Consider the following 118,456-nt stretch of genomic DNA (forward strand, 5'->3'; position numbering starts at 1 on the left):
ATGGGGGGGCGGTATTTACTGGACACCTGCCTCTGGAGCGAGTCTGAGGACCCACGGTCACAGGTCAGAGAGGGCACTGGAGGTTCAGCCGCAGCCGCCGCCGCAGCAGCCGGGCGCAGACAGCCTTGCGGCGGGTTCCTGCACCTGCCGGCTTGGCAGCGGCCGTGCAGCCCGCACCCTCTCGGCTCCCACGCCCCGCCCGCGGCGCCCCCTCCCCCGGGCCTCGGCGATTGGCTGCGCCGCTCGGCTCCGGCCCGCCCCGCGCGCCAGGCAGACTGGGGGCGCCGCGGGCCAGAGCGCTCTGCGCCGCCACCGCCGCCGCCGCCGCCGAGAGCACCGCGAGCACCGCGAGCACCGCGAGCACCGCGCGTCTCCGGCTCCACGCGCCGCCAGGGTCCGGCCCTCTGCGACCCGCCGCCAGCCTCGCCGCCTGCCCGCGGAGCCCCGGGCCGCCGCCACCACGCCGCGCGCCGTACTCCGCGTCAAGAATGGGGCGGCCAAGCTGCCCAAGCCGCCCGCCGCCGCCGCGGCCGAGGCTCCTGGCGCGGGCGCGGGCATGGAGCGCTCGCAGAGCCGCCTCAGCCTGTCCGCCTCCTTCGAGGCGCTCGCCATCTACTTCCCGTGCATGAACTCCTTCGACGATGAGGACGCAGGTGAGCGCGCTGCTGTCCGCCTACCTCCCGGGGAGGTGGGCTGTCTCACTGGGTCCAGATGCCAGGGACCCTCGGGGATCCGGGTTGTCCGGGAGAGGCGGCCACTGTCTCCACTGCACTCCCGGTCCCTCTCGGATAGACACCCAGGGACCTCTTCCACTCCCTCAGGACCCCAGGGGTCTAGGATGAGCTCTGGTCCTGCCTTCCCCGGCCCCCCCACCCCCCAACGCGCGCCCCAGGGACCCTGCGCTTACCCCTTCTCATGCAGGTGAGCTGTTGGATCGTCTGGATCCAACTCTCCCTCCTTATGTGCACATACAGGACTCCTCCTCGACCCTCTCCCCGGACTCAACCCGACTTGTCCCCGCCTAAGTCTGGTATATGCCCCCTAGTCATATCTTAGGGTTTAGGCCTCCTCACCCCTGGGCTTCCGACGTGCCCCTGATCCTTGGCGGTGGCGCATAGACCTTACCTCCTCCGGAGGTCTTTGTCTTAGCTGCATCCAGAGGCTCTCTCCCGAAGACCCCCGTGTTCAGCGGCCAAAGCCTGAAGTGCCCCCGATTTGTTTCTCATTCCCTTCCCCCCACAGGCTGGAGCTCCAGACTCTAATCAGATTGGGGCGGGCCGCGCAGAACTGGCCCGGTGTCTGCTGGCCTTTCCTCTTTCTTCCCCAGGGATGTATAAGGCAGTTTAAGTGCTAACTACACCAGCGCACCCTCCAATGTGTGCCCCTGACTTGAGGTGCTCTTGTCCCTGGGGTGGCCTTTCTGGATGGGCTGAACCCAGCTGCCGACCCGCAACTCAAACCTTCTGCTTCTAGGCCTGCAACAATACAAAGAAACTCCAAAAATCCGGTGGCAGCCCAGGGCTGGGGAGCAAATCGGCTCTTGGATCCTGGGACAAGGCAGAGGGTACAGAGGGCTGTGAGTTTGGTTCTGGGGTAAAGAAGGAAATCCGACAACAGGTGGGGGTACCTAGAAGGTTTGGGTGAGAGGTCCCCCAAAGAGTGTTAGGATTAGGAGTTAGAATCGGGTTCCAGTCTGCATACAAGCTGTGACCTTGGGGAAGCCATGCCATGGGGAGCCTCAGTTTCCTCATCTGGGAAACGCAGATGACGCTGCCTCAGATGCAAGGGGGGAGGGATGAGAGGGTGGAGTGAGATGGTTTTTTAACTGATAATTTGAGAGTATTTGAAGTCAATGAAGGGCGGGGAAGAGGAGTGTGTGTGTGGGAGCAAGTGTGTTCAATACTGATTAAAATACAGATTATCTTTTAAGAGGAAAAAGCATATATGCACTACCCCCCCCCCCAATTTTACTGCCTAGTTTAGGGGATTCAAGAGCTCAGGTTTCAGCTCCCTGCCTGCTGGAGTTTTCTGTCGAGGTTCTATTATGGGATGGAGTGGTGGGCAATGGGTGCTCACCTAAGGAGGACAGATGGGAAAAGAAAAGCTTGTGAGTGGTGAGCAAATGGTGATAGGTGAGGTCAGCATCGGATAGAATTTTCTGTTGACCTGGAGATAAGAGTAGGTTGGGGATTAAAATGGTTGCTACACATACAGTCTACGGACACACCATCTCTCAGATCAAACTAGGGCTCGGGAGCTCAGCTTCCTCTTCATAGAGCTGACGAGTGTGGGATTAATGATTCTAGACAAGACAGGTGAAGTGGATCTGGGGAGGGGTCCTTGGTGCGGTGGCCTCTACTACAGCTAACTCGGGAGGTGGGGGGATCAGGCTAGCCAGAGGGATGAGGGTGGAGCCTTTGGAGCATCTGTGGAGAGAGACCAGGCTTCCAGCCCTGAGCTGACGGCAGGGTACGCTGCCAAAGTTCAGCAGGCCACTGGCTTGTGTCTCAAGAGACAAGCTGGGCAGGAGGGCAGGGACACAGGTGTGGAGGAGTGTCAGAGACAGACGTGGTTTGGTTTTTCTCCAAAGTCATGCTGCATGTTGCGGGTCGGGCACCTTGGCTCTGTATTGCAGGACTCACTCTTGGTTCCATTTTGCTCGAAGATAACTTCCTTGATGATATTAACAGTATTTCTAAACGTCAGTCTAATTTCTCTCCCTCTTAAGTGAGTTTCTTCAAATGCTTGTATTTCTCTCGTAAGAGACCCATAAATCACCTTCTCCAGCCCTCCTAGGCCCCAAATACCTGGGGTCTGGGCTGTGTGCCTGTGAGTATGTGTGAGGATGACTGAAGCCCCCGTGTGTGTCCGTATATGTGTGTACATGTATTAGCCAAGGTCATTTGGTGTCTCCTGTACAAAGCTCAGAGCAGAACTGGGTTTCTGACTTCCCTCAGAACACCAGTGGTGTCTCTTTCTGGAGGAGGATTTTTCAAAAGCTGGATCTCACTGTGCAGAAAATGGTTCCCAGGTGAGGAGGCCTCCGGGAGCGGTTGGCGGCCCAGGGCTCTGTCTGGACCTCTCAGGTTCCCTGTCTGCTCATCCCTAAGGCTGCCCCGAGCTTGGGAGGGCAGGGGATAAAGTCTGCTTCCACATCCAGAAGAACAATGAGGGGCTGGTGAAAGTTGGAAGCTTAATTTCTCTTGCCCGGCTCATTCGTTTGTTCATTTTCCCCTAAAAGAAACCTTTTGGGTTCATTTCCCTTAAAACAGCACTGAGCTGAAGTAATTTGTAAAGGCAGTTGGAATAAGGTCTGGGGTCACTGGCTTAGCCAGAGATGGTCAGCACAGACTTGACTCCTCCTGCCTTTCTCCCCTCTCCCACTACCACCCTCCCCCTTTTTTTCTCCCTGTCTGTCCTTGGTGGCTCCATTTCTGAAGTGTGTCCCTGACAGGCTCAGGCTCATCTGGGAGCCTCCCCTTTGCTGCTGCTTCCAACTCTTGTCAATACATCTTTCGCTATCCATTAGATTAGGCCAGAGCCATCTTCAAGGCTCTCATGCTGTCTCTAGCTACCTTCCTGAGTCATAGGCTGAGGAGGAGACTTCTTGTTAGCTTTAAATGGGGCAGAGCACACCCCTTCTTTGGACTTAGAAGCGTCAGGCAGTGGGGTGAAGAGGCTGCCTTCTCTTCCTGCGTCTTTCTATCACCCTTGAGCCCAAGAAAAGGATCACTGCAGGTTGCTACAGTGCCTGTCAAGAGAAAGCTCTCTTTTGATGTTCTGGATACATCTTGGATGGTGCTATTGCCTTGTCTTGTTCCCAAGGACACTGGGGCTTTAAAGAGGCGGGAACTCGGGGACACTTGGATATTTGTGGCCAGGTCTTTGTTGCTCAGGCTTTCTGGCCATGGTTTTGCAACTAGGGTGGGTAGGAGCTGGACATTCGACCCTATTTTCCTCACCTCTATGAGAAAAAAATAATAATAGTGCTCCCAGTAGACTCCATTGGGTCAACGATTTAAAAACTATTACCGTGTGCTACCTGTCTTTCTAGGCGCTTAAAAATGCATTATTTTAATCTTTCCTCATAACATCCCCCATACAATTAATATCCTGTGTAACATCCCCATTTTCAGATAAGAAAACTGAGGTCTAGGCAGAGTAATCCCTTCAAGGTCGTTTAGCCAGGAATCGAGGGAGTTAGGGTATACATCTGGGCAAACAGATTCAAGCACACTTGCTTTCAGCTATGCTGCTTACTATGCAAAGGGCTTAGCACAGTGCCTGGCATGAGGTGGGTCTCAATGCATGCTAGTTCTGATCTGTCTTACTAACAAGTGGGAGTTGTCACTGAGCGTGGCCATCAAGAAGACTCCTGTGCATTTCAGCAAAGAAAATCTTGATTTTCAAGATGTTTCCTGTCATCATTTTAATAGGGTAGTCTTATTGCATTGTAGTTTATGGAGGTAGAACTGGGCCCTCTTTCTTTGAAGTGCCTAAAAGGTGGGTGTTTCAGGGGTCTTTCAAGTCCAATGAAGGTGGGAAGCATTCTGGCTCATCATTTCCCTCCTCTTTCTAATCAGCACCTCCAAAGGCCAGTTCCTAGGGGAGGAGGGCTGTATCCCCTCTCTAGTAGATACCAAAAGGAGTTGTTTCATCAGGGTCTGGACCTGAGGCTAGTATTCCTGAGCCTGACCAAGTGATTTGGCATCTAGTTCTCCCCCGCCCGCCCAGTAAGAGGGCGGAGAAGCTGGAGCAGCCAGCTCTGATTTGCCCATAGGATGGATGCTTCGATCCAGCTCAGGGAGGAAGTTACCATGGCAACACCAGCCGGCTACCAGTCCCTCTCCTAGCAGTTTAGGCCACATCTCTGGGCTGGAAAGCCTTTCATGGCACCTCCCTCTTCCGCTTAGACCAAATCTTCTCGAGGGGAGCTTGGTGGGTGGGATCCACAGCTAGTATCACAGCCCTCATCCCCACCCCCGGTTTTGAACGAAGGGGAAATGGAGGTGGTTGTTTGAGCTACTTTAAGGAGGTGAGGCGACCCATTTCCTGCCAGACAGACCTTGGCAGGGGGAAATGAGGGTTTTAGTTCCTGCCAGCACCCCCAGGCACCTGGCATGACCACACTGAAATCTCGACCTCCTTCCCAAATTTGCAGGATTTGGCGGAGTTTTCTTTCCCAGGCCAAGTGCTAACTTTTGTCCTTGAAATTTGACCTGAGCTCCGTCTGGGAAACAAAATGTCCTGCTGCCCCGCTCCTTCCCCTAGAAACAGTGGGAACAGAGTGAGCCCTTCAGCTCCAGAAGGGGGCTGGGCTGGGTACACAATGCAGGGAGGCCCTAGTATGTCCTATCTTCATGATGGGGCCACCTTGAAGCCATGAGTCTGGGTGCTAGGGGCCTCCTTTCCCTTCTTCACCCCAGGGGAGACCTCTTCTTGCATCCCTTTTCTTCACTGACATCCATTACCCACACCCCCAGTTTTCCACCCAGAACTGTAATCTCCTTGTTTGCTTTTGAGAAAGGGTCTTAGAAAGTAGCACTGGCAGGTCAGGCTTTCCTCAAACTCCTCCTGCCTCAGCTTCCTGAGCGCTCGGATTACGGGTGTGCGCCATCACCCGCGGCTTCATCATCTCCTGTAAATTGGCGACTGGAGAGACTTCTAGATTTGGAAAACAGAAGCCTGGCAGTATCTCAAGCCAAGGGCCTTTATAGTCCAAGTTGAGCAGTGAGGTGAGTGTGTGGATTAAAGCACTTGAATCAAATCATCCTGAGGGAATCATCTCAGGAAAGCATGCACGCACACACGGCACACGTGGCACGCGCTCAGGCACACAGGCATGGACAGACGCACGCACGGCACACACGCATGTCCTTCTTTTCCAATTCCCAGGGCTCTTTCCTTATTACCTCCTTGGATGATTTGTCTTCCCATCCTTCAGCTCCAACTTCCTTGGTTTGCACCTACCAAACTCACTCAGGCTGTGCTAGGTGGGGAAGGGGGACAGAAAGGTATGTGTACCTTGGTTCCCTTTGGGGGTTGAGGCCTTGTCTCCCTCCTTGCCATTCTCCAGCTGGAGGCTGAATTGAGGGGGCAGATGGACTGAGGAGAGTGGAACTGGAGGGCGGCAGCAGCCTCCCTCCCCCAGCTGCTCTTCTTTGTCTCCAGCCCTTCTTCTACCCAACAACCATCATCGAATGACTTTTTAAGAAAGTATCAAAAAAAAAAAAAAAAAAAAAAAAAGTACCACTGGTTCCCAGGGTCTGCACCATTCACTGTCTTCTTGTGAAAGATAGAGCTTGAACTTGACTCCAGGCCTTGTGGCCTCAAGCAAATCCCTTCTTCACCTTCTGGAGTTCAGGTTTCGGGGGAGAGATAATGATCTTGGTCAGAGCATCTCTCAGGGAGGTAAAAATGAAGCGGCTGAAGGGCTTCCTCAGTGGTGTCCACTGCGTTCCACGACCTCATGGGACTCTACAGCAAGGGAGGCGTTGACTGCTGCTACCGACATGCCCATTTTACGGATGCCGAATCCTAGTCAGCTGGAGCCCTCTGTGGGTGGTGATCCCAGCCCAATGTATTTGCCTGGAGGCTTACCTTCCAGCTCTGGAGATGAGGGGCTGTTATAATAGCAAATGACAAGGCCAGGGTACAGGGGTCTGTTTGGCTTATATAAGCACCCCAGGGACTGATGGCCTGCTGCAGGCCACCATTCCTGGATGGTCCCCATCAGCTGGACAGCGGCAGCTGTGGTTGTATGACCTCCTTGAAGGATCCACTTGTCTGCCCTGGCCCTGAGGGCCCAGCCATCACCTGCCTCTGCAGAACCATGTAGGCCAGGACTGGATTATATTTAACGCTGTGCTATTTCTACTTGACAGCTCCAGAGCACCACTCCCCTCCTCCCTCCTCCCCCCCTTCCCTTCTGATTCACTTGGAAACTGACGAGGCTGATGTCAGCGCCTTATTCTTAGCCCCCGTAATTGTAACTGCATTGAGCAGTGTGCACTTCATTAACAGTTTCTGCGGTGGGGGAGTGAGAGGGCCGTGTGGCTGGGCAGGGACACAGGTGGAGTTGGGGACAGAGTAGCCACTGCCGGGACCCTGGCTAGCTGCCTGCTTTGGATGGACCAAACTGGGCTTTCTAAGACAAGCTGTCTTGGAAGGTCCACTGGAGTATAGTGTATGGTCGAATTTCCACGTTAGGCAAAGAGGGAAACTGAGGCTCAGGGGACAGGATGGCTAGCCAAGGTCACATGGTCCAGAGTTTTGGCTGTTGAGTCTAGTCCTCTTTTCTGGCATTTGTTCATTAAGTTATTCGGTGCCAAACTGCATTCTCAGTGCTGGAGATGGATTGGGGAGCGGGTCAGTCATGGTTTCTGCTCTTGTAGGGCTATGTCCTGACCCAAGGCATATAGACAATAACTATGTAATCAATTAAAAAATACGTATTTTCAGATTGTGCTCAATGATGAGGGAGGAGATAACATCAAGTAGTCAGGAGAAGCTGGGGCAGTGACCGTAGTAGAGTTGAAGCCTAAGTGACAAAGAATCCAGCCATGGGGAGGAGGCTTTTCTACATAGGTGCTCCAGGGCAAAGGTCCTGAGGTCAGTGTGATTTAGGGAACAGATGTAGGTAGAGTCAGGCGAGGAGTCAGATCATCACATCCTGGTAGGAAGGTGTCAGGATTATCTGGTGGGGGAACTGGGGCTCAGAGAGGGGAAAGAAAAGGCCCCCATGTGAGTAGAGACATGGTGAAGGACCCAGGCAGGACTCCTCTTCGGCCCTGTCTTTGGAATCAGGTGTCTGTGACTGAGTGCACAGCATGGCTTCCTTGATGCTAACATTGGAAGGTACTGTGGAGCTCTTCCTGCTCGCCCTGCCTGCCCTCGAAAGCAAGGCTTGGGGACTGCAGACACTGCTTTAGTCTTACCACTTCTAACTCATTGACCTTGGGGGACCCTGGGGCAAGTCACTTCTCTCTGCACTTAATTTTCCTCTCTGTAAAATGGGCTGTGAGCATAGAGGGCACCTGGAAGACTGCTGTGAAGGATGGGTTATATAATACACATCTTCAGAGCTGGAAACAGAGGGTTGTGGCCTCAGTGACTGGGATCACAGAGGTTGTGTGCCCAATACCCAATTTACAGTAGATCTTGGCCAGTGGTGGCCACTAGGGCTGCCCCATCTATTTGAGCAATGAGTCCCAGAATGACCTAGGTCTGTCCGCAGGCAGACTGTGCACACACACACACACACACACACACACACACACACACAGAGACACTCCAGGGTTTCCTATTCAGACTGGGACAAACCAGCTCTCTCCCTGCTCTCTCCATATCCCTCTTCCTCTCCCTCTGTCTGTCCGTCTCTCTGTCTCTGTCTCCCCGGCACCCCACCCCACCCGTATCATGTGTACATGTTTGTGAATGTGTAGAGGCCAGAAGTCAACCTTAGGTGTCATACCTTGTGTTTTGAGACAAGGAACTCCCCAAGGATGCTAGGTTGGCTGGCCACTGGACTGCTGTCTCCACTTTCCCAGCCCTGGGATTACAAATATGTCTACCATATGTGGCTTTTTTTTTTTTTTTTTTTAATGTAGGTTCTGGAGATCAAACTCAGATTCTCATGCTTTTGTGGCAAGGACCTTAGCAACTGAACAATCTCCCCAGCTCAAATGAAGGGCCTTTAAATGTGCCCCCCTGTATCTTAGGCTTGTGTGCTGGCTGTCGTCTTCATGGTCTCTGGCCCAGAAGAACCTCAGCTGTGTGAGACTTACAGTGAGCTCCCTGAATCCTCTGGGAGGCCATGTCAGCAAATGATGAATGTGCCAATCTGGCTTAGAAGATGCAACAAGCCGAGGGCTAGACACAGGCAGCCCTGGGATCTCAGAGGGTCCAGGTCCAGCACCTTTCACTGGATGGAAGGGGCCACTGTCCTCCCCTGCACTCATGAGAAGTAGGCAGGACCATGTGTGCACACACAGGGTTCATCCGAGGACAGCCTCAACCGGGGAGAAGTAAGTCAAAGGGATCATGGATTGTAGAAGGCATACCGCTGGGAAGTGCTGCCAAGGGGCTGGCTGAGTCAGTTTATCGAGATGCTTCTGAGACGGGCTGGCCAGTTTCTAGGGAAGGGTTAGCAGGAGGTGGACCCCAGGAAGTCATAAATTTCTTGTGTGGCCCAAATAAAACTCAAAGTAAGAAGATAAGGCACCTAGAACTAGTTTGCTGATGGGGTGTGACTAGTTTGTGGACCGGAGTGTACTCCTGGAGGGGTGATGTGGGGTAGCAGTGTCCTGGGCCTACATCTGCATCGTGCTAGCTGTGAGTCCATTGCAGGGAGGTGGTCCGGGCTTCAGCCTTGGGTGGTGCAAAATGCTGCACAAAATAGAGATCCTCCGTCTGTACGGCACATGAGAAACGGGAGCTGCTGCCTTTCCTGTCATGATAGGAAATGAGGTGACATGCCAGCATGGCTTGTTGAAAGGTGGGAGGGTGGGAGCACACTACAGGCTAGGGTGGGGGTGCCTGGGCCTACGTGATGGCTCACTGTGTGCCCGTGGAGCCTGAGGGGTTGCATTAGGTGTCAGAGAAGAGGAGTCTGCCCAGCAGTGAATTTTGGTGTTTCCTCTGGTCACATCTGTGTGCGTGCGTGTATGTGTGTTTGTGTGAGTGCGTTTTATGTGCACAGGTATGCATATGTGTTCTGGAAGCCGGAGGGTGATCTTAGGTGTTGTTCTTCAGGAACCATTCATCTTTAAGTCAAAGTCTCTCATTTCCCTGGAGCTTCACAGTTAGTCTAGGCTGGCTGGACAGTGAGCCTCGGGGACCCACCAGTCTCTACCTCCCTGTAGTAGGCAGGTACAAGGGATTAAAAGGGTGTTCCACCATACCCAGGATCTTTTGGGCATTTTTTTTGGGGGGGAGGGAGTTAGGCTCAGGTCTTCAAACAGCAGTCAGTTTACTGAGGTGCCTGCCTACGTGCCCCCAAGAGTCAGTATCCCTGTCTTCCAAGCAAAAGTCTGTTGGGCTTAGTTTAGATACAAGTGAGGCTCCCAGAGAGAAAAGGCTTTCCTTCCCACCTATTTCCACCCCAAGTCCCTTCATTCAGAATTTCTCTTTAGCTGATCTTTGGTGGGCAGGTCATTGAGTAATTTTAAAAATAAGCCCTCAGGAGGTAGAGGCAGGCCAGTCTCTGAGTTCGAGGCCAGCCTGGGCTACAGAGCAATTTCCAGGATAGCCAGGGATACCTAGTAAGACCCCATCTCACAAAACAAACAAACAAACAAACAGACAAACAAAAAATTAAGTAGGGATTTTGGACGTTAGCGTATGCATATTCTAGAATTAAAGTATGAAAGCTCCTCTGAGAAATGTCCTGAGCACCCCCCTCCCCATTCATTGAATCCTCCTGCTCACTTACGGGTTTGAGCACCTGTACAAGCCGGGTCTGTTACTGTTGTGATGAAAACAGCTGTGTTGGGAAGATCTGACTAGCAAGCACCAGAGAACATGAGAGAAACTGTCTACCCACCTCCCGCCGCTGCTCCTCAGCACACTCCCATAGCCAGCATGGCACTCTTTATCTGTTATTTATTTACTTATTTTTTTCTCAGATAGGGTTTCCAATGGTAGCCCTGGATGTTTTAGAATTCACTTGGTAGACCAGGCTGGCACTGAACTCAGAGATCGTCTCGCCTTTGCCTCCCGAGTGCTGGGATGAAAGGTGTGTGCCACCAGGCCCAGCCCAACATGGCAGTCCTTAAGGTTTCCAATGTTCCCTTCCTTTCTGGTTATCAAATTGAATTAAGTGCCTATGGCGGTGTCCATTTCTGGGCCTGACACCGTGAGGCCTGCACAGGAGCCGGATGATCCTGGCTGGCTGGAAGAACAGAGGTTAAGAGTCACACTTCACAGTGGGAAGGTTTGGGTTTGAATCCTGCCACGTGTTGACTGAGTAACCATGGGCAAGTTACATCACCACTCCAAGGCATCTGTAAAATGGGTTTATCAGGGCCCCTTCCCACCACAAAGGTGTCATAAGGATTAAGTGAGTCAGTGCTTTGTCAAGTGCTTTATAGAGAGCCTGGCATGAACCAAAAGTGAAGTGTGCTAGCACCTAATATTGTAGCGTGTTCTAAACTTTGAGATTGACTCTGGCTATCTTGGATGAGGACCAGAGAGGCGCCTTCATTTGTCCAAAGCCTCACAGCAGATGGTTAAGAAAGCCAGAAAAAGCACCACTGTTCCCACACCCGTGACTCAGAGCCTTTCCTGACCCCAGAGGTGCCATGTGCTATGATGGATGGACCCTGCTGGTACCTGGGGCTTCAAGTCTGTACCATACATCCCGGCACTCAGTGTCCCTGGAAAATGCCACTTGCAGTCACCCTGGGCCTGGGTATGAGGATGTGTCATTAATTGGGACCTGCCATGAAAATTAATTAGTTAGAAAAAAATCTTTCGTGTGCCCTGGCCCAACCCCACGGTGGACCAGGAGTCTCTGGGGCCCATCCAGCCTGGGCTGGGCCACCCTCAAGCCCTCTGGCCCCAGGAAGCTATAACTTCTGGTGGGTATCAGTATTGGAAAAGGGACCCTCAAACTGGACAATGAACTGGGAGTCTCTTGCGAGGGAGGATTTAGCGCACAGACAACACTAGGGGTCCTGGAGGCTGTTTCAGGTGAAAGGCAAGATGGAGGCTGCACAAAAACTACTTAGCCTGAGCTTTAGGTTTGCCTGATAATAGGTAGCAGGAGCAACAGAGATGGGTGTGGGCTGGGCAAGGAACATAGGAGCCTCCATGTGTATTCAGCTGCTTGTGCCAAGAGTGGTGGCATCATAAACCAGCTTTCTAATTCCCCATGTCTGTAGCCTTCCAGCTGGAGCAGAGGCATAACTTCCAGGATCAGGTAGCTCCCACCAGCCAAAGGTTGGGTCTTCAAAGATAGAACAGCCACTTGTGGGATGGCTCTGCTTGGTAAAGGGTCTGTCCAGGGCACTGATGGGGCCCAGACATCTGCTTTCAGGGACCCTCCGACTAGAGTAGGGAGAGTGCTTGAGCCCAGCAATGTCATTTGGCACCTGCCCGTAGTTCTGTGAGGTGGGCCTGATTATCAAAAGGCGTATATATGAAATGCATCTCTGGATTGACCCGTCTTGGCTAGCATTATTCACCTTATAAGAACTGGGTCGAGACTCATTGCCTAGGCCTGAACCCAGCTCCATGACCTCTCCTGCATTTTTCATTTTTCTGGAACATATCTGATACTTCTCAGGCCTTCTTTCCCAGTGCCACTTTGAAGGACATCTGCCTTGATTTTCACTTTACATCTTCCAGGCACAGAGTCCACCATGTTGAAAAGGATTTAGGTCCACTCAGTTTCAAGGGATCCCATGGAATGCTGGCCTGAGTTGGAGAGGTGGGCAGGAGGTGATTTGTCATAGGGTGATCTGGGCTTGAGATCTTATTTCTGCCATTTTCCAGCTGTATGATCCCGGGGCATATCCTTCTCCTCTTGAGTCTTGGGTTCCTTCCCTGGATGGACAAGCATGTGGCTGCAAAGCAGTCAGTAACCCGTGAGTTCAAGGTGCTTTGTGAACCCAGAACTTGGCAGGGCTCTGGTTGCTCAATGGTGGAGAAGCCGAGAAACAGCAATGGCCCCCATGCTTGTGGAAGAAGCAATGTATGCATTGGGCATAGTCCTTTGCAGAAGGGGGACAAGGACACTCGCCCTGCTGTCCATGCTTGGGTTTCCTCAGATGTAGACTCTGAGATGAGGATTCAAGTGTTTTTTGTTTGTTTGTTTTGTTTTTAGTTGAAAGCCAAATAATGATTGTGTATTGTTCATAGAGTTTACAAAAGCGGTCTGATGCCCAGGAGGGAAGTGAGAAAGTGAGACAGGGAGGTAGCCAGGACATCGCACATCTTTAGACCTCTGAGTAAGGGAGACTGGAGATTGGCCTTATTGGAGACTGTGAGGAGACTTGCTTGCATGTAGCTATTCTCTGAGAGGCCAGACAGCAGATATTTTGGTATTTGCAGGTCCTGGATCTCTGTCTTAACTTTTCGACCAAACAGACTGTTCGTAAATGAACAGAGACTGTCTTAATAAAACTTTATTGACAGGTGAACTTAGTCCAACCAAGGCCTATAGCTTGGGAATATCTAGGGTAGAAGACACACTTGAATTATCTACCCAGAACAAAGGAGTTTCCTTAGTAATGGCAGAGAGCTGGAATGGGCACCCAGAGTGGATCACATCCATCGTTTCCAGCAGAATAGGGAGTGAGGTAGCATCTGGCAAGAAAGGCAGGTGCTGGTAAGAGAGGCTGGGTCAGGACAAGGGTGTGAGTGGGAGATTGGCAACAGCTCACCAGCTAGGGGCATGGCTTGCTTGACCACTAGAAGACAGTGAAGACTGAAGGATAAACAGGACAGGGCCAGATTACCTAACCTCATATTTCTGCCTTTAGCAAGCATTTGATGCTTCCGGGCTTAAAATGGCCTCTCTGCACCTGATGCTGTTTTGTTGTTTTCCCACACCCTGGATGGACACATGTTAAGCAAGTGCTCCACCAGTGAGTTATGTCCCCAGCCCCACCTGATGGTCTTGCTCTAGTTTTGTACTTTTGTATCTCTGCTGGAGTGCCTCTCCCTCTTCTGGGAAGCACTGCTGGATTCCTTCCCTTGCACTGTGAGTTCTCATGGTCCTTTGCTTTTCCCTTTCTCCAGGGACTCGTGTGATCCCGTGTCCCACCCGGGGCACTGGCTTAGGACAGGCCGTTCTGAGTCCCAAGCCTCTTCCTCCCTCCCTTCCCAGCATTTCATTCCTCTCTTTCTTTGTCCAGTGGTTGCTGTTGCCTGGTCCTGTTCTAGGCCCAAGACAAGCTCCCTCTCATTGTCTTCATGGAGTTCTTAGTCTGGTGCGGAAGGTTGATATTGGACCACTCAGAGAAACAACAGATGGTTCCATCATCCCCGTGGTAAGCGCCGTATGAGGCAGCATGCCAAGGCAGGCCATGGCAAGGGAGCTGAACCCTGGAAGGACAGAGGGGACAGCTAGGCTGAGACCTGGGTGATGAGTACAGTTGACCTTGTGCAGGCAGCAAGGGTGAGGGCGGATAGGAGGCCTCTGTACCAAATTCCGATAGACAGCCATGGGCATACGGGTGGAGCCCTGGATTCTCACAATCTGTGTGTTCTGCCCATCCTACCCTGTCTCTGTCCCTCTGACTCTCTCAGGCACGTGCACACAAAGAGATAATAACTTAAGGTCTGTCTGTGATAGAATTATTGGTAGATTCTGCTGTCCAGTTTGTGTCTTCCAAACGTCCTCCAATAGACCCGGCATGGCAAAAGCCAAAGGACTTCAGAATCAGGAGTCAGGAGCCAGGTTCCCACTGGCAACTGATGACCTTAACTCTGTCATCTGCAATGCAGGAGAGTCTCTTTCTTGCTGTAGGAGGGAGGTGAAGCTAATAAACCCTACTCACATGGTGTGTGTTGCCTCACTAACTTATCCAGGCCCCATGGCTGTCCTAGGGAGGAGTGACTACTCTCCTTATGGGATAGATGAGGGAACAAAGACACAGGGTGACCAAAGAGGCCACCCAAGATCAACAGCAGGGCTCAGGCGGAGGATCCCTGTCCATTGCCTGGCTCTGGGGTCTGAGCTTAGCTTCTTGGCTTTGCTGCCATCTCATAGGTTAGGGGTGAGGATAACAGGCTCTCACCCAGTGCCTGAGACATAGTGCTCAAAAAATATTATCTCTTCTCATTGCCTGTATCTGTCAAGGGCCCCAGGGTGGAAAGGGGCCTGGTTTCTTGAAAGCCCAGAGAAAGGACTTTGTGGTTGACAGGGTGGCATGATGGATCACACCCCATTGCTAAATCTTGCACCTGGACTGAAGGGAAGTTGGAGCTCCTGTTGACCTTAGCAGGTTTGGGATCTGATGCTCAGACTTAGGGTTTGCAAGTCTTCAAAGACCTCTTGAGCCTCAAGGGAGGAATGGAGATAGAAGTCAGGGATGGCTCCCTTTGCACATAGTGGTTCTTCTGACATGTATCTCTCTATCCCAGCAAGGGCCCTTAGCCAGGCCTGTGATGGGCTAATGTCTGGGCTGCTGCATGGGCCAGAGCACCAGAGAGGAGTCAGGAGTGTGTCACCAGGCTGGTCTGGCTGATACCAGGAGGCAGGGAAATGGCAGCTGGAAGGCAGAAACAAATTACTCTCCCAGAGCCGAGGCCGGGCCAGCTCCCGCCGTGTTACATTATTAAATTTGTAATCTTCGTTCTAATACTTTCCAGCAGTGAATAAGAACCAAATTTAAAATGCCGGCTTTACATTTCTTTGTTGAGAGCGCTTGAAACCCATAATTTCTCTCCAGAGGTGACTGTCTAAGTCTTTTTTAAAAAATTAAAATAATGGGGGAAAAAAAAGGAAAACTAGTCTTTAGTTAAAGGTTGAGGCTGGTGGGGTTGACCCCAGCTGTGTGTCTCCAGCCCCGGAAAGGGCTCAAAACCAGGCCGGACCTGTAGAAGTTCAGATCTGCCTTAGAATTTGAACTCCCAAATCTGGACTTAGTGGGGGAAAGAGTGTGAGAGAAGCCTCAGGCCTACCCTGCCTCCCAGGAGCTGTCAATTCTCTAGACTGGTAAAAGAGTTTGATAAAAGTTGAGCACAGACTCGAAAGGAGCAGCCCCGGTTTCCATGACAGGCAGGAAACAGGCTGCTGGTTTTGTTGCCATCTTGGTCTCAGTTTTTTCACCTGGTACGGGCTTGCCAGACTCCCTGAGTTGCTTCTGTCTGGCCCTCCTTGAGCTAAGCCTTATCTCCTACTTGAGGTCTGAGGAACCTGGAAGGGGATATGTCTACCTCACCTCATGCTGGGTCATGTTCCAGGTCCCAGAATTCACGACTCGCATGGCCACAAGCCACCAAGGGGTCTATCCTGTGTTCATCCAATTTAGGGTGACCTCGCCAATGGCCTTGAGGGTGCTGTCTGTTCAGGTGAGGACAGCATATAGGTGTGCAGTGGGGGCTGGGAGCGGAGAGCAGAGGTGGACTCTGGCTGAAAGCCATCACCCTCCTCACTTGGTGATCAGCCTCGGGACTCTTCGGATTCTAAATCTGAACCTGCCCCGGCCTTCAAGGTCATTATGAAGACATATTTCTCAGAATAGAAGGAGGGGGTCATATTTTATTTAATAGCCCTGATTTATAACTTTTAAATATTTAGAGTAAGTATGAGAGCCTCGTTTGTATTCCTGCCAGAGCCCTCCATATTAGGAGCCTTTACATCATCTTTTGAACTAAGAGTGAGACAGTCTTGCTTGACCCTCCCAACCTCCTGGTCCACATAATTGGCCTATGTCACAGGAGTCAGGCTTAGATGGCACTTTTGTGCCCATCAGGAAAAGGTGTGTCTTCCCACACCCCGAGACTCCTTCTCCAGGAGGGTGAGTTGAAGACCCCCAGCTCCAGTACCAGAAGGATACGCTCAGTGGGCCACAGCTGCTCCTCTGCCATCGCCACCCTCACCTAGGCACCTTTGTTCTGGGCACAGCCTGCCCAAGTGTTCACAGCACCCCCTGAGACAAGAGCCAGAGAGTAGCCATGAGGAGGACTCAAAGGGAAAGTGCTGGCATTCTGGGATCCTGAGCTGTGCTCAGCGATGAAGTCGTCCTTCTCCAAACAGGAGTATGTGCTCTCGTCTGCCAGATACTCCAAGCACCACTTCACCTCCACTGAGGCCTCAGACCGGGAGGGGAATACAGTGTTGCAGCTATTGCACAGATGGAGAAACTGAGGCACAAAAAGGACAGGCTTGAATTTAGCCCAGGATCATTCAGGAGTAATTTCAAATCCATACCGGCCTGGTCCTTGAGTCTGTTAGTCTAACAATTGTCCCATACCGCCCTTCATCATTAAAAAGAGCTTTTTGGTTTTTTGCTTTTTGTTTTGTTTTGTTTTATCTTACATCTATTTGTTGATCTTGTGTAGGGGCAGGCTGTGGCATAGTATGCACATGGAGGTCAAAGGACAGCTACAGGAGTTGGTTCTCCTTCTGCTGCGTGGGTTCCGGGGACCACACTCAGGTCCTCACGCCAGGCCACCTTTCACGGATGCAGTCGTCCGGGTTCCTGCGCGCTGTATCCTACAGAAGTGTTGCTGTGGAGCCAGGACCCTCCTTTGCCCAGGGGCAAAGACGGCAGGGGGTGGCGCTCCAGTGAGCGTAGGATGCTGAGAACCTCGGGTGGTTCACGAGACGCAGCTTACTAGGTGCAAGCTGCGCAGGCCCCACGGTGGGCTTTCTGGGGACAAAGCAGATTTATTACGGAGAAAGAGGGGTGGGGTGGCCCTAGAGCTTTGCCTAGTAACATCCTTGTTGAAGACCAGAAATAATGTCAGTTATCTTCAGATTTAACCTCCACCCTCACCATTCTTCCGGAATGTGGATGGAGACAGGAAGAGCCAGTCATTCACACACTTTTGACAGCTTGGCTTGGACCGTGGCTCTGAGTACCCTAGGCTTCGATCTTGTACCAGCACAGGGTGCCTTTCATTCACAGGAGTTGCCATTTATCATTTTAACGTGTGTGTGTGTGTGTGTGTGTGTGTGTGTGTGTGTGCATGTGTGACTGTATATGAGTATGTGTATCTGTGTGTGTGTGTGAGTGTGAGTGCATGTGTGAGGGTGTATGAGTGTGTGTGTGTGCATGTGTGTGTATGTGTGTAGGGATGTTGTGCCCTATTTGTGAACATAGAGGCCAGAGTTGATGTCAGATATCTTCTTCGATTGTTCTCCAAACTTTTTTTTTGAGGCAAGGTCTCTCACTGAACCTAGCACTCCCTGATTTGACCAGACACCCTGGGTCCACCTCCTCAGCACTGAGATTACAGGTGTGCTTCACATCAGGCTTTTACTTTGGTGGTGGGGAATCCAAAGTTGGAACCTCGTGCTTGTATTATAAGCACTTTACTGGCTATCTCCCAGCTGCACACTTTAACCTTGACAAGCACACATACCCTTCCAGCTGGCATTTCCTGCACACACACTGCACTATGCCAGATGCTGTGCTGAGGTTTCACGCGTGTTTCCTTGTGTGGTCCCAGGAAAGACCTCAGAAGGTCCTGTTTCTCCCAGTATCTGGACTGCACACACAGCAGATAAACAGCTGCTCTGGCTTCCCGGGGTCTCATGTGCTCAGGTGATGAAGGGTGTGGCCATAGTGGAAACGTGGGGAAAGCACAGAATGAGAGAGAGAGATAGAGAGGGAGAGGGGGGGAGAGAGAGCGGGAAAGAGGGAGGGAGAGAGAGAAAGCCAGGCACGGTGGCACATGCGTATTATCTAGTACCGAGGAGGCAGAGGCATGCAGATTCCCGGGCCTCTGTGGCCAGCCAGCCTAGCCTGCTGGGTGAGTTCCAGGCCACTGAGAGACTGAGAGACCCTGCCTCAAAACACAAGGTGGACAGCCTTCTGAGGAATGACACCTGAGATTGACCTCTGGCCTCCTGGTATACACACACACACACACACACACACATACACCACACATGCTCAAACATAGGCACACACCTGAACAGTACAAAGGGGGCCAAATCCTAATCCTTCAGTCCAAAGTAGAAAAAGTAGAACGCACTGGGACTGTTTTCAGAAGAGGGAGGGAGGAAGAGACAGACAAACAGAGACATAGAGAAAGGGAACACAAAGCAAAGCAGGGTTATCCTGTAATGCTGTTTGGTAAGCTGAAGCCGCCATCATTCACAGATCACCTCAAAAGGACCTTCACAGGCTGGTCCTGCTCGGATTTCTAGGATCAGGGATCAGGTCTAGAACTGAACGCTGTTGGTCCCAGGCCTGGCCAAGCTACACAGGGACAGCCCAGCGCACGCAGCTCGGATGGAAGGGCCATGGTGCCCATCTACCCTTGCCTTTCCATCTTTTTCTTATAAAACCAATCAGTAAATAAAATTTAAAGCTGACAAACCTCCCCAGGATTTTATTCCATGCCTGGCCCTGCATTTCAATGCAAGAAGCAGAAGGCTTGTGAGCTATAAATAGCCCCAGCCTTTGCACGGCGGCGGCAGGAAGCGTTTGTAGGTTGTCTCCTCCCAACCTGGTGACCTGGATTACTTCCTCCCTGCAGTGGCTGTGTTCCTTGCCACCTCCTGTCTGTCCTGTACAGAGCAGAGCAGGTCCTGTTTGTGAGTAGTTCCGTAAGCACCTACATGGACCACACCCTCTGGGCTTGGAACTCAGGCTTGTGAGAGTAGCCGTGTCTCGGCCTTCCACGGGTAGGTGTAGACACAGCGGTCCACCGGTGAGACTGTTCTGGAGCAGAAACTCAGTGAGAGGCTCCTTGGCTGAAGGCTTCCTGGAGGAGCTGGGGAGGAAGCAGCCTGGGAGAAGGAGCCTGTGTTTTGGTGGCCATGCTGGATGCAGACCTGGTCTTCTCTGTGGCAAAGCAGACTGCGCTCTGTTCCGCTGGCCCCAGTGGTCCACGGGGCTTCTGGAGTCCAGTAGCATTATGATGATGGGGTATCCCACCTTTTACTGGTCCTTGGTTCCATGCTTTTTTGGGTTCCCAGCTCAACCTAGATACTCAATCAAATATCTTCATGAAGGGGATTCACTGCCCCGCAGGCTCCCTTGGTGATGCTTGTCTTCAGCTACATTGGGGATTCAGCATACTATCCTCTCTCCATCCAGGAACCACAGCTCAATCCATGCTTTCCCCGATGAATGGGGGCATAGTGTCCCTTGGGTGCCTCTAATGATGGGGAAGGGAGTTCATAGCCTTTCGGGGCTCCTCTTGTGTCCAAGGTCACCTTCACCATCAGTCTTGACACAGCAGTGACAGGGATAATCCAGCATGTATAGTGGAAACTTGTGTTATCTACAAAATAACTTCTTTGGGAAGCAAAAATTACATGGATTTCCAATACAGTCAGACCCGAGTTCACACATCTCCCTTCTGTGTTGTTATTATTGTCCTATCCCATAGGCTGTGTCTTTAACCTCTTTGTGTCTCAGTGTCTACAAGAGTAGGCTGTCGAACATAACAGCTCTTACAGTCAGGTCACTGGAGGGTGGGTGGGTGTGAGCAAGGCCCGGTATTATCTTTACTCTTATGGGGGACTTTTGCATGGTGAAGTCAATATCCAAAACAGTTTTTAATTGCATGCATAGCGTGTGACTAGACCGGCCCTGGGTGATGGGCACATTGTGAGGAAGGTCTAACCAAATGGCCATTATTAGGAGCAGCACTGTTAGGTCTACTTCACCATCATCAGGCAGGGGGACTGGGTGGTGTGGTGAGAAGACACAGGTTAGGAGGTGGAACACACCTGTGCTCCCAGCACTTTTGAGGTGAAGGCAGGGGGATCAAGAATTCAAGGGCAACCTGGCATACATGAGACCCTGTCTCAGAAAAAAAAGAAAAGAAAAGAAAAAAAAAAAGAACAACGAATAGATGGGGAAAAGATGAAGGTCAGAAAAGTTGGGGGAAAGGGTGGGTTCTAAGGTCCACTCAGCTGGCAAGGTGGAGGACCTTGGTTCATGTCTTCCATATCTTTCTCTCCTTTCCTTTACCTCATCAGATTTTTCCAACAGTCCCCATGAGAAGGGAGGAAGGAAGGGAGTTGGCAAAGGAAGGGGTCCGGCAGGTCGTTTGCACTGCGTACAGGGACATCTTCAGCCTCTGTCCCCATGATTTCCTCTGTGCTGGGAAGTTTAGGGACAGCTGTGGGAGCCTTCTCTCTGTACACAATACCACTGGAGATCTAGTCATGATGCCTTTGGGCGTCTTGCAGGCCAAAAGGGTCCCTGGGGAGCTCATGTACCTGGCTATTCAGTCGGCTTGTGCTCAGATCTGCTCTGTCAGTTGCAGGTGCAGCCCAGACCTTGTCCCGCACCCAGAGGCCCCTCTCCACTCTTCATCACTCCCTGAGCCCAAGTCCAGGTTCTCTCAGATTTCTGAGGCTCAAGGCTGGTGTTGGCTGGCTGTGAAATGCCCCCTCCCCCATCCAAGGAAGTCTGCTACCATGTTACCTCTTCTGGGAAAACTGGGCTTCGGGCCTGCTTTCTCTCCGCTGGACAGAAGGCTCTAAGCCTTGGCCAAGAAACTTCAGACAATGTGTTGCAGATTAAAATGTACATATGGTTAGATCTGCATGTGAGAGTTCACTGCTGGTGATGAGCCTCAGCTTAATGCCACCCTCATTCACTGCCTTTTATTCTTTTTCTCTGTCAGGATCCCAGCTTCCCGATGCCTGGTCCGCTTCATTTACCAATCTATCCCCTACAAGTCCCGACACCTTGAGGCCCCAATGTTTCTAAATTTTTTTTTTCAGTTCATATCCTTGAACCTCGTGGAATTTTACATAAGAGGTATCGTTGTGTGCCTGTGTTTCTTCCCTTGGGGGAAATCAGAATTATTCTCTGGAGGAAAACAGCTCTCAATAGATTTTCAAGGTGGTCCAAAAGGATTAGGAACTCCGAAACGTGTGCTCCTGGTATATATGGAACAGGACTGGGTGTGTTAGAAGAAGACAGGGGGCTCAGGTCCCTACCTGAGTAGGGCCTCAACTCTGATGAGTGCAGGCAATGGCAACTGTGTTGAATCCCAGCCACCCCTCCGTGAAGTAGGCACAAGACCCAGAGAATGCTTGTCATCAACACACTGTCATTGTCATCGTCACTAAATGTCGGGCCTCCAGACAAGAGGGCCCGTCTCCCAAACTCTGCCTGTCTCTCACCTTTCCTGCCTCTTTACATTTTTATTTTATTTTTTAAATGACCTGTGTCTGTGTGTATGGAGGGAGGGTGTGGGGGTATGTGTACATGTGTGCAGGTGCCTGCAAAGACCCGACGAGGGTGTCAGATACCCTGGAGTTCCAGGCAGTTGTGAGCTGCCTAACGCAGGGCTGGGAACCAATCCCAGGTCCTCTGCAAGAACAGGAAGTGCTCCTAGCTGCTGAGGCATCTCCCCAACCCTTTCCTGCACCTTGATCTCATCTAATCTGATTTCCCCTTGATTACTGTGCCCTAGCCACTCTTGCCAAGTTGTGTGTGTAGGCGCACATGGCCATGCAGAACTCTATGCGTGTGCAACCTCAGCTTTCACCCCTCGGTGCCATCAGCCCTGTTTCTGTTTCCTTTAAAACAGGGTCTCTCATTGACTTGGAGAGGGCCAGTAACCTCCAGGGGTCACTCCTCTCCAGAGCTGGAATGACAAGTGTAGCCACCACGCCTGGCTCTTTATGTGGGTTAATCTGGGGGTTGATCTCCCCTCCTTGTGCTTTACCGAATGAGTCATCTCCCCAGCTCCGATTCGTTTGTCCAACATAGCACCCATAAGGCTGCTATGAGGTCTTTATGTTCCCTCCCTTGAATAGATATTCACAAGTTTATGCCTTTATTCCCTTCAGGTTTCTTTGGGTTTGTCTTGGGAGACACAATTTTGTTATATAGTTCAGGCTACCCTTGAATTCACTGTGCAGTTCAGTTTGGCCTTGAACATGTGACGGTCCTCCTGCCCAGCTTCTTGGGTGCTGGGGTTTCAAGTACGTGGTGCTACACCCTGCTTCCCTCTTCAGCTCTTTACAAGCTTATCGTGGTGAGCCTGCCTGACCGTCTATGGAAGACCCCCCCACACACACCCTTCGCCACCTGCATATATGAGTTCTCCCGCTGTTATTTATCATGTATAGTGTTTGATGACCTTTGTTGCCTGTGTGAGCTCCAGGGCAACAAAACAAGTTCTTGACATAAAACACGCAATAAAAAAACAAAACAAAACAAAACAAAAAAACCTCATAGTCGGGCGATGGTAGCACACACCTTTAATCCTAGCACTTGAGAAGCAGAGTTGGGGGGAATCATTGTGAGTTCGAGGCCAGCCTAGTCTACAAAGCAAGTTCCAGGACAGTCAGGGCTACACGGATAAACCTTGTCTTGAAAAACAAAACAAGACCTCATGGATGGATGGAGAAGTGAATGTATCTTGTCTGGTCTGAGGTGGGCTCCTTCGGTCTCTTGAACTCCACAGATGTCTGTAAGGTAGTACTTCAACAAACTGATATTTCCCTGGAGGCTCACTGTGCTGTGCTGAGCTGCGCTGAGCCTCAGGTTCCTGGGACAGAGTGAGTGCGGACACCTCTGCTGTTGAGGTACCTGGCAGAGCCTATGGCAGGACTCTGCTGTGAGCAATTTCTGCCCTTCTGTCCCATTAGCTGTTTCTTCTACTCAGGCTAGAAGGAACAAGGACCTCACCTGCCATGTCAGTGCTCCTCCCACCCATGCTCCGTGCTCCCCACTCCCCACTCCCCTGCCATGCCCAGTGCTCAGTACTCAGTGCTCTGCAATCCCCATCCTACCTACCTCCTGCTAGGACAAGTGCACATATATGTCTGAAGAAGCAAGGCAAGGCTGGGACCAGATGACAGAACTTAGATACACCCTGGACAGGTGACTGACCCTGCCTGAGGAAGCACAAGATAGAGCCATGCAGAGTCTCATGGGAGGTGAGGACCCTCCTGTCCCTTGGCTGGTGCCTCATTTGACTACCCATGTGGCAACTTGGGAACCCCCTCCCTTGGGGGCTGGGTGGCTCTTCTCTATTTTGGCTTCTTCCTGAACCTGTATCCTTGCAGTTAAAAATAGACAAGGATGGGAGTCCAAGGACACCCTGTCCTTTGCCACCAACAGGGATTCTGCTACCTCTTCTCAAAGAGAGATGCATGAGGACAGGTCTGAGAAGGCAACACCTTAAAAAAAACAAAACAACAACAACAAAACATCCCTCCTGTTGTTTTAGAGGGCAAGCCCAAGCCTTTCCCTCTAGTCTAGTGTGTCTCAAATGAACTATGGATGTCACCACTGGAAGGCTCTCTGGGGGTGGCAGACATCTGACAGGAAGTCCCAGAGGCCCTCTAGGCTTAGGACCTTGGCAGACATCACCAGTTAATCAAGGCCCTCTTTCCCAGGACCATGGCAGGCATCGCCAATCAATCATGGCAGGCTTTTTTTTTTCCCCTAAATCCAGACACAGTGTAAGAATTCTTAGCACGGGGTATTTTAGGCAACAGCCATGAGAGAGAGAGAGTTGAGAGAGAGAGAGAGAAAGAGAGAGAGAGAGAGAGAGAGAGAGAGAGAGAGAGAGAGAGAGGGAGAGAGAGATAGAGAGAGAATTTTGATCATCATCAATCTGCCAGAGGGTTTGGAAATTTATCTGATGTTACGTGAAGGTCTACAGCTGGGACCAGTACCATAATGCCTGAGTCTCCTCTAGAGCTTGCCCTTCTCCACCTCATATTGCTTCCTCTTTTCCATCAGAACTAAGGTTTCTTGGTGCTGTAGAATAGCTTTTAACCTGAGAATTACAAGCCCCAAAGATCTCTGCAGCGCATTGTCTGTCTGGCAGGTTCTTTTCTAAGGGAGGAGTGAATAGCACTCATCAGCTCTCAAGAGGCTCCTTCAAGACCAAGAAAACTGATGAAATCAGAAAAGAGAGGAGCCTTGCTACTCAGTATGTAGGCTATAAATCAATAGTGTTGGCCTCACCCAGGAGCTGTCAGACCTTCAGGTCCGACCCGGAACCTGCAGAGTCAGAATCTGCATTTAACAAGATCCTAGGAGGACTGTCTGCATAGGAATACCAAGAAGTACCAGCTGAAATTCACCGAGTGAAGCATCTGTGTGAAGCAGATGCTGATTGTTAGGCACCCATGCAGCTCTAAGGCGGGCGTGGTCCCTGCCCTCATTTGAGAGAGTGGAAGGAAACAGGTGCCACAGCAGAGCTGGGCCTCGTGGCTCTGCAAATCTGCTAAGGCCAACTCAAGAGATGTCTTTGTTTAAACTGAAGGGAAAAAAAAAGACCCCAGCCTGCATTAAGCTGGGAGTTTCTTGTTGGGAGGAATTAGCTGGCACAGGAAACAGTCGTCCTGGAGAACAGTTCAGAGAGGGACTGGTCTTGGGACCTAAGGAGCTGAGCAAAATCAACAGCAAATACATCACTCAAGGCTGACATTTCTCACAGCTGCCCAAGGCAGCTTGCCCAAGGTGGAATTGCTTTCAAGGGTGCTGCCACTAGGTGCTCCCAGCTGGTTCCAACTGGTTGCTCTCTGGTAAGCTCTAAGGAAGTCGGCCATATGTCAGTTGAGGAGGATGGCGGTGTCTAGCCTGAAGCGCAGAAGACAGACAGCTTACTTTGGTGGGGTTGGGGGGAAGAAGGAATTTTTTTTACCGCAATTCCACCCTCTGCCCCACATTCATGCTCCCCATTGCTGAGGGCTAGGCTGTTCTGGGACTTTCCATGAAGCCCTGATCTCTGGAGAAGAAACTTAGATTTCTATCTAAAATCAGGTACATGCTTGGCAAGGCCAGTGATGGCCTGGGGCCAGGGCCTTGGGGGAGCTGTGCCCTTGGCTCCTGAGAACCTAACTCTTCCCCCCAAGGAGCTATAGTCAGCGGTCCCAAGGCCACTGTGTGCTCAATCTTGAGGTACCATGTGTTCCCTTGTGCAGCACTGCCCGATCAGCCTCCTGCCGACTTTGTCCTATTGCATGATAGTTTTTGCCGACACTCCCATCTTTCCTTTTAGGAAAACTGTATAAGATGCTGCTCTTCTTAATAAACTTGCTTGGCGTAAGACATGGCTTACGCAAAACATCCTGATGGAAAACTTTCCTATCCTCTTTATCTTTTAATCCCTTGGTCCTTCCTCTCAGGGGCCTGCCACTGAAGAACAGCCTTCTGGTCCAGGCCACCCATCGTAGTGTTTTCATCCCCACGTCCCTGTTGATGTCCAAGTGCATTCTGAGATGCTTGCCTGGCCTTCCAGCAGGGTTCACAAGCTAGTTTCTTGTTTAGATAGAGAGTTCCTGTCCCTGGCAGAGGCCTTCCCTACCCCACACGACTGTCTCCTTGACTCTGATGGTTCTGTATAGAATGGGGTTAAAAATCAGGCCTGGGATATGAGATGATGTGTATATATATATATATATATATATATATATATATATGTACATGTGTCATATATACATATATCTACATATATACATATAGTACATGCATGTACATCAGATTTATGTGTATATACATCATATATGTATATATATATACACATACATGATACATGTTTTATACACACACACACATCTTACTCAAATATAATCCACATACCATATGCTTCGCCTGTTTAGTTTATATAGTGTACAGTTCTGTGGGTTTTAGTATATCCACAGATAAGTAACTGTCCTCCCAGCCAGTTGCGCATTTTTGTTGCCCACTAAAGATACTCCATTTCCCATCTCTCCTCACTCCTGCCCTGGCAAACACTTGTCTTTCCTCAATATTTCTTATATCAATAGATTTGTTTCTGCATTTTGTGTAAATCAAGTTACTCAGTTTCTTTTTTGTGGTGTGCATTTGTGTGTGCGTGTGTACATGTGTGTGTTGTAACGCGAACTGCTCTTTATTCCTCTTTATCGCTGAATAATGATCTATTGTGTGTACATGCCACAGCTTGCTTACATATCCATGCCTTGGTGGACCTTTAGACCTTCTGGATCTCGTGACGGATGCTGCTGTAAGCATTCTTGCTCCACACACACCTTGTTTACCTCTTTCGGCTACCCCGTTCTCGGTGCGGACTCCTAGGCGAATTGTTCCGGGTCTCGGAGCTTGTTTCCTGAGTTTCTGAGAACTGGGGAGACTATGCCCTTCTCAGTGTCGTTGGTAACTGTGGCTATAATTTACTCTACATCCTTATCTTGCTATGACAGGAGCTGTGCATATGTTTTGCCATTGAATTCGGCCCCGTGAGAGGCAGGAGAGAATCTATCTCGCCGGTAGTGGGGCTCTCTGCTGTGACGGGCGCACATGCTGCCTTGTCACAATGAATCATTTAGAGACTACATGCGTTCTCTCTCCAGCGTGTGCGCTCAAGCGCCCCCGTTCTCCGTACCATTGGCCTTTTCACATCATCAGGGCCATCATATTTCTTTCTTCTCCTTTTCTTTTATACTTAAAAAAAAAAGCCTTTGAAATATACAAAGAGAAAAAGCACAGTGACTAAAAACGCTCTCCGTGGCTCTTTCCCTGCCTCCCTCTGCCTCCAGAGCATCATTTCTCACACAGAACTTGTTCCTGCACTCCAGGCCCCAGAGCCATTCCTGGGACAGGACTCCTGCTGACTCATAAATTTTGCCACTGACCATGATCAAGAACTAAACCTTTGTTCTAGAAGTCACTGAAATTTGGAGCTCTTTGTCACAGCATCATAACCTAGCGAGAGCTGACTGATACATTTACTCCTTACAAAAGTATGAAGTTGGCTCTACCATTGTGTCTAGCATACAAGGGAATAGAGGCTCATATACATTCAGGGATTTTCTTTAGTTGGCTTGGAAAGTGACAGAGCCTAGGCAGAGGATATATTCACTAGTAGGGCACTTGCCTAGCATGGGCGAAGCCCTAGATTTGGTGCCCAGTATTATGGTCAGGGAAAGAGGGCTGCTTCAATCCTAAGCCTAGTTATGCAGCTCTGGAGCCTGTGCTGCCGAGACGGAAGTGAGCGGGCTGTTTGGTGAAGGATGAGTAACCGGGTGTAGAGGGGGCACCTGTTAAGTGCATGATGTCTGCCTCTGTACTATAGGCTTGGGGCATCCTGAAAGTCTTGGATGCTGTGTGGACCCCGAAGTGTCCCATTGCCCGATGGAGACATAGGCTGTCCCTTCGCCCACAATCCACTTCTTTCGGTGTGTTCAGTTTGCCCTGAGTGCAATGGCTTCCTGAGGGGAGGCAGCACTGGCGGGGTTGTGTTGTCATTCCCCTGTAGGCTGTCTCTCAGTGACTGTTTCGAGGCCCCTTCTCTCGAAGGCCTTCATGTTGGCCTTCACCTCCTCTGCTGAGCGTTGCACTCCTCCCTCGTTGCACTGACTCTGCATCCAGAGCGTTCGAGCCTTCAGTGGCCTTTCGAGTCCACATTTCCCCCCCCACCTTCTTCCCACATGTTTCCGCTTGTCAGCCATAACCTTCAGCTGTACCAGAATGTTGCACTTGCATGGTCAATGAAATACTCTTTTATTTGCAATTAAGTATAATTCAGTGTTGAAACGATTCTGCTTTCAAGCCAGACCCCGCCTCTGCCTCTGGTGTAAGATTAATTATCTGTCTCCCTGGGTCTCATAATGTTCCACATACATCTCTGCCCTTGTTCTATGCTACATTGTAATTATTGTTATAATTGCCCCTTTACTTGTGTGCTCCCTTCAGGTAGACAGAGTTGAAGCAAAGTCTGGGTTTCATTCATCTGCACTGTGAGTCTCCAGCATGGGCTGTGGCATTGAATAGGTAATTAGTGAGGAGACTGTTGAATGAAAATTACCTGCTTCATCTTCCCTCCCCTTCACCACCTGATAGCCCCTTAAGGATTTTTCTTCAGACCCTCCCACCCCCCACACTGAGAAAAACATGGCATGAGAAGCCCAATAGGTGCAAATAAAATTTCTTTATAGGGCAGAAGCCGGCAGGGTTACAAAGCACGGTGTATATGTTACAAACGTTAGCCTGGCGACCGCCTCACGGTCCCCCCTCTCCAGTGCCCTCAGACCCTCATCTCTCACCTTTGCCTCCATGCTTCCTGTCTCCCCTCTCTGTTTCATTACGGTCTCTCCTTCAGATGCTCTGCGGTCAGGCCAGAGGCAGTCTTCTCTCTCCACACCCAGGGGCGGAAATGATGGGGTCTGCAGTGAACCACGATCCCACGATCCTGCTCCTGCTTCATCTTCCCGCCCACCTTGGTACTTTAGCCCCTGAGCTGCGCTTCTCCTTGTAAAAACGGTCCAGACTCAGCATCAATGGAAGCGGGGGTGGGAGTGGGGGTGGGGCAGATAACCATGAACCCTTCTCATGGTTGAACTTGGTAATGGAATCTCCTGTGGAAGTGTAAGTTGTTGTTATTATTATTGTTTTGTTAATGCTCTTGTGTGTATTGTATTATTGTTTGTGTGACGTGTGTGTGTGTGTGTGTGCATGTGCACACATAGAGCCAAAGGAAGATGTCAGACATCCTGCTCTCTGCCACTCAGTTGAGCTAGGATCTCTCCCTGAACCAGGGGCCAGGCTGGCAACCAACAAGTCACAGTGATCGTTCTTTCTGGTTTCTGTGTCTCCGTGGTTACAGATGCATGGGACCGTACCCAAACTTTTGCATGAGTGCTTGGGATCCAAACCCAGGGCCTCTGGAGCTCTTCCGCACTGAGCCATTTCTCCATCCCCTGAAACATGATTCTTTTGGGGCAGCTGCTGGGGAGAAAGTGTGATTTAAAAAACACACTAGGTGACATGTATATGTATCCTGGTCTTGAAACAATCCCTCCTGTGAGCCCCCGACCCCCACCTCAGCCAGGCCCAGGCCTCTGCGCCTGATCAGCACCATGACCTCTATGCTTGGCTAGCACCACGGACAGTTCCCGTGGCTGCTCTGCTTGGTTTCTATGCAGAGTGGAGTCTGAGGCCTGTAAGAGCCACCAAGAGGGCCGAAGCCTCGAAGATTTTGGCTCCTGCATGCCATTGATTATCGAGCACCGTGACCCTGGAGGTGCTGAAAATGCTCGTCCCAACGTCGATGAAATGATCACTGTTAGGCCTGGGTCTGGGGAACAGAGACACTTGAAGAGGTTATCGATGACATTCATCATCAATCTTTCCACCGGTTATTCCCTGCCAAAGATTCCCTGCACTGAACGTCATTTCTTCAGGATGTTGCTTCAGGCTTGAAGTGTAATCTATGTGTTACCATGTCCAACCCAGAGCATGCTATAGGGAGCCTTCTAAATCTGTATCCTATGGCCCAGCATTTCCACCCTTAGGTTTATGCCTCACAGAACTGCGCACAAATGGTCACCAAAAGACACATACAAGAATAGTTTTGGCAGAGCCATTTGTAATATCTCCATATGGAGATACCCAAGTGCTCACCAATAATAGATTGGATGAGAATTATTTTGATACATTCACACATTGTATTACAATGAAGAGAGTGAATGAAACCACTAGAGTGACAAACCTCACAAATGTAATTTTGAGTGAAAGAAGCCAGACAGTAAAGCAAATATATTAGGTGTTTCTAGATATTAAAACTTCAAGACAGTCTGGGTTGGGGAGATAGTTCACACACCAATGTAGCAAGCAGGCGCACCTGAGGCTGATCCCAGCAGGCTGTAAAAAGCAACAGTGCATATCTGAATTCCCCGCACTGGGTAGGCAGAGACATTTCTGGAACTCACAGGCCAGTCAGTCACTCTAGCCTGTGGCTGAGCTCTAGCTTCAGGGAAAGATTGTGTCTCAAAAGATAAGGTGGAGAGTATCTGAAGAAGATACATAGCATTGACCTCTGGTCTCCATATATCCACTCACAAGCATCACACACACACACACACACACACACACACACACGCACACGCACGCACACGAGGGGGAGGGGAGAACATGTTGGCTAACACAGTCTGCACTCTTAGGAGTCCAAGCAGTTCTACTGTGCTTGTGGGGAGGTTGCTAGGTGTGGGCAGGGGGAGCTTCTGGGCATCAGAAATGCTATGTTCCCACATCTGGAACATGGCACTTGTGTAGTATTCATTAAGCTCTGAGCACCAATCCACACTACATGATCCAGATACTTTTCTTTGTGTATATTATTGTTCAACAAACAGTTGCCTTAAAAATGTCTCCCTCCTTGGCTGGGTGTGGCGGGACACACCTTTAATACCAGCAATGGGGAAGCAATGGGGAACTCTCTGTGAGTTCAAGGGTAACCTGGCATCTATTTCAAGTTCCAGGCCAGCCAAAGCTACACAGTGAGATCTTGGGGGTTCCCAAAATACAAAACCAAACCAAAATTCTCTCCAGAGGAGAAGAGGAGAGGCTCTAAGACTTTCTGTGCAAGGGTGACGTAAGAAGTTTGGGGTGAGGGTGGCTGAGGTGGAGGTAAAGTATTCCACTGACAGAATTCGAAGCTCACTGGGGGAAAGGAAAACGGATCAACAGCATGAAGCTGGGGTTGTAAATTAGGACCAGGTCAGTGCGGTGTGTTACAGCCTTTGATGTATTCTGCAATCTGTGGGGTGCCTCAAAAGTTTCGTGTTCTTTAGAAAGTTAATGCAGGGGAGAGCTGGTGGGAAAGGACGGTTTTGTAGTGGACACGACATTTGGCATAGAAGAGGAAAACGACAGTGAGATATTTTAAAATTGTGTGTGAGGGGTGCATGTGCAGATATGTGTTTCGGTGATGGGGTCGAACTCAGAGCTTTACGTGTATTCTTAAGACGCTCTACCACAGAGCTGCATCTCCAGCCCTTAAACACTGTTATTTATCTTTTTAATTTTATCTCACTGCGTTGTTCAGGTTAGCCTTGAACCCTCACTTTTCCTACTTCAGCCCCCAGAGTGTGGGAATTACAGGTGTGATCAGCCATGCACAGCTGAGGAGGAAACAGAGACAAACTGATGGCGCAACTTACTCAGAATCACATAGCCAATGTTAATGGCTGGGGCCAGGGTTAAGGACTCAGGCAAGCAGGCTCCAAGGTCTTCTCAGCGTAGACACTGCCACTTCCTCAGGATGCTGTGGACATCCAGGTGGGCAGATATGGACCACAGAGCAGAGAGCTTGACAGCCAGATGTCACAGACGTGGCCTCCGATACGTGTCCCTCCTGGCCGGTGAAGGTGTTGGACTGGAAGATCCTTACGTTCACCCAAAATGGAGCCTAACCTAGCTTCAAAGGAAGGCAGATTCTGAAGGTGGGTGGTAAGGGTCTTCGTGGAAGTCGTCCGCCAGTCCTTGGAGACACAGCCAGAGGCACTGTGTACACTGGACCCCACGGATGGTTTCAGCCTTCAAATTTCAGGTGGATTTGAAAGCTCAGTCAAGTGAGGCAGGGGAAGCTAAACCCACTGGGAATAACAAGGCCAGGGAGGGGTTAGCCACAGAGGGAGTAGCTGCCATCGGAAAAAGCAGCAATATGCTAGGGCCTTGGTGTCTCTCTCATTCTGGTTTTAATTAACGGAGTCACCCGGAGCTCTGGTACCGTGGGGCTCACAGGCTGCTATATGGGCCCACAGAGGACACTTACCGAGGTGGGATTAGAGATTAGTTTTGGGACCAGTGGGGTTTAGGGATGGAGGGCCTGGGGACCCAGAACAAGTCATGTAACCTCTCTCAGCTTTGGGTTCTCTGCGTGGAAAACAAAACTGGCAGCATTCACCTCAGTGAAATGCCCAGGTAAGGAGTAACCCGTCTCCCTCCATCTTCCATGTCCACCCTCCCCCCGAAGCCTCCAGTAGCTGAGGATGCAGGGTCTGATCGTGGCTTCACCCTCTCTCCAGCTCATCTGATGTATGTCTGGCTACATTACTGAGCTACTCCAAGCCTGTTTCCTTGTTGTAAAATTAGGCTATAAAGCTTGCCTCTCAGAGGTGTTGTGGATTGAATTACGTGTCTAACGGTGCACAGAACAGGGTAACGGCTGAAAATGATTGTGTCTGCTCTCATAATCTGTCATTATTATCTTCTTGCTCTTTGTAAATGCTCTCAGAAGAAGATGCGTTAAGCGTTCGGGTGTGAGCAACTGAGTAATTTTCCCTCGATATCTTTGCTGGAGACTCGTAGTTTTCCTGGGGACATGTGTTTACATCAATCTAGCGAAACACAAGTCTAGCGGGGTGAGCAACTGGGTGGTGCCCTCCGTGCTAAATGAAAGCAAATGAGGACTGAACTCCCACAGTCTACCTGGGGCTGGCATGGCCCTGCTCCGACGACGTGCAGCAGACTCCACTCTCCAGGAGAGGTGAAGGTCAGGGCTCAACTCAAGGAGTCCTGTCTCTCTGGGGGCCAGAGAGATGGCTCCATGGTTAAGAGCACCGGCTGCTCTTCCAGAGGACCTGGGTTTGGTTTCCAGCACCCTACAACTACAGCTCCACTTGCACTCATGTGCACACACCCACATACACAGGTACACCCCTGCACACAATTACAAACAATAAAAATAAATCTTCCCTAAGGAATGAGCCTGTATGAAGGTCAGCAGGATGGCTCAGCAAGTAAAGGCGCTGCCCAGAGCCCTCATGGTGGAAGTACAGACTCCCACTGACCCTTCTGATTTCCGCATGTGCACACACACAGCTGTGGCTATCTGTGTGCCCTTAGGGTACAAGGGCTTGCTTTGTAGGCGAGGCTAACCACAAGTCTGCAGTTCCCCTGCCTGCACAGCCCAAGTCCTGGCCTTACCACTGTGCACTACCACACCCAGTGGAAGTCACTTTCTGGTCCCCACTTGCTTCCTGTGTAAAGGTTATTGTGAGAATTAAGTGGGTTGATGGCACTGGTGACAGCCACCTGTGTTGAGTGCTGACCTGTGTCACTAGAATGTCTACAGAGTGAAATGGCTTATGGCATAATCCGTCACATTTATTTATCTTTTTAAAAAAGATTTATTTATTATGTATACAGTGTTCTGTCTGCATATACACCTGCAGGCCAGAAGAGGGCACCAGATCTCACTGTAGAGAGCTGTGAGCCACTGTGTGGTTGCTGGGACTTGAACTCAGGACCTCTGGAAGAACAGCCACTGCTCCTAACCTCTGAGCCACCTCTCCAGCCCCTATGCATCCCTTTCTTACACCCACATCTTGTATGTGTGTGAGTTTGTGTAGCCACGTGTGTGAGCATGAGTGCAGAACTGTCTACTGGAGCATAGTGGGCTTGCCCCTGGGTACACAACTGAAAAACAAACAAACAAACAAGCAAACAAATGTGTGCCCTTCTCTCACATCAGTAGCCAGTAGTTCTACAGGGAGGATCAGGGTACGGTTGGCCCTTTCCAGTCTGCCATTGGCCGTTGGCAATGCCAGTCTTGTGCAGACCCACTGCAAGTGGTCCCTGCTGTTGTGAGGTCATGATTGCATTGGCTGCGTCACACTCTTACCCATCACATTTAATGCCCACAACACCTCTAAGAATTGTGTGCTGTTATTTCCGTTCTATGACCATCTGGGTTATGGAGTGCCTATATAGGTGTTTCAGGATACACTCTGGGGGCGGTTAGATGCTTCGTGGGAAAGGTGAGGGAGAGAAGAAGGGAGGGAGGGAGGAAGACGGAGAAAGGGAGGGAAGGAAAGAGAAAGGAAAAGCGAGGAGAGGGAATCGAGATGGGGGAGTTCTGAGGATGGACATGGGACATGAGGTGCCCTGCCAGGCTGGGGGAGGGCGGGAGGTAGGGAGCTGTGAGGGAACTGGTGCGAGACAGAATCCGTGGCATATCGGGTGCAATGACTAAATTCAATTTGTCAGGACAGGAAGAGCCATTCTAAGGCTTGAAGTAAGGTCGCGGCATGGTCCGGGCTGTGATCTATTTATGAATTTATTTGTATTTTACTTCCATTTATATTGTGGACTTAATACATTTAACTATAAAAAAAATCCAAATGACAAATAAGCACACAAAGGAAAAATAGAATCTCCTCGCCAGCGTGCTACATAGAGTCTAAATCGGTGAAGCTATCTGGCAGAGTCAGCTAAAGCGGAACAAATATCTACCCCGTGACCCGGCAGCTCCACTCTCAGGTACATTTCCACAAGACACAGGTGCAGGGTTCCCCCAAGAGCCCTGTGCTAAGATGACCACAGCGGCACCATCCCTCCACGGCCTCCAACCGGACGAGGAGCCAGCAAAAGCCCACCGCTAAGACGCTGTGTAAACAAGTTGTCTCCAGTGACTACCCACAGCCACGTCCACTGATCTCAGAGGTGGAAGCAAGCGGGAGACAGCAGCCTCTTCTCCCCAGGAAAGACGTGCTCCTTACGTAACGGTGAAAACCAGCAAAAGTAGCCGCTGCCATTAGGGCCCTGTGTGGCCGCCCCTGTGAAAAACAACTGGTGAGGGGAGATGGCTGGGCTCCTGGAGGTCCTAGCAATGCTTCTTGCTCGCTTGTTTGTCTAAATCTGTGCTGATTATACAATCTTCTTTAGTTTGTAAAAACTCACCAAGCTCCACACTTACAGTCTGGGCACTTATTCTTAGATTAAGAAGGTATGAAAAAGAAATGGTCTTGTATACACCGCTTCGAACAATCCCACTCCCCAATTACTCACCATTGGCTTCTTAAGTTCACATCTTCCTGGATTTTTCTGCTCACATGAATAAATATAAAGACGAACTGTTCTCTCTTCTCTTTCTCCCCCCCTACACACACACACACACACACACACACACACACACACACACACACAGCTATCTATAGCTTTACAGAAATGGCACCGTGTTTTGCATACTGCCTGCAGCCTGCTTTTTTAACTTAAGAGTATGCTCAGGGAGCCATTCTGTGTCACTGTGGACTGCGTGAGTCTGTTCAGCAGTTACACAGTCTTTCACTGTGGTGATGTGTCATTTAATTAACTGGTCCTTTCTCCATCGATGGGCAGGTAGGTCCAGCATCTCATCGATGTGAACAGTTCAGTGGAGGACCCCTTGGTACATAGCTTTGTGTTCTTCTGGGATTGCTTGTGTAGGACCAAGTAGTAAGAGTGGAACGCCTTGGTCTGAGGCCGTGGTTTACTCGGTTGATGGCTTGAGGGTGGTGGGTTGGATGTGCCTCAGAAGCCATTTTGAGTTCAAGCTTGAGGCAGTCGGGGTGCTTGGCTGTGAAGATGGGGAAGAAGGGAAATATATGGTACAAGGGACAAAGGCTTTGAAAGCCCTGGGATACAGGGACAGAGAAGCCTGTGTGTTCTTGGGAGGCTCCCAGTCCAGGTGGACACAGATTAGAAGCTTATTGGGAGAAGAAAGCCCCTAGGATGAGTTTTGTTTAGCATGAGTCCAGGGAGCCTGCTTCTCTTCCACGTGGTGATAGAATGCAGTTGCAGTAAGCACAGGCTTAGGGACTGTGACCAGAGTGTAGGGCTCATTTGGGTGGGGAGGGGGGAGATACCCCCAAAGTGCATGGATGGTAAGGGCCTAGTGTAGAAGCCAGTGAGGCTGTGAACAGCAAAGGACATGGCCAGAGGCAGGCGGAGATCCAGTAGAATTCACTATCAAAGGTATCAAGGGAAGAGGGAGTTCATAACTCTGGCTCAGTGGATAAAGTGAGTCCCCATGTCTGTTGACTACCACAGGTGTGTTCACTAAATCTCCTCCAGCACTCAGCTTTCCTGCCATCCAACACTGGCCATCTGCGTGTCAGCATCACCTCTCAACAGGGAGGTCACGGGGTCAGGGACCATGCCGCTTCAGCTCCATCTTCTAGTCCTAAGTCATTGCTGTTCTTCTCTATTGTCTCCTTCTCCCCTCCCTCAAATAAATTGGAAGGGGGGAGTCTTAGAACCCCGTGGGAGAAAAAGCAAACTGTAGTTTGAGTTTGGGGTGCAGCAAAGATGAACGCCTCGTGAAAGAAATGGGGTATTCAGTTTATCATACATCAGGGTGGCCAGCCTTGAGGTAGTCGGTTTCACTTTTTGTACCCAGAGTTTACAGAACACAAACTCTGAGCCCCACAACAGTAATTGTTCGTGATGGTAACAGCCCTTTGCCTAGTGTCCACACCTCTGGGAAGCCTCCTCCATGCTTAATCTACCATGTGGTGACACTTTTGTCCCCATTGTCTATGTAGGGGATGATTGTCCCTGAATCTATACTGACTGTGTCTACGCTTTCTCAACTTTCCTGCTATATAACCCACCCATCCTGGCGTGATCCTTATCAGGATTAGACTGGAAGCTAATCTCTTCTGGATTTTGATCTCCCTCACTCCCAGAGGAGGGACACCCTCCTCCTTGGGAATAAGAGCCCAAGACAGCATCAGCAAGAGCTGACTGATGGAAGGGCTAGGTAGCTGAGGTCAGATGATGAGCAGTCTGTGTGTGTTTGGGTACACACCGCAAGTCTTCAGGTGGGAGAATGCAGCGTGGCTATGAAAAAACATCAGCAAGACAGCTCGGAAGGGAAAACTGGGAAGTGTCATGAGGTCACCCTCTCTCTCTAGAGGTGATAGCCACTTCTGAGTAGCATCTACTGTGTGCCAGGCCTGGTGGCAAACATCCCATCATTAACCCCTTCCCACCTCCATGAGCGAGCAGTCTGTCTTTATGGTCATAACCTGGGCCATCCTCCTAAAGAGCCAGGCTCCCTGTGTACTAAATCCAGCTGGCATGGGGCCCAGGAACCTGAGTGTGAGGTTCCTTGAGGGCTACAGGCTGTCACAGACATAAAATACACGCTGGCTTCCTCAGCTTTGGAGATTGAGCTGTTTGTCATGCTTGGCTCTGTGACAGTGACATTGGGCAGAGCACAGGGTTCAGGGATGGGGAGGTCAGAAGGATGTCGACAGGTCAAAGAGTCTGAAGCTTCGGAGAGGGGTTGTTTGTTCCCATGCATGACTGCCCTTGTTTTCAAGTATTCACATGCAAAAGGGACATTTGTCCCACTTCTGAATGTTTCTGGATCTGTCCCTGCCTCTGTGCCTCATATGAGTGGGGACAACACAGAAGTGAGAGTGGGGATGGCCGGCTAGAGGGAAGCAGGTTAGAAAAAATGGATGCGGACAGACAGGAGCACACTTCCGTCGGGGGTGCAGACACTGGGTGACAAGCAGAGAGGTGCACATTGCTGCCTCCTCCGTGTGCCTCCTCCAGGGGGTGGGCGTGGACTCCTTAAGGATGAACATCTGGTGTACCCAGTTGCCCTCAGCCACACGTCAAGCGGTGGCTAGAGACCCACAGAGTCGCACACGGACACCAGATGACACAGCTACACACCACCTAGATGCCCTCAGACACACAGACAGCAGCTAGCCCCAGGTGGGAGCACAAACAGACATTTAGACTCCCTGGTTCTCTGTGTGTATATTCATGTGTGTTTCTCTGAGTCCACGGGCAGCTAGGAGGCAGGAACATGTGAGCGCATACTTGGGCAAACACACACAGCTTTGATAGCTCTCCACGCATGCAGCTGAGACTCTCAGTCGAGAGGCCATGATACCATCATAGCAATCAATGGTAGAGGCCAGCAGAGGAGGCTGGAGGTGGCGGGGACCATGTGGCCGCCACAGGAGGATGCGGTTCACACGGCTGTGTTCCTCAGTGGGTCAGTCAGTGAGCACTGATGAAGTCTGTGCGGTCTCCAGCCTATCTCCAGATTCCAAGGGATTGTGGGAAAAGGTCTCGTTAAGAATCTGCCCCACCCACAGTGAGCCATCTCTGTTGGACAGGTAAGGTTTACCATGAATTATCAGGGCTAGGGGCTCTGAGAGAGACCTTCTCGGGGTATACTCCTGCTCCCCCTCACTGGCTCTGTGAACCTGTACCACTGCCCTCAACACTGAAGCAGGGAGAACAGGAACCCCAACCTTACAGAGTACTTGGGACACCATGGTTTGTGCAACAGTCACGGGTTGAACACTCCCGGTGACCTTAACCACTGTTCTTGGTTCAGAGGCCCCTCACTGGTAAACACATCTTTGTGGAAGCTGGCCAATAGAGAGTCAACACGGGTACTGCACTGGGCAGTCAGCACCCGGAGGAAACGGAGAACAGGCTCTTAGGCAGAGGGGTTGGCTGTGGAACCGCTGGGCTGACAGGGGTTGGCAGGAGGCCTTCAGGGAGAGAGCATTGTATCACAAGATGGAGGCAAAGGAAAGACCTGTTGGGAAGGGATTCCAAGCACAAAGGCCATTTTTGTCTCTCAATAACCCATTTCACAGATTAACAGATGGAGATCCCTGCACTCTCTAGCCGATGGGAAAGGCAGTCAGGATTTGAGTCCAGCCATGTGCTTTCAAAGCCAGGGGTCTTAGTAGTCGTCGGTGAGGGTGAATCTATTCTCTAGAGAATAGTTGGCAATGCCTGGAGACGTTTTGGCTGGCACGGCTGTACTGGGGTGCTAGTAGAGTCTAGTGGTAAGGGCTGGAGATACTGCTAGGAGTTCCATAGTGAACAAGACAGCGCCCACACCGTGGCAGGGTGCCACCCACAGAGTTAGTCGCTCTGGCACTGACCTTGCAGATCGCCTGAAGAGTATGACTCCTAGTAAGTGTATAAGATGGCCTCTGTAGAGGACACGGGGGCAACTGGAGAAAACTGCAGGGGAGGAAGCGTGTAAATAAAGCCTAGCAGTTAACGAAGCTGGAGAGGGTGCTGTGTGCTGGGTGACTGAAGAGCAGCATGTGCCCCAGGGAAAGCGGGCACAGGAGAGCCAACAGGGTCAAGGACATTGGTGGCCGGGTTAGGGCTGAAGCCTGGCTGGCATCAGCTTCTGAAATGCTAACGAGGCAACGTCTTTTTCTGCCCCTTCTGCTCCCCGTGTCTTTCCCCATCTCTCTTGGGCCCCGTGATCAACAGCAGACAGCCGGAGGCTGAAGGGAGCCATCCAGAGGAGCACAGAGACAGGACTAGCCGTGGAGATGCCCAGCCGGACACTGCGCCAAGCCAGCCATGAGTCCATCGAGGACAGCATGAACAGCTATGGCTCGGAGGGCAAGTAAGTGTGGTGCCTGCAGACTTCCTGCTCCCAATCTCCTCAGGGTTTGAGACTGAGCGAGCTCCGCAAGAAGCCTGGTTCCTTGGGCTGGCGGGATGTTGCCTGATCCTCCAGTGCAAGCCCTAGGTTTTATGCTTCGTCCCAATCACTTTGGATCTGTGTGACTGTGAACAGGGCACATTCTTGAACTCCAGTTTCCGTATCTGTAAAATGAGGCCATGGCGTCAAACACCCTGGGATCATGACGGTTAATCTTAGCTGTCGATTGTACAGGGTATCTCCCAGAATCACCTGGGAGACAGGCCTCCAGGCACACCTGTAAGGAATTATTTAGCGCCTGGGCTGCCTGCAAGTGTTAGAGTAGTTGGGTTCACCGAGTTGGGGAGACCCACATGCAAAGTGGGCAGCACCATTCCTTTGGGGGTAGGTCCTAGAATGCATAAAAAAGGAGAAAGCCAAGGCCAGGCTTGGTAGCACATGCCTTGACTTGCGGTGCTTGGGAGGCAGAGACAGGAAGACTTTTTATGAGTTTGAGGCCAGCCTGACCTCTACAGAGCTCCAAGACAATTGGGATTGTACAGTTAGACCCTGACTGTAAAAAAAGGGAGAAAAAGCCAGCTGAGCACTAGGAACCCTATGCTTCCGGATTGTGGGCGTGGCTGACTTCCTGCTGTGGTGGGCAGGACCCTTGAACTGTGAGCTGAAATCAACCCTTCTTACTTAGGTGCCTTGTGTCACAGCGTCAGGAGAGACGCAAGCCTAAGACTCAGGTGTTGTGAGGATTAAGCATTTATAATCCACGTAATCCTGAGTTAATATGTATAATGAACACAGGACAGTGTTTGGCACCTACTGTATACCAGCGTTGGTAGATAACCCGCAGAAAGGAGCCACTGGGGTCCAATAACATGTTGTTATTGTTTTCTTTCCTTTAGTTTTTTTAAATCTCCTTAGGTTTTAAAAATACAAACTAGGGCTTGATCAAGTGTCGAGATGGTCATGCTGAGGTCTGCACCCCAGGAATCTGGGGACGTGTCACAAATGCAGAGGGCAAGTCTCTGCGCCCCAGCCACAAAATCAGCGTGTCTGGCAGGGAGCTTTCCAGCCTTCTGGAGGAACTCCTGTCTAGGCTAGGGGCTTTTCACCTTCATGGGGCCCTTAGAAAACCAGGGGAAGTCCTGGGGTTTGCCTCCTCTGGTGAGGACACATGCGAGTGTGCCTGCCCCTCCCCCCAAGTCACACAAATCTACTCTTCTCACACCCCTCACACCCATCCGTGAGTTCCTGGCTAAGAATCTTAGATTCAGAATAAGTCCATACTCTACAGGTCACTCTGAGAGTTTCTGGACCGTGCATTGGGCCACACAGCCACACATCTGGAATTCAGGAATTCTGACTCCCAGCTGGAGCTCACGACCACATTGCCTCACTTTTCCAATTGTCCTCTGAGGCAAGGAAAGAACTTGAGGGTGTCACATTCCCTGTCATTACATGGGCTGGAAACTGAGACTTGGGGAAGTTAATGTCAGTACTATTGGATAAGGCAGGAAACAGAGCATTGTGTCTTCACAGAGGTTTTGCTGGGTTACACCGGCTGGGGACTGGGTGCTGACCCCAGCCACTGGGGTGGGATGGAATTCAGCCTCTGCCTCTCAGCTGGGCTCCTGCTGGCTAGAAGCCTTGTCACCCCCCACCCTCACCCCTCTCGTAGTGGGCATCTCCAGTCTTATGAATGGCCTGGGCTTGGCAGAGCTGCTGTCCCACCCACCTCAAGGGAGACTTTCCTGTAGGAGGAAAGAGAGGTGGATAGTGGAAAGGAGTGGAGGAGGAACAGGAGAAGGGGGAGAAGGAGGAGGGCAATGGCCTGCACTAAGACACTTGACTAAGGAGCCAAGCTTTGGGGACATTATCTAGGCACCTGGGAGAAATGCCTTCCTTCTCACAGGTGCCAGTCCCATTCAGGCTGCCTGAGGCCTCGTCTTGTCCCTGCCCCTGGCACATTTGGTGTCTGTCCTTGGTCCCTCTGTGATCTCTATACCAGAAGACATCATGTTGGCCTCAGGAGATTAAAGGAACCAGGTCCCGTGGAAGCAGCGTGGTGCCCTAGGTGGTAGCAGAGACATCAAAGCTGCCGTCCTGAATCATGGAGGAGAAAAAGCAGGGCTCGGTCCATCACAGCGCTCCCGCAGGGGAAGCATAGTATGAGAATATCCTGAGGAAGAAGAGAGGCCTGCCTGCTCGTGGGCGGAAAGGGGCTCTGGGCGTTGTTGGCTGAGTACACCTACAGGGACCACGGAATCCAGCTGCGGTACACACAGGGTCAAACAGACTCGGCAGCCGGGCAGCCCTGGCCTGTGGTTCATGCTTCTTAGTAGCCATGCAGCTTTGGGAAGGGTACCTCCTCCCTGAGCCCAGTTTCTCCATTGTAGAAAGGGGGCAGTAATGGAGGGGGCAGCAGAGAGAACAGTAGTGGGGGTGAGTGGGAAGCACCAGAACAGTGACCAGCACAAGGCTGGCACTGACGGTGATCACTGCTAGTGTTGTTTATTGTTAATTCAGCCACTGCGAGCTGTGTGTTTTTGTTGTTTTGGGTCAATTAACTCCCAGCAGATAGGGTGAGCCATCCTAGAGTGTGAGTGAGCGCAGAGCAGGTATTGGCTGTAGTGGCCATTAAAAGTTTGGGGAGGTTGAGCCAAACTGAGGAAAGGTCAGATGTCTGGAAAATACTGGTTCCAGCAGTGGGGCCAGAAGATAATAAATACGTGAATACTTTACATGCCATATGCCAAGTCCAAAAGGAGATAGTTGGAAGGGACTTCGAGTTCTTGGTGGCATTGCCAACCCAGTTAGCCACCCTAGAAATACCAATCTCTACAGATCTAGAAGGGATTCAGTCTTGTCGGAGGCCAGCCAGGTGCTGCCAGCTCACCCAGCCCCCTCGGGTGGAAAGGAGACAGAGGACTGTTCAGGCTTGGTCATCCTCCTCTGTTCCTTAGGTATTTGGAGGGCTGGTTAGACCCAGCTGCCAGGCTCTAAAACAGGAAGGGGTGTGAGCGCCCTCCCCTCACCCCACCTCTTGGACTCTTGCCAGCCCAGCAGATGCTCACAGGAAGCCAGCCTCACTTGAGGAGCCGCACAAGGCTGCCGTCCCTGGCACTGCGGGGGTGGGCCGCTGGGCACCCGTTACCAGGCATGTAAAGGCAGAGAGGCCTCCCACATGGGTTTCTGTGTCAACACGTGTAATTAGGCACCTGTAGCATGGCGGACAGCTGGGCTGGCCACCATGGAAATTATGCCCTCAGGAGCTTCCACTGTAGGGCGCCGGCCCATCAGCCAGAAACAGATACAGAAGGCAGGGATGAAGATGGTGGCCATGATCCCAGCCGGGTCTCAAGGTAGAGAAGTTCATGCAGCTTAGACCTCTGCCAGTGAATACGCTGTGGGCTCCGGGTGGCAAAATGTCAGTGGGTAGGGGCTCCATCCCTTGCCGTTCAAAGTGTGAACCGCAGTCCAGCAACATCCCCTGAGTGCCCGTGAGAAATACAGAATCTCAGGCCCTGTCCGCACCCATGGAGTCAGAATCTGCACGGCACTGATCCCCAGCTGGTTTGTATGCACGTTGTCAAGATGCCCCGGCTAAATGGCCACCGCAGGCATGTGCGAGCTGTAGAGAGCTTTGTGCAGACACTGTGCCAAGGCTTTGGCCTTTGTTGACTCATTTAATCCCCACAACAGCTGGATGGTGGTACGAATGCTAACAGCCCCACTTGCCCAAGGTCACAGGGCAGGGCAGGCGCTGAGCTGGATTTCTATCCATGCATCTGCCCAATTACCCTCTACTCCTCTCATTTAATCGTCACGCCCACGAATATTTCCGGAGGCAGATGATTCTGGTAGGCCGGCAGTGCCACCAAGGACACGAAGTCCCTCCGTCTTCCTTCTCTCCAGGTCACGTATTATCTTCTGGAGCTTAGAAAGAACTTCCTTTTCTGGAGCCTCTTTCTGCCTCACCCCAAATTGGAGATTTGTTTGTTTAGGGTAGAAGGGCTAGAGTGAGAGCAGAGCCATCTCACTCAGACAAAGGGCACAGGCTAGAGTTCAAGGGCCCTAAAGAAAGGGTCCTACAGATAGTACCCACACACACACACCAACACCCATACCTGCACCTACACACACATACACACACACACACACACACACACACACACGCACTTATGCACACATGCATGCACACACACACACACACACACCACACACCCCTATCCACATACACCTATACCACATGCACACATCTACACACACCTACCTGCACATATACCTATAATACATGCGTGTGAGCGTGCATGCACACACATACCACACCACACCACACCTCACCACCCCACACCCCACACCCCTGCCTCCAGCCACTAAATGCTTTCTGTCTGCCTGCCTGCCTTGTTTTGGGGTTTCTCAGAACCAAGAAATTGCCTCAGACCTCACATGTGAATTCAGTTGGAAGGCGTTTACTTGAGGCAGGGTTCTGGAAAACAATGTGAGAGACTGGACAGGGGAGGCATTTAACAGGGGTGCCTTATGGTGACAGTCTCCCCCAGGGGCAGCTCAGTCCTAAAAGGGAACCTGAAGAGCAGTCTCCAGAGTGCCACCTCTCAGCAGGTGACTGCTGCTCACAGGTCGAGGGAATAGAGAAATTCTTCAGGGTCCAGAGAAACATGGGCAGAGGCACACAGGGATGGCCCCAGAAGGGGCAGATGGCTCAGTAGAGCCTACCACACTGAGGGACCAGGACCCCCAACCTCCCAGCCACCCAAGCCAGAAACACTGTAGACTACCCCCCTCTCTTTAGTCCTTACCTAACCTACAGCGATTTGCCCGTTCTAATTGTCTCCTGAGCCACCCGTTTCCCATTGCTCTTGCCTGGATATTGGCAAGTCTCATCTTTGGTCCAGACTCGATAGTCTGTCGGGCTGCATTTACTTCTGTGACCTCTCCCAGCTTCTGTAGTTCGCCTTCCTGAGCCTTCTACATGCCACTGTCTTGCCTCATGTCTCAGCATACATGGCTCCTCTACCTGCACTCTCATCCCTACTCCTCTTCACCCTCTGACCCACTCCTGTAGATCTCACTGAAGAACTAGCATGTTGCTTCAGCTCATACGCCGATGCCATGTTGATTGGTGGAGACTCCCCCCCAGGAGTGCTGTGTTGAGGAGAATTATGGAACCAAATTCAGGCCTGCCCTGGGTGCTGAAGTTTATTAGTAATGTCTGCTCTGGGCATGGGCAGGAGAGATGGAATGGCTCACAAGTCAACCATTTCTCTGGCTAGATAAGTGGCTTGCACAACGCTGGCCTCTCTGACCACGGCACTCTCCACTGTCTACTGTAATTGTAGCCCACGAACCTGTCTGTCCCACTAGACACTGAGTTCAGTGCCTCCGTAGCTGGCCCACATTCGGCGTTCTCAGGTTTGGATGGCTAGATGTGTAGGACAGGAACAGCTATGCATTCTGCTCCTTTCAGTCCTCGCTGTCCCCTTACGTCTCACAAAAGCCAGGGACTTCAAATCTCCGTGACCTGGTAACTCCCAGAGCTGGCTTCCAGTCCCAGCTGCACTTTCCTTCTGGCTTTTGTTGTCCTGAGCTGTCTGGGTCACTCTGACCACGGCCAGAGAGAGTAGATGTGAGCTCATGACAGGGTCATCACAACCCAGGCTCAGGTTTGCACAGTCACAAAAGGCCCAGGAGATCAGCAGATACAAGAATCCGTCTGCATGTGCCTCCCCCCCCCAACCTGTGCTCTTTGGCCGAGTCATTGAGACTAGTGGACAATGTATTCACGGGCTAAGAGAAAGAAGTTTGGTTTTTCTTGTTTTATAAGCACTAGGCTTTGCTGAGCATTTGGCTGTGTCAGGCTCTGCTCTCAGGAATTTATCTCATGTAATACTCAGAGTTACTTCTTCCTGTTTTGCTAGAAAGAAAATCAAGACCCAGAAAGACAAACCATGGATATCCACGGCTAGCAAGCAGCAGAGGCAGGATGTGACCTCTGGCCTGCCTGACCCCAGCACTTGAACTGTGGACCCCCATGTTCTGCTCTGGGAACACGGGGACAGTACCATTAGCGTTTGCTTTCTGGGGCTTCCGCAGCCATGGTTCAGACAATCATGGAGAAAATATCCGATGGAAAGTTGTGTCCGTGCTGAAGATGTACAGCATGCATACATTTCTTCTTGTCATTTCCTCCTAAACCAGATAAATAGTGAGATCAGGTATTTACATAGTGTTAGACACTATTAGCAATCTAGACGTGATTTAAAGTCTACAGGAGAATGCTCATAGCTTATATGCAAATACAGCATCTTGTTTAAAGGAAGCTGAGCACCCATGAGGTCTGATATCCAAGAGAATCCTGGGAATCAATACCGTGGGCATGATAGGGAGGTCTCAGCTGTGTCTTCTAATGGTTCAGAAGCTGGATGCTGGAGCCAGACAACCAGGGTTCGAATCCCAGATCACTTTTTAGCCACGTAGTCTCTGTTGGAATACTGTGTCTCACCTTACCCTTCTCTACAATAGATATTTATGCTAAGTTTTATGACATTTTATAAAGATGTTGGATTAAATGAGTTAGCATTAATCGTTGAATAGTAGCAGGCTTGGCTCATGACAAATTATTGACAATTGAAAAGCAAATCTTTGGCTCCATATAGGAACCCCATTCTCAGGGAAGGGCAGACTTGGAAAAATCTTGACTGCTTGAGACTTAGAGTCTAGATCTTGTGGTCCAATGTCTCCTAGCCCACAGTCAATTCTGCTACAGTGCTTGATTTGAAAACTAGAATTATTCCAACATGACTGAAATATTAGGGAACAATTTTAGCTTCTCATGGATTCCATGTTTGCTCAGTCAAGCAGGGATTTGTCTATGAGCGGTGGAAGGTGAACACAGAAAAGCTGTTTTCACCTAGGAATTCACACATTGCCAATGACAGAGGCAACCTCAGTTTACCAGCTGGTAAGATCTGCTCTGGTATAATTTCCCTACCTGGTTCCAGCCAGCCCTCTCTACTACTTCATAACAAATCACAGAGGGTAACCATCTTCAGCTCGTCAAGGTAAAGCACCATATTTGTTATAATACCTCAGCACTTCTCCACCATTTAATATGTATTAAACCCTATACCATATTTTCTAGGGTCCTTGTCTCCCCGACCCTACACACACACACCTTTTTGTGTGACACTGACCCATTTTCTTCATAACTTCTGATCTTCATTGCAGGATTTTATTTTATTCTATTTTACTCCTCAGTCATTTATAGGACTGCAAATTTTGCCTTATAGCAGAATTGCTACACTGTAAGTGAGGTGACTCTGTGGGGGAGGTGACTGGATGGCCGGACGTGCACAGAGCAGGCAGTGGGTAGTGAACAGATGGACAGGAGAATGGACTTCCAGAACCTTTCAGAATCACGGCCTGCAAGCGCCATGAGGGCTGTACAGCCTTTTAATTTCTGGTGCCATTAAGTTGGGTGATCCAACTGGAAAAGAGAACGGAGGCAAACCTGTAAATTACCCAGTTATTGCTTTAGCCACCAAGAACACAGGGTCCAAGCTAAGCTCGGAGGTTAATTACAAAAGACAAATGGATTGTGCCCCACAAATGAAAGTAATAGGATTTGAGTCGCAGGAAATCTCATTTCACCATTAAAACAAAATAAAGGGGCCAGCGGAACAATGTCACCCTGCTCCCAGGCTCTGCCTCTGCCTGTGTGACACTGTCCCCAGGAGGAACTGCAGGCCTTCCCCCACTCCCATGGAGCATGCCTGGTCCCAGGCATCCAGAGACCACTATGCCAGAAAGGGAATAGCCATTAAATGCCAAATAAAAGGGAGGAGACTGTGCCAGGCTGGGCAGTAGGGACTGGCGGCCATGGTGTCCTTGCAATGATAGGTTTAGGAGCGTCTCGGTGTGGACCTGTGTTATCCTATCCGTGCTACCCAGCAATTCAGCAAGACGGGTACTCTTCACTGTCATTCGATACTGTAGCCCAGAGAGGTGGGGACCGGAAAGATGGCCCCGTGAAATCACTTGCGGTCAAGCCTGACAACCTGAGTTCAATTCCCAGGGCTCACAGGAAAATGGCCTACTCCTGCAAGTTGTCCTCCATCTTACATACACTGTGGTTCCATGTGTGAGCGCACGCTCCAGTGTGTGTCACACACACACACACACACACAGTCTCTCTCATATATCATGCCACAAATCTTAATTGTTATCATTTATTCCAAGAGTCTGAGAGTCTGGCAGGGAACATTTACTGAGCTCCTGCCGCCTTCAAGGACTGTTCTATGCATTAGCATGCGTGTGCCATGCTCTAGTCGCAAGCTCTCTCACGCCCCTTTGCTAACAGCTCCTGCAGACATTTACAGCCAACATTGCACAGGCACGCTGTGTACGGGCAGAGTGATCTTGTTCACAGATCGAGATCGCCAACTGAAGAGTGGAGACAGTAGCGACTTGCAGGAAGTCCCTGACAGGCTCACGGCAAGGGAGGTATACGTAGACCCAGTAGACTGCCTTCGTAGACTGCCTTCTCCACACCTCCAGGAGAAACCCTAACGTGAAGCATGACCTCTGGCAGAGTTGGTCCCCTGGCTGGGAGAGGCAAGGCACACTGTGCCTCTTGCTCTGTGGATGTTGCTTTTGCTAGCTCGGGGTGGCAGCTTGGTGCCTTGGCAGCCAGCGAGGCACCCTGGGATGGGAAATCAGGCAGCCGCCCAGATATTAGAAACAATTACCGCTAATTACCAGGCCTGCCAATTCCCCATTGTCTGCTCGCACTCCACCAGGAATCAAGGAGCAGGCAGTGAAGAGGATGGAGGAAACTTTCAATTTTGGCTGCAGAAGGCCTAGTTTCTGCTGGAGTAGGGGGAGGACTGGGCTCCCTTCTTGCCTTGGAACCTGCAAGGCTCCACTACCTTCCCATCCCTCTCAGTCTTAGAGCCCATATCCTTCTTACAGAATAGATCTTGGAGCCTTCTGAGTGCTGGAAAGGTAGAGTGGAGAGACCCAGGGTCACAGAGCAAAGCCCACATCTCAGCTGTCACTCTAGGGTCAGTCTTAGTGCAAGTAACTAAAGGTCTTTGGTTTTATAAGAATGGTAAATACACATTTTAATCTCCAAACATTTAAGTGAGCGGGTTTTTTTTTTTTTTTGTACTTTTTCTAAATATACATACATACATACATACATACATACATACATACATACGCTACTGATGAATGAAAATAACAACTACAGGAGTTTGCCTGCTTAGCTGCCTGTCTTTCTGAAGCTGACCCAAAGACTCAGGTGGAGGCCACCCCAGAAATCAACACTGGAATCAGGAAGAAATCTGATAGGAAGGGCAGTGGCTAATAAAGGGCAGAGGTCATGCCGAGGGCCCCGGTCCCCCATCAGGCAGCCGAAGCTTGAGGAGGCTGTAGAAGATGTGTGATTGAGTTGTTCCAGCTGCAGCCCACTCCCAGATGTCAACAGCTGGATGTTGTTTCTGGGGTGAGAAGGAAGAGGTTAACCCTTAGGGGCTCCCTTCCTGCCCACACACGTGAGAGAGGGTAGCCGAGAGTGCAAAGGATGCTAATCCCATGCTGGAAGGATGGGGTTAGCCAGAAGGCGCTGCCTGTGTGGTTTGAATAGTTACTACTCTCTCCAGTGATCTAAAATGGGACCGGGGACTTTAAAGCCCAAATGCATTAACGCGTATAGCGAGTGCCTTAGACCTTTGGCAGCACACGCGAGGAGAGAATTCATGTAAACTGCTAAAACAGGCCCGGCCAAAATACATCCTGCTCTTGGCATCCATGAGTTGTATCTATGGACTGAACCAGCTTTGACTCAAAAATATCTGAGGAAGATCTGCATCCGTCATTTCTGTGCTGCACATGTATGAAGTTTTCATGTCATTGTTCCTGAACAACACAGCATAACAACTATTTACTTTATCATGTGCAATGGCATTGTGGAAGGTGCCTTATGCAACCTAGCCATGACTTAAAGAGCGTCAGGGGACATGCGTAGGTCGATGCAAACGCTATCAATACATCCATCTTATAGGAAGAACTTGAGCATCTGTGGGTTTTGGTATCTCTAAGGGTTCTGGAATTGGAATCAATCCATCATGGGTACCAAGGGACAACTGGCTTAATAAGATGGAGAAAGCACAGACATTGAACTCACTGTCTGAAGCAAGCATACCACATACTCCAATGTTCTCTTTCTTTCTATAGCATTTGCCACCTTGTTTCATGGTATATCATTTATATTATTTTTAGATATGTTTATTTATTTACTTATGTGTATTCATGTTTCATCCGGACAAATATATGTGTACTGTGTGTGCGCCTGGTGACCACAGAGGTCAGAAGACAGCATCAGACCCCAGAAACTGGAGTTACAGACAGCTGTGAGCCACCATGTGGTGCTGGGAATGAAACCCGGGTCCTTGCAAGAGCAGCCAGCGATCTTCACCACAGAGCCATCTCTCCAGCCCACACTATTTTTTGTTATGTACCTGTGAGGGCAGAAATGGCTGTCTGCCTTGTTCTCTGATGTGATCTAGGCCCAGAACAGTGCCAGGGATGTGCATTTGGCGAATGACCGAATCATCTAAGCGCTGGCTGAGATGTCTGTATCCTTGCAAGGTGATCAGTGATGACTGTCATCGCTGTGCTGCTGAGACCATGGAGGAAGGCTGTGTGGTCCATGGGCATCATCCATCATTCCAGTGTCTTCCAGCATGTGGCCATTGCTGCCTGCTCCTTAGCCGTCATTTCTTTGCTCTCAGCCACCTTCCTTTAGCAGGCCGTCAGCCTCCACGGATCTTTTTCTCAATTTTTGTACATGCAACTTCAGTATCATGGCTATGGAGGGACAGGTGGGGCCTTGGAGACCGTCCCAGGGTCACTTGAAGATTCAAAGGCAGCCATTTCTACAGGCATTGTGCCCCTTCCTTGGCTCCACTTTCTGGGAAAGGTGGTGTAAGGCTGCTTTCAGATCACCACAGCATATCTGGGGTTTTCTGTGGTCCTTCAGCACCCCAGCTCACCTGGGAATACAGATCTCAGTTCACTCCATCCTCACCAGACTCCCTCTGGCTCTCAGGACTGGAGCTTTGTGTGTGTGTGTCTGTGTGTGTGTGTGTGTGTGTGTGTGTGTGTGTGTGTGTGTGTGTTGTTTGTTTTCTGGGCAGGACTGTACCATTTTTGTTCCTGTCTTTCTGTTTCTTAGATTTACAGCTTAAAAGTCACAAAGCTGAGTCTCAGTCTATGAATTGGGCTAGCTGGGCCACCCCTCTTGTAAAGCGACCTGCAGACACCCTGCTACCTTTGAATGGAGGACCCCAGGGGCAGTAGGGAAGCCTAGGAATGGATGTGGAGTCCTATGCCTGCTGTGGCTCTGCCCATTGCTTACATGGGAAGGGAAGCTGCTGTCTGAGCTGCTTATCTCCCATGGTCGAGGGATGATCCAAGCAGTCCTGACCCAAGAACCAGCAGTCTTCAGCTCTTGGTGAGGGCATCCAGCACCAATCTAGCCCTCTGGGGGTCTCCCTTTAATTCCCAGAGTGGTTGAGTGAGCTGGCTCAGCTGAGGCGTCTGGCCTCAGATCCATCATCTCTGCCCGAGGATAGAGGTCTCCATTCTTGCTGAGCAAACGTTCCCCGTGTGACTAATGGTAGAAAAGAGTGGTTTGTGCTTTGTTTGTTTGTTGTTGTTGTTTTAAAGAAACAGTCAACCTCCCATGGTCAGGTGAGGATGAGGTGAGAACATGGGTTGCAGATACCATGTTCCTACAGATAAAGATCTGTTAGAGTGTTGAGCACTTCATCTCCATACTTTAAGAGATCCTGGAGAGGGGAGGAGAGGGTCGCCAGTCCCAGGTTAGAGGTGGGAAAGGGAAGGTTGTAGGTAAAGCAGGGAGGGAAACTAGCTAAAACTGGTTTAAGCAAAGTAATAATAGTAGCTGTCCTCGACTTATGTATTCAAAAGGAGATAACGGTATTAGGCAAAGCTTGATTCAGAAGCCTACATGACATTCCCAGTCTGATAGTGGCTTCCTTCATCCCTGGGCCATCTCAGGCCCACGTCTGACGGGAAACAAGAGTGTCATGGCCCCCACAGTTCATAAAAGCTTCCATATCAGAATCCATTAACTAAACTGAGCCATGTGTCTGCCCTGTGCCGGGCCACAGCCAAGGAAAAAAAAGTGTCCTGAGAGCTAGTTCTCCCTAAAGGAAATTGGAGATTTTATTGCCAAAGGAAGGAGAAACGGTTATTGGGAGCCAAACAGCCACAGCAGTACCTGTTGGGGTCGAAGGCTGATGTACAGGGCATCAATAGTCCAGGCCTTATCTTGAGGTGGCCTCACATTAAACTGCTGACTCTAGTCTAGCCACCAGGCAGAGGGCATCATGCGTGATGTGATTCTAGCCAGCCCCAGGTGTATCTGATGCTGCTAATCCCTGGACCACTCTTGGAGTATCAAGGCATTAAGCCTTTTGTAGTAGCACCTGCCAAAATCATCTCGTTAGGGTCCCTACAGCTACCCTGGACAATTAAATCAGCATGTGTGGTACAAGTCAGTGGTGGGTGTGGATGAAGCTCACCATAGAGGCTGGGCACGGTGGCACATACCTTTAATCCCAGCACTCGGGAGGCAGAGGCAAGCCAGCCTGGTCTACAGAGTAGGTTTCAGAACAGCTAGGGCTGCACAGAGAAACCCTAGCTCAAAAAAACAACAAACAAACAAAAAGATCACCGCATCTTCTTCTTCTTGCAGCCTAAACTATGGAGGAGTCTGCCTGGCCTCAGATGCTCAGTTCAGTGACTTCCTGGGAAGCATGGGGCCAGCACAGTTTGTGGGCCGCCAGACCCTGGCGACCACACCCATGGGTAAGCATTTGAAGCCCTGTGCCCCTCCCTCCTTACCCTTGCCTGTTGGCTCCATGCTCTAAGCCCCTGGCTTGGAGCCTGGACCACACAGTCCGGCCTTCTGCAGTGCCTACCTCTGCAGCATCCAAGCTCTAGCTCTCAGACTTAATGTGCTCTTGTTTGGGCCAGGATTGGCTGTAGAGGAACAGCAGGGCCCTGCTGGAGCTTCTGAGCCACTTTCTACTGTTGTCTCTTGCAGGGGATGTGGAGATTGGCCTGCAGGAACGGAATGGTCAGCTGGAGGTGGACATCATCCAGGCTCGGGGACTGACGGCCAAGCCAGGCTCCAAGTCACTGCCAGGTGTGGGGACAGCTGAGAGACAGAACTTCTTGGAGAGAGAAAGACATCTTTCTTGTTTATCATTATTCCCTGGTACTGGTAGAGTACTTGGCACATAGTGGGGCTCAGAAAGCACTTGTGGAGAGGTCAGCAAATGATGAACTCGCAAGGATAGCATGGTAGGCAAGTCTCAGACCGGGGGAAGAGACACTAAACAAAGGAAGGAGGAGGCAATGAGGACCACTAGAAGGAAAGAGGGCTCGGCCAGACGTGACCTCATATGGCGCCCACCCAGACATGGCTGCACATGCTGCCCACCCTCCTTGTGGCCCCTCCCTATACTCCTGGGGGTTCTCTGCCCCCCACAAGTAGGTGAATTGACCCCTCTCAGTCACACCTATTAGCCAGGACTTGAAGGAACATCCTAGAACCCAGCCTTCTGCCCTCTGTTCCTAGCTGCCTACATCAAGGCCTACCTGCTGGAGAATGGTGTCTGCATTGCCAAGAAGAAGACCAAAGTGGCCCGAAAGTCACTGGACCCGCTGTACAACCAGGTGCTTCTGTTTCCTGAGAGTCCCCAGGGCAAAGTCCTGCAGGTAAGGGAGGTGTGTGTGTGTGTGTGTGTGTGTGTGTGTGTGTGTGTTACTTGGGGACAGGGTCTCTCAAGGGCTGCATCCAGGGGAACTGAAGCACTGGAGCCGACTTACACATGCAGCTTCCTGTGTCACTATGAGTTTGGTTCCGCATGAGTCTTGGGTGTTTCATCCCTGGAGGAAGGAATGAACCAATTCCCCAGATGTGTCCTCTTACCTCCTTGTGGATGCCATTCGTGAGCACTTCATGTGTGCTTGCACATATTTGTGCATGTGCACACACAAGCTAACAATACAAATGTGTGTGTGTGTGTGTGCTGCAGAGATGGCTCAGTTAAGAGCAATTACAGCTCTTCCAGAGGACCCAAGCTCAGTTCCCAGAACCCACAACCATCTATAACTCCAGCTGCAGGGATCCAGTGCCCTCTGCCAGCCCCTGGAGGCAGCAGTACTCGTACACACACACACACACACACACACACACACACACACACCCATGCAGCTGCACACATAAAATAAAAACCAATCTTCTAAAAAGATTAAAATCAAGAAGCAAGCAAGCAGTCAGTGACATCCTGGATGGCTGGGGCCTCCCCTAAGCCTCTAGGCTTTGTAAAGCCAGCCCACCTTCATAGCGGAGGGCAGAGCTAAAAGCTGAGGTGCAGGACAGCACATGAGGACCCTGCGGCTGCTCCAAGAGGTTGCTGACCAAGAGACCAGGAAGACCCTACAGAGAAAGATTGGCTCAAGGAAGGAAGATAACTGTGCACTGGAATTTCCACTTTATGGGAACTCTCTGTGTGGGGTTCTGAGGTTCTGAGGCTCCCTGTCAGGGTTGGCAGGGGTTGGGGGAGGTGGGAAGCAGGGAGAGAGATCATGCTGCAGATCCTTCAAGGCTTTCGTTCAGAGAAGGGACCATGTGGAGGAAGGGACAGCGAGGGCAAGAGAGCAAGAAAGCCAAGGTACAGGTTGGCAGTAATAGGGACATTAGGGCCAGAGAAACGTGGTGAGACTTGAGTGATCTTTATAATGTTGTATTTATTTGGAACTGGCGGGCACACATGCCGTGGCACGCATGTTGAGGTCCAATGATGTCTCATGGGAGTCCGTTCTCACCTCCCACTGTGTGGGTTCCAGCCCTGAACTTAGGTCAGCAGGCTTGGCAGCAGGCTGCTTACCTGCTAAGCCATCTTTCTGGGCCCTCCTGCATGAATTTTAAAGAGGTGGACTCTACACAACTCAGCTGCATTGGCTGAGGGGCCCCAGGCTCTGGGTCGGGGCCTAAGAGTGACTGGGACCAGCATTTATCTATTTTTATTCTTACCTTTGTGTGTATGGGTGTTTTGCCTGCACATATGTCTGCGTGCCTCTCTTGGACCTGGCGCCTGTGTGGTGTTGGGAATCAAACCCAGGGTCTGTGCCAGGGTCTGGGCAGGCACTTCACCAGCTGCAAGATGTAAGCAAGCATGTTTTTTGTTTGTTTGCTTGCTTGCTTTTTTTGCCCTGCAGGTGATTGTATGGGGAAACTATGGTCGGATGGAGCGGAAGCAGTTCATGGGTGTGGCCCGAGTGCTGCTGGAGGAACTGGACTTGACCACGCTGGCTGTGGGCTGGTACAAGCTCTTCCCCACCTCCTCCATGGTGGACCCAGCCACAGGCCCCCTGCTCCGGCAGGCATCCCAGCTGTCCCTCGAGAGCACCGTGGGGCCATGTGGCGAGCGATCTTAATGCCAGAGATGGGGAGGGGCTCCCCCCGAGATGGCCTGGAGACCACCCAGCCCTGACCTGGGACCCCAGGCCCAGGGGCACATTGGACATTGGAGGATGGGGTTCTTCCCCACAGTGGGGAAGCAGAATGGGGAGACCTGCCCCCCTTGGGCCCCTCCTCACTCCTCCTTCACCTCCTACCCCTGAGACCTTCCCTCTCCCAGTGGGTTGGCTACACTTTTGACTTGGCCGGTTTTGACCTGGTGGGCGCAGCTATAGCCAGAGAAAGACTGAGGTGGCAGAGCAAACCACTGTCCTGCCCTACCCCACCCCACTTATCCCCCTTTTGCCTCCTTGGATGCTCGCTGCCCAGAGCCAAGTCCAGAACCAAGCCGGCCATCTCCATGGTGCCAATTACCAGCAAGTGTCTTTCCTGCGGCACCGGGTTCAGGCAGCTACTCCTGCCCCAGAGCTGATGGGGCAGTGTGCAAGGATCCGGAGCCAGCTCCCGGGGGGCCTGAGCTCCCCAGTTGAAGGGGAGTGTGGGTCTCCCTCTGCCTGCCCGTGGAAGGAGCTTTGCCGCAGCCTGTCTGAGTCCACCCATCCATCCCCTCCTGCCCCTCTGCCTGCCTGCCCCTCTGCCATGAGCTCTAGGAATTGGGGGCCAGCAGAGATCCAAGGAAAGGAGGAGGCACCTGAGACCTGGCATAGATCCCCAGGGGTCCTTGCAGCAAGCTGGTCTGGAGCTCTTGGTGGACTGGAAAGGGCGTTGTCATCTGTGATATGGTAGAGGACTGTGGGGACCTGAGTTTCCAGAGCCCTGCACACACAGAGCAACTTTCACATGTGGGGGGTAGTGGGAGTGGAGCTCTGAAGAAAGCTTGGATTAAGTCTAGCGGTACCAAGGTAAGGGTTTCCCAAACAGGAGAACCCCTCCTTGTTGGATGAGATCAAAGGTCATCTTGTTAATCCCTCGGCCTCTGGGCCAGGGGTCCTGGGGAGGCATTAGAGCCCCTCCCATTTTAGTCTTTTTAAATAAACCATCCTGTATGAAGGGCAGAAGCCACTGCCCAGCCTCATCACTTTGGCTCAAGGAGAGATGGCGGTACAAGTGGAGGCCTGCAGAGCCGTGAGTGTAAGAATTAGAGGCTCCAATGAGGCCTGGGTAGCTGCCTTCCTGTGGCCCTCCCTTGGGCCTGCAGGAGCCCTTTTGCATGCGAGGGAGGACACTGGCCCCTATAGAAGCACATTTCCGTCACCCCTCCTGGGAGGCACCCAGCAGCCCTTCACTCCTCTTCACTTAATCCCTGCTGTGTAGGGCGTAGTCCAGGTCATCTGGGTAGTTAGCGTTCACGCCTGAGGCCTGTTAGCGCAGATGTAGTCTTATTTGCAAGCCCCAGGCTGGGGGGTATAGGGGAGACCCCAGTACATTCCAGAAGATTACAGACTCTCTCTCTAGCCTGGGCTGGATGGGCTGCCAGGCTCCCCAAAGGCCAGCCCTTCCATCTTCTCTTCCTTGCCTTCTCTCCTCCCTTATAGGGCTATAGCCCAAACTGTCCATTGTACTCAGCATTCTGGGGTAATACCCTTGGCATTGATTATTTTTTTTAAAGGATGCACTCCTAGGATTGCTGGGCCTTGCAGAGGGGCCTGGACTACACTAGAGGGTGTCATTTTCCACCAAGGATGCCAGGGCTCTGTTGAATGCCAACCTTGTTCCTGGTTCTACCAGGGATCCCTTCCGCTTGAGAATGCTCCCCATTCCCAGCCTGGCTGAGCCCTGAGTGCCCTTCAGGGTTCTCATCCAGGTCTGGCAGCTCCACACACAGCTGTTGGCACTACACAGGGAAGGAGCTGTGGACAGGCCCTTCCAACTGGTCTTCAGAGTGGCCTCGGGACTGTGGAGGGGCAAGCCTCCTGGACAATGGGGCAGGGCTCTGGAGGAGCTCCCATTTGAGGCTCACAACTAGCCATCACCCTTTTTTCCCCCCCGACTGGTATGATATCTCTGCTATTAGGTTATTACTCACCATTTGGAATATTTTGAGCCAAGAGGGTACCTTCCCTCCCAGGCTGTCACTGCTATGGTTGTTCAGGGTGAGACAGAGCCTGGCTGTCATAACCAGAGGGGAGGGGCTCAGCTCTGGTTTGTCTGGGAGAGAGAGAGAGAGAGAGAGAGAGAGAGAGAGAGAGAGAGAGAGAGAAAGAGGGAGAGAGAGAGAACATGATAGCATGAAGGAGCACTTGGCTCCAAAGCAATAACAACAGCGTGGGGGTGGTCAGTGAGGCCCCCTCCGTGATTTTCTTGTCTGTTCTGTGAAATCTCGCTCACCTCCTGGAGGGGTAGAGTCAGGGGCTGGAGCCCCATTTCTCTGTATCATTGTTAGCGTGTGCCCCACTTCCAAGGGGCTGTGACCACTGGGTGTGGGAGCCATATCCGTCCTCACCAAAGGACTGGACAGTGCTTGGGGAGGGGGAGCACTTTTCATCATTAGCTCTGGGGACCACCAAGCCCAGCCTGCTCCCACTGCTGACAGACCCTCTGTCAACTCAGACTCTACCGTGTGGAGAGTAGGGAGGGGAGAGTTGGGGGGCCTTTCTGGTGCTGTCTCTAGGGATGTTTCTTTTTACCCCCCCACTTTGGACAGAGGTCATGTATAGGGCTGCCATGTAAAGGGGCATCTCCATTTTTCTTACCCAGAATGCTTCTGCATTCTGAAGGGAAGGGCCTTTGGATATTTAGTCCATTTGCATTTTAGAAGGAAAGAAAGAAAGAAAGAAAGGAAGGAAGGAAGGAAAGAAAAGAAAGAAAGAAAGAAAGAAAGAAAGAGGAAGGAAGGAAAAGAAAGAAAGAAAGAAAGAAAGAAAGAAAGAAAGGAAGAAAGGAAGGAAAAGAAAGAAAGAAAGAAAGAAAGAAAGAAAGAAAGGAAGGAAGGAAGGAAAAGAAAGAAAGAAAGAAAGAAGGAAGGAAAAGAAAGAAAGAAAGAAAGAAAGAAAGAAAGGAAGGAAAAGAAAGAAAGAAGGAAGGAAGGAAGGAAAAGAAAGAAAGAAAGAAAGAAAGAGAAAGGAAGGAAGGAAGGAAAAGAAAGAAAGAAAGAAAGAAAGAAAGGAAGGAAGGAAGGAAGGAAGGAAAAGAAAGAAAGAAAGAAAGAAAGAAAGGAAGGAAGGAAGGAAGGAAGGAAGGAAAAGAAAGAAAGAAAGAAAGGAAGGAAGGAAGGAAAAGAAAGAAAGAAAGAAAGAGAAAGGAAGGAAGGAAGGAAGGAAGGAAGGAAGGAAGGAAGGAAGGAAGATACCAAGGCCCTGTCGGAGAAGACCCATCTGGGGTCATTGGTGTGCCCAGTGCCCTTTCCACCTAGGTCCTCCCTTTCATGTCTCATGCTGAGCTGGAGCCAGGGCAGGATGAAGGGGGACCACCACTTCTCATCCCTTCTGCTTCTTTTCTTTGGAGCCTCCTGGTGGCTCCAAATTATGGCAGGACAAACTGGAGCCCATCTGAGAGGTTCAGAAACCCAGGCCACAGCAGGAAGTGTTTTGGGTTAAGGCCTGTCAGCAGCAATATGCTTTGGGGGACAGGCTGGGAGCTGCAGCAGAGAGACCACCGCTCATCACCATCATCATTTCTGGCTTCTAAGCACAGGTGGCACTGCCCTGCTTGACTTTCTCTCTTCCTGCTCATGCCTTTTCTGGGCTTTGGTTGGGAGAAAGGGAGTGGGGTGGTGCCGGGTTGGCTGGGATCTCCTGGGCGGTCGGTCAGTCTCCCCAGTGATCTTGAGCTGAAGGACTTGCTCGTGGCCTTTTGTTCTGGGTCATTACCTCTCCCTGGGAGTGGGTGAAAGAGACAAGCTCCCTTTTGGGCTCGTAGAGTTGGGGCTCAGGGAAGTCCTCTCTAACTTTCAGGTGCGATAGCACCACTCTCCATAGCGCTTCCCACAAGCCGCCCCCCCCACTGTGCTTGTACTCTGACCCCCACAAGAGCTCCGAATAGCAACTGAAGGGAGGCTTGTATAGTCAGTCCCATTTTCAGAAGGGAAAGGAGGAGGTCCCGAGAGGGTGGTGCTTGCCGAAGTTCTGGCTCTGACAGCAGCAGCTCCACTGGTCCACGGCACAGGCATGTAAGCACATAGTTGAGGTAGTTATTCTGTTTCCAAGCGATTCACCATTGGGTTCGTTAAGGCAGGAGCCTCTTGAGAAACAACACGGGGGCCCCACTGTCCCAAGGCAGAGCTGTTGCGCCAGGCAAGGTCACCTGCATTTATTTATTGAGCAACAGCGCCACACCAGGCCCAAAGCCTTGGACCCCCTTCCTGTCCCTGCAATGGCTCTCTTGGCCCTCCAAAAAGGCCTGTGTGTGCAGAACAGGGCAGAGGATTTCTACAAGCTTACATGGCAAGCCCCAAGGGTTTTTCATTTCAGCAAGAGAGCCCGTGCGGGCTGGGTACAGGCTGGAAGCAAACATTGGTCTGACCTCTGAGCCCTTTGTGCCCTCCTGCAAGGTGGCAGGTGGCAGGAAGGTGGGACCCCAGAGTTCTCGGAATGGGAGCCTCCCCCCATCTACCCACCTTTCCCTGCGTCCTCTCGGGGAACAGGAACAGCCTGGTCCTTCAGGGAGGGATGGATTTGGGGGCCTCTGAGTTGGAGTGGGTCATATTGCATTGTGTTCATGACCACATAGCTCATGTTGGAAATTAAAGTTTTTGGCTTTTTTATCCTGGTTTTGCTCTTGCTTCGCATTGAGACAATTCTGTCTGGGAAGATAAAGGACATGCTGGTATTTTAAGGGGCGAGTGCTCTAGGATGCCAAGGTGCCTCCTATGGGCTTACTAATATCCTCTGTGGACAGAAGCATCAGGAAGCTCTGCCACAGGTCCCCATGTGAAGCGGGGTCTTCAAATAAACCCTGTCTTACCGGTGGAGAAGCTAAGGCTCAGGAGAGTGATGAGGATCCCAATGACACGTTGCTGGTGATTGGTGGGACCCAGAGTGAAATTTATCCCACAGCTCTGAGCTGCCTATAGGTGATGACATGGGGAGGGCCATCCCCTTCATCCAAAGGGGGCTGGCCAGGGAGGGACAAGGCATCTACTTGACAGTGGGGACAACCATTTACACATGGGCTAATTCCACTCCTCAGGGAGGGCAAAGAGAATGTTGTCATCTATATAGTGCAGAAACTGTCCACTGTGAGTCACAAGTTCCCTTCAGTCTGTCTCTCTCTCTGTGCTTCTAGCATCCAGGCTCACTGTAGAGGAATTCTGGTGTTTAAAGTTATGCCTTTCTCCTGCAAGGTGTCAATGTCCTCTTCAGAGCAGACGCTAGTTAGCCCCTTGTCATCTTTTGAAGGGCCAGATAGGGGCGCCATCCCTCCTATGGGCTGATGGCCACATCTTCCTACAATTTTAGACTAAACAGTTTACACCTCCACCTCCAGGTGACTGTAGAGTCTGCTTGTGCTGTTAGTGCAGCATTCGTGTATTTCTAGAAGGGATGATCCACAGATGGGAACGGGAGCCGCGGTCTTCTCCAAGCCGGAGGAAGGGTGGGTTTGCTAAAAGATGGGGCTAGACATTGGCCAGGCTTGGCCCGGGTAGGTACTGTCAGATGGACCTTCTCCGGGCTCGGGGTCTGTCTGAGCTGCTGCGGCAGTGGTGCACGGCTTCTGGACTCAGGGGAGGCGAGAAGGCAGGGTTGTCACAGGCCCAGGCCTCCAGCTGATGGGAGCGGTGAGAGATGCTGGTGGAGGCCCTGAAGCGGACGCGGCTCTCGGGCGCCCCCCTGCGGAACGCGCTGGCGCGGGGGACTGAGCGCTCAGGGGGGTCGGCGCTGGCGAGGAAGCGCAGGACCACCAGGTTGAGGAAAGCACCGATGACCGTGAGCCCCAGCAGGATGTAGAGGAAGCTGAAGACCACATAGGGCGGCTTCCTCTGCAGCGCCTCGTCTCTCTGCAGCGCCACGAAGTCGCCGAAGCCGATGGTGGTGAGGGTGATGAAGCAGTAGTAGTACGCGTGGAAGAAGGTCCAGCCCTCGAAGTGGGCGAAGGTGGCGGCGCCTAGGGCCAGGGTGGCGGCGCACAGCAGCAGCCCGGCCACTACCATGTTCTCTGCGGAAACGTGCGGCCGCCGCAGGCCCAGGCAGCGCTTGGCCGCCAGCAGCAGGCACCGCACCAGAGCGTTCAGACGCTCACCCAGGCTCTGGAAGGTGACTAGCGTCAGGGGAATGCCCAGGAGGGCATAGAACATGCAGAACACCTTGCCCGATTCCGTCCCTGGTGCAGCATGGCCATACCCTGTGAGGGAAGAGAAACGAAGTGCTGAGAGCCCACTGCCCCAAGGTGCTCTCAACCCTGGGCCTGCCTGTCCCCAGCAGCTCCAAGCTCTTCCTACGTCATCCCCATACTCTGAACCCCCGCGTGTCCCTCCACCCTAGGGGTGGATAATGGACCGCTGGTCCTTTAGAACCACCGAATTCTGTTGGGCCATCTTCTGTTCCTAGCGGTAGCGAAGGATGGATCTTAAGTTGATTTTGCTCAGTGGAGGAAGCCCAGCCCCAAAGCATAGACCCAGTGACAGGATGCTCTGGAAGCAACAGTTAGAGAGACAGAACAGCTCTGCAGCTGCCTGCCCTAGTGAAGGACTGCAGAAGGGCATGAAGAATTTGGGCGGTACAGGAAGGCTTCTGTGGCTTGATCTGCAGTTATCAGACAGGTACAGAAAATGTGAATCTGAGCAAGTTATCAGCTGGTGGAGAGGGCAGGGAGACAAGCCTTCTGTGGCTTCCTAGCCTACAGGGTACAGTCCCAATGCTCACAAGGAGCCCCCAGCTCCTCCTCTCCCTGACCGCCCAGCCTCACTCTGCCCCTCACCTCCCCACTCCTCAGCCTCACCCCTCTGCTCACCTCCCCCCTCACTGGCCTCACCCTTCCTCTCATCTCCCCAGTCTCCAGACTTCCCCTTCTACACCCACACTCTCCAGGTACACCCTGTTGTTTCCCTACTCGGAAGTCAGCTCCTACACACGCCTTCTTTCATATTTCTTCCTCCTTGGACTGGCTTCTCTCCCCTTCCCAGGCCCATGCTCCCTTCAAATCCCTCCTCACCTTTGCCACCCGGTCAGCCTTCATGGCTCTTTAGGGTTGACATAAAACAGCACTAAGATAAACTAAATCAGGGTCTGAGATATAGCTCAGTTGATAGAGTGTTTGACGAGCATGCACGATGCCCCAGGTTCAATTCCCAGTACCACCTAAAAGGCAAGCATGGTGACACACACCTGTGTTCCCAGCACTTGGGAGGCTGAGGCAGGATGACCAAACGTACTCTGTCATTCTCACCTACACAGTGATTTTTGAAGCCAGTCTAGGCTACACGAGGCTCTGTCTCAAAACACACACACACACACACACACAACCAAAGGATATACTAAATGAAAAGGGTAGGATAGTTAGAATAGTAGCTGCACTATAACATCCACATGACCCATGTGGTGTTTAAAGGAACACACACACAGAGCATGTGGCTGGAAGTATGCAAGAGACAGGTAAGACATATGTGAACCAGGGCGATGAATGGGTGGGTTAAGAGACAGGATAGAGATTCAGAGGGACGAAAGGTGACATGTTTCCTCTTTCATGTGGAGGCTAGAGTTTTTAAATGTGACATGGAAAATAGAAGAGGGAGCACTTGGGAAGAGGAGGATTCCAGGGGAGGAAGATGACAGAAAGAAGTGGGTGCGTATAATCAGAGTACCTGATGAATCTGTGTGAAGTGTCTCAGGAGATGCCATTGTTCTGTACAATTAATACACGCCAATAAATAATACTTCCAGGAAAATGGGGGGAAGGGCAAGAGCTAGTTTCCTTTTCATTCTGCACCCCTTGCTACTCTATGAAACATTCAACGTGAACATATAATATTCAAAAATCTCGATATCACATGAGCAGTTAAAGCCTCCTCGTAGTCCCAGGGGAGGGATACCCTCTGCCCATCACTCCTCTGAGCTCCTTGAGGGCAGGAGGCATGGAAGCTATTTCTGTACATCCTGAGTCACCCATCCTCTCTCTGCATAGGCACAGTTAACTGACTCAGAGCAGACGGGAGGAGGGGGAAGATAGAGGGAGACAGAGCCCTCCGAAGACTAACAGGCCAGGGAGTGCCGCCTTCATCTCCTCGCGCTATGCCAGACTTGCGCAGAGGAAAATGAGTAACGGCAGCAGCACATGCATGGCACTCTACACCGATTCTCTCATTTGGCCCCAGTGACTATGTGATAACACCATTAACCCTGCTTTGTGATAAAGAACCCAGGATCAGAAGGGGGAACTTGTGCAAAGGTCCCAGAGCCTGAGCTATTAGCCCCAGCTCCTCTGTGCTCCTTGATGCCTTTCTTCTGCTACTGCAGAACCTGAGCTTCTGCACCTCAGGGGCCTGGCTTCCTGCGAGGTTTTGTTTTGTTTTGTTTTGTTTTTAAGCAGACAGTACCATAAAGCAGGTGGTGGCGCCCCCAAGTGGCCAGAAAAGGAAATATTTCCATTTTCTATTCCTTTTTGTTTTTGTTTGGTTGGGTTTGTTTGTTTGTTTGTTTCTGTTTCCTTCCCTAGCTTGGGTTTTAGTTCAGTGAGTGAGGAAGCCAAACCTGGCTGTTAGGCCTTCGGAGAACAAGGAAAAGGGCAGAGGGACAAAAGCTTCAGACAAGGCACAACCTCTGTAGGCATGACAAATGGGAGGGTCTTGAGGTTGGGGCTTGGAGACAAGAGAGGGCAGAAGTGTTGAGTGGGAGCTGGCTCTCTACTTAGCAAATAATAAATCATTACTAGCAAATAGTGGCTGCACAGTCCAGGGCACCATGCTGAGCTCTTTACACACCTGACCTCACTTTAAGCCTGGCATTCACCCGGCAAGGTAGAACATCTGCTTTTTGCCTTTGACAAAACGGCATCAAGGGGGCACCATCACTTGCCTGAGAAGGCAGGTGGCAGGAGGTGCCCAGAACGCAGGCTTTGGGTTGCAGGTGTGCTTAAAGCCATGGCTCCTACACAGGTGCATTCTCCAAGGTGTGGGCTTCTGGTCTGCTCATCTGAGGCCACAGGGACACCTGGCAACTACAGCTGCAGCCTGGCCCCAAGTAGCCAGCAGGTCGGAAGCCCTGGACAATCCGCTTCTCTCCTTTGCAGGTTCCCGGGGCTCAGACTCTCAGGTCCTGGCAGAGGTGGCTATGGCAACAGCTGGAGTCCAGATGATATGTTATGCACGGGAGCAATTCTGGACGCCCCCACGTGAGGTCAAAGGTTTTGGTAATTAGTCATTCCCTTAACAACTGGATGCCCATTAGGCGCTAGGACGCTAGCCACATAGGAGTCAGAAGGCAAAGGAGCGAGCTGTTGTCAAGGGGTTAACAGAATAATTGCTACTATATATATATTTTTTTTAAATCTTATTTTCATAGTGTTTTCTGTGGGTCAGGCCCTATGCTAAAACGATCTGCACACATTATCTCCTTAATAATATTCTCTACTGGGGAGCTGGCATTCCCCCCTCCCCCTCACAAGTTTAGCCTCCCTAGTTTTTAAAGAACACCGTGGCTCAGAGAAGTCAAGAAACTTATCTAAGGTTACACAGCCGACACAATCCAAGAGCCCGGGATTTCTTCTAACCACAGTCTCCAGACAAACCCTCAACAGATGCCTACAGTCCTGCAACAGCGGATTGGCCCCCTTCCTCCCAACGCACGACAAGGCAAATGAGCCTCCGCGAGCTGGCGTGTCCCTTCCAAAGTCACTTGGTGGGACAGGGGCGGAGGTGGGGCTGCACCCGAGGAGAGATCGGGACTGAGCGGGGCAGTGGGGAGGCTCGGGGTGGGGGCGGCGGGGAACTCACCGATGGTGGTGATGACCGTGATGGCGAAGTAGAAGGAGCCCGCGAAGCGCCACTGGTGGCCGGCGCGGTGTGGCTCGGCCTGCAGCGCCAGCCGCTCCAGCTCGCGGTAGTCGTCGGCGGAGAAGCGGTACTTTCTGCGGAACTCGCCCCGCTTCCGAGCCAGCAGCCTCTGCCGGCTGCGCTCCGCCTCGGACTCCAGGGCATCGAAGACGGCGGCGCCCACCAGCAGGTAGGACAGGATGCACAGGATGAGCGCGGCGGTGCGCGCGCTCTGCTTCCTCATCGCGTCCCGCCGGCTCAGAGTCCCGACCTCTCGGTGCGCCCCGACGGCGCCCGCCGCTCCATCCCCCCCCCCCCGCCGCCGCGCACAGCAGGGGGGCGGGCTCTGAGCTCTCCCACACTCCCCGCCCTACCCCACGCAGGTGTCTGTAGGGACGTCTGGACCAGAGACCGGGCCCAGGTGTACAAAAGGCCCTCCTCCATCCCGAACTCGCCCTAGGACTTGGGAGGTCTAGCCACCTCTGTCATCTAGCAAATATTTACCAAACGCCCGGGGTGCCCAGCATTCTGAGAGTAGAACGGGCCTGCCAGCAGGCAGGGAGGATGATAAATGAGCAAAAGGATACCTTAAGACAAGTGTGACAGAGGAGGAAAATAGTGCTTGGGGAAGCACATGCCAAGTCATCCAGGGAGAGGAAATCCAGGCCACACATGTAGGTTCTTCGCTAAAGCAGAAGGAAGGTGACTTGGTGGCAGACAACAGCGTCGGACACCAGAGAAGCCGCCATGGCTGGTGCCAAGAGAACTGGGGTGCAGGCTGGGGAGAGAGGCGGGAGAAACGGACAGAAGCGACTTCTGCACATTCGTTTTTAATTTAATTTTTACTTTCTGTTTGCCGGTATGCATATCTGCGGGCCGCCTGCACAGTGCCCGTGGAGGCCAGAAGAGGGTAGGGTCTCCTGGAACTGGAGTTACAGACGGTTGTGAGCCGCCACCAGGGTGCTGAGAACCAAACCCTCGTCCTCTGGAAGGGCAGGCAGTGCTCCTAACCACTGAGCCACCTTCGAAGATTCCAGGCTGATCCGTCAGGACAATCGAAAACCATGGAATACACACAATTCCACCATAATCTGTTTTTGTTTGTTTGTTGTTTTGTTTTGTTTTTTTTAAAGGCACCAGAATGAGGCATGGCAGTCCACACTTGTAATCTCAGCCCTTGGGAGGCAGAGGCAGGTAGATCAGGAGTTCAAATCCAGACTGGGTTAAATGACACCATGTGTCACCATCAGACCTCAGGAACACCAGGAGGCTGCCATGTGGAAAAGGAAAGATGGCAGAGAGCAAAGAACACCCAGATACAGGCGAAGGGGGCTAGCCTTGGACAACAGAGGAACAGAAGCAGGTGGCCTGAGATACATTTGAGAGCTGGGCACACTGCAAGTCACGTTGCTTAAGCTCCCTGGCATCAAGAGGCCTCACCAGCCCAAACTTTAGCCGGTGGATCCTTGCAGAACTGACAAGTTACTCCCAGGGCTGATCTCTAAAGCCCTCCTCCATGCCACTCCTTTCCCTCCCCGGCAGGCAGGATGAAGTACCCCAAAGAGCACAGCAAGGCTGTCAGCTGTCCAGACTGACTGTTTTGAACTTCTGATCCATTATGTCAGGGTCAGAGAGTTTGGGGGGAGGAGGGGGTCTATCTGTCATTGATATCTGAATCATTTGTGATTCACAGGTCAAGAGTGACTGGTGAATCTGGGTGTGGGGGCAGAGGGAAGGACTCAGGATGGCCTCAGGGTATGGCCTGAGCTGCTCGGTGTCTGGGAAGCCTTCCATGATTCTTCTCCTTCTCAAGGAGCCCACTCCTGTCTCCAAGCAACAAAAAGACACATTTTTCACACGTGTACCTGTATGGAGACTTCGGGTGTGGCACCAGCTGCTGTTGGCGACAGCTGGCCTTCCAGGGTGTCCAAGGCAGCATTGATATCATCACGGCTGCTCAGGCCTATAGCTTCTCACACTTGCTTGCTCCACCCACCGGCAACTCTCAGTTCCTACCTTAAACTCTTGCTTGACTCATCGCAGCCGTCTCCCCATCCCTCTCCGCCGTCATGTATTGCCTCCCTGCCAGGGGCCAGGCACCACAGCAGTGCCATACAGGTATCAAGTGAGGTGCTTAATCACCCCAACTCAGCTGGCTCACTCCCCAGCCACTCTGCTGCACTTGCTCCCCAATACCTCCCGACGGTCTCCTCTGAGCTCCCGGAGGCCTCCGAGTACCTGCCATCTTCCATTCCTCCCACCACCGTGTGACCCTTACATTCCGAGTGTGCACCAGCCCCAGGGACCATCATTTGGTCGCCAGCACTCACACTCACACTCACATACGGACAGCACAAACCTAGCCGCAGTTGGAAGTGTGGATTAGGAGCAGCTCACTTCCATTGCTTCCAGAGCTTGGGCTGGGTCAAGCTCACCATCTGTAGAATGCTGGTTTTGCTTTTGTTTGTTTGTTTATTTATTTTTCTGTCTCAAAAGGAACTATTGTAGTGTAAGAACGGCCCCCAGGGATTCCTACACCCCATCAAAGGGAAGCTGAGGTCAGCTTGCCTCCACAGCGGAGATGATCTCGAATCTCCAGGCGGGGCCATCATTACCAGGAGGGTTTCTGTACCTGGAAGATGAAGGCAGGAGGGATACCCAGGGAGATGACAGCGTAGGCAGCTCAGCCTGATCTCGGGAGGAGGGACCCTGAGGGGAGGCAAAGTGGGCGACATCCAGAAGCTGGAAGCAGGCAGGAGAGAGGTCCCTGTTTAATCTCCAGGAGGGAGTGTGGACACTCCTGCCACCTTTATTCTAGCCCAAGGAGGACCATGTTGAGACAAAGAGAAAGCTCTTCTTTTTTGGGGGGGGGAGGAGGGATGTGGATTTGCATGTGGGGGGGAATGTGTGCACGTGTGTGCATGTGTTTAGAGTCCAGATGTCAATTCTGAATGTTGCTGCTCGAGGGCCATTCACCTCTTTATTTTCTTGAGACAAGATCTCTCTTAGGATTCAGGGTTCTCCAGTTCGGGCTAGCTGGCCCCAAAGGTCGCCTGGTCATGACCTCCTCATCTGGGATTACAAGCACATGCCACCACACCTGACTGAAAGAGTAGGTTACCAGGGATCAATCTCGGGTTCCCGTGCTTGTTGCTACCACAATGAGTGGACCCTGGCCTGCAGGACCTCAGTTCTGCAGTGGAATTGGGGCTCAGTGCCTCTAGAGAAAGATTTGCACGCCATCACCCCCAGAGAGCATCAGGATGGCAGCCAAGTGGCCCAGAAGCGGGGTGCTGACGCGGGAGAGCTAACACAGTTGCCGCGACTTTATTTTTAGCAAGAGCATCAGCAAGTTTGTTTTTCTGATTCTTTCCTGCATTAGAGAGACAGAAACCTGGGCAGGAGGCTCGGGGTGGGGGCAGGGCACCCCACTGAAGAAGGGGACGAGTAGGTTTGGGGAGCATGGGGAGAAAGAGGGTTGAGAGGACGACCCTGAGCACAGCTGAGATCCACAGAGACTTAAGCTGGAATTCCTCCTCCTCCTCTGCTTTCTACCTGGCCACAGGCAGAACATTTCCCCTTCTCCAGGCTTCGGTTTCCCCATGTGAGAACCAAGACTCCAATGTGCCCCACAGAGGACCTTTAGAGAAGCTGTGGTGTGCCACTTCTCAGAGGCCCCTGAGCTGCTAGTCTTGTTTCCTCCACTTGTCAAAACTGTGTGTCTGCAGATGCCAGGAACTCTGTTTTCAGAGACAGAAGAGAGGCCGGACAGAGGCTCTGGTGCCCCATGTGTGCTGGGCATTGCCACATTATCCCTGCTACAGGTCAGGAAATAAGAGCTGCCCACCTGCCACGTCCCTGTAGTCCTGTCTGAGGCAGGACTTGAAAAGGGGGTACTCAGGTTCCGAGGGCACCGGGGTGCTGTTGGACATGTCAGCCTTCCACCGGCCTTGGAGACCTTGCTTTCTTCATCTGCAGGGTGTCTACAAGAACCTTGGTAGAGCTGTCCCACCACTGTGAGGACCCTGTGACACAAAGCTGAGAGGTGTCTTGTCAGGTGTCCCGCTGGAGTGGGGATAATTGGGGCCACGGAGACACCGTTTGGTCCCGCCAGGCAGGTGACTTTTTCCTGTGCTTGGCATTTTTGGTTCAGCAGCTCTATTTTAAGCCAGAGGAGGCTAGAGTTTGTGTATGTGTGTTTCTCAGCTTGGAAAGTCATCTGCTGAGCAGACACCAAAAACAGAACTCCCTAAGGCACTCCTCTCAGCTCCCCTCCTTCTGTCTACCCTCCTGCTCACCCCGCTTGGGGACCTGAGGAAACCTGGTGATTTTCCTCTGTCCCCTGGTGCTAGCATAATACTTACAGCCGTTCAGTAAGGCTGGATGTTCCTTTAATGCTGGCAGCCTTTGCCACTCCCATGTTGTGGAAAGGAAGCTGAGGCTCAGAATAAGAGAAAGGACTCATCCAAGGCCACACGAGAACAAGTGATGCATAAGGGCCCAGGATGGAATAGTTAGTTATCTGAGAGAGCCGTGCCTGGGAGCCATCTTAGACATGTGACTTCAGCTCTCTGAGCCCTGGTTTGACCATCTCTGCCCTAGCAGATGGGTATGAATATCTTCCTGACAGGATTCTAGTCAGGACCAAAGAAATACAGATACAATACAATACAGAGTCTCACCAGCAAGCAACAGCACCCCTCCACCCAACCTGTGTCTTCCCTGCCCCTTTCTAATTGCTCATTCTGAAGGGCTTTGGGGATCCTAAGAAATTGATTTTTCCAGTTAGAATGCAGCTCAGTGATTTTCCAGGAGGCCAGCAGGCTCAGACCTTTCCCATGGTAAGATCCCTCTCTGTTCCCCTTAACAGAATCGGCTGTTTTCACCCCAGGGGACATCGTTGGATGCTCCTAAGAGAACAGCAGTGGCTTGTCTGCAGCCTGACTGTCCCAACTCCAGGATCTGGACTGTGCAACATGAAAAGCCACCTCTCCCTAAGCAAAGGGTGTTGATGACAGGATAGGTTAGGAGATGTCCCAAATGTTGTGGCCACTGGAAGACAAACATTAATCACTTCTGGAGAACAAGAGAGAGAGAGAATCTGCAGTCACATCCACACTGGAAGGTACCACTGTTCCCAGGATTTTATTTAGGGGGCAAATGGCAACTGTGTGAGCATGTTCCCTCTCTGGCTGCAGTCCTGACACTTGTCTGGGAGCCTTTACTTAGGGCCACTGAGGCTTGTTCTCCAGCAGCTCGAGGGTCGATGCTGTTAGGTTACTACTCACTAATAATTTTTTACTTTGCTGACGGTTAATAGTAAAAATCTGCCATGGCGGCACACACCTTTAATCCCAGCAGAAAAGCAGGTGGATCTCTGGAAGTGTGAGGCCAGCCTGGTCTACAGAGCAAGTTTAGCACAGCCAGTCTACTACACAGTAGACCCTGTTTCAAAATAAATCAAAGCAAACAACAAACAAAGAAAAGCATACCAAAGGAACACCGAGGGTTGTCAAATTATTCTCTCTATGTCTGTGTGCATTTTAGAATTTTCACGGTAAAGAAGTTTTCAAACTTTGCTTCTCTCTGTGGTGGTTTGAATGAGAATGGCCTCCCTAGACTTGGTCCCCAGTGGATGGTGCTGTCTGGGTAGGCTTAGGAAATGTGGCCTTGCTAGAGGCGGTCAGCCCCTGGGGGGTAGGCTTTAAGGTTTCAGAGACAGCCGTTTCCAGCTCACTCCATTTTCCGTGTGTGGCTCTCTCTGGAAACATAAGCTCAAACAAACCTTCTGTATGATGCCTTGGTCATGGTACGTTACCACAGCAACAGCTAAGTAACTAATGCATTCTCTAAGTACTCCACCCCCCTTTTCCTGTTGTAGCTTTGTTCTGAATTGGAGGATCCTCCTGAGTAAATGAAAACTTCCTGGGTTTTCTTTTTTGAAAGGAGATCTCCCTATGTGGTACAGGCTGGTCTTGAACCCGTACTCCTCTCACCTCAGCCTCCTGAGCTCTGAGAATACAGGCATGTGCCATCACGCCTGGATTTTAATGCTCTTAGGACCCAAGCAGGAAGCAGACACGCCTTTAGTTAGCCCTCATAAAATGAGGCTATAGGCTAGGTACTTTGATCCCACACTAGACAAGAGGAAACTCAGGCTTAGAAGTCACCAGGCCAAAAGGCATGGACTGGAGGGCCACCTGCTGGGCACCCTCCTTGCAAAGCAGCCACACTTCCCTGCAGGGAGGAGTCTATCAGGCCCTGGTGCAGGTGACTCTGGCTGCCCTGTGGCAGCCAGAGCTCAGCTGCTGAAAAGCCCCGCCCTCTCCTCTGCAGTGAAGTCAGGAGCCTTCTAAATCACAGGGCCAGGACTGATCTAGAAGACAACGCGGCGTAGAGACGGCAAGAGGATACGGAAAAGCTGGACAAGGAAGTCAAGTGCTGGGGGCTGGGATGATGGTTCAGTCAGTAGTTTGCGTGCCGTGCAAGTGTAAGGACCCGAGTTCAAGCCTCAGCACTCATGTTAAAAGCCAGGCACGGCAGCACGTGCCTGTAATCGCATGGGGAAATGGAGCTTGTGGGCCAGCAGATACAGTCAATTTGAATGAGCTCCAGGCCAGTCAGAGACTCCATCAAAAGAAAAAAAAAAGTTAATGGTGTCTGGGGACCAACAGCCAAACTTATCCTCTGGCCTGCATAAGTACATACATGCACACGTACCTGCACATACATGTGACCCACATGAATACACACACACACACACACACAGAAAGCCATGTGTTAAAAATTGCACAGCATAGAGCAGTAGCTCCATGTTGCATCCACTGGTCACATGTGGCCACTCATATTTAAATTTGTTATAATTACACTATGCTTAGAAATCCAGTTCTACACTCGGGTTGGAGAGATGGCTCAGCAGCCACACGCATTCGCTGCTCTTTGTGGAGGGCACTGGTTCGGTTCCCAGCACACACACGGAGCTCATAACCAGCTGTAATTCCGGTTCCGGGGAATGTGATGCCCTCTTCCGACCTCCTTGTTATGCACATACCTGTATGCAGGGGAAATATCCACACGCACAAGATAAATAAATCTAAAACATTTTATTTAAAAAAAAATACATCTTTAACATTTTTTTAGTTCAGGCTTGGTGGTAGATGACTTTAATCCTAGCCCTTGGGAAGCGGGGGATCTCTGTAAGTTCAACCCAGCCTGGTCTACAGAGAGTTCTAGGCCAGCCGGGGTTACACAGTAAGACCGTGTCTCAATGAAAAAAAAAAGAAAGAAAGAAAGAAAGAAAGAAAGAAAGAAAGAAAGAAAGAAAGAAAGAAAGAACTTAGTTTGTAAGGGTAGAGGAGAGAATGGAAACTGGATTAACCAAAACCAAAGACTCAAGGAAAAGCCAGTATGGAAAGCTACTGCTTCATAAGCTAATTATACGTTACAATTAAAATACAGAATGACTATGAACACGGTTGCCTCGTCTGTGTGGACAATGCTTTCACCAGAACACTCGGGTTATGAAATAAAAATACCAGTAGCAGCCATAGGTTGCCGTTGCTCCTGACTGCCCACCAGAACTAGATGTTAAGACCCCGCTTCTGAAGACACAGCACGTTTTGGCTTCAGGACACAGAGAAATGAAGCTGGAACTGACATGGAAACTTTCTCCCTGCTGTGTTGGTTCAGTGACAGAAGGAAGGTGCTATGCAGGCTTTCTGGGGGGAGGGGGCATCAGCGGCATTGCTCTGCCACCAACCCTGCATCCTACAACACCGACTTGCCAGGTAAGATGGGCCCACCGTTGCAATCGTGGCACGAAAGTTATGGCGGTAACCAACTGCTTTTGGATTTGATTTGGGACCTGATCCACAGGAAGAAATGTGTGCCTGGTACTATAAACCTGGACATGGCTCCAGAGGTTCTAGGGGAGAGCATCCTACGGCTGTTTTGGTACCCAACATGTTGCCAAAGTGTCTTCCAAATATTTATGGTTATGCCAATACGTTAGTGCTATTCTCAGCCTGGGCCAGAGAAGCTTCTCCCTGCAGTGGTCAGTAGTTAATGTGGAGAGTCATAACTGACAAAAGTGCAGAGAGTAAGTGACAACTTAATACTCCGTATTGACTAGAACAATCTGTATAGACACCCCCCCCCCCCCACACACACACACAAAGGCTCAGAGAACATCACAGTGGAGAGGACAGAAACAATGTAAGAGCTAGAGGATGGGGGGAGGGGGTGGCTGTAAAATTCTGTCTTCTGGAAATGGCAGGGCCATTGCTCTCATGACCTCACCTGCACAAGATCAGGCCAACAAGGCAGAAGAGGACAAGGGCAGAAGACAGCCAAAATAGCACAAAATGGTCTCCAGACCACTTACTAATATTCTTCTCCTCTAAAACTTCTTGAATCCATCACAGTTCACATCTCCCTCAGCACCATCGTCCATGCTCCTCCTTGGATGGACCCACTTGAAACATTCAACCACTTTTCTAGTCCAGAAAACAGCATGGTCAGGTCTGCCATGGCAATATCCTGCTTCCTGGTATACCCAACTCCTGTCTTGATTCTTGTTCTACTGCTGTGAAGAGACGCCATGACCAAAGAAGCCCTTAGGAAGGAAAACATTTAACTGGGGGCTTTCTTACAGTTTCAGAGGCTTGGTCTGGTATCATCCTGGCAGGGGGCATGATGGCATGCGTGGTGCTGGAGCAGTAACTGAGCACTACATCCTGGTCCACAGGCTGAAAGAGAAAGCAACCCTGGGCCTGGTCTGGGCTTTTGAACCTCAAAGCTCCCCCCCCAGCCCGCCCCGCAGTGACATACTTCCTTCAACAAGGCCACACCTCCTAATCCTTCTAATCCTTTCAAATACTCTACTCCCTGGTGACTAAGCATTCAGATATATGAGCCTATAGGAGACATTCTTATTCAAACCACTACAGTGGGCTATTAAGAGGGGAAAGAAGAGAGAGAGAGAGAGAGAGAGGAATATAAAGAAGGGAGTGGGATATCTTGGGGGTGTCTAGGGGAGTGGGGAGAGGGAAATGAGAGTGCATTATCTACATTGACGAGCTTGTCAAAGAATCAATAAAACAAGTTCTAAAAGAATCCCTTTCCTTTATTGCAGCAGACACTTCAAAAGTTTGGCCACTACAGTGACATGATGGGAAATAGAACACCTGCCTCCCCATGGAACGTTCAATTGGACAGAACCGGCAAAGAGGGTGAGAGCACAGGCTGGGTAACCAGGCTGGCTGGGTTTGTATGCTGGTTCCAACCCCAGTTACCCTGGGCCTCGGTTTACTCACCTGTGAAATGGGGATAACGATACTGTTAAAGCCCACACATCCACAAGCAGGACTAGAGGTTAGTCAGTTATTCAGAGCAGCAGGGATTTTTTTTTTTCTTTAATGTCTGGAGCTTGAACCACTCTCAATCTCGCTACGCAAGTTCTCAACCGACAAGTCCTTTGTCGTGTTTTGAGACAGGGTCTCGCTAAATTGCCGAGGCTGGCCTTTGACTTCCCTGCGCAGCCCAAGCTGGCTTCCCGAGGAGCCGGGACTTCCGGTGCGCATCATCACACCCAGCTCTTGAGATTCTTAGATGAAGGTGGGAACAGAACCCTCGACCCAGGGCACCCAGGACAAGCGAGAGCTAACACAGACATCCATCCCCCACCCCCAGGGGATTCTTTTAAGTGGAATACACCTGGAGGGTTTTATTCAATTACAAGCAAACCCTTGTTTTCCAATCTATTCTTTGAGTTTAGTCCTGCTCCTCAACGCCACGCATCGTCCCCCATAGGTGAAGGATACCCAGGGATTGGCAGGCAAATGATGGAACAGCAGGAGTGCGGAGTCCCTCTACATTCTTGTGGCTCTTTCTTTTTAAGTTTATTTTTTATTATTTTAATCGTGTGCACGTGTGCGCATGTACGTGGTCTGTGTGTGCACAGATGCATATGTGTGCGTGCGCGCATGCAGGTGTGCAGGTGCCTGCAGAGACTTTGGACCCCTGGAGCTGGAGTTACAGGCAGTTGTGAACCACTTGACGTGGTGCTGGAAATCGAACCCAGGACCTCCATAAGAGCACCGCATGCTCTTAACCACTGAGCTCTCACTCCAGCTGCCTCTGCGATATTTCTTCTGGAGTTTTCTGTTTTTTTCTTTTCCTTCTTCTTCTTCTTCTTCTTCTTCTTCTTCTTCTTCTTCTTCTTCTTCTTCTTCTTCTTCTTCTTCTTCCATGCTCAATTTGAAGCAGTTTTTAAACCACAAGTCTTTATTGAGTTTTCATAGAAAACAAATCTCTTCCTTTTGTGCTCATATTTCACCAGCTTATGGGATCGCTAATCCAATTGCCTCTTTACAAAAAAATCAGTGTGGCTGGTGCAGGCCAGTTTGGAAACAGACCCAATAGACTCTTGGCAAGCGTGCAGTGTGATGGCAGGAAGCCAGAGGGGACAAGGGTGCCAGAGGGTGGCCTGCTGGCCACTCCGCTGGCGTGTGGCAGGAGTGTCCCATTCAAGCAGCCTGGAGAGCCCCGCTTAGCCGAGTAAGCTGGTTAAACGGATTGCTAACAAGAATCTTGTTGTCACCCTTAATTCTAGCACAGATTCCGTAGTGAGGTGCTGACTCTGTGAGACCCCTGCCCAGCAGGACGCTGTTTGCCAGACTCTCTTACAGACACAGTGATGAGCCTCACCTGAAGTGGGCTCCAGGCCTGGCCTTTAGGGAAGAGGGGACTTCTCCATCTCCGTCTGCAAGGTAGATGCAGAGCACCCTGTGCCCTGAGGAGTGGTGGGCCACCATGGACGCGTCCAGGAGCAGAATGCTTGCCTGGCCTGTTAAGACAGCATGTGCTAGCGACACACTTACCGTGTAGGTTCTTACGACAATCAAACTACAGACCCCTAAGCACTCTCTATTGTTTCAGGTTATAGCTATAAGGTCAAACACCAGGTACCAAGAGCCCAACATTCCGGAATGCTCCAAGACTCAGCTGCAGGCCCTCCTTAGAAACATTCTACTGGCTTCCTCCTCCTCTTCCAGCCCCCTCAGCCTATGTGGTGAGCTCAAGGACAAGTTTCTGGAGCCAGAGAATAGGGTTAGATCCTGGGCCTACAATGCGCTAGCTACAAGGCCCTGGTAAAATCGTGTCAGCTTCCTGAGTGGCATTAAATGATACTACCTGCCCCCTCACTGCCTTATAGTCCCCCAGAAATGCAGACGGTGTGAGGCCAGCTTGAGTCACAGCTGCATGCTCTATTCCAGCCTCCCTCTGATCACTGCCTCCTTTGTCTCCTCATTTCTGGGCCCTGTCAATCACGCTCCACGTGGGTTGGCTCTTTATCTAGTTGGAAGCCGGAGGAGGTTAGCCTAGAAGACAAATGAGGCTGGAAGTCACAGGGATTACAAGTGCTATCCGGGTCAGAGCCAGCAGCCTGGAGAGAGGCCTAGAGCGGGGAATCTGGCCACAAGGGGACTCTTCAGCCCTCTGGGGTGTCTCCGCGCAGACCTGGAAGATACAGTCAGTAGGTCTGGGAGTCTTGAGATCTTGTCCAGTGGGGATGGAGGGCTATCTCAGAGGGGTTTAGGCAGAGTGGCTTAGTCATGGTTGTGCTGGACAAAGGTCTTCCTGGTTGTGCAGTGTGGCCAATGGGAGAAGGCACCCATAGTGGACTGGTCCAGGAGATAAGCAAAGTGCGCTGCCTCAGGGACTTGTGATTAAATAATACATCAGCACCAATAGAAAAACGGCGACAACAACAACAATCCCACAAACAAACAAACAGCAACAACAACACCTAGCTATCTCTTCCATGACCATCTCATCCTGAAGCTTAGGACAAGCCTCTCCAACCAGGCTGCAGTTTTACATCTGGGCAGCAGGGGGCAGCAGTGACCTCTCGTCCCAGGACTTTAATCTGCTGACACTCTCTCCGCTGTTGGTGCTTACAAATGTCACTAGGGAGCAGCACCACTTTACTGGTTTCTCCAGCAAAGCCCATTTGAAACCGCTAACAATACAGATCTTAGTGACGTGGGGACTTAGGGGTGGGCTGGGGGCAGGAGACTCAGGAAATGCAAGATCCTGCTCTGACCAGATGCTGGTGGAGGGGCGGGCTGTTCTAGGAAGGAAAAAGGACAAGATGGAAGAAACGGAGAGAGGAGAGAAGGGATAGATAAAAAAGAGGAGAGAAAAGACAGGGGAGAAAGTTCAGCTGGTTCTGAGGGTCCCAGCACCGATAGTAGCTGTAATTCTACCTCTCTGGCCTCAGTTTCCCCTCTGTAGAGCAGGAATTCCTCCAAGTACCTCACATTTCATAAGGTCACGAACAGGTGCACCAGGACACGGTAAATGCCCATTAGACAATGGTGCTGCCAGCTGCCTCTGCCGCTCCAACGCAGCAGGAAGGACCTCAGTGCAGATGCCTTCCTTGGGTTCAGCCAGCCAGACCCAGTTAGCGCAGCTCTGAGAGCCCGGAGGAGGACGAGCTCAGAGGGTCTTCACCGTCTCTTCACACAGGGAGGACTCCCGTCCCTGCCCTCCACCGTTGTGACTGCACAGAATCTCGAGGGCTGCCCTTCCCCTCCCTGTTTGGTGTCCCCGGGCGACCGGTGGCCTTGCATCGTGAGGCTCCTTCTCCTCCTGCCCTCAAGGCCGGCTTCGGGTTTGCCAGCCTTGCCCCGGGAGGCTGCTCTCACTTCCGGGCGGAGTGCCGACCTCGGCTCTCTGGTAGGCCTCTCAGATGGACTCAGGACCTGTGCTAAATGCTTCTTTTCAGGAGAAGGGAACCGCAGGAAGAGCAGAAGGACCTTCCTGAGGGGGTGGGAGCTTTATGCACCTGGATGGAGGTGTTGGTCACATGGGTGAACAGTTGCAAAGACAGAATCTGTGGCTTCCGCGTTTAGCTGTGTGGATTACACACATCCCAACAAAGTTTCATAGAGAAAACCACTACTTAAACACAGAGACTATTGCTGATTGATGGTTTTTATTTTTTTGAGACGGGATCTCACTGTGTAGCTCTACCTGGCCTGGAACCCAATATGGAGACCAGGGTGGCCTCAAACTCACAGAGAGTTCTGGGCTTAACGTGTCTCCACACCAACCAGAGACTTTTCTGATTTGCCTGGCTGGGCCTTAATAGTAACACCAGTTTTGAAAGTATTTGTTGCTCGTGGTGCGTTTGGTACCTGCGCGCGCGCGCGCGCGCGCGCGCGCGCGCGCGCACGCAGGTGTGCACAGTGCGCATGCGCCGTGCTTCGGCGCGCATGTGCGTGTGTTAAGTCCTCAGGCATTGATCTTTAGGCACTGTCCTCTGATTATTTTTGAGACCGGGTATCTCGCTGGCCTGGAATTTACCAAGTAGGCTAGGCTGAGTGGCTGTGAAGCCCTGGGAATCCTCCTGCCTCCAACCAAGCTGTCTTCTAGCCACAAAGCGGACCATGAGAGAGAAGGTAAACTTTATATTTAGTTGGGTTTTATTTTGTTTTGTTTTGACACAAAAACACAAGACACCAAACTGAACTCCACACTTGGCTCGGCTGTTTATCCAAGGCTGGTCTAGCCCTCCAAGTGAGGGTACTCTGCTGCCCCTTGACTTTCTCATGTTGAAGGGAAAGGGAGGGAAAGGCCCTGGCCCGCCAGGAGTGTGGCGCCTCCTGCTTTGCTAGTGCTTAGGAAATGTCCATTCTTACAGATACAAAGTGAAGTTCATGGATCTTGATAAGGACAGTGTGATTTCATCTCTTCCTGTTCACAGAGAATTCTGCCCCTGAATTCTTCCTGGGCGGGCAGGGTGTTCTCAGACCAGGGAAACCAGACTTACAGACCATCCACGATCTTTGGAGACAAGCATCCAGAAGTCCAAGAAGGGACCTGGGAGTTTCAGGCAATCTGCGGCCTGGTACCCCTCATGGCCATTGTCCCCAGCAGGGTGGCCAGGCCTGCCCAGCACAGCCTAGCTTTGAAGGTCCTTTCAGTTGTCCTTTTCGCACATGGACGTTTGAAGAGAACCCCGTCCTGTATGCGCTTGTTTGATAAGGAATTAGGCAGCCAGGCTGATTCAGAGAAACGACGCTGGTCATATGTCCCGCTGCCCTCAGACAGAGCAGGCATCTCTCAGCGGCCCTGGACAGTGAACCCTACCAGGACAGTTAACTGCAGCTGAGAGCATGCACAGGGGCATCTGCCATCAGTCCAGGGCCAGGCCCGAGGGACACCTGCTGAGAATGGCAGGCTTCGTATCCCTATCCCTGGCTGGGTCTAGAAGGCACTGTTCCACAAGCTCCGTCCCCTGGCTGCCAGGCAGGGTCTGAGCAGACACAGCCGGCGCTGGATCTCCAGTTGGCAGAATCGGTTCTGGTTGGATACTCGGGTGGCTATGCCCAGGCCACAGGTGGTGGAACAGGGGCCCCAGGCAGTGCTCCAGTTTGGACAGGGGACATCAGCGGATGCAGGAGTGACAAGGGCAGAAAGTTGATGTCCTGGGGGTTAGAAAGAAGAGAGTGAACGTGGAGAGATCGGAGCTCAGTTGCCAAGTCAGCTCACCTGCTGGCCATCATGGGGAACCTAGCAAGGCTGCTCACCCTTAGTTTCTTCCTAAACTTCCTAACATTTGGGATTAGATAAAACAAAACAAAACAAAACAAAAACAGCTGAGGCGTCTAAGAACAGTGCACCTCACAGACACTGGTCATGAACCAACTAAAAAAAACCGCCATCTTTCTTTTTTTTCTATCTTCCTACTGCCTGATACATGGTGCCTTACAGACACACTTGTGTGGCACAGAACTGCAACCTGGTGGAATAAGAGTGTTCAAGGGCCCAAGATGGCAGGCTCACCATGGTCTATCTCTTCCTCCCCCGTTATCCTTTTCTCTTATGTTTGATGTCCTTCTTTTTGCCCCTGAGAACCAAAAAGACATTTGGCAGTGTCCAGAGACATTTTCAATTGTCACAGTTGATGAAGGTATACGAGGGTGTTTTTTTTGGGGGAGGATGGGGAGGAAGGGGGTTGCTAGAGGGAAGAGTCAAGGTTGTTTATGTACTCCCACAACATACCTATCAACCCCAACCCCAAAGCATAACTCATCCCAAATGCCAGGATGCTGATACTGACAACTGCTGCTCTGCACACAGAAGAGTCACGTGTTTGCGTGTCAGGGCAGGAGGTTCGAGGGTGCTGGGATCCCCGTGTAAATGGTGCGGTGCTTGCACAGACCACACACACCCTCCTGGCAACACAGGTCATCTCCCAACCACTGACGCTAGCTAAAATGGAAATGTCATTGGACAGTAGTGAAACCATCTTTACTAAGGAATCGTTGAAAGAGTTAAAAAAAAAAAAATCAGCACCTGCCCAGTGTGGGCCCAATTACAAAACTACTTTTGGTGAGCAGCTGGTTGAGTCTGAGAACACGGAGGGCCAGCTGCACCGTGTTCACGCCCTGTACTGCGCACACAGTGGAGGCCAGATGGGAGGTGGGGTTCTATCTTGCTTTTCACTGTGAAAGCCAAGGGCTGGCAGCATGGCTCAGTGGTAGAGCATTTGTCTGGTTGTGCACGGCTGTAGGTTCAATTCGGAGTACTCTGTGGGCAGAGACATGTGAGGTGAGCTGGGCGGCTCTCTCCTGTTTGCCTAATTTGATGGGTCATGTTCCCCGTCGGGGGTAATGTCAGCCATGGCACTTCCTTATATAACCCATTTACTTGAACTCATCCATTATGTCCCCTCCACGGTTCTAAAAGGCGGGTGTAGAAACCGAGGCAGGGAACCTTCAACAACTTTCTCAGAGTCACACAGCAGGCAAGGCCAGAGCTGGGTGTAGAAACACAGCGTCCGGGTATTTAGCCCACCCCATGTCCTGCCTCCCCATAGGGTGGCATCCACAGAGGCAGTCCTCGCTTCCTGGTCACCTTCCCCAGTCAGAGTCATGTGACAAGAATAATGTTTTTAAAGAAACAGGACAACAAAAAGCCCAGAGTCTAAGAGTTTGTAGAAGGATGTAGCAGTCTCGCATGAACCTCTGCCTAGCCCTCAACTGCTTTCCAAACTCGTCCTGCCCGGTTCAGCTTTTACATAATCTTTTACTTAAGGATTTTACCGAAATGCAAACAATCCTATATTCATAATGTTATAAATTGTCCATAGGCATTTAAGTATCATAAATATATATTATATACATGTATCTACATTTTATGTCATATTCTATTATTCTAGACTATGTTTATCATCTATACTATCTCATGCCACGTATACTATTTTTGTACCACGGCTGTGAGAGGCAAAACTTTGGCTCAAGGATGCTGACACTCCTTTCTCCATTCTGCCACCTGAACTTGAACTCTTACGTGTTAAGATGTGTTTGTTTTTATTTTATGTGTGTATGTTTCGCCTCATGTATGTACGCACATGTGACATGTGCATGCGCGGTGCCCACAGTGGTCAGAAGAGGGCATCAGATCCCCTGGAACTGAAGTTATGGACGGTTGTGAGCTACCACGTTGGTCCAGAAGACTGAACCCGGACCCTCTGCAAAAAAAGCAAGTGCTCTTAAGTGTCTCAAGTCCCTTGAGCTTTAAACTATTTATTAGCTAAAATTGTATCCCTCAGCAGTTGCCTTTGTTTGTCGGTCTGTCAGTTCTGCTTCCGGGAGCGGTGGCAGCTAAGGTGGCCTGGGCCTGGCCTGCACTCACTCACCTTGGGCCATGGACGGCTGGATCGCCGGCGTGACTCCCTGGTCACACACCCACTCGGGGCAGCACCTCCCGGGCAGCTCCACTCTCCTGGGGCGTGGGCAGTCCCAGCTGGGCAGGCGCACATCCTCACTGCACAGCGGCAGGCAGGTGAAGCCACCGTCGTCACAGCGGCAGAGGACCCTGCAATTGGGTTGAAACGTCTCCCCATCCAGGTACCTGTGGCCATTCACCTCACAGCTCCCGTCATCCTCTTCCACTGCATAGGGAGGAGAAAACCACCAGCTCTCCTGAACACAAGACCAGGCGGCCTGTCCTGTCCCCATCCTCCCCTCCCCCTCACCCCCACCGGCCGGCCTCGGTCTTCAGCAAGACATCCAGAGCCTGGTGTGGGCTCCAGCCCTGCATTTTCTTAACTATGGACCAAGTAATTTAACATCTCACCTCAGTTCCTCTACGTGAAAGATTGGATTATGTTGGTGCGTTTTTCACAGCGTGTCATGGACTAAGTGAAATTACGTGTGCAATGAACCTGACAGAAGTGAAGCTTTGGGTTAAGGGACGTGGCGCAGTCGGTGGAGCGCTTGCCTCGGGTGCTCAGGGCCTGGGCTCGGTCTGTAGCATTGTATAAATGCTGTGTGATGGCGTGCTTGCCAGCACTCCTGTAGGCCTTGCACTGGGGAGGTGGTGGCAAGAGATTCAGAAGTTCGAGGCCAGCCTAGGCTGGAGCACTCTCCCTGTGTGTCCTCACCGCTGTCTGGCCATGGGACTTTGCGGTCACTACTTAAACTGTCTGAGCGGCCCGATCACTGCCCATGACAACAGTGACTTGTGCCCTCGGGCAAGGTGGACCACCCACAGAGCATCTAGCACAGGACCAGGCACATAGGTGTGCCCAAGAAACACACAGTGACACCTTCGAGATGTGCCTCCACCTGGCTGGAGGGCTGGGGTCCAGACTGCTCCTCCTGGCATCCCCCTGTTCTCCAGAGAGGACAGCTGCTCCCTGTCCCCACTGCCTCCAGATCACAACCCCTTGCATACAAAGAGCAGACTTTCTGACCTGGACATGTTGTCAGTGGTTCCCTAGAACCTGTGCAACTTTGCCTTGCTTCTACCTGGTCATGCCACGTCTGGGCTCACCTCACCACATCCATCACACACACACACCCATCACACACACACACACCACACCCATCACGCACACATTACACACACACTCATCACTTACACTCACACACACACCCTGCCTTCATCTGCCTCAGCTTTGGGCCCCCCGTTGCCAGGATGACCTGGCAAACAGGCGTGTTTAGGAAAGTCATCGGGAGGATGATAATTTTAGCAAGAGTCCCTGGCACCTCATGGGCCGTCAGCTGGGAGCTGGCTGGGTGGGATGAGTGTGCCTGGGCAGCCAGTCCCTTAGCAGGGCAGTTGCACTGTGAGAGGTGCCTTGGCATTGCAAACCCCATGGACCGTCTCAGAAACCTACCCAGCTATACCCATGCTCAGCAGCCAAAACCATCGTTTCCTCCAAGCCTTGTTCAGGGTCCCCTCTGCCGGCAACCTCCCCTGCCTACCCATGATACCAGCCTTCATCTGAGCTCCACGGCCTCCCCTGAGCACAGGCTATGGCCTTGCCAGCTGGGGTAGCTCTTTCTGCCCTCTGGAAGTCAGTTGCAAGGCAGAAATCACACTTATTATTATTTTTTTCTTTTTCTACAACTTGCAAGCCTGTGTGACCTGTTTAGGTGAGTTAAGTCTCTCTGAGCTGAGCTCCCTCGCCTGCAAAACAGGGGCTATGTTAGGGTCTACCTCAGTGTTAAGGATAAAGTGAAATTGGCTTGTAAAGTATTTTCTCATGGGCCTTACTCAAGAAAGGGTTCCTGTTACCACCAGCCCCACTAGAATCTCTGCTATCATCCACGTAATGCCACAAACACCTCCTGTGGCCTAGGCCATGTGCCAGGAGGTTGCAATTCAGGATATGTGGGCAAATGGGCAAACATCCCCCAATGGAGCTCTCCAGTGGAAATAAACTCAGCCAACAAGCCGGAGTTGCCTTGGCCGCGGATCCGGCCTAGTGAAATAGATGGTTTAGGTACTAGCGGGGAATTGCAATTTCTTAAAGATGGTGGCAGGCCTCATGGATGAAGTGACATGTCAGTAAAGAATGTGCAGGAAGGGAGGGGATGTCTCATGCATGTATCTAAGGAGAGAACTGCGGATGGAGGGGCGGCCAGTACAAAGCTGCTGAGACTGAGAACGTGACTTGGGTGTTCAAGGCTGGTGTGGCTAGAGCAGAGAGCAGGAGCAAGAAAGCGATAGGATGAGGTCATTTTTGTCAAAGTGTGAAGTAGTTTTAGATGAAATAAATGAAGATAGATAGATAGATAGATAGATAGATAGATAGATAGATCGATCATCTCTGTTTTTCTTAAGTTCTCAACTGGGGTAATTTTGCTCTTTGGTGACCTTGGCAAGGTCACCACTGGCAGCTGATCCTGGCACCTCATAGGCTGAGAGGCTGCTGCTAAAGGTCAGACCACAGAGAACCTCCCAGCAACAGTCACCAAGCCCCAAAGTGTCAGAGGACGCCCAGGCCTGAGAGAGTGGTGAGGAATGTCACAAATCCAACACCACTGGGAAACAGTGCTGGGGTTCACAATGTAGCCCCAAGGCTCCCAGCTGCGAATGGAGGGAGCCGACTGTAACCTAAATCTGTTTGAAGATGGGGGCAGGTTGTAGCGCATAGAGCATGCTAACCATCTTAGAGCCTCAGTTTCCCTATTTGTAGAACTTGTGCAATGGGACTATGGGGTGTGGACAGGGAGTGCCCAGCACTGTTTGTGGCATATACCATACCCCACATGGAGCCTTGCTGTGCGTTTGCCTAGGGGCAGCTGTTTGGCCAGCTCGGGAAGCTGGCTGTGATTAGGATGGGTGTGGATGGAAATCACCGTCAACGCCATCCCAGCAGAGGACGAGAGGGAAGAAGTGGGCCCCAGCAAGCCTTGGGCCACTGGCTGAGCTGAATGAACACGGTGTCTAAAGCGAGGTGAGAGAGAGAGATGCAGAAAGCTGGCTCTGCTTTGGCTCTGGATCCCATGGCCTTGACACTCACCTACACACTCACACACACACACTCTCACGAACGCACACACACACACCATTGGTCTGGCAAACCTGCTTACAGAGGCACACTGCCCCCCGGCCACCGGGACCTGCCCCGGGCTGACAAACCAGGCCCTGGCTGAGGTCACAGACATGCAGGTGGTCGCAGGGCTCCCCGAGCCGCCGGGCACACACTTGACAGCAGCCACAGCCATCCAGCACCAGGTTTGCCCCCAGTGGGCACTGGGGCGGCGTCCAGGGACAGGCACAGGATGTTGGGCACAGCTGGGCACACACCTGTGGAGACAGAAACCTCACTCACCTTTGACCATCGTGGAAGGTAGGACGACTCTCACTTTACTTCTCAGCCAAACCGGACACTGCCAGACCCTTAGCTTGGCCTCAGCGTCACACAGAACTGGCCTTCACCCTGAGCCTTCCCATGGTGCCCCTAAGAGGCGGCCTGACACCGTGACCTTGAGCAAGAACCCCAGGTCAGAGTTTCAGTTCTAGGTTCTGCCTTCCTGGATGAGCGGCCTGAGAGATCCTCGAACTCTCCACCGCTGGGTTTCCTCCTTTGTAAGATGGGGGCAGGAAGTGATGCCGATAACCCCCGAACGTGGGTGGGAGGCCATCTCTATGTTAGACTCCGTCTGTTTGGTTTTGCTTTTGACGAGCGCGTCTATGTGTGGTGTGCGGGTATGCGTGCGTAGACGTGAAGAGATCAACATGGGGGCTGCCTCCATCACCCTCCGCCTTCTATTTTTTTGAGGCAGGGTCTCTCCCTGCGCCTGACGATCGCCGATTGGCCGCGCCACCTAGCCAAGGGAGCCCCAAGGATCTGTCGGTCGCTGCCCACTCAGAGCTGGTACAGATGTGTCCTGCTGTGCCCAGCTGCTATAGATGGGTGCTGGGGATCCGCCTCGGGTCCTCAGGCTTACACTGCAAGCACGATCCCCGCCAAGCAGTCTCCTGACCGTGGTTAACACACCGGTGGTCCCTCTGCTAACTACAATAAAGGGTAACCGCCAGTCCCTACGAACTGTGGGAAGGCGAGAAAGCCTGAGGGGTGAGATGAAGCTGAGCGGATGGTTTCTGTATACGTTCTTACCCTTGGGCTAAAGAAATCAAACAGGACGTGGAATTTCCGGGTCTTGGCACGACCCAACACGTTTCTCAGCCCTGGGCGCACATCAGATTAGCCCGGAAAAAGGGAAATGCGGATTCCCAGGCCTCCTCTGGGACTCATGAAACCAGAAGTCACGGAGGCAGGACCTGTAATCTATTTAATAAGCTGTCTAGAAGCTTCTAAGAAAACAACCCCTCTGGTCCAGCCGACCCCAACTCCCAACCCCCATACCTCCACACCACTCCCCCTCCTCCACCACCCTGCACAGATGGGAGAACTGACTCCAAAGAGGGGAAAGCTATTGCCCATAGCCAGGTCTGGGAGCCAAGCCCGCCTTCCTGCTGTGGACGCACGGCTCCAGAGGAGTCCACTCCTCCTGTAACAGGCAAAAACTGAGCCAGGGCTCAGTACCCATTCATTGCAGGGCCACAACCCTAGCGACAACTGAGCCTCACACCCAGGACAGAAATACCCAAATGAAATGCTGGAAGCCAGGGGCTCCCAAGAGGGTGGGGACCAAGAGGGAGCTTCCACTCAAGATGTTTCCAACAGTGGGGGACCAATCTACAGCAGGAGGAAAAGGCCTTGATTGGAGGATGTGTGATTTAGAAAAGGAAAACCAAAGACCTAAATCTCCTGACTGGCCCAAAGAGATAGTGATCCCTCTACCGCAACTCCCATCCGGCCCACCCCTGGATCCAAAGTCCCAAAAATCTGCTTTCCCAGGCCCACAGTTCTCTGGCCAGCAGAGGTCGCCCCAGAGCGGCTGCTTGTTCGAGAGCAGTGGCTCCCACCTAAGGCAGGGCAAGCTGCAGAATTCCAGGTTCCAAAGGGTTCCTGGACCAGCAGCCTCTGGGAGCTCGTCATGAACACTCAGTGTCACCTTTCCAAGGCTTCTGTGCAATCTGTGTATGGGACATGATACATTCTGGGGTAACTCACGCGGAGCTAGCCTGAAAGAGGCAGACGCTCAGAGCAGGGGTTTGACGCCCTTGGCTGACCAGAAGTGCAGAAGCACAAAACAAGCCTTCTACTGAGCCCCAGGCCTGCTGTAGACCCTCAGGAGCTTCTGGCCTCTCCAGGTCCTGAGCCCCAGGAAACCCCACTAATGACACTTGTTACTCCGAGTGCTGTGTGGACAAGCTGTGTGTTCAGCATTCTCCTGTGAGGTCTGAGCAGCTTGTCTGATTTAACAGTGATGAAATAACACTTGGGAGACTGAGACAGGAGAATCACCTTCATTTTGAAGTCAGCATGAGCTGTATAGCAGTTCCAGACCAGCCTGGACACAGAGTGACACTTTGTTTCAATATAAACTCCAAAACAGTGATGGCAAAGAACAATAGGTCAAAATCAAATAGTAAATGGTTGGAACGCTGTGGGATAGGATCAGATTCCAGGTTCGTGGGGCGCTGGAACCCACACTTAGCTCTTGAGTCTGTTATTCTCCAGGGGCTATGTTAGCAGCAGAGCCTCTGCCTCAGTCTACCCGCTTGTTCAAGAACAGTGACAGGGCAGGGTGGGTGTTCTTGCCTAGCCTATGAAGGAGGCAGCCCCCCCCCGCCTCCCTCCTCTCCCACGCCCTTGCTAACCACGATGTCCCGGTATTCAAGCTCCCACTTGCCTTGGTCTCCCCAGAGTGACTGGGATTATGGTTGATGTCAGCCTCTTATCAGCGGAGCTTTGCTGTTTCCAGGTGCCCTGGTCCTGCCCCGGTCCAGCGCCAGGAGCCCACAGCCTGCCTGGAAGACCTGGAATTCCCTCCCCTGGGAAGGATGCGGCTTCACATACTCTCCATGACTGCATCCCTAGGTTTCTGTGCCAGATGCCAATCAACTTCTCACGACCAGAAAAAAAAATGTTCTCACAAATGTCACTCCAATGGCGAATCTAGGGCAGCTCTCCCTCAGCCTCTCAGAACCCTCCTCTCAGGGGAACGCAGGGAGCTGCCTAAGGCATCCACTCTAAGTCTTGTTCTGCCCATCCCCTTCCAAGACTGGAAGCCAGTTGATTCTGGCCTTGCCAGGGAGACCTCTTGGAGCCAGGGAGGGAGGAGTTTATGCCCAAGCTCTATTGGCTCCAGTCCCTAACTCCATGTTCCTGGGAACTCAACATTTAGTGTGAGGCATTGCCCAGATTCGGGTAGAGAGACACAGACTCCAAGCACACCCATGTCTGCCTCAGGCTCTATCATGCTGCTGTTCTAATGTTTCTCTGCTGTGTGGCTTTGGGTGAGTTGCATACCCTCTCTGAGTCTCATTTGACTACAACATGACAACTTCTCACAAGACTTGTAAATGTGAGGCAAGTGGAGCTATGCACAAGCCCACAAGATTTTCCACATGACACCAAGGGACAAGGACATTAGCCACAGAGATGTCTCCTGTTCTCTCTGACCAGCACACTGTACCCTCACGGGTTGTACGTTGCAATCAAACCCCAGTATCCATCCTTGTCCTGGACCCATGCTATCCTCTGTGGAGCAATTCTCCTCAAAGATCCCCTAGAGGCCTCTTGAACATTGTACCTATTGAACTGAGGCTCGGGCTCAGAAAAGGAAGGACACTTGTCTGAGGTCACACGTCGGAACTTGCAAGCTGACGGGGCCCAGAGAGGGAAGCAAGCCCGGGCAGGCACAGAGACCAGACTGTATCCAGAACAGGGTCCTTCCAAGAGATGACCACACATCCATCCCACCACCTGGAATTCTGCTGTCTTTCAACACCAGAGTTCCTTACCATTGAGAGGAGGTAGAGGAAGGAGATGGCCAGGAGATGAATCAGCGGGCTGCCCCTCATGTCACCGTGTCCCTTGTGGAGCCAGCTTCAAGCCTGGGAGGCAAGACCTGAGTCTTTATGTTCTAGAGGCTGAGGTCTCTTCTAGGTGCATAGAGAAAGAGAGAAACAGGCAGACAGACAGACACACATACACACTTACAGTTCTCTTCTCCCCCCATAGTCCCAGGAAGGAGCCCAGGTACCTGGAAGGTGAGGCCGTGGAGGCCACCAAGAAGGCGTCTGACAGTGTGTGAAGCCCAAGCCACCGCCAGTGCCAAGAGTTGAGGACAAGCAGGCAGGGGCCTCTCAGCTTCTCAGCTCCCAGCAAGCAAGGCCTACCAGCCCACGCCACTGCCACAGCAGCTGCAGCCTCGCCAGGGCCCCTGTCCCAGCCTGGGGTCCTGTGGAGACCAGCAGCATCCGTCGAATGCTCTGCAGATCTGAGCCACAGCGTCCTGAGCCCTGTGGCTGGAGCTCTGGGCAGCCCAGACCCAGCCTGTGGTTTCTGGCAGGGAGACTGGCAGCCACCCAGAGGTGGGTGTGACCGAGAGCAGAGCTTCCCTGGCGGCCTGTCTGCTCTTGGCAACTTAGAGCCTCCCTTCTTCTTGGGCTCTGAAGGTGGCCTAGCATGGCCAAGCCTGAGCAGTCTGAGCCTACTGTGTGCTGGCACTTGATGGGCTCAGCTGATCCAATTGAGCTAAATCGCCTTTGTTGAATTCCACCAGCTCTGAGGGGCTCTGTGGCACTGGAGCCACAGCGCAGACCTGGGGACCAGAGCATGGCGGATGGGGGTGGCAGTGGGTGCTGGGGAGGCCCTCTTGTTCAGACCAAGGCTGGGGTCTAAACTTCAGAGGGAGAAGCCATTTCTCAAAGCCAAGACGGCTCTCTGGTAGAATGTTCCAGAGGGAACAGCATGTTCAAATGCCCAGAAGAGGGACACAGTGTAGCAGCCTGGCCTGCTCAGGGCAGAAGGTGCCTGGTGGGCAGGTGGCTTCCTGGGCCCTGGACTGTGCGGGACTTTGCATCTAATAAACACAGAATCCACACCACCACCTGTGGGACATCTCCAGTGTCCCGGCCTTTGGGTGCAGGGGACATCCTTCAGGTCCCATCAATGGGTGTTCGAATATAAGGACATGAAATTGGAAGGCCGGAGCTACAATTGGTATTGTGTGAGCCTGGCATACACAGATGTCTCATGCCTCGGTTTCCACGAATTGCACAATTAACTGGATGTGGTGGGCATGCTTGCAATCCCAGCAGTTGGGAGGTGGAGTCAGGGGATCGGAAGTTCTTGGCGACACAGTGAGTTTGAGTCTGGAGTGGCTATATGAGACCTTGCTTGGAAAACAAAACAAAAAAAGACGAGAGCTAAAGTACTTGGAGAAAGCTGAGGCTCACAACACCTCCACCGGTTTTAGAGGAACATACCTGTGAGTACAGAAAACAGAGAGCTAGCCTGGGCTACAAAGCAAGACCCTCTCTCGTAACAAGCAAGCAGGGAGTCTCTATGCTCCCCCCTCCCCGGGTCCCACGCAGGCTATGCCTACCCCTGTGGGCGTAAGAGCCATAGCTAAAAAAGAAGAAGGGCCCCTGCCTCAGTCAGGGCTCGCAGAAGAAATGGTGTGGCCAGCCTGGACACTTGCTGTTCTGTAGCTCCCTCCCTGGTCCTTCCTAGGCTCACCAAGTTTAGCTATGCCACATGCAGGCATGACACCAGAAAGACTGGAAAGGCAGAACACAGTCTTTTGGTTGGGAGGGGTGGGGGTGTGAGTGGGGGTGGGGAAAGAGGAATGCAGCACAGGCCCTGAATCCGATAGATGGGGAGCGAGGAGTGGCTGGGCTTTGTGGCTGGCCATGCCAAGGTGGGCATAACACAGCTGGTGATGTGCAGTCAGCCCTGACCCAAGCTTGACACCTGCCCTTGTTGCTCGTCTGCCCTGAGGCAGCACAGAAGCTCCTTACCCTCTCTGGGCCTCAGATAGACCTGCCCACACCAATATCCATCTTTAGTTCCTGCCACCACGGCCAAGACCCTGGTTTGTTTAAGACAGTGATATGCTGAGCTTGGCAGCTAGGCAAGGCCATGCGGCTGGCTTCCTGCTGTGAGATATGCAAGAGCGTTGGGTGTGAATTCTGGGGCCTGTCCCTGAAGGGAAGGGCTTTCTTTTTGTCTCACCAACACTCATTTCTTCCTCTTGCTTCTCGCCAGAGAGTCAAGTTCCACAGCCACCTTGGACCATGAAGTTACCTTGAAGACAGGTCTCCTGTACAGAAGGAGGTAAAATAAAACCTAAAGAAAGGAGATTGGAGCCAGGCATGAGGGGGCACACATGTCGTCCCTGTGCTTCTAAGGCTGAGGCAGGAGGATATCGAGTTTAAACTTAGCTTGGGTTACAGAGAGAGACGCTGACTCATAAACAAAGAAGGGTCCCTTATGAGGCCTAGATCTATGTATGTGTCCTGGATGCTCCCTATAGATTCAATTTACATAAATTAAATGGGTAATGCTATATCCATGCATATGCAGCCACTGTTTTAAAGATTTACATTGTCCCCACAGACCCTGCTATTTGAGCTGACATGAGTTGGACTATTCCTGGTTAGATACTGCTGATGTAGAAGTAGCATTTATTTTATTTTATTTTTATTAATTTTTTTTTTTTTTTTTTTTTTTTTTTTTTTTTTTTTTGGCCACGCACCTAGGAGCCTTGCTGAATGCCATTTAATATTCTGTCTGTTGAATTCCAGCCTTGTCTGTCCCCTTCAAGAATGGCATCTCTTCCATTCTCTCCTTACTTGCCTGGCTGTCTGGCACCAGGCCTCAGGCCACAGCAACACTATCTGCTGTTCTCGCCTTCCCCCGGCTCTTCAGGACATAAATGCAGCTTTTGGGTATGACAAGCTCCATGAGATGAAGGTACTTCTTCTCCCTGAAGACTATGGACCTTGTCCAAGAGCCATGTCTGCTCCAGGCCTCGTGAACACTGGGCTGCTTTTTCCCCCTTGATCCTCTGAGGCAGATACGCTGGCAAGTTCTCTGCGGTTGATGTTTTTCCCGGTATAAACTTCCTGAAAGCGAGGGAATGTGATTATTTTAACCTTGCTGGGTTCAGCCAGGATTTTATTTAGTGTCTCCATCTGTGTTCACAAATGAAACGGGCCTGGAACGTTCCTTTATGGGTTGCCTTACATAGCTTTTGTGATGGCAGTCACTTATCAGATAACTCACTTGGCAACTTCCCCTCTCCTTCCCAGTCTCTCTCGCAACCTGTGCAGCCTAAGAACTGTTTCCTGCAGTTCAGCACAGCTGTGCCACCAGAGCCCCCGGGGATGATGATTTGAGGCTGGGAGGGTCTTGACCAACACTCCAGATCTGGACAGGTGACACCTCAACTTCAAGTCTTTTGACCTGTTCCTCCTCGTGTGTCTGTGTGCACGAAAGTGGATGTGTGCACCAGTGGGTTCAGGTGAGGAGGCCGGAGGTCAGTGCTGAGTTTCCTCCCCTGTGGCTCTCCACCTTACGTCTTGAGACAGGGTCTCCCTCTGAACCTGGAGTCACTGATCTACTGCCCAGTGAACCCCTGGGGTCCTCTCGTCTCTGCCTTGGGGTGCTGCCGTTACAGGTGTGTACTGGCAGATTTGGTGTCTTTGTGTGAGTTCTGGGGATTCCAATTCAGGTCCTCAAGCTTGCATACCCTAACCCACTGAGTCATCATGACTCCAGGCCCCTCTTTCTCTTGTTTCCCTGGGTTTCAGGTTTTCAGATGCATACGTATATCACTGGTTCGCAGTGGCCTTTAAATTACTTACTATCTAGGTTCAGGTTATTGCCACCATTTTGCTGTGTATTTTATTTTACCTGGTGGGAGGTGCTGGGGATGGAACCCAAGGCCTGTGTGATCTGGGAAGTGCTCTGCCCCAGAGTCATGACACACCCCAGCCCCTCCTCTAGACTGTACCTCTGGTCAGCCTGCTCAGGCATGTGTGTCTGCTATTCATTTGGTCTTGCTTTGACAAATTCTTTTGATCTCTAGCTTGTTGATTTGTTCACAGACTCTCACACAGCCACACTCTCTTTGGCCCTTTGAGTCTGACTTTTTCTGAATCTTCAGCAACGCCATGTGTAGCATCGAAGGGGCATGGACTCCCACCCTGAAACTGGACCCTGCGTCTCCAAAACGAATGCCTCCTATAACCCTGCCCCTGCCATGACAGGACAAACAGGTTTGGGGAATGGCCCCCTGCGTGGCTGACTGCAAACATCCAGCTCTCAGGGCCCCTCTGTGGCTTCTCCTTCCACGTGTTCTGCAAGCTGGGCAGGACTTCAGATGTCTGCTCCTGGCCCTGAGGTCCCAGGTGCTGTGTGGTCTCCTGGAATAGCGGTGGACCTGTTTACCGCTTGGCTAAAGTTTGAGCTGGCAAGGAGCTGGTGGGAAGTGACAGGTTCCCACAGCAGGGCTGGTAGGTGGTGATCACAGGGCACATACGTGACATCGCACTCATAGCACGTGGCTGAAAGCCAGAGTGAGCTGAGGTCTCAGAGCAAGGGGACGGCATGGGGATGGTGCCAGGTGTGGAGCTGCTGGTGAGCTGAGGGTTGTGCTGGCACCTGAGGGGGCTTTGGAAATTGGCATGAGGATTTATGCACAGCATGCTGGGAAAGCCACAGATCCTAGCATGACGGTGTGTGATTGGATCAGTGAAGTGAAGAGGCCAGGCTCCAAGCCTGCCTCCAGCCCTGGCTCTATTGCTGTGCACCTTTGGGCAAAGTCTTTGATGTGTTGCCTTTGGTTTCCTTCTCTGTAAAATGAGAGAAAAGTAATTTGTATTTTCCAGGCACCCTGGGCCCCAGAGGCCTATGTTTTATTTCCAGGGACAGTTCTGACTCAGTGAGAGGCTTGGAGGTAGAGAGTCACAGCATAACTCAGAATTCAGGATGCTTTGCTGAGCTGGGGTCAGAAACAGAGCCAGAGGGCAATACCACACCAGGTTATTCCTGCCTCACCTGAGAGCCCTGCCCCAATCAGCAGACCCAAGCTCCAAGTATCCACTTCTCCTTCCAGGGTCCCTATAGCCGCCACCACTCTTCTGTCCATCCTTCCGTTCATGTCTGTCTGTCTGACCCACCTGTCCATCTGTCTGTACACTCATCCATCCATTGACCCCATCTGTTCATCTGCCCATTCATCTTCCACATATTCATTCTACAAACCCTGGCTATACAGGCCATGCCTTATAAAGAAGGAAAAGCATGCCCCTGTTCACAGTGAGCTCAAGGGGACAGAGGCCAGCAGAGACGATTTCTGCATAGCAAGTGAGGAATGATGAGGGGAAGGAGAGGGAGGCCTGAGCCAGCCTTGGGGGATGTGACACTGAATTTGAAAGCAAGCGTAGATATCATCTGGGTGATTTGAGCAGAGGCAGGAGGGAGTAGGGGCCTGGAGGAGGAGGCATTGAGTCTGCATGGAGCCATGATGGGGGTGGGGGCTGAGGGGAGCTGGAGCTGAGCAGGCAAGTGTCAACTGGAGGGCACGTTCATAGCCAGGGTGAGGACCACGCAAAAGTCTTGGGAACACTGCGTGGCAGCTTGGAGAGTAGAAAAACTGTCTGAGGCAGGTATGAGAACCCCACTCCCATCCCTGCCTGAGTGACATGGGGTTATTCTGTGAGGCCCAGGCCCCAATGATGACATCACAGGTTGTCCTGTTAGCCTCCCAGGACTCTTCTAGCTCCTGAGTCATATGTGGTCAGCAAACCAAGGACCAATTTGAACATGTGGCCTGGCCTGAAGTTAATTGTTCCCATCCCTGCTGTGCCAAGGGAGCATTGGCTCAGGGAGGGGAGCTTGCTTAGGAGCCAATCCTCAGGGCTGCAGTCATGGGATGGCAAACATGCCAAGAAGGAGCTGAGTCACTGTTCCAGTCAGCAGCTTGGGCCTCAGGGTCCCTGGATGGGAGATGGGAGAGCCATCTGCTTGTAGCTGCCTCCCTAGGAGGCAGACTCTCCCCTCAGAACACAGCCCCCCGAAGATCCCCATGTTTGAAACACGCACAAGAATTAAACGGCTTGGGATGTAGCAGGGAGAGGAGCCCTGAACGAGCATCTCCTAAGACCCCATGGAGGAGTGTGTCTTTTTTTTTTTTTTTTTTCTGGGACAATCTCACACAGCCCAGGCTGGTCTCAAGCTTGCTATGTAGCTGAGGATGACCTTGAAGATACTGATTCTCCCGCCTCCACCTTTTCAGTGCTGTGATTCCAGAGTGAACTCTCTCCCAGCTTATGCGGTGCTGGGAGTTGAACCCAGGGCTTCGTGTATGCTAGAAAAGCACGATGCCAGCTTAAGTTACATCCCAGACTGGAGAAGCCCTTCTCATAAAAGTCCCCACATCCTCACACTCAGGAATGCAGACAGAGGTTCAGAGACGGAAGCCATGCAAGCAGTGTTCACACCTGTGGATCTCTCATGAGCTGTCCAGTTCTGTGCTGGAGACACCCAGGGTAGCTGGGTCCAGCCCCGTGGGTCCTCAAGATCCAGGAGCTTCTCCCAGGACGCATGCAGGCAGCTCATCAGAGACAGGTCAGGACTCAGGTGGACTGTCACACTATCCCCTGAGAAAATGGCTCCAGAGGGCTGTCTGTGGGCAGTGGTGTGCATTGCAAGAAAGTTAGCTGTGACGTGTGTGCCCTCTCTGGAATGCCTTGTGCAAATAACAACTGACCCCTTCTCTGGGTGTAGAGGTTGAGAAAGCCCTGGACCGGAAGCCCCTGAGTAGAAGGCTCAAGGCCTGCAGCGTGCTCAGGGGCTCGGAAGCAACACGTGCCTGTCCGATCATTCCACAGTCCAGATGAAAAACAAGGATGTGGGCTGATCTATACAGGGCCCCCAAAAGAGCAATGAGTGAACCCAAGTAGGCCATCCCTTCCCTGTTCCTACAGAGACTGAAGAGGTGAGTGGTACCCTAGCCAACTGTGGTTGTGACTGGGGGTGGGTAATGGTCCCCAAAGCATGCCGTACCTCAGCATAATACTGAAGCTCCCCAAACAGGATCTAAGTCTGTTTACACTCATAACTTTAGGTCCTCCATAATTTCAAGTCTGAATACAGACGTCCTATTTCTACAGCAAAGACTTAGTATACTTAATCTGAGACATGACTGGTTCTAAGCAGCCTTAAATATTAAATCATTTAATTATGTCAACATCCCTGTTACCACTGTTCCCACTTCAGAGGTGGGGAAACTGAGGCACTGAAACATTGCATTAGCCTTACAGAGTTAGACGTTCAGACAAGCAGAATCTGAACTCGAGCCCTTTGCCTCTAGCGTTCCCTCTGTGTGTATCTCCTGAGGGAACATCTCTTTCCCAAAGATATTTAGAAAGGACCTGGTCCCTTGGTCAACCACTGCAGCAGGATTCTGAAGGATGGTCTAGAGGATCGCTGCCCCCTTGACCCCGGCCATCCCCTGTGAACTCACTTGACCCTCACTCTCCTCTCCCAACCCAGCCATGGAGGTCAACAGGTCTCAGCTGAAGCCTAGGATGGTTCCTGCCAAGCTGGCACTTGGGGGCCAGAGGGTGGTGCCCAGGGGATACCAGCCCAGCAGCTGGACGACCTCAGGGCCAGCATTTCCGTAAACATCCCAGTGATCCTGCCACACGTGGTTTGGCTGGCCTCGTGTGGTTTCCTATGACACAGCCACTTCCACCCCCTCCGCCTGTCTGGGCTTCCAGTAATGGTGTGTTTTCTCTGGAGCTGATGGTGCTGGTGGCATGGAGCCCTGGCAACTTCCTGTCCACCCCTTTCCCTCCATGGGGCCTTCTTTCCCTCCTGAAGGCAGAGGATGTGCTGCCCAGTGGCTCAGACACCTTGCACTACCCCAATGCAGCCCAAGAGGTAGAGCTGGCAATCACCCCCATTACAAACGTGGATCTTCATCCCTGAAGCAGGAAGGATGGGAATCAGTCAAAAACAGCAGCATCCGTGAGCCTGGGAAGATGGCTCTGTCAATACAGTGCTTGCTACTCCAACCGTGATGACTTGAGTTTGGATCCCCAGGACCCAGGTAAAAGCTGGGCATGGTGGCATGCGCCTATAACACCAGCACTGGGGATACAAAGACAGAAGGAACCATCCTAGGCTTCAGCTGAGACCTGTTGACCTCCATGCCTGGGGCTTGCTGCCCAAATCAGTGCCCCCAGGTTCAATGAGAGACTCTGTGCCGAGAAATAAGGCAGGGCGTGATAAAAGAGGACATCAACCTCCATACACATGCACACACATTTGGGCACATCCATGCACCGCACACAGAGGAGGGAGGGAGAAACCACTGCACCCTCGGACGGTTCTGCGTGAAGGTCATCCCTACACCGTCCCGGGAAGCAACAGATCGCTGCAATGCTCATTTTACTAAAGAAGGATCTGAAGTATCACAGAGCGAGCCGGCTTCTCCGGCTGGGCCACAAAGGGAGGGAGGCTGAACTGGGATTTGACCCCCACGGGGTGGACCCTGGGTCTCTGCACTCACTCTCTGGGCTCATTGCCTCTCTGAAGATGGTTGGGACTTGGGGTGGGGGGGCATGGCTCAATAGTGGGACACCTGCCTGGCAGTTTAAGGACCTCGACTCCACTCCCAACATTGAGGGGGAAAAGGCCAGATCTAGTTCCGACTGCCTGGCACCAGAGGAGTAAGAGAGACCTGTCTGTGTCCTGTCGCCATCATCAACTCGCTCTGTCACTTCACTTCTCTGAGCCCAGGTTTCCAAGCGGCTCTGTTGTGAGGACTAAAGATCTGGGGACAGGACTTTCAGAAAGTGATGCACTCACGATGAGGTAAAGGAAGGCTGGGAAAGGCCAGCACAAGTCCCACAGCTGACTCTGACAGAAGAGAGAATGAACTCCCAGCTAAGTCCAAAGCTTTCCCTCTCAACCGCTCAGCCACACAGCTCTCTCCTCAAATAGGAGTAGTGTCAAATTGCACAGCAAGCCTCAAGCCTCTGAGTTCTCAGGAGCTCCGGGCCCCACCCAAGGGGACTGAGAACAATCTCAGTGCAAGGGCACACTGAAGACGATTGCGGTGCCCCACTTGTGAGAGGGCAAAGGAGTAGGCCAATCCCTCTGCTCAGAGCTGGCCCCTTTGGTGAACAGCAAACACGGGTGTGCAGGGGTGAGGTGTGTGCAGAATGCTGAGCAGAGCCTGCATATGGCGAGACATGGGACCACTCAGGTGGCCTGGATGGAAAGTGCATTACAGATGGAGGACGGGATGAAAAAACTAAGTTTGTACAAGTAGAGAAGCTTCTTACAGATAGCTCCATGGCCGGCCTCCTTAAAGGAAAATCATTCACTTCACATCCCACTTCACCCAAATCAATGTGCACTGTGTGAGGCCAGAGCCTGCTGGATCCCAGAAGTGACCCTCCCTCCCACTGAATCCCAACTCCTACAATGGTTGAGTGCCAGCAGTGGGAGGAGGATGAGGAGCCTGCAGGCGTCAGTGGCCCCCTTCATCCTCAGCCCACAGGGAAGCTGGCGATGAACCAGGGTCCGTGTCTTGGACCCACCGGTTGTGGAATGAAACCCTGGCCTGCTGCCCTGAGGCTGGGTCAGACCCTGCGTCCTGCATCCTTTGCAGCTGTATGCTGATGGGGGAGGGGCTGTTGTGAGGGTCCATGCAGACAGAGAACAGGCTTATTGAAGCAGCACAGAGCTCCAGGATGCCATACTCACAGACTGCTCTGTAAGTAGGCCTGTCATCTGCCCCCTCTCTGTATCCTCAGATCCCTGGGACCTGACTTAACTGAGGAAGGTCAGTTCCCTTGGATGGGCCCTGGGGCTCCTGCCTGGAGCCACCTGTGTGTGCTGTGGTGACAGAGCCTGCTAGAGGTGGAAGAAGACTGTTCTGAGTTCCCCGATCCTGGGTTTAGTGGTTGATACTGTCTTGAATCTAATGTTAACTCCAGCCTTTCCTCCAAGTGCGTCTTTGGACAGTTACATGCCTCAGTTTCTTCAACATGTGCATGCCTGTAGTTTAGACTTCACGGGACCATCATAAAAATTAGAGGAGGCCAGCACAGTGCCTGGCACATTCAGCAACTATTTTGTATGTGGGTTGGTTTTGGGTTGTTTTTTTTTTTGGGGGGGGGGAGAGTTGTACAGTAAGTGCATGTGGAGGTCAGAGGTCAATTTCTGGCATTGTTCCTCAGCCGCTCTGATGGCTGCTTTTGCTGGTCAGGGTGTCTACCTCTGGAATGAACTACAAGCCAGAAATGGAAGACACACCTGTGAGAGATATTCTGCTTGGATTGAAGTGGGTAAATTCACTTCTAGTCCAGATCTTGAGGTAGGACACACCTTGGATCCAGACCTTGAGACAAAAAGACACACCTTTGATCTGGGCCACATCTTCTGCTGGAAGCCTATATAAAGACGGTGGAGGAAGGCAGAGTTCATTCTTTGCCTGCTTGTCCTCTCCTTGCTAGCACGTCCATTCCTTCACTGGCAGTGGAGTCTTCTTCTTCAGGATTCCAGCTTATACTGACGACCAGCTGGGACATCCAGTCTTGTGGACAGAACAACTACTGAAATTGTACATTTTCCATTCACAGACAACCATTATTAGACTAGCTGGACTGCAGCCTGTAAGTCATTCCAATAACATATATATATATATATATATATATATATATATATATATATGTATATGTATATATTACATCTATGGAGAGAGAGAGAGGACCCTAACTAATACAACCCCATTTACTTTGTTTTCTGAAACAGGTTCCCTCACCAGCCTGGAGCTGACTGGCCAGCGAGCCCCAGAGAGCCGCTTGTCTCTGCCTCCCCAGTGTCTGGCTTACAATCATTCAACAGCACGCCTTGCTTTTGGTGAGGGATCCATTCAGGGCCTCCTGCTCTCATGGCAAGTGCTCTCCTCGGGCAGCTGCTCACTGTCACGGTTCACGTGGCACTAGCACAGATAGCACAGAGGAGACCTTGGAGAGTGCAGCAATTACATATGCTAAGAGGGGCAGAGAACGAAAGAGTGGCTCCGTGGCTGGAAGAAGAGGTGGAGGAATGCAGAGGGAGACCCAAGAGGGACCATGGCTAGGAAATCGGCCCTGTCCACTGCAGAGAAGCAGCCAATGGGAACTGCAGGAGTTGCAGTGAAGGCTCTAGGACCGAGTGCTTGCCTGTCATGTGATGCTGGGGGCCCTATCTGCAGGACCAAAATCAATGAAGGTTATTCTTGGTACCTGGTTACCCTACCCTGCCAGACCGGATGTCAGACCTGCTTTTTATAATCTTTATTTTTTTCATTTATTTTTTGATGATGATGTGAAAACAGTGGCTTGCCCAGGCTGGTTGCCTGCCTGGTCACATAGCTGGGAAGGCAGAGATGAATCTTAGCTCTCTTTGGTGTTAAAACCTACTTTACCCTGAACTTCTGCCTCCCAGCTGAGGATGGATGGCGCCAGGCCTCCTCCCTAGTAGCTGGATGTCCATGAGAGCTGCTTAGAACCAGGGCTGTTGAGAGAGCCAACTTCTAGTCTCTGGGGTTGGGGCTGGAAATGCCTGTCCACATTCCTGGGTGTTAAGTCTGGGGACGCAGGCTCCCGCCATCAGCCATCACATTCCCCAGAAAGAATCTCTATTCATAACAAACCCCAAAGGTCACCGTCTGGGAAAGAGCATTCTGCCTCCACCCCAGGGCAGGGCTGCATGAGAGCGCTCGGGTTCCCAGAGGTGTTACCTACTCCTGGCAGCCCTGAGTCCCCATCGCTCCCTCAGGTGCCCCCTGCAACTGCTGTTTAGACTAGACAAATGGACCAGGAGTGTGGAAATTGCCCCTAGAGAGCCCCAGGTCACTCAGCCTCATTACCTTCTCCTAGCTGGTTTCCTTGCCCGTGCCTCAGTTTCTCTCCTAACAGAGCCTACTGCATGAGGTTGTCATGGGGAGCCCTGGGACCTTTTCATTTTGTGACTCCCTACTGAAAGCCCACCAGCTTCCATGGGATGAAACAGTTGACGCTCCACCTTCAGGTTTTTTTGTTTTTTTGGTTTTTTTTTTTTTTTCTTAAGAAAACTTGGGATGATTGTGATTGACTTTAGAAAACGTTGGCACCAAAGAAATAGAACAAAGTGAGGAAAATGTCAGCAGCTGTGGGACTGAAGTGATGGATAAACAGCAAATGTTTTCTGTATGTCTGAATTTTTTTAGAAACAAAAGAGGAGAGAGAGAGAAAAGGAGAGAGAACAGAGACACACAGGGTGGCAGCAACCACAGTTATGACCGCTTCCAAGCGGGACTGCTGACCAACAGGATACTCTGTCTACATGCCTGACATACTGTTTGGCACATAGTAGGGCTCTTCTAGAGCTGGATTCAAACCCTGGCTCTGCCTTTTCTGTTTTAAATGTCCTTGGGCCACCTCTTCTTAAACCTCAGACCGCCCTCAGTCTGAGGCTAACGAATGCGTGTTGACTGACAAGGTGGAAATAAACTTCACCTTGATAGACACCGGCAGATGGGAAATGTGTTACCACCCGGTGTTCATAATGGAGAAACTGGGTAAAGAGGAAATGAACTAATGGAAATAAAGTGTGGTGTGTTGTGCTAAATGTGGGGAAGGCCAGGTATGGGGGTGGTGAAAGGATTTACCAGGCTACAAAAGAGATAAAGGGATGTATTGAAGTTCATGGCAAGAGAGCACAGGTGTTTTCTCAGAGAGCCACACTGCTCCCAGGCTGGGATGGTCTTTTACAGCAGCTGAAGGGGACTAGCTTAGCCTTGTCGTTGGAGAACTCCTGGGTAAATTGATATTGGAGCCACAGGAGGATGGTGGATGTTAAGGTGTTAAGTAGTAAACTTTATGAGTTGTTTTCTTGAGGTGGGTCATTGGGGTAAGGGACTGTGAGTCACTGGGATTAGGCTCCAGGTGTCCATGAGCCCAGCTCCAAATGCAGCCTGATTGTTAAAGCATGGGAATTTTTATAGTATTTATGACCTTTTGCCTCTCTATTTCCCCTTGACAGATCAACAAGATCAAATCACTGACAAGTTGGCAAAGACCATCTTTCTTCTGGAGCTGCTTCAAAGCTGAGTGGGGGGGTGTTGATACCCTAATTAATTAGCATTGCTAATCTACCATAGGATCATAGGACAGTGTGATGTTAATACTGAGAGATTATTTAGATTAGATTAATTGAAGTGGGGAGACCTAACTGTGGGCAGCATCATTCTGTGGAGTGGGTTTCTGGACTACAAGAAGACTAGAAAGCTCAAGCAAAGAGCAGCACTCAGATCTCTACTTCCGGACAAGGCAAGCTCCCATTCCCACGACTTCCTCACCTTGATGGGCAATATCCAGAATCAAGCCTTCCTTCACTTGCTTTTGTTAGACATTTTTGTCACTGTAACCAGAAAAGCAACAAAGAGAGAGTTAGTACCAGGAGTGGGGTACTAACTGTCATAAAGTCCTGTAGTTCATAGGTCTGTGGAACCAGTTTTAAGAGAAATGTAGATGATTTTCTAGTTTGGGGCTAGCAAAAGCTCTTGAATGCTACAAGCTGAGCTTAAGGGTCCATTCTGGTGGGAGTTTGGAAGACCAGAATGCTAGAAAAATCCAAGCAGCAGAAACCTGACTCACAAGGTTCCTAGGGTGTTGTAGTTTTCTTCCTATTACTGTGTTGAAACCCTCTGACCAAAAGCAACTTGGGGGAGGAAAAGGGTTTATTTCAGCTTATAGTTTTAGGTAACAATCTATCATTGAGGGAAGTCAAGGCAGGAGGAACACAAGCACAGCAGGAACCGTGGAGGACTGCTATTTTTCTGGCTAGATCTCTGACTCACACACAGATTTCATACTTAGCTGGTTTCCTTATATGTCCCAGGACCATCCACCCAGAATATTGTATTTCTCAACTGGGCTGGGCCCTCCTACTCCAATGAAGACAACCCTTCATAGGGGTGTCCATAGGCAAACCTGACAGACAATCACTCACTGGAGACTACTTTTTCTCTGGTAATTTAGGCTGTGTGAACCTGACAGTTATTGCTGACTGAACAGTGGGGACAAGGACTCTATAAGGAATGGGACCATCCCTGTTAATAGAGAATCTGTCTGGATCCTGCCCTAAAAACGTGAGGCTGAATACAAAAATAACTTATTTCTGAATATAGAAATAATTTGTTTAGTGGAGGGAATTTCAAGGCAGGAGAGCTCTCAGGCTGTGCTATGAACGCTGATTAATGCTCTCGGGGAGGCCACAAGGAGGAAACAATCAGAGACAGAAAAAGTTGGAACAGAGGCCCTATGACATGGCTGGGTCGGGGAGGGAGGTTCAAATTGACAACCAGAGCTCAATCCCCAGGACCCACATGGTGGAAGGGCAGACCTGACTCTTACAAATTGATCTCTGCCTTCCTAAATACATGCGGCTTGGGACTGGAGTGATGGCTCAGTGGTTAAGAGCCCTTCCTGCTCCTCCAGAAGAACCAAGTTCAATTCTCAGCACCCACATCAGGCAGATCACAACCACCTGTAATTCCAGGAGATCTGATTGATGGCACTTCTGGCCCCCATAAGCACTCACAGACATACATAACTAATTTTTAAGATGTCAAATGGAGCCCAAAGAGATGAAAAATAAGCTCTTTGTCAAGAAAAGGTGGGAGCAAACTTAATGTTACAGGCAGGGCAGGTTTGAAATGATTATTAAAGAGTTAAATACTATTAAAGAGAGACCTGGTACCCTGCATGGAGATAATCAGGAAGGTGTCTTGAGGGCCAGGCCCTACTGTGCAAGGCTCTGTCTTGTGAAAATGTGAATTCATTTGCAAGAATCCAGCCTAAACCAGCTGAGGAAGTTTTCCACCAGGGTCAGCACAAAGAAGCTGATGCAGCTGTGGTCCAAAAAGCCCAAGCGCCATCCTGACCAAGTCAACACCACTTCATGCCATACTAGAAAGTTCCACAGTCATGGAAGATGCAGGATTGAGAGGGAGCCAGGTCTTGCTTTGTAGTTCCAGAAGGACACTCAAGTGAGGAAGCACAAGGCAGGGTTGGAGTTCCAATGAGGAGGCCTGGAGGAGCCATGGCATACAACTGTGAAAGTAATAGCTAAGGCTAGTCCAGAATGTTGGAGATACCCAAATCATGGGCATACACTGAGGAGAGCTACAGATACGAGGTAGAGCTGGCTCAACAATGAGGTTGTGGGTGGGGGTTGTGGGTGTGGGTAGCCAAGCTGGAAGGGCAGAGCCCAGATCACTCTATCACAAGCATCGGGTGTGTAACAAGGAGCTGCAGGGTTTGGCGTTGCCCAGGCTGCATTTCAGCTTTGGTCAAGTCATTCCTTGTGCTACCCCTGTTCAGCCCTCTGGAATGGAAAGGCTTACTCTGTGCCACTGTATGTATGTACATGGCTTTTTTTTTTTTAACTGTGCAAGGGCTCAAAGTTAAGAGATTGCCTGTCTCAGGAGAGACTTTGAACTATACTTTTAGAAAGAGTGGAAACTTGGAAAGACTGCGGGGAGTTTTGACTTCGGACTGTATGGATTCTACACCACGAGATGGTCATGAGCCTATGGGAAAGGTGCTCTGAGGGATGGACCGTCACCACTTTAGGAACGGCATGTTAGGGTGGAGTAGCCATGGCTAATGTTGATTTTCAATTTCACAGGCTCTAGAATCACTAAAGAGAGATGCTTCTAGGCTTATGTGTGAGGGATTATCTTAAAGCGAGAAGACCCATTTTAAACGTGGGTCTTCAGCCGACGTACCGTTGCCTGGGCCGAGATCCTGGACTGCATTTAAGAGAACAAAAGCTCACCGAGCAGCAATATTCTTCTTCCTCTGCTTCCTGACTGTGGGTTCCAGGTGGCCAGCCAACTCAAGCACAGCAACTAGGAAATGAACTAATATAGACAGTAAGGTACAGAATTCTCCAGAAGCCTGCCAGAGAGGAAAGGCTATCGAAAGAAGTGGAAGGCCAGATGGGGGAACCACCACTTGGAGATGGAGAGGTCTTCAGCAGTGAAAAGAATAACCTTGACAGTTGATATCTCTGAGATGGTGTATGTGTCAGGAGCCTCTAGAGTGGAGGTTCTCAACCTGTGGGTCGCCACCCCTTTGGGGTCAAACATTACGGTTCATAACTGTAGCGATGTGGTTATGAAGTAACAACAAAATAACTTTATGGTTGAAGGGGTCACCACAGCACAAGGATTGTATTAAAGGGTCACAGTATTAGGAAGGTGGAGGACCACTGGTCTAGGGGAACGTGACTGACAGAATAAATCTATCATTATAAAAAGGGTTATTACAGTGGCTTAACTAGCTGTGGTCCAGCTAATCCAACAATGGCTGTCTCCCAATGAAGTCCAAGAATCCAGTAGTTGTTCAGTCCATGAAGCCAGATGTCTCAGCTGGTCTTTAATGTTAGAACTCTGAAGAAGTAGACAGCAATGCCAGTTTTTTGGTTTTGTTTTTTTTTTTCAAGATCAAGGACAAACAGGAAAAAAAGAAAGAGCTTCCTTCCTCCACGTCTTTTATATAAGCTGCCAGCAGAAAGCGTGGCCCAGGCTCAACATGGATATCCCCACCTCAAAAATCTGGATTTAGGGGTGGATCTTCCCACTTCAAATGATTTAATTAAGAAAAATGTCTCATAGGCATACCCAGCCACTTGGGTTTCAGTTAATTCCGGATGTAGTCAAGTTGGTGACCAAGAATAGTCATGACAGATGGTAATGGTTGGTATCGCTTTGATGGCAATGGCCTGAGACAGAATGATATGGACCTTAACACCATGTAGTCTGGAAGACAATAATTGTGCCAGCTAGTTTTCATGTCAACTTCTCTCCAGCAACAACAGGGCAGATGGGAAGCAGAAGGTTGGGTTTCTCTTCACTAAGAGCCGGACGAAAGATCTGGTGGGACATGGCAAAGGGTGAGTAAGCATCTTCTGCCTGCTGTTCATAGTGTGTCCACAGCATTACTTATCTGCTTAGCCCTTGGGTCCCCCTTAAAGGGGCTGATCTCGGTCACGTGAGTGACCATCTCTGTAGGACTGAAGGGCCACCAAGTCCCCCCGCTGAATCAGGTCAGGAGGAGAGCCATGGTGAGGAGCTGGGAACATGTTTTTTTCCTCTAATAATTATTTTATTTGGAGCTATGTTTTCCTACTGAGTGTCTTGGGCCATGTGAGTAGTTCAGAGTTCACCTTTTTCTTATTGAACTGTTGCGATCAATAGAAATTCTTCAAGGGTTACGCTTAAAGGTCTTAAATTTTCCTCTCACCGTCTGTGTCATCTGCTAGGACAGATCAGGGTCTTGATGACCAAGTAAGCTGGGGGACAGTTTCTTTTTTTTTTTTTTTTTCTCCAATGACTGAGTGTCCACTTTGCAGGATATGGCCTTGTTAGAATTTTACCTCTGGAGTTTCTAACGGTTTTTCTGATCAAACCAACAGATTTCATGAGATCAAACCAACATTTTTCAGAGTTGTGGGGCTCTGTGAGAGGGGTCTCATTGTCATTGTCCCCTTCATCCTGGCTGACCTCGGAGGGCGAGGAATAAAATATCAGTGATCTCTTTTGTCCTTTATTGGTTTAGGCCTTCAAGCTCAAGAAGCTGAATACCCAAAAGGACAGTTTTACCCATCTTGAAGATGAAATAACAGGTTTTAGTTTTAATTTTTTATGTAACATTTAGACAAAGTTTAGCAAAAAACATGTTTTAAGTGACTGATTTTGTTAAGACTTCAGCTTCTAAGTTGGACAGAGTTAGCAAAAAAAAAAAAAGTAATTATCTTGATAAAACACAATCTTTGTTCCCAAATTCAGTTATTGTAAATAACTGATCCAGAACAGATCGTAAGAGAACTTCATTGGACTGGAGAGATGGCTCAGAGGTTAAGAGCACTAACTGTTCTTCCAAAGGTCCTGAGTTCAATTCCCAGCAACCACATGGTGGCTCATAACCATCTATATTGAGACCTGGCCTGCAGGCACACATGTAGGCAGAACACTGTATATATAATAAATAAATAAATCTTTTTTTTTAAGGGCATTCCATTGTTTGGAACAGAAGAGCACATTCCAGTTTTACATCCATGTACTGACCTCAGGGGTAAGCTGTCATTGTCCTGGGCATACCACCTTTGAGTCTGAACTTCTGCACACATCTGTGCCTCGGCCCAAGCCTTCTCTGATACGCTTAACCTTTCTGCTTTGGGCCTCATCTTTTCCCATACCACCACCCTCAATTTATTTTTTATTTTTGTTTTAACCTTTTTTTTTTTTTTTTTTTACAAAGCAATCTTTATGCTAACATGCTTTTTTACAGTGCACATTTTTTTCCCAGAGAGCTAGATAAGGTGGTCACCTCCAGGTTGATTCTTCGCTCTTGGCATCTGCAGCCTCAGGAACTTTTCTTAAAGACCCAGGAAGGAGTCTAGCTCTATTGTCCAGTTGTTTGTCTTTCTTTTAGTGCTCTCATTTCTCTTCAGAGTGGTCATGCCTTCTAACCAGGAGGAAGGAGAAGTTCCAAGAGGAAGAGGCTGGTTTTGAAGAATCACCTTTGACAGTCCTTATAAAAAGAAGTATGAGAGTAAAGGGAAGTGAATTCTTGCTTACTTCCCCAGGAAAATGCCCCTTTCATTTGACTCTGTTTGTCAAAATCAAAAAGCTACATAGGAAGAAGTTGGCAGTCCTCAGTTAGGTGCCAGTGCTGGCCCCAGTGCTGCGAATAGGGGCAGCGGAGTGAGCAGAAGCTAAGCATGACCATGTATGTACTGTCAGCAGTCATTAGACACGGCTGTAGGTAGCATCATTGAAAGGGAGGTGCAGAGAGGAGTGTCCACAATGAAAGAGAGAAGAGCGCAGGGGGGGGGTGTCCCACAACAGAGAGCAGCTAAAGGAGAGCGCATCCTCAGGGAGAGTTGGAAGGAACTGTAGGTGTGAAAGCCAGTTTGAGTCCCACTGAGGTGCAACTTCAACTCAGCAGGTATTACTAGTAGGTGACAGAGCTTCCACTGTCTGCAAGGATAACTCTAAGCTAGAGTCTCACTTAGAATGGAGGGCCTCCAGCTTGTGAAAGTGAAGCTCAGATTGACTCTGGAGCTTCCCAGAACACTGGGACCAGAGTTGGTCAGGCTGGACCGACAGCAAGAGGAGACTCAAACAGAAACCAGATGTGGATTAGTCCTGAGAGACGAAGACCCATTGCCCGGGGGAAGTGGAAGCCTGGTCACCTGTGCATTTCTTGGATCAGGAAATCTGTTTAAGAGGGAAGTGTCAGGCTTGAGAACAGTGGCCCCACGAGACGATTGCTCCCTTCTGCTCTGGGAGCAAGGACAGAAGTGAAGCTGCTGGAGAGGACGAGGGGAGGAAGGGAAGAAAAAGCCCTCACAAAGGTGCATGGACCTACCACACAGCAGTCACTACAGCGTTTCCAGAAGTTACGGAGGGAACCCTTGCCCTTGTAGGCTGCTCCACAGGGCCTGAAGGAGCCCCTGGCTTGTGGCTTGACAGTTGACAGCAGCCTTAAAGGGATGGTAAGGTGTTAAACTAGCCAGAGTTCCTCAGCTGTCTCCGAACCACTCGCCAGTCACCACAAGCACTGAAAGAAGTGACAAGAGAGGCAGCAGGGAGCATTTCTGTCCCTACAGGCCACCAACATGCTGTGAAAAATGGGACAGGGAAGGTCGACAATGTAGAGGTTAAAAAACAACAACAACAAAACAACCTGTCACCCTGACCTCCTGGCCTGCACCTCCAAGATTCGGTCTAGCCTGGCCTGCACACTCCCGGGCACAGAGCTCTTTCTCCTATCACATGTGCTGGGCAAAAGCCAGTCCTGACCCGGTGGGTCCTCATTCCAACTGCCCGCTCTGGCCTACATGTCACGAGGCTGTTCTAAGCCTTGGTCTTCCTACCTGGACAAGGGGTACAGAGAGCAGAGATGGCACAGCTCCAAGGAGGCACAGGGCATCCGTTCCGTGAACATGTCTCACGGGCCCCTGCCTGGGTTCTGACCAAAGCTCTTGCCTGCTCTCATTGTATGACTTTGGAAACGGCATTTGAAATGCCGAGAACTGGTTCCGGGCTTACACAAGAGCTGACATGTGCGCTTGCGTGTGACAGCTCAGCCCCGTGCCATGGATGGGGGAAGGGCTAAGTCACTTTACTGTGGTTCTCAGCAGTCTCCATGTGAACGGAGATGTGGGAAGGTAAACAGACGTCTGTGAGCTGACCAGTCCTCAGGCCAATGTCCCTGAAACACAAAGGAATGCCCAGCCTGCTTCTGGGGCCATGAGGCCGCTTTTTCCTCTTGCTCTGTGGTGCCACTCCAGACCTCACCTCGGAAGCCTTGTTCCTAACACTGGTACCAAGTGGCATCCAGGGAGACACGGTTGTGTCTGAGGTTTCCCCACCCGGTCCAGTTCTCCTGGCTGTGCAACTCTGGGTGGGTATATCACCCTCTCTGAACCTCCTTAACCATTATGTGTGGCATCGGGGCTGGATGCCCTATTCCTAAGAACTTGCAAGCTTCTGACATTCACAGACTCTTCTTCATAGCTCCAGTGGCCCAGGAGAGAGGGCGTGGCTCCCCCAAGGGCTCAGGGTCAGGCCCCTGCTCTGTGTGGAATTTGGATGCTCTTGCCCAGAACAGCCTCTGCTGATGTCTGGAATCCCACCAGGAATGACTCATGCCTCTGGGAAGCCACTGGCCTCTCCCCCACTGAGAAATAACAGCAGCAGTCTCCTGTGGTGGCTTCTTTGCTGAGAGCTTTCACACTGCGGTCTCAGCTGGCCCCTCGGCGCTGTGCCGAGAGTGGGCAGGCAGGTGAGGGCAGCTGGCATCAGATCAGGAAGTTGCCTACCTATTCAAAGATGTGTTGCAAGCTAGAGCCCAAACACACACACACACACACACACACACACTGCTTAAAATGTTTAAAATGCTATATACAACAGCTAAACCATGGAAGCTACCCAAAAGCTCAATCAAAATGTGGTATATCTGTACAATGGACTATTACTCTGTCTTGAAAAATAAGGAAATTCTGACTCCTGCTACAACATGCTGCTAAGTGAAAGGAATTAGTCACAAAACAAAAACAAACAAACAAAACACTGGATGATTCCAGTTAAATGAAGTTTTTTAAATAGTCCGGTTCACAAAGACTGAAAGCGTGGATGCCAGGCCCTGGGTGAGGACAGAGGTGCAGTTATTATTTGATGCATACAAAGTTTCAGTTTTTATAGAAGGAAGAGTTCCGTGGGTGGGTGATGGTGGGGGCTTTGCACAGCACCTACTTAATGCCGCTGAACTGTGCTTTGGAAAATGCTAAGGTGGCTTTGGACACAGAGCAGCAGTTCTCCATCTGGGATGGCTCTGGGATGGCTCTGGGTTTAATTCCCAGCACACAGAAAACCCCAGAAAGTTAAGACAGTAAATGTAATGCTAGGTGTATATTGCCAAGGTTAGAAAGCGTGTGTGTGTGTGTTTGTGTGTGTGAGCATGCATGTTGGGTAGGCACAGTAGCATGTGTGGGAGCCGGAGGCTGACATCAGGCTGTCTTCCTCCACTACTCTCCCCTGGCTGGCTGGCGAGCACCCAGGCTCTGCCTGTCTCTGCTCCCGCTGCTAGTGTTTCAGATAAGTGCCACCATGCCAGGTTTGATTTCGGGGGTCCTGGAGACCTGAACTCAGGTCTTTGTGCTTGTGCAGCAGTCTCTGTACCCACTGAGCCATCTCCCCAGGCTCCAGTTAAAAGGTTTAAAATTTATGTTCCTGAGAGGAAGGCAGTAAGGCCTAACATTCCCAGGAACAGACACCATCAGGCCGGGAGGCCACTCAGTGGGTAAGGGCCACGCAAGCATGGAGACCTGAGTTCCATCCTCGGAGCCCACGTGAAAACTCCGAGTGTGATGGTACAGCCCTGCCACTCCAGCCCTGGGAACCAGGGATAGACAGGTCCCCAGGGCTCGGTGTCAAGAGAGCCTCGTGGGATGGAGGAAGACACCTGATGCCGACCTCTGGCCCCTACTTGTGTACCCACACACTACACACCACAGCATAGCACATGCACACGGAGGGAGAGACCGAGAAAGGGAGGGCGCACACCTTAGTTTGTTGTGACTATATTGTTAGGCTAGGCTAGGACATGCTGCTGTAACAAACACCCCCTTTCTCTGAGTTTAGCTGGCTGACTTTTCCCATCACAGTGGCTCACCTGGGAAACAGACGATGCCTCTGAGGTGGGAAGCCAAGGTCGATGGGAGGATTTAGCATGGCCAAGGGCCTGTAGTCTGACTGTCCACGTTTAAAGTTCAGTGCTCACTTCGGCACTTGGGGAGGAATGGCAGAAGCTTCTTCCTCTGCCAACAGGGCCCTTGTGATGAAGCCAGGAAGAAAGCCCTGCTCCAGCCAGCCTTGTGTCAGGGCTGGGGAATGGGTGAGATGCGGCCAGAGGCTGCAGGCAGCGTCTCACGCCAGCCTGGAACACTTCCTTCCTAGGAATCTGTTTTCAATCAGTGGGTCTTTTTTCCCCTCTTTCAGTCTGACCGTGCCAAGGAACAAGCATGCAAACCAGTGTCTGCCCCTGCCCGGCTGACATGGACCCCTTGGATTTTCTGCTTTTGATCGTGGGATGCAGGACCCTGCCACTACCATGGATGCGCCCAGTCTGCACCTTTGTGTCTGTTTCCTACAGGCCCAGCCAACCCACGCCCAAGGCTAGGCCTCTGGACCCTCTCCTGGTGCAGCCACTCCCACCTTCCCTCTGTAACACAACCGGTCAGTCATCTGAGGGGCTGGGTGTCCATTCTTACCATCTCCCGTCATCCTTTGAGGACAGGGGCAGTGCCACCCACCTCTGCAAGACCTGAGATGATCACCAATTGATAAAAATATGTCGTGGCCACCGCACCAATGAGAGAAGTTAGCAGATTATCCCTAACAGGCAACGAGTGTGGGGCATGGGGGGGCTCAACCCGTCTCTCTCCAGGGTCCCCCCTCCCCCTGGCCACCCCGATGACCTGAGCACACACGCGCTGTTCTTTCAGAAGAGAAAGGGTAGAGGGGTGGGGATTGACAACTGTGTCTTCCAACAAAATGACTCCAGAGCTCTTAAAAACCTGCTTCCAAGGAAATGACTCCAGCGCACTTAAAAACCTGCTTCCAACGAAATGACTCCAGAACACTTAAAAACCCGCTTCCCACGAAATGACTCCAGAGCTTTTAAAAACCCGCTTCTTTAAGTTTTAAAGAGCACTTAAAAACCCGTCTCTGAACTTGCTTTCTCTTCTGGACACTCAGTGAGTCTGGACATGCAGTGGGTCTGTATCTCGGCCCCCACCCAGTGCTGAGGAAGCCAGGCCTTTGAGGCAGACATAGCAAAGTGAGTTCAACCTCCCCGTTGCTAGAGCGGTGTCACTTTGCTCCCCTAAGTGTGTGTTGATCTAACTGGGGTCTCCTGGGTCAATAGAGAGTGCTAGAAGAGAACTTCTGCTAATTCAGAGTGAACCCAGGCCTCAACCCTTTGCGTTCCCCTCCCAGGCTCCCTCCCCTAGCCCCACTGTTACCTCTCCTCCCCAGGGGGACTATATAACCTATGTAACATCAGAATGTCTAGAGCTGGGGACACATCTCAGTTGGTAGAGTGCTTGCCTAGCATGCATGATGCCATGGGTTCAATTCCCAGCACTGCATGAATGGGGCATGATGGCCCACGTGTGTAATCCCAGCACTCAGGAGGGTGGCAGCAAGAGGATCAGAAATTCAAGGTCATCCTTGGCTACATAGCAAACTCAATGCCAGCCAGGAGACATGAGACCCCTCCATGCGAGGGGGTTAAGGGAGACGAGAGGAGACAAGCGGAATGAATGTCCAGTCAGGATATGATTGAAATTCCCAATTTGGATTTATACCCAAGCTAGTGTTTTTCTCTGGCTCTCCCAAGTGGGACTTGAGGTCCTAGAGGTCTTGGGGTCCTAACAGTCCTGATAGAAGTGATGAGGAAGAAGAGGAGAGGTCACTCCAGATGCTCGCAGCCTGCCTGCTTCCCAGTTCTCTGCCACATCACCCACTGGAGTGGGTCTCACAGAGACGGCCACGCACAAGCCTCTCTCGACTTTGACCTTGGGAGATGCACATCTCTGTTTCTGGGGTTCCCCTGCAGACCTCTTTCTCGGCCCTTGGGGGTCCATATCCCACGCCAGCTGTTGTCTCCTCTCACCCCTGCAGCAGGCCATGGTGAAAAGGACAGACCCCACCTCCCCATATACGCACACGAAAACCGTATTTGCTCTTGAACAACACCCCCTGTCAGGTCCCCTGCCTGACACCTGTACCCACGGTGTGCACAGCCGAGTGTCTGTCCTGGCTCCTCCCCGCAGCACCTCATTTCCTTTTCTGCCTTTCTTGGCCATTGGTGGGCAGTGAGACACCGAAGGCATGTTTCTGACCTCCTCCTCTTAGCCCCTTGTGCCGCCTTCCAGCCTCCTGTCTCTGGATTCACACCGACATATTTAAATCGCAGAGCCCCTCCCCTGCTGGGGAGTCGGTCCCGGCGTGTTGCAAGGCTCACTGAGCGCCACACACACTCTCAGGGAGCCACACGCCAGCCCAGTCTCTCCTTGGTTTTTCTTATCACACTCTGGGAACTGTCTCACCTCACAGACCCTTCATCTCGTTTGGTTTAGTATGCACCCAGCATTCAGCACGCTTTCTCTACTGCTTTAAGCAGCCATGGTGCAGCCATTGCCACCAGTTACCCATAGAAGGCTTTCATGTCAAAAGCATGTAACAGGCTTGGAGTGTAGTCCCGTGGTAGAGCACTTGCCTGGCACAAGGTGAGGACTGCAAAAACAAACAACCCCCCACCCCCGTGTGTGTGTGTGTGTGTGTGTGTGTGTGTGTGTGTGTGTGTTGTGTATACACACCTTGGATTTTGTAATGATTTGTGTTCATTTCGCAGTAACAACTCATCTAAATTAGGACCAGCCACAATTCCAGGGCTTGATGGCCACAGGCGGCCAGTGGCTGTCACACGGATGAGCGCTGCTGTGCAGCAACTATGGAGGGTTTTTCAGAGTGCCCATTACTGCATGAACATTCTTGACTCTGGTCTTGTCAGGCTGTCTTTCTGTAGGCTGTAAAGCAGGTTGCAACCCCACAGAGCTCATCTCCGCTGGCCCATCCCACTCTGGGTAGCTCTGCCTGCTGGTTAAACAGTGCCAGCTGGGGCAGAACGGCGCTAACACACAGTTCTCTTGCTAAGTGCAGAGAGGCGTCTCTGTGTCAGAAGGCATGGCAGTGCTCTGGCAGTGGGCCGTCCGCTTGCTAGGAAGCCGGATGCCTCTCTCCTTGCTCCATCCCAGGTCCTCTTGGAACCTGGGATGGAGCAAGGACTGGGGGTTTCGCTCATCAGTGAATTCTGCTGGCGGCAATGCTGGGTAGCCATTGTTATCCCTGAGGGTATGCTGCCCCCTGCTGGTCAAAGTGAGTTTCACATCCCTGTCCAGGATGGCGGGATGTCTGCGCAGCTAGGATCCCAGACACGGTCCCTGGATTCCAGGTACCTAGTTGGGCTCGCCACCTCCCTCATCTATCAAATGGAAATAACAGTTATTCCCACCCACAGGCTTGTGGGACAAGTGTTTGGGTGGTGGGGCCTGAGCAGGCTTAGTGGGTGTGATGGAGAGCCAGGACTGACGTCTGTGATTGCTAATGTCCTTCTGAAGGGGAGGGTCCAGAGATGGTAAGGGAGACAGCTGGATGACTGCACTTCCGTGGCCCCACCACTACCCAGCCAGCAAATAGACCCCAGTTTTCCCTTCTGTGGAACGGCCTCTTCACTGTTGGGCAAAGGGTGCTGTTGGAGGAGGGTCTCATTCCTGTGTTTTCAGAGGCTGATTTCAGTGCCCTGGGATCTGGCCGCCACCCAGGTGAGCACATTCACACACACACCCGTCTTTGTGTGTACACCTTGCTCCACCTAATTTAAAATGGATTGATTGACTTAAAAAGCGCCAAAGCTTGTGACTTGGCAGAAGAGGCATGGTGGGGTTTAGGGTCCCTGGGCTTGGGGTTGGGAGACCATAAGGCAGGGAGAGGAGAGGGCAAAGGAGCAGAAGGTGGACTAAGAGGAAAAGGCCTGATGGAGCAGATCCAGCCCAAAAAGGACGACTTGCTGACAAATCATTTGGGTTGTGTAGCTGAGAGATAGCTAAATGGCTTAGAGGGCTGAGATCTGCCCAGCTCCGATGCTTTCAGCTTATAAAATAAACCCTAGATCTCTGTGTCAATTATTTTGGAAGCTAGCTGGGTTAAAGAAAACTGTTGCTTTACTGATTCGTATCTTCAGGGCACAGACAAGCTAGATGCAGCAACCTTCACACCTGTGTGACCCTTCCCTGTGCCAAAGCCGGCAGGGGCTCAGCCTCTCCCCTGCATCAGGCTAAGCACACTACACCCATTCAGTAGCAGCTGAGGCACTGAACTCGCCCTTTCCAGGAGCAGTGGACACCTGGCAGTGCCTTCTGCAAACATGCTTGCTTCCCAAGGGTACCCGGGGAAGCCGGCTGCATGGTTCTGGAGGAGCTGGGTGAGGGGAGTTTGTCTGACATAGTCTGACCCCCACCGGTGGACCTGGTTTCTTTTGGCATTAAGCTCTTGCCTAAGTGACAGTTACATTTAAATTATAGACAAGTGCAGGCAAAATGTCTTCCTTGCAGATTTGATAAGACATGTAACAATGTGACTGTAATGGTGAGGTCCTCCAAAGGAAGGAGATGTGTAAAAGAGAGTAGAGGGCTTAAGAGGTCCAGATTCCTCAATAGTCACCTCCAAGTCCAGTCCCTGGGGCCCTTCTTGGCCCAGGAGCATCCCTTGCTGGTGATCTCTTCTTCAACAACAAGGGCTTCTTTCTAATTAAAAAGCCTTGGAAGCTGCCTTGGGGGGAGGGAGGGCAGAAGGTGTCATTACTCCATCCTAGATTATTTCTGTATTGTGGTGATAATGTACCAGGGAATTGTGCAGATTTATATTCATGTAAAGCGCTTGCCTGTGAAAATACTCATTGAATGGGGCGATTATTATCATAATTTTTATCTGAGTCTGGGCTCCCAGTTTGGAAGAAGCAAGTGCTCTTCTCTCTTTGTCCACTAAAGGGCGCCAGACATCACTAACCTGCCTTGCCCTGGCGAGAATGTCCTCGGCTACAGGAATCAGCATGGCCAGGCCAGCCAAAGGTACAGTAACTGTCCTATGTCCCTTGAGCTGGCTGCAAGTGATGAGGGTGGGTTGCACTGGCCCACAAAAGTTCTCTGAATTCCAGTGCTCAGAAAGGCAGCTGGTTCCTCAAGCCCAAAGCTCGGGCGTCCTTCCCAGCTGCATCCCACTGCCTGGGGCAGTGTTGGGAAAGAGCTGGCTTCTAAAGCTAGCTCTTCACATTTGTCTGTGTGGGTGCCTAGACCTCTCTGAGCCTTCGTTAGGCAATGTAAGTGTCAACACCTGCCCTGGGACATAGTCAAGATGGAAGAACCTACCGTGTCCGAGGTCACCAAGCCTACAGGGAAAGCAGTACCCAGAGCTGAAGAAACGCTTCAAAAATGTTCCCCATTCCTACCCTGACAGGGAGGTTTGCTAAGCCCTGGCCACCAGGCTTAACCTGAAGGACTGAGTTGAGACTTGGTTCCTTTGATGTAGGCACAAGCACCAACCTGCCCAGCTTCTCATTTCACCATTACAAGGTGCTCCCTCACCAGCGCCTGAAGCGAGGTCAGAGGACCCAGCATCTCCAGTCTCCGGTGTGCATTATGTCCTATACATAAAATACACGAATAGATAAGTCTAAGAAAGAAAGAAAGAGGGAGAAAGAGAGAGAGAAAGAAAGAAAAAGAAAAAAAGAGAAAGAAAGAAAGAAAGAAAGAAAGAAAGAAAGAAAGAAAGAAAGATTTAAGTTAGTAGCTCCAAATTGGGAAAGAGTGTCCGAGGTTTTATGCGCTAGACATGAAGCAGAGAGAAGTCCATCAAGGAAATGTCAATCAAAACCACAACAAGCTACCTACCATGGAGATGACTATAGCCAAGACAGAAAATAACAAGAGTTGGTGAGGGTGTGGGGAAAGATGAGTTCTCCCACACTGAAGTGTAATGGCAGAAGGGGATGGCAGCACCTTTGGAAGCCAGCCTGCAGCACCTCAGAGCTGAACCAGCTCTGGACTGCCACAGAGGGACAAAACGCCAAGAAAATCCGTTACCCGGTCAAAATATAGTATGTGTTTTCTTCTGTCTCTGTCCTTGTGCTCTCAGCAGCTTTGCCATAGAAGAGCTGATTAGACCACAAGGTCAGAATGTCAGGGTAGAAGGCCCTTATGACAGGACTGAGCTAAAGCTAGTGGAGTTCAAGATGGGCACACACACACACACACCAAAATTAAAGGGACATTGTCACCAAACAAAACCTGACTAAACCTCTATCCTCATGCACTCTCACTGAGCTTTAAAACCACTGATCTCAGAGGCCACACCCTGAGCAAGGCAGGATTCAGCTCTCATTGCCTCCCTTGCAGGCGGCTCCTCTGAGCAGCCAGCTATAAAATTCCCCAGTCACTTGGTAGATTACACCTCTGAGTGTGTCGGTTCGTTAAGGCTTACCTAAAGTTGTAGAAAGCTACTTTTGCTAAAAATGCTGACTCTCTTGCCTGTGCCTTCAGGTACTGACTAGCATGGGACAAAAGGCTTAACATACCTGTCTTCAAACCATGTCTGCCCCCTTCGCTGTTTCTGCCTTTGAGACTCGGCTCTACATGTACACACACTGATCATCTGGGAAATGCCTTTTTCCGAGGCTTTAATGGAGGCTGACCTTGGGCACTCCCCACTGGGGCAGAGATGTGTCTCTTGTACAATGCCCTTGTGCTTTCTGGGTGAGTCAAATATAGGAGTCCTTCAGCCTTATCATAAACAGAGGATTTCATGTAAGAGGAAGATGCCACAGGCAGCTGTTCCTGAGCTGATATGGCTTTTAGCAAGTACAAGGCCAAGGTGTTTACCCACAGAATGTAGACTCTCTTTTAAAGCCATGCCCTTGGGGAGATAGGTCAGTCAGTAAAATGTGTGCTTTGCAAGCATGAGGACCTGAGTTCAATCCCCAGAACCCAAATAAAACAGCCAGATGTGGTGATGTGCATCTGCCATCCCAACATTGGGGAGGCAGCGACAGGAAGGCCCCTGGCCCAATCACCAAACTTCAGATTCGGTAAGGGACTCTGTCTCCAAATAATGATGTAGAGAGGGACTGACGAAAACACCTACTATCAACACAAACTCTTGTGCCCACACACACACACACACACACACACACACACGCACGTACATAACTGTGCCCATGGCTATTAGAATGTTACCATACTTGGCCAGCTCTCTTCTGTTCCCTCTGTAAAGCAAGCAGCCTGCTCACTTATGGCCAGTGCTGCCTCCCATTGGCTGGGGCTGAAGGAGTTATGCTTTCTTCTTCATTAGAGATGAGTCGACCTTATTTCTACTGTTCCTGGGCCATCAGATCCCATTGTCCAGCGCCCAGTGTCTCCATGCAAATGCTCATCGTGACATCATTCGTAAGGGCCAAGAAGTTGACAGAACCCAGAAGTCTCTCAACTAAGGAAAGGACACATCTAATGCAGTTGGTCC

At 51.2% G+C, this 118,456-nt stretch overlaps 3 protein-coding genes across 6 annotated transcripts; 1 reads left to right on the top strand and 2 right to left on the bottom strand.

Moving 5' to 3' along the window:
• The first annotated feature begins 327 nt into the window (after positions 1 to 327).
• Positions 328 to 59,822, top strand: Rims4 (regulating synaptic membrane exocytosis 4). 2 transcript variants are annotated; one of them, XM_021636333.2, is made up of 6 exons: positions 328 to 653; positions 39,408 to 39,546; positions 52,385 to 52,497; positions 52,736 to 52,837; positions 53,273 to 53,412; positions 54,919 to 59,822. In XM_021636333.2, exons 1-6 carry the CDS (start codon positions 557 to 559, stop codon positions 55,135 to 55,137), a joined length of 810 nt encoding a protein of 269 aa, XP_021492008.1. In that variant the 5' UTR covers positions 328 to 556; the 3' UTR covers positions 55,138 to 59,822. The 2 variants fall into 2 exon arrangements, with proteins under 2 accessions (XP_021492008.1, XP_021492009.1); XM_021636334.2 differs by having other exon boundaries at positions 39,411 to 39,546.
• Positions 59,823 to 59,892: 70 nt separating this feature from the next.
• Positions 59,893 to 65,489, bottom strand: Kcnk15 (potassium two pore domain channel subfamily K member 15). Its single transcript, XM_021636332.2, has 2 exons — positions 64,986 to 65,489; positions 59,893 to 61,399 (listed from the first exon to the last, which is right to left on the bottom strand). Exons 1-2 carry the CDS (start codon positions 65,266 to 65,268, stop codon positions 60,711 to 60,713), a joined length of 972 nt encoding a protein of 323 aa, XP_021492007.1. The 5' UTR covers positions 65,269 to 65,489; the 3' UTR covers positions 59,893 to 60,710.
• Positions 65,490 to 78,491: 13,002 nt separating this feature from the next.
• Positions 78,492 to 89,227, bottom strand: Ccn5 (cellular communication network factor 5). 3 transcript variants are annotated; one of them, XM_060382867.1, is made up of 6 exons: positions 88,952 to 89,227; positions 88,710 to 88,850; positions 84,923 to 85,139; positions 81,736 to 81,990; positions 79,878 to 79,941; positions 79,385 to 79,519 (listed from the first exon to the last, which is right to left on the bottom strand). In XM_060382867.1, the coding sequence occupies exons 2-6, from the start codon at positions 88,767 to 88,769 to the stop codon at positions 79,480 to 79,482; spliced, it is 636 nt and encodes a 211-aa protein (XP_060238850.1). In that variant the 5' UTR covers positions 88,770 to 88,850; positions 88,952 to 89,227; the 3' UTR covers positions 79,385 to 79,479. The 3 variants fall into 3 exon arrangements, with proteins under 3 accessions (XP_021492004.1, XP_021492003.1, XP_060238850.1); XM_021636329.2 differs by lacking the exon at positions 79,878 to 79,941 and having other exon boundaries at positions 78,492 to 79,519; positions 88,710 to 88,802; XM_021636328.2 differs by lacking the exon at positions 79,878 to 79,941 and having other exon boundaries at positions 78,492 to 79,519.
• Positions 89,228 to 118,456: the final 29,229 nt, after the last annotated feature.

Source organism: Meriones unguiculatus, chromosome 4, assembly GCF_030254825.1.
Source record: "Meriones unguiculatus strain TT.TT164.6M chromosome 4, Bangor_MerUng_6.1, whole genome shotgun sequence".
Taxonomy (NCBI): Eukaryota; Metazoa; Chordata; class Mammalia; order Rodentia; family Muridae; genus Meriones; species Meriones unguiculatus.

What these genes read in the sequence shown, in the direction of transcription:
- Rims4 (XM_021636333.2), top strand. Translation starts at nt 557, where the DNA reads ATGGAGCGCTCGCAGAGCCGCCTCAGCCTGTCCGCCTCCTTCGAGGCG. An exon ending in CTTCGACGATGAGGACGCAG is followed by an intron (nt 654 to 39,407) that starts GTGAGCGCGCTG and finishes CGTGATCAACAG; the next exon opens with CAGACAGCCGGAGGCTGAAG. An exon ending in AGCTATGGCTCGGAGGGCAA is followed by an intron (nt 39,547 to 52,384) that starts GTAAGTGTGGTG and finishes TTCTTCTTGCAG; the next exon opens with CCTAAACTATGGAGGAGTCT.
- Kcnk15 (XM_021636332.2), bottom strand. Translation starts at nt 65,268, where the DNA reads ATGAGGAAGCAGAGCGCGCGCACCGCCGCGCTCATCCTGTGCATCCTG. An exon ending in CACGGTCATCACCACCATCG is followed by an intron (nt 61,400 to 64,985) that starts GTGAGTTCCCCG and finishes CTTCCCTCACAG; the next exon opens with GGTATGGCCATGCTGCACCA.
- Ccn5 (XM_021636329.2), bottom strand. Translation starts at nt 88,769, where the DNA reads ATGAGGGGCAGCCCGCTGATTCATCTCCTGGCCATCTCCTTCCTCTAC. An exon ending in CCGGGGGGCAGTGTGCCTCT is followed by an intron (nt 81,991 to 84,922) that starts GTAAGCAGGTTT and finishes CTCCCTATGCAG; the next exon opens with TGGAAGAGGATGACGGGAGC. An exon ending in CCAGCCGTCCATGGCCCAAG is followed by an intron (nt 79,520 to 81,735) that starts GTGAGTGAGTGC and finishes TCTAACCCCCAG; the next exon opens with GACATCAACTTTCTGCCCTT.